Source organism: Littorina saxatilis, linkage group LG2 (genome assembly GCF_037325665.1).
Source record: "Littorina saxatilis isolate snail1 linkage group LG2, US_GU_Lsax_2.0, whole genome shotgun sequence".
Lineage (NCBI taxonomy): Eukaryota > Metazoa > Mollusca > Gastropoda > Littorinimorpha > Littorinidae > Littorina > Littorina saxatilis.
The window spans coordinates 58,665,117-58,809,295 of NC_090246.1; the positions used below are offsets into that span (position 1 = coordinate 58,665,117).

The 144,179-nt window shown below is 42.6% G+C and overlaps 2 protein-coding genes across 9 annotated transcripts in view; both read left to right on the plus strand.

The window, feature by feature from the left end:
• The first annotated feature begins 3,543 nt into the window (after positions 1 to 3,543).
• On the plus strand, positions 3,544 to 109,161 carry LOC138959386 (follistatin-related protein 5-like). 2 transcript variants are annotated; one of them, XM_070330835.1, is made up of 18 exons: positions 3,544 to 3,868; positions 16,684 to 16,805; positions 74,498 to 74,623; positions 77,047 to 78,193; positions 86,077 to 86,289; positions 87,347 to 87,643; positions 87,954 to 88,196; positions 91,997 to 92,203; positions 92,670 to 92,872; positions 93,374 to 93,491; positions 94,331 to 94,489; positions 94,974 to 95,117; positions 95,739 to 96,025; positions 97,435 to 97,620; positions 97,815 to 97,995; positions 98,650 to 98,844; positions 104,202 to 104,363; positions 104,776 to 109,161. In XM_070330835.1, exons 2-18 carry the CDS (start codon positions 16,707 to 16,709, stop codon positions 104,976 to 104,978), a joined length of 4,170 nt encoding a protein of 1,389 aa, XP_070186936.1. In that variant the 5' UTR covers positions 3,544 to 3,868; positions 16,684 to 16,706; the 3' UTR covers positions 104,979 to 109,161. The 2 variants fall into 2 exon arrangements, with proteins under 2 accessions (XP_070186936.1, XP_070186937.1); XM_070330836.1 differs by having other exon boundaries at positions 3,550 to 3,868; positions 77,047 to 77,170.
• Positions 109,162 to 113,994: 4,833 nt separating this feature from the next.
• Positions 113,995 to 144,179, plus strand: part of LOC138959388 (long-chain-fatty-acid--CoA ligase 5-like) — a 47,718-nt gene continuing 17,533 nt past the window's right edge. The window contains exons 1-7 of one of the 7 annotated variants that reach the window (XM_070330846.1): positions 113,995 to 115,078; positions 119,801 to 119,890; positions 137,864 to 138,059; positions 138,397 to 138,508; positions 139,521 to 139,588; positions 142,832 to 142,933; positions 143,882 to 143,981. In XM_070330846.1, coding sequence (XP_070186947.1) covers positions 137,889 to 138,059; positions 138,397 to 138,508; positions 139,521 to 139,588; positions 142,832 to 142,933; positions 143,882 to 143,981 — 553 coding nt within the window. In that variant the 5' untranslated portion in view covers positions 113,995 to 115,078; positions 119,801 to 119,890; positions 137,864 to 137,888. Of the gene's footprint in view, positions 115,079 to 119,800; positions 119,891 to 119,922; positions 120,947 to 123,318; positions 123,552 to 124,929; positions 124,996 to 137,863; positions 138,060 to 138,396; positions 138,509 to 139,520; positions 139,589 to 142,831; positions 142,934 to 143,881; positions 143,982 to 144,179 lie in introns of those variants that run through there. The other 6 variants (XM_070330847.1, XM_070330850.1, XR_011453704.1 and 3 more) reach the window with 6 other exon arrangements.

The window sequence follows — 144,179 nt, forward strand, 5'->3', positions numbered from 1 at the left end:
AATTTTGAAAGGAGGAATTTAATCTTGATATCAGTCACACGGCCTGCGTGACACTGACATAATTATCATGCACTGAACAAAAGATTAATCAACGAGAAACTCGGGAAAGGGTACAGAATATGCATGCATTTGGTCGCTGACCTAATCAAGTGGTAATTGGGGTTTCTTTGTGAAAGAGTGAATATAATTTATTCTGTATGCAAGTAGTCTGTCATCACTCATAAAGACTATCAGACTTCATGCAGTGACGGCCAGTGAATCATCAGTGATTTACTCAAGGCAAGGGCGGATCAATTCACTTTGGAGGGGGGGGGGGGGGGGGATTACAAAATGACTGCGAAGATACAAGTTGACGGCGCCAAAGGCGCCTAAGCCTCTAGGGGGGTCCGGGGGCATGCCCCCCCGGAAATTTTTTTTATCCAAAGAAGCAAAATAGAGCTATCTGGTGCATCCTGAGCCAATAAATTACCTCTTTTTTTGGGGGGGGTGGGGGTTACGTAACCCGTGTAACCCCCCCCCCCCCCCCCCAGATCCGCCCTTGCAAGGTCAGTAACGGAATAGAAAATCAGTTGTAGGTCAAACAAAAACAACAACAAACAGACCAGTCCTCGAAAAAGCTTTTACAAAAGCAGAAGTTTAAATCAAGACTATGCTGGTAGACGAGACAGACCAAAACAAACAATACCGCTTATCTTAAAAAAATTAAAAAAAGAGAAAGTAAATTACCGTAACAATCTAACTCTTTTGAGGGCCCCAAAGGGTTTAAAATCGTGATCGTGATTGGCGTTTTTTGACCTTTCTGTGATCGTGATTGCCGAAATTTCCATTTCTGTGATCGTGATGGGACTTTGCCCGTGATCCGTGATGACAAAAAAATCAAGTCTCGTGATCGTGATCGTCATTTGTTTTTGTGATCGTGATGGGCATTATTGCAAAGCATTTTATTTTCAACGTACATTTTTCACAGCTGTATCACTCTATGATCCTCTATTCGTCAAGGAGCCAATCCCGATTGAAGGGAAGCAACAACACATTCAGAAATATGATTTTGACAGTTAAGAGAATCAATCACACAAAAAAAGAGATCCAATCAGAAGGCAAATTGCAAAATCTGCCAAACTTCATCCAATGGAAGGGCTTCGTGCAAAAGTTTTGAGTGCATTAAGTCATATTCGAATTCGAAGATCAAAAATGGCGTGCCGCGGTACTGTCATCGAACTTCTAATACATTTTGTGGATTCAAGCCAGACCAAAGCAGGCGGCGAGAATGCCTTCCTTGGTGGAAAGGTCAGGCTACGGGTCGGTCTTTCCGAAGACGAAATATCAAGGTATGTTGATCTATGTTGCTCTATGACTGTTCTGAATGTAGGCAAAGATCTTGAAATTTGTTCAAGATCTTTGAGTTTGAGTGAGATCATTGACATTGTCGACATTGCCACGTCCGGCCGTCACTCGCTCAGTGTGACCTCGACTGGCTCGAGATCGAGTCTGCGTGTAGCCAAAACCGAAACTAGAAATGTGTTTTTCATCTCAGCAACGTGGACACGCTTGGCATAGATTCTAATTGTCGCTTCTTTGCATTAAGCTTGGATTTATTTTAGCGCCTGTAAACTTTAATATCAACAATGGGTTAAATTCAGAAACAATGGCGGGGAGACGTGCCAGTTTGGGTCACTTGATCCTCATGTCAAAGACGATCAAAGTCATGTTCGTTGGGGATTTTGTCAGGCATGCTACTTTTCCGGTAATTGCCGGAAATCCGATAAAGCCGTTTTCAAAATCCGGTAAAGTCAAATTTATTCCGGTGAAGTTGAAAAATTTCCGCAAAAACGATCCGTGTGAATATCGCGCAACGCGACCGGTCTCAATGAAGCCAGCGCACAGTAGTGTTGTTTTCACCAGTTTGGAGGTGTGTTGAATGGTGGTGGGGGGGAGGTTAAAATGGGATTTTTAACAAGATCACAACACTATTACAGCCCTGAAAATGATGACCAGAATGCACCAGATTGCACAGATTTTGACCGTTTTTTTAAAAAAAATCCGGGGGGGCATGCCCCCGGACTCCCCTAGTTGGCTCGCCTGCTTTGCAGGCTCAGGCTTGTGGCTTCGCCACTGGCACTGCGCGCTTCTTTCAGGTAAAACCATTTTTGGCCTGTAGCATTCCTGTTTGTTTTTCAAGGCCATGAACCCAGGCGATGGTGTACCTCAAATTGTATGGCAAAGTTGAAAATAAAGAACCCATCACACATACATGTATTTTAATTTCAATCCACCCAATAGTTTTTGAGAAAATGAGTTTACAAGATTTAGCTCTGGAAATGTGAAATTGTGCAAGTATAATATTCATGAGTGAGGGTGTGGGAGTTGAATGTGTATGAGTGGAGAGAGAGAGAGAGAGAGAGAGAGAGAGAGAGAGAGAGAGAGAGAGAGAGAGAGATGAGAAAAAACAATGAAAACAACATTCTTGTTACTGATTACAAATCATGATATGTATTTCTATGTGTGTATGAAAGAGAATTCAAAAAATAATAATAAAAAAGTGCAACGGTTCTCACTTTGTGTTGAATAAACAATAGATCCAGAGGAGCGAATTACTGTGTGGTTGTGTTTACTTTGACACGTGCTTTCTGTACATGCAACTTTTACCGTGACCGTGATTTGCCACTGGTGTTCGTGATCGTGAAAACAAAAATCAAGGTAACTGTGATCGTGAAAGCTAAAATTTCCCTTCCCGTGATCGTGATGATACCCCCCCTTTGGGGCCCTCTCTTTTCGTTGTTTCCTTCTAAATTTATCGGAGTTTAGTTCAATTGCCATTTATTCAATGTTGTTGTTTTCTTCTAAAACTAGCGAGTTTATTTAAATGTTCATCTCTTTGACTAGTATCTATCCATTTCTCGAGGCTATTCATTTAGTCAGTATTTATTCAGGGGGGAGGCAAGGAGACAACTCTTGGACAAACTCAGTCAGAAGCATTGAAATGGTATCACTAGGCCATGTCATTGTCTGTTACTTCTCCCTGGCCGGATCATCAAGCGAGAACTAAACCGTCTGGAACATTACACACCGTCTGTCATTTATAACAACCACCCAGACATTTATTTCATGGTGGCATTAAACCAGCCTTCGTGGAAAATGCATGCAAGGGAACTGGAATAGAATATTCAGTCACTGAAACTGACTAGGGGGTAAAACGACTAATATGACTGATCAACTTTGACCTTTATGACTGCTACTGATATGAGGAGTGAGACAGAGAGAGTACGATAACATCGTCTGGGTTTTGTTATTCAGTCATAACTAATTGATACTGACAGCCGGTTTGGGGTTAGGTTTCTATTTTCCATTTTCGACAGTCACGAATTCAGATACTCAGTTTTCCGCCACGACTGAGTCAGTTCGAGTCAGTTCTGGGGCAACTGTTAGGCAGCAGGCCTGTTTTGCATTCCAGCACACACAAGTGACAATACTGAATAAAACTGCCGGTCTTGCAAAGAAGCACTGGCGCGCGCGTGGAATAAATTATCATAACGGCTTATTGATCTCCCTGAGAAATTACAATCAAACAGGCGGGTTGTGCGCATTGTCTTTGAAGGGAAGAGAGACAGACTCTATCTCTATGATCGTGCTCTCACGGAGAAGTTAGACTCTTGACGTATTTGTGAGAATATTTCAAACAAAACCGTGAAATTCAACTGCATTGTCAACCCCTCTTTATTGGAGGACCAGACGAGGGGACAGTGTTCTGTACAAGTTGTCGCCCCTTTCTCTCTTCTTCGCGGAAACAGCGCCATATTGCAAGCCCGACGCGCTCAATCAAAGGCTTGGCCGTGTCGGTATCAGGGACGTTGTTGATAGTGTGTACCAGGTAAGGGCTTGTTTTTATCATCTTTCTTCACCCCAAAACACACAATATTTCGATTTCGTACACAATTTTCAACGATCGCTTTCGGTTTTTAGTGGAATACACCATTGTGACAAAAATTGATGGAGATGGTTTGGGTCTACTACCTGGTTGCTACTGGAGATGCTTCGCTTCAACCAGTCGCTGAAGCAGGCAGAATGCGGCTGGTTTTAGTGTCGAAGCGTTGAATCAGTTAGACGATTCGATCGAAGCTTAGGTCTGTATATCGATAGTCTGATGCCGGCGAGACATAAACAAGGCATAATGAAACATGATCGACCGGTTCAGCATAGAATTTGCCGGGTGCATGTGGCCGGCATGGGGTGATCACCGCGATGAACGTGCTGCTGGTGTACATCACACTCACAGTATGACTAACACAATCACAATGAATCACACTTGACATATTATTACACAGCAGAAGTGGACATGAGATGGGTTTGTGGGTTCAAACAGCGTTTTTAATTCTTGGAAAGAAGTTTATAACGCCCTTGCAGCTAAGCTATTCAGTGGATGAACACCTACTGTGGTTTTTTTTAATTGTAGCTAATGATATTTAGTTACTCAACAGTCATAACTTATGTGACACTGTCATTTGATAAGCAAAACTGGTTGGACAAGTTTGATTAACACAGTTAATTCTGCTGGCTACATCAGATAAAGGAGTGGACAAACTAAATCAATAGTACATTGTAAGGCCTAAAAAAAAATAGGTGTGGTTACGGTAACCCGACCTATCCTATTTTTAGGGGCCGACCCTTTAACTTTTTATTACATTTGTCAAAAAAGAAAACGAGTGCAGAAAACGCAATGAAAGCGAAAGCGCTCGAGTCGCACACTTATTTCCCTGTCAAGTAGGTTTAATTTGTACACATTAGAAAAAAAGTTTAAAAAAAAAGTGATTGCCTACCTTCCTACCCTATTTTTTGTGGCTATGTTACCGTAACCACACTTTTTTTTTTTTTTTTGCCTAATATAAAACTAAAAGCAACTTATTTCTGTTTTTCTGTGGGTCAACGGAATAATGTCATCATCCGCTTCGGATATTGATGTGCTGTAGCCAGCGGTCTGCAAAACCTTTGTTTGATGTAGTTCCCTCGGCAAGTCATTTTATGACCTATATAATATATATATTATCATATATATATGTGTGCACCAGTGGGTAATGTCGCATTGCAGTGATAGCATACTAATAGGCTCATTCTTGATGTAACCGAAGTGAAGATTTCATTTTTTTTTTATTGAACGAATGTTTACATCCCCCTGCCCCCTCCCCCCCAACCCCCTCCTGAGAGTGCTATGTTTGACCGTCCACTCTGAATCACTGTGTCTGATTTGCTGTTCTTTTGTGAGAGTGATGGTTCCTGCTTTGTTACATGTAGGAGTAGGACTAGTTTGCAAAATCTGAACCCACTGTGATCGCAATGGCTGTCTCTTTCATGGTTACTTCAGGGTTCGGTTTGGTTAATGCATCCTGAGAAAAAAAAGGTAAGATTATTGCCAAGCCAAGAAAGGTTTTCATTGCAACCTCCTCGCCCGCCAACCTCGGCTGACAAAAAAAAAACAGAAGGGGAAAGCGGCAGACAACGTTCTAGTGATTCGGGACCGGGAGAGAAAAAAACACCGGAAGATATTGAGTTTCTGTTTGCTGATTCAGTGGTACCATGATACTGTGGCAAAAACTCAGATGGCACCACATTGCACCATTGCATCTTTTGATAAAAACATGTACGGACCGCCTATTGGCGCTTCTTGACTTGGACTATGTCCCATCAGAATTTGGTTGAGGGGAACAAATGTCCCTTTTTTTTGTTGTCTTCCAGGCTGAACCCTGTTTCTTGTTTGTAAATACACATAAATCTTTGATCAGATTAGTGACTTTTCATTGTTTTAGCTCTTCCAAAAACCCGTCGTTTTTGGTCCAGTGTGTTGCTATCTTGTACAGAGTACAGAAGCAGTAATTGCTGGAAATGTTTTTCAAAGAACTATCTCAGTTATTCTCTTCAAAGTACACTGTCTCCAAAGAATAAATCAAGAAAGAAAGAAAAACAGAAAGAGACACAGGCAGATTGGCAGTCTCACACAAAGGCATGCGCAGGCATCAAAAAACAAATGTAGGCAAGTAAAAACATGTTTTTCATTGATATTTGAAGAAAGAAAAACACATAAATAACTTGCATGGTTTCCACCACGCTTACAAGCACTGTTCGCTTACATAAGTTATAATGATTGTGTTTGTTGGCCCAGCTGTGATGTATATGACAGTAAATGTAGCCAGCAGATGAGATTGGCAGTTATGTCTTTGTACAAGTGCGTATATTGGCAGACACTTTCTGTATGCAGCGCGAAGTGGAACAAAGGAAATATCCTTGCAAATGTTCCCCGTAAATTATTATCAGGTTAAGGGGCAAGCTAGCATAGCTCACCCTCACTGCTGAGCTGTACATTGTATTTGGCTAGTATAGTACAATTACTGTTAAAAAGCTTTGTTACACAGTTTTGTTGATAGGCCAGTTAGATGTGTCGAAAACAATTTTGCTTTTTAATGTATTCATTTTGATTGACAGTAAAGTGTCGTTATTGTTATCGTTAAAGAAGAACTGAAGTGGTTACCATCAAAAGAAGCAGGAACCATCAAAGGGGCATCATCTCTGTATGAATAATTTTGTAGCAAATGTTGAAAATGAAGTTTTTTAAAATGCCTTGTTCTCAGTGTCAGGTGCTAACACTTTTGAGAATGCTTTTACATTCTAATGCCTGCATAGTGCACATAGCATTTTGGCAACCTGGTTGGATGTTCAGTATTTTTGAAGCATGAAAGGGAGCTAAACACTGATGGTATTTATCTGTGGAAGTTCAGTTAGGTTCTGGGCAAATCTTGCGATTCAGACGTCCAATAAAACTCAGTGCCATGGACATAATCAGATCAAGTTCATTTCACACTTGTCCTGTTACAGCTACAGACAAAAGAGTGTGTCTTCATAAGGGGGCAACATTTTGGTTACCAAATGTCATTAAGAAGCCGCAGAATGCCAGGAACCTAGGCCCTAACTTGATTTCTACGTTTAACTTGATTTCCATCGCTGAGTAATTTATAGCTGGTGAAGCCACACCAAGACCGGCTGCTTTGCTACGTGACAGGCTTCTGTTGGGTTTTCTGCTGCCAGACGCTTCAAGGGTACAGCACGAGGCTGTCATGTGTGTCTGATGGGTCCCCCCACCCACCCCGTTTTTTGATAGGCTCTGTACTGAAGTCTGCATACTGGTAGTACTAGTCCTACAGTCACTGCTGAAGCGATGTGATGTAATGAATATTGTTTATGATGGTCTGATTGGGACATTAGTGTGCTGGCCCTTTCTCTCGCATGGCTTGGTGTGATACATTTTACATGTCTACGAATTGATTGGGTTTTGGCAAAATGCAGACGTTGTTATGAATCTGTTATTTGGGTTGGGGGAAGAGAAAAAGCAGAGCTCAAAATTGGAGAAAGCAAGATAAGCTGTTGCCATGAATAATTTAAAGATAACGGCTGCTATGATATATATATATATATCAAACTTGTTTTCATTTCTTCATTGCTGTGTCTCTTGAAAAGAGACGGGGGCCGCTTGCATTATTCATTAGCCATTATGTGGATGGCATTTATCGAGTTTCAACAACTGTGTATTTATTCATATTCAGTCTCACTCTGAGTATGCTTTGTTCATGACTGCTTTGTTCGATGGTTCTGCTGTTGGTTTGGAGTCCTGTGTTTGTCTGCGCATGAAATGTGTTAGGAGCTCAGTCTAGAGTCTGTCTATATATATAGGTCAGAGTCAGGAATTCGCTTGACCAAGTGACCATTGATGAACTCCATAGATTATTTTCAGTATCAAAGGACCATACGTTGTAATTGCTATGTAAAATTAAAAATTTAAACATTTTAAAACACCAACAACTGTTGTCATATATGACTGATTCCGAACCAGAATGATATATTCAGGGCCTGGACCTTTTCCAAATTTCTGCTTTTGTAAGTGTTTAATTACATTTTCCTCCGATATGGTATTCCTATTTCCTATTCACATGCGTAGATTTAATCCTTCAAAAAAAGTCAGGTCAATCACTACTTCTTGTTGTATGTCTGTAAAAAAAATCGTAAATAAAACAAGACAAAGCGGGACAGAAACTGTTCTGGGCACTAAACTGCATTTCTCTTGACAAAATGGTATACAGAAGGACAGCCATCTGTAAAACTCGTTTTGGCACTTACAATCCTGTCAGATTATCGATTCCTTCTGGCTGCTGCCTTTTCGTCTGTAAAGTGTATGCGTCAAATGACACCAGAATTCTAGCGTCATAGGTTGCAGTTGGTGTCAGGTTGAGAGTTCTTCATCGTAGGAACACCTTCACCAGAAAGACAAAGCATTTCAAATGGACTCTACTCTTCCCCGGCATCCCATTTGAACAAACAACACAAAACCAGTGGATGAGTTAAAAACGTACACACCACAATTCGCATTCTGGGCTTGAATCATGGTGGAATAAACTGACAAAGGAAGGAAACCTCAGATTTTTTAATAAAATTGTCTTGAATCGAATTGCTGATGTTGAAGCATAGCGATGGCGAGTGTAGACTTTAGATGCTCGTGATGTGTGCAGCGTTGCCGTTTTTACTGAGCTTATTCGAGTAAGCCATACGACTTCCGGCTCCCAAATTAAAGCACACTCCTCCCCGTGTAAACAATTGGACTCACCATCTCAGGTCTGGCCATAAAGAACTTTGAAGCATGAATTTCCGAGGAAATCCCCCACCCCCACCCCCTCTTTTTTCTTTGGCGTGCCTCAAGTGCATAGTAAACTAGTAAACTATCTTCCAAGCTGATCGTGTTTGCATTCTAGACACTAGCACTTTGCATACACACGAAAAGTAAACGTCTCCATGTTTTCTTTTGTGACGGAAATATCGACGTGCACCGAGGCATATAATAGCAAAAGTAACAAGCGATTGCTTTGCTGTTACAAACAATAAAGACCGTTCCGGAAAACGTTAAGACTGGCTATAAGATTAGTGGTTACTTTGCTGTCACAAAATACAAGATCACACTTGAATGTACAACTGAGATTGGCGCTATGATCGTCTGTCAGATCATTGACTCACGGACGACCGAGATATAGAACGGAGCTTGTTGTTTGCTCTGTCAGCAAGTAAGAGTCACCTGAGTGCAGTTGAATTAATCGAACATGAGGATATGATGCTGGGATGAATCAGGCGCACAGTTACAGCCTATAGTTCGCCACGGTGCCATTGTGGGCTGCATTTCTGCAAACACGAGTTCTCTCGCCCACAGTCCACAAGGCCGAAGGAATCGGTGGGCGGTACGTTTGGCCGCCTGGTCGTGTCACGTTCTGACCATTAAGCTCAGTTGTTCTGACATGCTATGGGAGAGCCAGACATGCTGTATGAGAGCCAGACATCGTTTGACGTCCAGCGTGAGGTATGGAGAGCTCTGGCGCCATGCGATGGGAAATTAAATCCCCGGGGCTGAAGAATCTTCGATCCGCCGACCTCTTTCTGCGTGTTGTCTTGCCAGGTATCCAACAAAGGCTGGCCTTCTGCGTCCTGGGTTTCTGTCCATTCTGTGTGCAAACAAAAGGCTTTTTACTGCCCTAACGATCGGCGACATCGACATATTTGGAAATGGAAGTAGAGTTGAAAGGAAACCAGTTCTCAAAAGCTGAAGGCAGAGATCGGAAAACGGAAACCCCATTAAATGATTAAAAGGAAAGAGGAAAGACACAGAGATCAAGATACAGAAAGACAGGATAATTCGAAAGACAGAAATAAGTTTAAACTAAATTCTCTCCGTTTAGCTTTTGCAACTTCGTTCGTTCGTTCGCTCGCCTGCGTGCGCGTTTGTTTGTGTGATTGTCCAGATATCGGAATGAGTTCTGTTTGTGCCCAACGGGCTATTTATCCTTTGCAACTTTGTGTTTGTCTGCTTTTCGCCAGAGCCATAGTGGGTCAGACATCTATTTTTAATCTTAATATACATACTGTTTCCTTGCCGTTCTCCGCCTCATATTCGAGGATAGCAGTATATGTCCTATAGTAAGGACAAAAGAATAAAACATAATACAAGGCGAGTAACAATTCTGTCTGTCAACGACACTCCACGCCCAATTTTATTAATTATCTCCCATTGAATAGGCAGACTGAGTGGCCGGTGGCAAACGTTTTCAATTATTTATATAAATAAATCAAAGCAACATTTATAAATTTAAGAAAAGTTGTTGTCGTTGTAGGTCCATATACGAGTATAAGTAGATGGGCAACTCACTAGTCTCAGGTATGGGGGAGGTGGGGAAACTTACAGTGCCAGCTGGAGCTGCACCAGGCATGTGATCATGAGTGCCCATGAGATATATATAGTACATTTGCAGAACTTTTTGTTCTTACTATCAAATTTTGAGTGTGTTCTCTGAACATCGATATGCTGTTTCTTTTTAACCAACTTTCATTTCATTTCATTTTCATTTTCATTACTTTATTGTCCCATCGCTGGGAAATTCGGGTCGCTTCCTCCCAGTGGAAAGCTAGCAGCAACGGAGTCGCGCTACCCAGGTGTCTGCGTGTTTAGGTGTATTCAGCCACCTGCACTTATGGCAGAATGACCAAGGTCTTTTACGTGCCATTGTGATGACACGGGGGTGGGACATGGCTTCCGTCTCTGGGTCTGCACATAAAGTTGACCCGTGTCCGTCCCGGCCCGAATTCGAACCTGCGACCTTCCGATCACAAGTCCAGTGCTCTACCAACTGAGCTACCGAGCTACTGAGTTCCCCGTTGCACCCCTCCCCCCCTTCCCATTCCCCAGACTTGAGCAGCATTGACTAGTAAACGAGAACCTTTCACTGATTATTACATAGGCTGGAATATCCCAAGACGATTCGATTCGTTCTGTTCTCTTGCATTATTGGGGCACAAAACACAACCCACACTCATTTGTATTCCACTGCAGAAGTCTGTTTCTCATCGCCCCCAGTGATTGAGTCGAGGCAGAACAAGGGGGTTTGCACGTGCTGCACGAAGGCTGGCAGTCAGCTCTTCTGATAGACGTGGACCCTCGCCCTCGGCTGATACCCTCGCTCTCCCCATGGGTAGGGGCATTTGCATGAGACTGGCACTCGGAATATTATCTTCACAGCCTTGGGACGAATACTCCTTATATGTTGGTTTGTCTGTCAGTCACTGTTGTTGGGATTTGGTCATTGTTTGCTGAACTTTTAGTCGGTGAATGCACATATTGTGAAAACTTTATCTTAGTGACAGTGTCCCTCAAAGCTGAGAGATGATTCTGGTCTAGGTGCAAGCTCAGGGCTTATCATAACGCCAGACTCGCATGACAAGCGGAAATTCGGATGCCAGGGACGCTGCGGTGGACCCGTCTTTATTACAGCCAGGGGAGGGACCAGGGAGGACCATGAAAGTGCCGCGCGATGGGGGGATAATTGGGATCATCGGCTGCCTAACGACGTCATACAAGAGGAGCAAAGGCTGCAGGGATGGATCGAAGGGAGCCTGTCACCTTGCTTCCGGCTGAAGTTGCTTGGGAGCATTGCAGTAGCGCCTGATGATTACCGAAGAAGTGCAATGGTGCCGAGCAGGGTCTTGGTTACGCCGGTGTTTGGCTCCATCACTCTTGCGTGCTCAGCGTTCATCAGTCTGCTCGCATGGGGGAGGGGGAAGAGATCTATCGGAGTGCACTGTCTTTTCACAACGAGCTGGTGTCTTTGTCAGTTTGGTTATCATCCCTTTTGTATGTTATTTTGTCTTCTTCTCATTCGTCACATTTATATCTGTATTTTTTTGTCCTGTCTTACACCAGGTTTTACTGTACATCTGTATGGTGGCCGCTGCTCTAGCCTTTTGGGGAACTCAAATACAACAAGCTTTAGCTCTAGCCCTTTAGTAAACTAAAATACACGTTTCGGTAAATACACTTCCCTGCACGCAACCTTTTCCTCATGAAGTCTTTTTACAATCGTGCAGTAACCGTCGGAGCAGAAACAGCTGATGCAATAAAGGAGAGATAATATTTATGCAGTTCCTGTTTCTGCACACAGGGAAATAGTGGGGTGATTTCCCTTGGGAAAAAACAGGCTGCAACGGAGCTGTCGCTACCCAGTTCGACCCCCCCACCGCCTCACAAAGAAAAAAAGTACATTTGTGTGCATCCCGTGAAATAGACTTCTTTTGCATACGCTTTTATTCTCCTGCAGATGCGCAAACGATTTGTTGAAAGACCCTCTCTAGGTTCTCTTTTGAACTACGCAAAATCATTGAAGATCTGAAGAAAATGTAGATTTTTCGGATCCAGTGAAAACAAGCACCTATGATCAGTCTTTGAAAAAGGGCCTCTTTAAACCGCTATACGCTATCTTTCTTCGTTCTGAAGTCAGCTATCACCAGCTGACGGAATATTGATGAAGAAATACCTAGACACTTCTTGTAGTTTATTCTCCTTTGTCTTAATGCTATGTTTCTTTTTAAGATGTTTAAAAGTTCATTGTCTGATCGCTGAAATGGTGTATGTTGAATTTCTTCCCTGCACAGATAAGTGAAAATCGGATGTACAGTATCTGTGGTGAAAACCGTGAACAATCTAAATATACCAGTGCAAAACAGGGCTGTTAAGGGTAGAGGTTTTGCCCAAAATGCCAAAAGGTCAAAATATATCCTCGCAAAATGTTGTCTGTTGTCTGCCTTTCTTCGTATAAATCATGGATACAAGTCCCCGGATGTGGCGCACATCATTCATTGAAAGATTTGGACATTAAAAACCAGACTGACTTTTTCATTCCCGAATTATCAAAAGGTCATCGTTTCATCGCAGAAAGATGGTCACTGAGTTGATGTTTTCCTTTCTGCGTAAAAATTGCGCGTACAATTCCCCGGATGTCGCGCATATTTGTGACTGAACACTTGGCAATCTGCAAGAGTTCCATCTGTGCAAAACAGGCCCGTTAAGCGAACTTTTTTTTGCCTGATTAACCAAAAGGTCATCGTTTTATCGCAGAAAGATGTGTCTGTTGATGTCTTCCTTTCCGCGTATATAAATCACGCTCCCCCCCCCCCCCCCCCCCCCCCGGACGTATTTTTCTCTCGTGCACCATTTCACTAGTTTACTTTCCTGGAAGTCCGGAGACTGCAGGATTTATCGAATGCCAGAGACACAAACACTGCAGCTGGTCCCTAATTGAAGCCTAGCTCTCTTCCCATGTACCCTTGCTGCGTACTTAACTGTGTCCTTTCAGTTTTTGTACCCCAAGCTATCTCTCGTTCTTTTCTTCGATTTGTGTGCCATTGACACGCAAGGACAATGGAGGACAACGTGTTTATAGCCTGTGGAAAAATTGCTTTTTTCGCAAGTTAACCTGGTGTTTTTTCTCCAGTACATGCTGAAAAGATCATCATTTGATCGTGAAAGATTGTCTCTAGGGTTTAAAGATCGGTTGTGCTTGCGCAAACTACATGTCTCTTATTACGATGTTTCAAAACGTTATCGTCTGATCTCTTTTACATTTAGTCAAGTTTTCACTAAATGTTTTAACGTAGAGGGGGGAATCGAGACGAGGGTCGTGGTGTATGTGTGTGTGTCTGTGTGTATGTGTAGAGTGATTAAGAGAAAACTACTGGACCGATCTTCATGAAACTTGACATGAGAGATCCTGAGTATGGTATCTCCAGACGTATTTTTCATTTTGTTGATAAATGTCTTTGATGACGTCATATCCGGCTTTTCGTGAAAGTTGAGGCGGCACTGTCACGCTCTCATTTTTCAATCAAATTGGTTGAAATTTTGGTCAAGTAATCTTCGACGAAGCCCGGACTTTGGTATTGCATTTCAGCTTGGAGGCTTAAAATTTAATTAATGAGTTTGCTCATTAAAGTTTGTCATTAAAATCGATTTTTCGCAAACAGATTTAAAATTGATTGCATCGTATTCTTCATCACATTCTGAATCTAAAAATATATACATATGTCATGTTTACTCTTAAAATGTGATCACAATTAACGAAAATAGATTAATTAGTCTTACGATTAAAATTTCAGAAATCGATCCAAAAATGATTTCATCTTATTCTTTATCATTTCCTGATTCCAAAAACATATAGATATGATAGGTTGTATTCAAAACAAGCTCAGAAAGTTAACAAGAATACAGAAAAGCGCGCTTTCCTGCTTAGCACAATGCGCTACCGCGCTAATCTGGCGTGTCAATATCACTACGTTTTGCACGTGGAAGGTGAGCGATTTCCTTCACGCGGGGATCGACGAAGCTGTACTGTCTTGGTGAAAAAAATACAGTGCGTTCAGTTTTATTCCGTGAGTTCGACAGCTTGACTAAATGTAGTAATTTCGCCTTACGCGACTTGTTTCTTCTTCCGTTTTTGCCCAAATAGCCCAAACGGTTCTCGTTTCATCGCAAAAGATGGTCTGTTGACTTCTTTCCCTGGATATGGCGCATACCTGCAACGAAAGACTGGAACTTTTAAAACTTACCCGTGTTCAATCTGTAAAAGAAGGCCACCCTAAAGCTTACATTTTTGCCCCCCCCCCCCACACACACACACACAAACCACAACACACACAAAAAAACAAAAACAACAACCCACCAAAAACGAAAGGTTATCTTTAAATCGCAGGAAGATTGTCTGTTTGTGTCTTCGTTTCCGTGTATAGTTCCAACTTGTCCCTGGATATATTTTTCTCTCGCGCACAGTTTCCACGGTTCCACTTGTTTACTCTCTCAAGAAAGAGACAGTAGACTGCAGGATTTATCGAATGCCCGAGACACAAACACTGCAGCTGGACTTTAATTGCAGCCTTGCTCTCTTCACAAGTAGGGTCCTACTTTTCCTGCAAAATGAACGGTGTCCTTTCACTGATTCAGTATTTCTACCCCAATCTCTCTCTCTCTCTCTCTCTCTCTCTCTCTCTCTCTCTCTCTCTCTCTCTCTCTCTCTCTCTCAACTTGTGTGCCGTTGACACGCAACGGCTTGGCATTTCTGGAGTCCTTTCTGAGTCAAACGACCACTTGCTGTGATTTCACTTGTGCGCAGGAATCTGACCTTTATCGTTCAGTTAAGTAAAATTCACTAAAAGAAGCGCTAGATTTTTCCTCTCCCTGTTTTTTTAATTTTTAATTGTGGTTGGTTAAAGATCCTGGATAGATATCGAAACAAAATTGGTTTTGAAAAGGTCTCCCGACCCCGTATTTGAATTTTACTGACATATTTTGTAAAACTTTGTTTTAATCCACAAAACGTATTTTGTACCCCGCTAGGCAATTCATTTTATCGACATTTTGAAATTGGATATGATAAGGGTTTCCATTTACAGTAATGACATTTTGAAGTGTGTGTGTGTGTGTGTGTGTGTGTAGGTGCGTGCTTGGTGCTAGCTGCGCACAAAGCACTTTTGCAGCCGAAAATAACTACGTTTACTCTGCAATTTTCGATGTCCTCCCTTCTTCCGTGTAACACAATTATCGGGAGGTTTACAGAGCAAATCCTGGTCAGGGGTAGATTGCAGTCCGATGTGCACAGCGTGTGTCCAGACGTCCGCTTACAGAGTCTGGTCCCGTGCTTGGACTGGAACTGCGTCATGTTTTCCTCGTACAGTCCCGTATGGAAGAAACTGCCTTTATGCACGGACAAAAAAAGTTTATATTACGCTATATACTGCGCTATTATTCACAGAATGTGATTCTGGCATGTAATAGTAATGAGGTATTTTTTAAAAAAAACAAGACCCCACAGACATCTTACTCCTGTTACGGCAAATGCTGTGATGTAGCAAATCGTTACAATTTTGTCTTTCTTTCGTAAGTCACGAAAGAAGCGACTCTGCTACAGGAGAGTTGTGTACTCGGGTGCATGAACAATAAAAGAGCGTCATTGGAGAGGTGTGTGCAGATGTATATTTTGTATCCGCATGTAGAAATTACTAGAATGCGTATTTTACCCAAGCTGATACATTTTTGAGTCACTTGAGAAAAAGTGACTCTATGTAATCGGTCAGTGTTAGTCTGTCCGGCCGGCCGGCCGTCCGGCCGTCCGTAGACACCACCTTAACGTTGGACTTTTCTCGGAAACTATCAAAGCGATCGGGCTCATATTTTGTTTAGTCGTGACCTCCAATGACCTTTACACTTTAACGATGGTTTCGTTGACCTTTGACCTTTTTCAAGGTCACAGGTCAGCGTCAAAGGAAAAATTAGACATTTTATATCTTTTCTCGGAAACTATCAAAGCGATCGGGCTCATATTTTGTTTAGTCGTGACCTCCAATGACCTCTACACTTTAACGATGGTTTCGTTGACCTTTGACCTTTTTCAAGGTCACAGGTCAGCGTCAAAGGAAAAATTAGACATTTTATATCTTTGACAAAGTTCATCGGATGTGATTGAAACTTTGTAGGATTATTCTTTACATCAAAGTATTTACATCTGTAGCCTTTTACGAACGTTATCAGAAAAACAAGGGAGATAACTAGCCTTTTCTGTTCGGCAACACACAACTTAACGTTGGGCTTTTCTCGGAAACTATAAAAGTGACCGGGCTCAAATTTTATGTGAACGTGACTCATTGTGTTGTGAATAGCAATTTCTTCCTGTCCATCTGATGCCTCATATAATATTCAGAACTGCGAAAGTGACTCGATCGAGCGTTTGCTCTTCTTGTTTTTGTTCATTGCATTTGATGTGAACTGTATTTAATGTTTGTTTTCAGGCCATGACTAAGTGAGTTTCACAATGAGGGGGAGTACACAGAAGAGTATCGTGCTTTTGGCATGCTTGGCCACTCTGTTCGTATCAGCTCAGGCCAGGCCTTCTCGCAAAGATGGCATGAAGGTAAGACTGTATTTCATGGCTTCATCACATTCTCTGTTTTTTGTGTGGGTTTTTTTAACCTGAAAAATAGTTGTGTTTCTTGAGAATACTAAGATCTCCAATTACTGTTAGACCTGCAGGTGAAGCTGGTTGATGTTGTTGGGTGAAAGAGATGGTGGTGGTATGCAGTGTTGTGCTGTGATGTTGTATTTAAATGACAGAATTTGGTCAGCTGTTCTGACATTGTCCAGTTTCTCTGGGTTTTTTTTTCTCTCGCTCTTTTATCGTTTTCGTCATTTTTGTTGTTGATAGTTGAAACTATTCTTTTTGTTGTTTGTGGTATGCTTGTCTTTCGTGCAAAACCCCCGTGGTGACTCACTGGAAGAAAAAAAAGCCAAGAAAATGACCGCTATCCATATCCTTGCACGTTCACCACATCCAGGTCTATTTTTGACAGCGTTCACCAGAGTCCAATCCTCGTCATATCAGGCACTTAGAAGCTCTTCTAAATTCACGGCCTTTTTACAGCTTTTTCCACCGCACTCAGGCCCCGGCCCCTTCTGGTAAATAGGCCGGTGGGGTTAAATTTCCTTTTAGCGAGAATATTGCGACCGCTTATCGGGGGTCTGTATCCAAGGTATTGATCAGAAATATTTCCACATCGTAAAAACCCATCACGGGCCAACGGCTTAGCTCTTGCTGTTCATGACAGGCCTCGAAGAAGGTGGGGGTCGCTTTCTGGTCTGATGATAATGGTGCTTGTCTGCCTGGGATTGCAAGCAGTTGTTACTGGCACAGTAAAGTGCCCCTTCGCGATTACTGGTAGGACAGGGGTCGGACCAGAACCGTTTTAGCCGTCTAATTTTCCTCTAGAATATGCCAGTATCAGGCACGAATTTCGGCCCCTATTTTTTGAAAGGATTGTAGTTCTGAATATATAATTATACAGTAATGTTTTGATAGTGGTTTTGCTGACAGAGATAGCATGATCAAATAACCAAAGGGAAGTAATATAAATTTAATATAAATGTAAAGAGATAGCATGAGATTTGCTCTGGCGATGTAATCTCTACATGGTTTGTTTGAATTTTGATTAAGAGCTACTTTGCTGCCTGCATGTTGTTGAGTACATATGGTTAGGTTGCCTGTGTTTCTGGAATGCCAGCGTAGATGCATTGTTTTCTATTCATTGTGGGGTTGGAAGAGCTGTGTAGTCTGGCATTGTTTCTCTCCTTTTTCTATAGTCGTAGTATGAGCTTAGTTTTTGTACTTTTTAATTGAATTCCAAGATAAATATGGTCTGCTTCCAGAACTTTCTGTACATGCAAAAAACTAAGACCTGTTGGCATATATACAGTGTCGCAACCTTTTTGTTTATTCATGGATAGTTCAAGAGAAAACTGACGCTTCTTTCTTGTCTAATAACTTGGTCTTGCAAAGCCCCCTTGAAGGTCCTTGAGTAGTCTCTTGCGCCCCTTCCGATCGGAATGAGGCCCTGACCCGGAACGTGATTATGCACAAACTTGCCTTTGCCATCAGGACGTTTTGTCTATTGATTGTCTCCCCTACGATGGCATTTTTGACGCTAGGTGGTGGGCGGACCGGAAGTAAGTTTGCCAGCTATAAGTGCACGTGCATTTGGGGGGCAGAAGTTGTCATGGTATTAGACGGATGAAATGTGGCCCGTAAAATGAAACCTCGGCTGGGGAATTGGGACGACGAAATGAAGTATGAGGGGAAGAACAAATCCTTGGCCCAGACGTTTTCTTCCTCAGGCTTTCGTCTTTAGTTGATTTTAGCCTGCTCATGGACGAGCCGGTCTGAAAGACCTGTGTCCTAACCGTATTGAACTGGAAACTGGGCAGCTGTGACTTCAGAGCCTTTGGCTCTTAACTCACAGAATAGTTTTGCCCTACACTGCAGATCCCCCCCTCCCCCCCTCCCCCCCCTAGAAAATTCCTGCTTTGCATTGGCTTGAAATGTTGAAATGATACCAGGAAAGCAATCAGAGCTGAACAACCCTAAAACAAATTCCAGCGTTTGAACATTTCAGTGAAGTTTATTTTCAATCGTTAATTGTTTACAGGTCATGATTTATAAGTTCTAAATGAAAATTCGTAGATTTCCTTGACATTTTGATTCCATCGGTTGAACTTTATGGCGGTCCAACGCACACCGTGCCATTTGCAAACCCCTTGGCATTATCGTTTTTTCAAGTGATTTCGGGAAGAAAAACTACAACAAAAACAACAGAATTGTGTAACTTTTGTGTTTTGATCTTCTTTTTTGTTTGTTTAAAGAAAACAATGACAAACGACTTCTGCGTTAACATTCCGCACATGTCGACGTGTAATAAGTCGAAAGCTCTTGTACGGTATTACATCACGTATTACAAAGAAAATAATGATATATTGGTCCTCCTTCAACATTTCTAACATTTGGTCGACATGAATTGTCCAGGGATTCTTCTTGAACAGGAAGGAGAATGTCGCATGCATAATGTGCACCAGTCCAAAATAATCGACATGGTCTGGAGCCGGAGATCAAAATTGCTTCTTGTACATTCGCACGTCGCATGCATAATATGTATTGATCAGTCCAAAATAATCGACATGGTCTCGGGCTAAAATAATGTAGGCTACCAGGGTTCTTTTTGTACATTAGCACGACGCATGCATAGTGTGTATCGGTCCGAAATAGTGTGGGGCCTCTGCCACAGCATGACAGCATGCATCAGAAATCGCAAAGAACTGTAAATGCTACATTCTCTGCATGCATGTATTTGTAGCAATGTAGAATGGCAACATGTGAAATAGCCGTGGGTGAGTCATTCAAGCGCAGATGAGTGTCCGAGTTGTCATTCCTCCCCGTTCCGGAATGTGTTTCACTCGCCTGTAGAGACTGATTGATTTCCTGGCATTCTCTATGTTACATGTGTGCTGTACTCTCTCTCTCTCTCTCTCTCTCTCTCTCTCTCTCTCTCTCTCTCTCTCTCTCTCTCTCTCTCTCTCTCTCTCTCTCTCTCTCTCTCTCTCTCTCTCTCTCTCTCTCTCTCTCTCTCTCTCTCTCTCTCTCTCTCTCTCTCTCTCTCTCTCTCTCTCTCTCTCTCTCTCTCTCTCTCTCTCTCTCTCTCTCTCTCTCTCTCTCTCTCTCATTCTGTGAACTATAAATTATTTTCCTCTGAGTCTGAGACTGCCAGCTCTGTTGAATGACTCGAGCGCGTTGCAAAAGTAGACAGATTGTGGGGGTGGGGGGTGGGGGGGGGGGGGTTGTGTGCAGAGAAGAATATCCTTTCCTCGAGTGACTCATGGTGGATATGAACTAAGATTTAAGATTTCCCTCACAAAGAGAGAGAGAGAGAGAGAGAGTGAGGGGGTGGGGGGGGGGAGAGGTTAAATACTGACATACCACGTCGTAGCGTAAAACAGATAGTAATGATAGAAAAAAAGGGCACATTTCCACGATCCTTCATGATTTAAAGATCGTAATCCGAACCAGATAGACTGCTAACGTTCCAAATCAAGAATCAAAAACCAAGAAATAGTAAATTTTTGGAACGTTTAATTCAGGACAAAACAACACTTTCACAAGAGCCTCGACCTAACGGCCTATAAATTGGACAAACAAGAGAAGTCAAATCAACGTTTCTTTATTTTCTTCTGTCGTGTCTCTTGTTTGTCCACTTTAAAGGTCGGCAGGTCGAGGTTTCTTGTGAACGGGTTGTCTTGTCCTGAATTAAACGTTCCAAAATTTAACCTTTCTTGGTTTTGTTTTTTAAAGGTCGTGTTTCTAATCATGGAAACGAATATGTAGACAGGCCATACATTTGCTCCATGTAGGGTGTACCCTCGGAAGACTCAGAGAGAGAAAGGGGGAGAGAGAGAGAGAGAGAGAGAGAGAGAGAGAGAGAGAGAGAGAGAGAGAGAGAGAGAGAGAGAGAGAGAGAGAGAGAGTGTGTGTGTGACGGAGGGACAGAGAAGTACCAACGCCTACACAGACTTTACAGGTCAGGGTCTGTGGTGAAACCCAAGACATGATGGGAGGGGCGGGATCGGAGCTGCTTGTCATCAGATCATTGCAGATGTCGCCATTCCTCGCACTGATTTTTATTAACCACAGTACCAGATCCCTGAACCTCCCCCAAGGCTTGGAAGGTGGGACAGAAATAACTGGCGACGGAATGAGATTTGTCTCATTAATGTCTCAGCTAAAGGAAAACATGATGGTCATTCAGTGCGTTCGCTAGGATATTTTACTGTAGAAACCCTATCCTCCACTGCCAGCCTCCCCACCCCGTTTCTACTAATGGCCACCTAGAGCTAGCTCCTCGTTTTCTCTCGCTCTATGGACCTAGTCTATGTCTCTGTGACAGCATCCTCCGCACAAGCTTCATCCTCAACAAATGATCATCTCCACATAGTAGCCCCCCAGACCCCCCTCCCTCCCCCCTTATCTCTTAACATTTGTTCCGTTGACATTTTTTGTCTGGCTGGTTGTTTGTTTGCTTATTGCGCCGTTTACTTGTATTGGTTCGAGCTGAGAGTCGTTGGCCTACGCAAATAAAATGTGTGTCACTGTCTCTTTTAACTCTTACATTTTCAACAGGTCAGCCGTCGGCAGAGAGGTGTCATTTCGTTCACCAAGACTGAGCAGATAGGTTGACAATTAGTCACACTGTCATTGCCCTTTGTAAACGTGTAACTAAACCAGTTTGGCGAATGTCGCGGTCGATATAAAAATTATAAGATGTGAAAAAAATGGTGTCTGCACACACATGTGTTATTCACATTAGAGTTTGAAGTAAACATTTACGAGTGTGAGATGAGGACAAATGAGAAAAAACGTTAAAGTTGGAGAGAGGTGGGAAACGGGTGCTCGTCCATTCCGGTGCCCCATCTCTCTCTCTCTCTCTCTCTCTCTCTCTCTCTCTCTCTCTCTCTCTCTCTCTCTCTCTCTCTTCTCTCTCTCTCTCTCTCTCTCTCTCTCTCTCTCTCTCTCTCTCTCTCTCTCTCTCTCTCTCGGGCACACTTCCTATAACACCGTGGCATGTGATAAGCAATACAAGTCTGCCCCTTCCGTGGCGGAGTGTCGCTTGATTTACAAATTGCGTGTTGGGGACGAAGTGAAAGTGCGTTAAAAGAAAAGCCACACAGCCCCAAAATTGAAAAGAAGCAATTGAAACGTAGTTACGTGAAGGGCGCAAACATCCAGTTGCGACATCCAGACATCATGTCGTAATTTTGACATAGCTTCCAGTCAGTGAAAATCGACATTTTCAATGGATCTTTGCGGAAGCACACATTTTGTCCAACTTTCCATCCGATTAAATTCATGTGTTGTCCCAGCAAGAAGGGGCTATTTGTCACCAGTAAACCGTTTCTACGTAACAGTAAAATTGATATTTGGAAGGATCTTTGCGGAAACGAAAATTTGTGTCCAACTTGCGCAACAGATCGAATTCTTAATTTCACTGGCATGAAGTGGACTATTTGTCACCAGTAAACTTGTTTCTAAGTCTCTGGAAAGTTATAGTAAAAATCGACTTTTTGAAAGAATTCTTTACGAAGAGTACTTTTTGAAAGAATTTCGCAACAGATCAAATACATGTTTTTTCCCAAGAAGAAAGATTTACTTGACACTCGTAAACTTGCTTTTAAGCGTCTGCAAAGTTACAGTAAAGTTAGACATTTTAAAAGGATTCTTGCAAGAGTGCATATTTTTCTCCAACTTATGCAACAGATCAAATGCATGTTATTTTCGCGACATGAAACGACTATTTATTACCTTTAAAGTATTTCTAAGTGTCAGGAAACTTGTGGGAAAAGTCGACATGTAAGGGTTTTTGCGGATGCGCAAATTTTGTCCAACTTTTGCAACAGATCATATGCAAGTTTTGTCTGGCATGAAATGACTGGTAGACAGTTTCTAAGGGTCGAAGAATGACGATGTCTGGCGTTCCGCCTAACATGATTATCTTATAACCACACGAGGACTCCCTTCAGTCCTCATCATGAGTCAGAAATGTCATACATCCATGCACCCAATGTACTTGTGTTTGCTCCTGACTTTGACAGAGTTGTAGTTTTGTAAGCATGGCAAGACTAAGTGTAGCGTTAATTTCACAGTTTAATCATCATGATGATTGCTACCAGTACTTGTTTTTAGTTGACGCAAGGACACACACCTTGAAAGCTAGAGGAAGCTAGTATTTGTATTTTACATTCACAATGTAGTCATGAGGAAAGTTAGAATGACCAGTATTCTGTTCAGTTGACGCATGGACACGCACCTCATTCTTTACAGGATACCGGGGGAGAAAAACCTAAGAGATGAGCCTATTTTCCTGGTATTTTTGTCAAATCAAAACTGACTTCTTTGTTTCGTCAAAGGTTCAGTGAATATCAAAAGGCAGAAGTAACAGTAAAAAATTTATCGTTGCAGATTACATGCTTCGGCCACAATCTGACATACTGAGTCACATACTCGTGAAAGAAAGAAAGAAAGAAAGAAAGAAGGGGGGGAAAGCACAAGAAAAAAGAAAGAAAGAACATTTTCCCGCAGGTAATGAGCTTAGCTGGGTCGAAGGAGCAAAGAAAAAAAACAAGAAAAGGGGAAATTCGGAGGGGGGCGCATGCAGAAAGTGTGGAAGCGATCAATGGAGTTTCATGAAAAATGCAACACTCTGATGAATTCGCTTGTCTGAGCCAGCATGTTCTCTGTGCGCTGTGCCAAGGAACTGTCACACTGTACAGTCGATGCGTGCCAGCCGAAGTAAATAATTTTGTCTTTGTTTTGTTTTGTTTTGTCTCTCTTGTCCAGCCCACCCCCCCCCCCCCTCCATTTTCACCCTGTGTCTTTTTTTTCTCCAAGTCGCAGCCCACTCCGCACGACTAAGCACTCACGAAACAATATTTTACCTGTTTTTCTTGTGTATGTTTTCCTTTTCTCATTTTTTCCTTTTCATTTTTCTCTCTCATTTTTTCTTAGTTATTTCATTTTGATCTTAATTCTTATTATAAAGTATGACAGACGCGAAGGACTTTTGAGGATTTCGCTACGACCTGGGTGCACTTTTGAAAACTGAATGAATGATGATGGTATAAATGTGCCCAGAAATCTCTTGCTAACAAGAAACAGGGCGTTGAACATTTGAGAATCCTTAAAGTGTTGGATATTTGGAAGAACTTTTGTTGCAATAACTGTTGCAGAGGTCTGGGTCTGCCCTCGAGTTGGCTTATCACTGGAAACTTTAAGAAATAAAGAAAAAGCGCACGCTGTCCACTTTTTTGTCCTCCACAGTTCCCCTACAATGCATTAACCCGTATAGGTCTGTACTTTCGTCCATTTTTGACGGACCCTCTTGTCTCTGTTGGCACGGAGGAGAAACCCAAGCTGTATTTACAGTTCAATCGGAATGTTAAAAAAGTAACATCATTTATCTTTCATAACGGCGTCAGCCTTGTTTTTATACAGCTCAAGAAAAAATTTTGTTCACCGACAGTTGCACTTTAAAGTCACGACTTAAACGTTTAACGCGAGGCAATATTTTCTCGCACACACAAAACAAAAAAATCCAGTAAAACAGAACGAAGAATTGTCGTGAACCAATCAAGATGGAACTCGCGTCTGAGCTTGTGGGTGCTTGTGTGTTCAACATTGATTTTTGGCGCTTTTCTTCTGAAGCCTTTTTTTGCTCTCTCTTCTCTCCTGCTGCAAGAAACTTCAGACAATTGGGAGTCGACAGAGGACGGGTTCTCACGTGAAAGATGACAAAGACCGGGCTAATGAGAAAATAAGTTTCGCACTGAGGCGGCCTGATTAGTTTTTGACACGAAGGAAATGAGATTTTGCTTTTGATGGCCGTCACAATAGTCTGGAAAACATTCTAGAGTTTTTCTTGGACATGTATCGTCCGTTTCCGGTTAGGCTCCCGCGTAGAGGAAGCTGCAGGAGATTGTGTGTATTTTGTAGATCTATAGTATATAGTTTTTAATGCTGATTGTGCGCATTATCTGTGTTTTTTATGCCACCATTTACGTAGAAATACACACGCACGCGCATTGACAGACAGGTAGGCACACTGATCCATTCACACACATTTCCCAATCACACTGATCCATTTACAAACATATCCCCCCTCCGACACACACACACAAACACGCACACACACACACACACACACACACACACACACACACACAACACACACACACACCACACACACAACACACACACAAACACGCACACACACACACGCACGCACACACACACACACACACACACACACACACACACACAACACACACACGCTCTCCCCGTCTCACCCTAGCCCTTATCCGCCGTCACCACCACCCCTAACCCTACCCCCATCATGATCGTCACCATCGGCGGACATAAACATCGATACATGTAGCCAGTACCTCGCAGGGGAACACTGCCTGATGCATCGTTTCTGTCCCCTTCACGACATACCCTGCGAACGACCTGGCAGACGGTTTCTTGTCATTCCTTCTCTATTTGTATTACATCCTCCCCTTCCCCTCTCATGTCCTCTCTTCTCTTTTCTCCTCTCACAGCATTCTTACGTTGTCAGCCGCACCAGAATCGACTTTTAAAGCGAAAGAAGCCGTATTGGGTGTCAGTTACTGCTGATTTCTTAATTGTCGGCCTACAATGGCTGGGAGGGATTGGCGCTCTTTCCTTTCAGCGTCCGCGGAAGGCTTCTGTGTGTTGGTTTCAGCGTTTTTGCTGCCGTCTGTTGGCGTTCCTTGGCAGATTAGAACGTCGGGCTTGCTACTGTCAAAGTATTGATTGCGCCCCAAAGACTAAAAGGCTGGACGGAATTCCGCACAGGCGCGTGCGAACCGGTAATGTTGCGAAAATTGAAAGTGTTGTGGGGAAGAAAAAAGGCAAACTAAGACTAAAACTAGCGGGAAATGAGTGAGGAGGTTTTTTTTTTTTTTTTAACTTACTTACGGAGAAAGTCAATGTTGTAGTCGTTGTCGTGTTCATCATCACGTCGTCCTCATCATCCTCCTCATCATCAGCAGCATCTATCATCATCAACATCATGGTCAACATCCTCATCCTCATCCGCATTCGCACTTTATTCAAGCAGTTCAGTCAGGCTTACACGGTGCAACACCTGGATCACATGTGTAAAAGAAGCTAAACAAAAAAGTACTAAGACTGGAAACAAAATCAACAAAAGAACAAGAAGTAAAACATACAAATACAGTAAATCATACCATCTGGAGGACAAGCAACGGATAACAGACAACAACGAAAAACAAGTCCCCCATCAATAGCTCGGGGACCTGTTTTGATGCAGAAAGCCATGTTAGATATTACCTATAAAACTAACTTGAGACTCCTCACAATGAAACTCTTTGACCGCAATTTACGTTCCCTATTATAGTAAACGTGTCAATTGTTAAAGGCACAGTAAGCCTCCCGTAAACCATCACAGATACGGTCAGGCTTTTACACACAGCACAAACACCCTTTCATTTAAACACTCACCGATTGAGAACATCATAGGTGCCCTCCGTGTGATCCAGTTTCCCTTTTTCACAATGTTGTCGTCAGTTAGTCATTTGAATGCGACTCGATGTGAACTTATCTACAATAGCACGTTTTTACGATAATATGCACGAAACAAACGGCTGTGGTTCACAAGAACTCTAGCGATGGTTTTTGACTGTTGAGAGGAACGGCGATATGCATAAACCGTCGTCTGCTACGACCCTTGCGTGACCCTGCTTCTGGACTTTTCTTTTTTCAAACTTTCACAACTTCGATTTGTACTGATCTTGTCTTGATGAAAAAAGAATTATTTTATGATTAAAGAATGTTTGTGTAACAAGCTGTCAATTTATTATTTAGATTTTAAAAGTTAGGTCTAGCGCAAAAACGCACCACTGTCCAAAAACATTCTGATAATCATCGATCCACGGCTATCGCCAGTTTACATCGATAGAATGAGACTCGAAGGGAAGTAACTCATTTTTGACCTGAGTTCAGGATGGGTCCAAAAAGTGTTCGAGACAATCTGCAAAATTAATTCTTTAAAAAATTGCTCGCTCTTTACGTAGGGCACCTAGGATGTTCCCGTTTGGTGAGCGTTCAGATGGAGGGGTGTTTGTACTGTGTGTAAAAGCCTGACAGTACCTGTGATGGTTTACGGGAGGCTAACTGTCCGGGCGTGATTTCCGGTATTGAATATTCATAACAGGCGTCCAGCACCAAAACGAGGCGCCATTGTTGTAGAGGAGCAAGTCCACGAAAATAAATTCTTTGAACATTTCTCACGCTCGACAGAAAGCAGCCAGGATGTTCCCGTTCGGTGAGCGTTCAAATGGAAGTATGCTTGTACTGTATGTAGACGCTCGGGGAGCTCTGTGATGGTTTACGGGAGGATTACTGTGCCTTTAATGTCCGCATAAGGTAAAACATAGTTTACAACTCAGAGAGCCCACGGTGTAACGCATGTTCTTTAGAGGGATTTACCGTGGACATTGTGTAATGTTCTATGTATCTCAATCGAGTCATTGAAAAGTCGTTTTCGTCGGCATTTTGAGTGTGAAGAGAGAAAAAAGGAATGGCATATATTGTAATTTCTCCAGCTTCCCAGACAATTAGAGACGCGCGAGCACGGAATTGCTGGAGTAGATGGAATCAAAGAAAAAACGGGACCTCCTTTCAAGGGAGTTGATTTGGTTCTGGTGCGGACGCGATGGTCCCAGCAGGCGCTCTGTGAGACAGTTAGAGTTAATAACTTGGTATGGTTTTTACCGCGGAGCAGCGATTTTCACCCGCTTTTCACCCGTTCTTGTGCTCTTCCTTCTTTCTTTCTTTCCAGGATGGAAAAGGTTTGCTGTTGTATTGGCTGAGTCGTTTGCAGCTAAGAATTTGTTCGCACCCCCCCCCCCCCCCCCCCCAACCTAAAGTCTGCTATTCTTTGGAAAGCTGCTATTTTTCATGAATTGCATGTCTTTCCCGAACTTGCTTTCGCTGCAAGAAATGATTATGATATGGGAATATGCCGTCGCTTATCGTTCTTGTCAGGATAACAGCGACAAACTTGTTTCTTTTCGTAATTCCTCAGCTGTCAGAAATTTAAAAACAAGTAATTCGTCAGTTGCGAGACAATTGCTTTTATACATTGACAGATTTATAATAGTATCACTGTTTTTCTCGTGGAAGCGTAAACGTTGGTTTCGGTGCTTGACATCTTTGCTTGCGCCTGTCATGAAAGCGATTCAAACCGGAATTTGATCGTTTGGCTGAGTTTGCCAGCTGATTGTGTCAGGTCTGGATTTCCTACGAAACAAGATGTCAGAAGGGTTTCACAAGAATTTAAACCGCCGCGAGGTGTTGGCTTAGCAGAATGCTTGCCATGTCCACATGGCTGATGGATGGCGTACTGAATGTCAGATTGATCGACCCGTTCAAGCTATATCGTTAATACCGGTTTGAGAAGATGCGGATTACATGTACAAGTATTTGCTTTTTGACTACATAATTGAAATTTTAATTTTTTTTAAAAAGAAAGTGCTGTGTCGGAATAAAACAGAGATAGTGCATTTTAATGTTCTTCTGTTGTTAAAGGTGCTTATGTGTGACGGAAGCAACTGGTATCTTAAACGACTCTGACTTGAATTCTCTAAAAACAAATTTGCCCATTTCTCAGGTCCGTGCAACTGCATTAACTATTAAAAACAATGGTTCTTCTATTCTGTGAATTTTAGTATTGGAATCGAGTTTACAAGATAAAAAGTGCCCCAGTTGCGTTGGAAAAGAATGTAAGTTAGAAACACACAAAAGGATGTAAGAAACCGTCCTTTTTATATAACATTACTGGCGATGAACGTAATCATCACGATGGAAGACTATCCTCCGAGAACGGAGTACGATTGTCTGTATGAGGGGGTGATTGAAAATGGTTGTGCACGTAATCTTTTCTCGAAAGCCAATGGGCTCAAAACTGATTCGCGCGGAATAAATGTTTATTTTTCGAGTATAAAACAGTATATAGTCCTCGAGTATAAAATATTTATTCCTCGAGTAAAAATCCAATTCTTACAGCTGCATCAAAACTTGGATCTGACCAGCTACGGCTTGCGTGACTTCAAATCAGCCTCTTTTGATAAAGAACTTTGTTTCGCTGCCTTTTTTGTCAGTCATTTTCTCTGTATCAAGTGGGGCCGCAATTTTTAAGCACGTTAATGCCAAACAACAGCATGGAAGGCTTGTACAGTCACCAAATAAGTACGGAGTAAGTTGTTCCGCGACAAAAGGAGCTTGACCGCATCTTGTCAGTCTTGAGAGTAATGGTCGTCCTGTGTTTTTTTTCTATGAAATAATCGCAGTTCAGACTTCTTTTGCTATTACAAGTCTAGACGGGAAAGACAGCAAAAGAGCTGTTTCCCCTCACGCCGAGAGAAAGAGAGAGAGAGAGAGAAAGAGAGAGAGAGAGAGAGAGAGAGAGAGAGAGACAGAGAGAGAGAGAGAGAGAGAGAGAGAGAGAGAGAGATTTTAGGCGTTGCCTAGTCTTACAATCTGAGAGAGAGAGAGAGAGAGAGAGAGAGAGAGGCCCCGGTGGGGGGTGGGGGAAGCCTTCTTTTGCCCTGTGTATTGTTCCATGGTTGTTTTAGATTCAGGCTTGTGTGTGTGTGTGTGTGTAACAGAGAGAAAGATTGAGTGTGCTGGCTAGCTCCACATCAGAGGGAATTGGCAGAATACATGCAAATCAGGGCCGCTGTTACAAAATAAGGGCAAAATGTCCATGTCACTTGCCATTTTCTCCAGGACACGACCCCAGAGTAACACACAACTCATCATTGATTGTTGCCCGCTCTCCGTCAGATTGTCAGGCACAGTCCTTCCCCTTAAACGCAGTTTTGGTAATTTTTACCTGACATTTTCCCAGGCTTTTTACATGGGATAAGACCACCTTTCCACTTGGACACTTACAAAAAATCAACATTCTTATTGTTGCTTTTGAGTTGGACTATTTTTTATGAATTAGTTTCGCAGTAAGGAATCAAATCCTAAAACGACTTTTGAATCTGCACAGAAGCATGGAGGCTGTTGATATTAGGAATGTGTCCAGTGGGAGGGATGGTCTTATCCCATGGTAAAAACTGGCCAGGTCTGAGACGGTGAGCTGAATCGTTTGTCCAGGAAGGATTGCGCCTTTTGAAGGTGCCTGGGGTCACGTAATCACCGCCAATTTGCATGAGGATACCGGATCTGGCACTGCAACCTTATCAAGAAGCATGCGAACCTGAATACATCGTCGTGTTTGGCGGGACGCGTTGTGTGGCGGTTTTCATTTGTCACGTTATGGGTTCCTTGGAAATTTGGCTTCCTTGTTGATTCGAGTAAAAATATCGTGTGTTTTTTTCTTTCTTTTTTTTCTGTTTAGTTAGAAAATTAATTGCTGCTCGGTTAATATTGATGAACGATTGGTGTACATTCGTTTGCTAAAATTCGGCGTTGTTGGCTTTTTACATGATTTATTGGTTTAAGTGGTGCTTTCTTCCTTTTCTTCTGTTTATTGTTTTGTTTTGTTTTGGAGGATCAGACAAAAGTCATATGACATTTGGATTTTTGTAATGCTGAAAAGGTGTTGCAATCCGTTACCTAACTCATCCTGTAAAATGCATGACGATTAACCTGATAGCAGTCAAGAAATCTGCAACTCGTATTTCTTCAGCTGAGTAGAACAGAAGCCCAACGTGTTTTTTTCGCTCAAAACGAATTGGATGAAGTGTATTATTTGCTTCAAAATCGATTTTGCATTGCGCTTTCGGCACTTTCAGTTTTAGTTTTTTCACCATGCAAACTGCTAAGCATTTTTGCCAAGCCAGTTCTTCAATCTGCGTAATCCTGTTGAAGCGCTGAATATTGCACTTCCAATCTGATTATATTCTTTAACTAGCTTGGAAACAAAATCAATGCATTCATCTTTAAGAAGAATGTCATTATTTTATTATTCTTCAGATCTGTTAGTTGCGTTTTTAGGTTGGGTTCTTTCCTTGCCTGTTATAACCCCCCCCCCCCCATCCCCCTTCTGCTGCTCGCAGCTTTTTGTAGGCATGCATGAGGTGTGAACATCTGTCCAGTTATTAGTGCATTTGGCTGTCAAAATGTTCAGTCGGGTTCCAGTTTGGATGTCATATAATGATGAGCGTTTTCTGTAGAAATGAGGATTTCGTTACACGTTAAGCACAATAATGATTCAGAATTTCAACCGAAGCATCCCGACAAGTATGGTTTTTCGTTTCCCAGACATAATTTTTCTGGACGCACAATATGTTACCAAAGTTTTTTGGGATGGATTTTTTCTCTCCAGAATTTTCGTTGCCGTTAGAAATCACGACGTTGAGTTCCATATTGTTTCTTTTCACCCTTTTTTTCTCAAACACATTCCGAGGCACATGCATTTTCTTTTTTCTCTCATTATTATTGGAACGCATATGTACACGTTTATGTATCCAGTAAGAAAATTAACACTGCCCACTCCAGCTTTACGTGTTTTTGTTTTCTTTGGAATGGTTGTAATGTCATGAAAAGAATCTTGCTTATTCTAGTTTCCTTACTGATGCTTATGGAGTGACGTCGGAAGTTACGGCTACTAGCTCACACACGCACACACGCACGCGCGCATGCACACACACACACACACGCACGCACAGAAAAGAAAAAGAAATCAAAGCCTCTGTAGTCGGTCAACGTCTTATGGAGCAGACTCATTTTAGCCGTCATTTGCTGACAATTTTCTCGAGACGTATCTGAGCCGCCACTCTGTGGTCATTTTCTCTGATGAACGATTAGCAGTCTTCAGGAAACAAAGTCTCTGCAAACTCCCGTCACGCGAACTTTCCATTGTTATTTTACCGATGACAGGGACTCATTATTTTCACGTTGTTCCGCCAACACAAAATTGCCCCTTTAGCCCAGGAAGACGATTTTTCTTTGCCTTCTTTGTCTTAGTGGATCGCACCGAGGAGCTTCTTTTGTCTTTTTTTCATGTTGTTGCTTTGTTGTTTTTGTTTTGCTTTTTTTTTCTTGCTGTGCAATGACCTCCCTTGATGTCTCCGATTCGGAAAACGGAGAAAGCGGCGTTAGCAAAACACCTCTGCGCATGCGCGTCAGCAGACGACATTAGAGGGAGGAGGAGCTTTGAGTCTACAAAAATACCTTTATCTGTCGTGATGGATACTCTCGTGGGGGCCATGTTGTTTTAGTGTATTGCTGCTTCTGTAGCTTTGAAAGATTACTATCTGATCCTGCTCAGGGCAAAATTGAATTTGGGGCGATTACAAGTACTTTATAGTGTCTACTTTTGTTTTCAAGCAGAACATCGTTGGACATATTCAAGAATTAGATTTGATCTTGAAGGACTCTTCTGGGACTTGAGATCGCAGTTTCCGTCAGAAATGTGTCCCCTGTGCAAAGTTTGATCCAGCGATAAGCTAAGTAGATAAACTGACTAATGTTATAGTTGTAAGCTTGTTTATAGGATCATTTTTAGAATTTAAAATGAAGCCTTACCGATTTTGTGGTATCTTGGATCGCAATGGCTAAAGTAGCAGTAAACATGAACAAGATATTTGAGTTGCAAACGGCATGTTACTAAAGTATTTTTTGTTTAGTTATGCATGTATGTATTCATTCATTCATTCATTCGTTCGTTTATTCATTCATTCGTTCGTTTATTTATATATCGTGACGCTCGTGAAAGCTCTGCGTCAAAAAGGAATGAAACCTACCGTGTCCCCCAAAAGCATGACAACAACGTTGTCTTCAAATGCAAGCGAGCTGATGGAGCTGGACCCAGACATTTTCTCTGATGGTGGGATTATTTGGAATGAGCGCCGCAGACATTCGACCTGCTCCATGCCATTGTCTGACAGCGGGGAGAGTTTTTGCCTCATTAAACAACAATCCCCGGGGCTGTGTCCTGACACTGGACAGAGATCGCAGGATTCTGATCGAGTTAGTCTTCATCTCGTTTTCCCTTTGGTGATGCTTGCTTGTCCTGTGGGCCTAGGTGCAAGAAATAGAGTATAGTTATCTCTATATAATTATAGATCATATATCAGTCATAGAAACCGGCACGGTTGGCCTAGTGGTAAGGCGTCCGCCCCGTGATCGGGAGGTCGTGGGTTCGAACCCCGGCCGAGTCATACCTAAGACTTTATTATTGACAATCTAGTGGCTGCTCCGCCTGGCATTATGGGGTTAGTGCTAGGACTGGTTGGTCCGGTGTCAGAATAATGTGACTGGGTGAGACATGAAGCCTGTGCTGCGACTTCTGTCTTGTGTGTGGCGCACGTTATATGTCAAAGCAGCACCGCCCTGATATGGCCCTTCGTGGTCGGCTGGGCGTTAAGCAAACAAACAAACAAATCAGTCATAGTTTTCAGGACTTAGGCTTGTGTTAACCAAACCGTACGTGGTTTCAGTATGGTGTGTTCAGTCCTCGGTCTGGGGGCAAGGGGTAGATTATATGTCTCAGTTTCTCAGTCTCCAGGGATTCACCTTTTGTTGACCCCCCGCGGGTTAGGGAGAAGAATTTATCCGATGCTCCCCAGCATGTCGTAAGAGGCGACTAACGGATTCTGTTTCTCCTTTTACCCTTGTTAAGTGTTTCTTGTATAGAATATAGTCAATTTTTGTAAAGATTTTAGTCAAGCAGTATGTAAGAAATGCTAAGTCCTTTGTACTGGAAACTTTCATTCTCCCAGTAAGGTAATATATTGTACTACGTTGCAAGCCCCTGGAGCAAAGTTTTGATTAGTGCTTTTGTGAAAAAGAAATAATTGACAAGTGGCTCTTATCCCATCTTCCCCCTTTCCCCGTCGCGATATAATCTTCGTGGTTGAAAACCACGTTAAACACCAAATAAAGAAAGACCTTTTGTTGAACAAACCATGTAGCTGAAGCATGCGGCTGTGACTGTGTGACAGTTTCCTTTGAAGACTTTCGATCCTTTAGTGCGCAGTATATTAGCGGGAATATGTTATCGTCATCAGGTCGGTCTGAAGGCTCAAACTTGAGTGTGTCTCTAGCAGTTTTTAGGGACTAGCCTCTCGTTAACCCAACCATATAACTATGTTTTCAGTTTACTGATGTGTGACTATTAACGTTAAAAAAGATTTGACCCTAATGTGCCCAGTGTCAGCAGGATATGTGTTGTCAGGGGTCGGTCTAAGGGCTAGGAATATTATTCACAGGTTCAAAGGAATCGCCTTTGTTAATCCAATCTGAATGTCCTGTGGTCGGCAAGAAGAAGAGTATGTATCAGACACAGATTCCAGGGGTTCGCCTTTTCTTAACAAAACTATGTAACTTTAGTATGTAACATTGCTGTGTGACAATTTTCTTCGAAGAAAGTTGATCCCTGCTGTGCCTTGTGGCAGGAGTGTCTGAGTGCAACGTCAGCCTTAGAGTTGAGGTCCTAGCTTTGCTGCATGGACCGTGGCTACAATATGCTGATTTTATGACCGCTTCCTTTGGGGATTTTGATGTTGGCACGACCATCATCGATTGGATGGGGGTGGTGAGTAAAATGGTGGTGAGGCGTATCAACTGGATGATATATTGCTGAATATCACTCAGTGGGAGTATCAGAGTTTACAGCTACTGTTCGAAACCTGTTTAGCTTTAGAACGATTAAGAGTATGTGTACCATTTCCTATCAAGAGGACTTTCGACACAGAAGATTTCATGGTTCGACAGTGATTGGCAATCCCAGAAGACGCGTCTATTGCACTGTTCATATGGATCTAACATTGGCTGGTTAGCTGTGTAAATAAAAGAAATGTTATTCCGTAGTAATTAGGTATATCGAAAGAGAGGCTTCATGATGCTTGTTCACATAAGCAAAACATTGATCCTCAGCTTCTTTATTTTTCTCACATTCCCATATATTTAAACATACACTGGTCAAGTAAGGCAATGGTCATTCAGTGCAAGTGGAGGAGGGGAGGGGGAGGCGGCCAACGTCGGACTTGACGGGATTGTCTGGCGTAACATTGACACAAGACTTTTGCATCCTGGACGCTGATTAATACTCGATGTCTGAGGACTGAGCTTTCTCTTTTTCTCTCCTGATAATGATGATATTAGCTGTTTTCTAGTCGACGGCAGCCATTTAGTACAGACATGATCAGAATATGGGGTCAAGCATTGCCGTAGGCTAGGGGTGTTGGCACATGACTGGAATATTAGTGGTTGCTGGGAGGAAAGACCTTTGGTCAGGAGATATTGATATTCGATCAGCGAGAATTAGGCTTGTCTCCTCTTTGCATTCTGCTGAAAGGTTATGGCTCCTTCTTTGGCCTGTCACGAAATTTTGGAATTGACTGCTAGATCATGACTGGTTTTGACACAACACTGATACTGATCTAGTCTGCGAACACTGAATACTGATGTCCGCGGACAGATCGTAGATAGCAGGAGGTGGTGAGAATCTCAGTGTTTATTGTGACATAGTCTTTGGTCACACGCTGCTCGCGTACATACGCCGTCCGCGTCTTCTTCTCTTTCTGATAGTGTGAACGGGTCGATCAGGGGTAGTCGTAGACGGTAATATTAGCCTTTGTTCAGGCATAGTACTTGTAGTAGTAGGACATTGAACCGGTCACTATCGCCGACGAGTCCCTTTCTCTCTTGTTCTCTTTCATATTGCCACGCAATGAGATTTGATTAGATGGTCTTTCTCATGCGTACTGCCTCTAATTAACGCTTGTCCATTGACAAATCTCAGGAAGTCAGACTCCTCTGAAATGTCAGTCGTAAACTTGCCATATTATACCGACCTCTGAAGCACATCCGAAAAGACCCGAAGCCTTCGCATTTCCGTCGTTTGTGATTGGTGATGGTCGGACGTATATCAGGGCCTGATTGCCATAAAAAGGGGTACATGTACTATCCTTAAAGGCACAGTAAGCCTCTCGTAAACCATCACAGATACTGTCAGGCTTTTACACACAGTACAAACACCCTTTCGTTTAAACACTCACCGCTTGAGAACATCCTAGGTGGGCTACGTAAAGAGCGAGCAATTTTCAAAGAATTAATTTTTGCGTGGCCAGCCGGATTGTTCAGTATCACAATCGGACGGTGCGTTTTGGCGCTAGACCTAACTTTTAAAATCTAAATATTAAATTGACAGCTTGTTACACAAACATTCTTAAATCACAAAAGAATTCTTTTTTCATCAAGACAAGATCAGTACAATTCGAAGATTTGAAAGTTTGAAGAAAAAAAAACCCGGAAGCAGGGTCACGCAAGGTCGTGGTTCTCGTAGCAGACGACGGTAATGCCTATCGCCAGTTCCTCTGAACAGTCAAAAGCCATCGCTGTGAATCACAGCCGTTTGATGCGTTTTGATTCAGAGGTACCTTATAACGTGCTATTGCAGATAAGCTTACAGCGAGTCGCATTGGAAATCACAAACTGACGACTACATTGTGAAAAAAAGGAAACTGGATCACACGGGTTCACGATGGCGGGGTAAGATAAACCACGTAAAAATAAATTCTTTGAACATTGCTCGCTCTTTACGGTGGGCACCTGGGCTGTTCTCAAGCGGTAAGTGTTTAAATGAAAGGGTGTTTGTACTGTGTGTAAAAGCCTGACAGTGTCGGATGGTTTACGGGAGGCTGACTGTGCCTTTAATCTTGGCTAAAAAATATTCATTGCTGATCTGTTACGCTCCTTTTTTTTACATTTAGTCAAGTTTTGACTAAATGTTTTTATTTTTAACATAGAGTGGGAATCGAGACGAGGGTCGTGGTGTATGTGTGTGTGTGTGTGTGTGTGTGTGTGCGTGTGTGTGTGCGTGTGTGTGTGTGTGTGTGTAGAGCGATTCAGACTAAACTACTGGACCGATCTTTATGAAATTTGACATGAGAGTTCCTGGGTATGAAATCCCCGAACGTTTTTTTTCATTTTTTTGATAAATGTCTTTGATGACGTCATATCCGGCTTTTTGTAAAAGTTGAGGCGGCACTGTCACACCCTCATTTTTCAATCAAATTGATTGAAATTTTGGCCAAGCAATCTTCGACGACGCCCGGACTTCGGTATTGCATTTCAGCTTGGTGGCTTAAAAATTAATTAATGACATTGGTCATTAAAAATCTGAAAATTGTAAAAAAAAATATTTTTTGTATAAAACGATCCAAATTTACGTTCATCTTATTCTTCATCATTTCCTGATTCCAATAACATATAAATATGTTATATTTGGATTAAAAACAAGCTCTGAAAATTAAACATATAAAAATTATGATCAAAATTAATTTTTCGAAATCAATTTAAAATCACTTTCATCTTATTCCTTGTCGGTTCCTGATTCCAAAAACATATAGATATGATATGTTTGGATTAAAAACAAGCTCAGAAAGTTAAAACGAAGAGATGTACAGAAAAGCGTGCTATCCTTCTCAGCGCAACTACCGTACTACCCCGCTCTTCTTGTCAATTTCACTGCCTTTGCCACAAGCGGTGGACTGACGATGCTACGAGTATACGGTCTTGCTGAAAAATTGCATTGCGTTGTTTCATTCTGTGAGTTCGACAGCTTGACTAAATGTTGTATTTTCGCCTTACGCTTTTTATTTTTTTATTTTTTTTTAAATCTTTTTTTTTTTAACAACACTAAATTACTTGCATTACAATCGCAAGTGAAAATGATCTTGCTTCAGTTGTTTTTTAACGGTAGAGAGGAAAGTGGGGGATGTCCTCAGAGATTTGCAACTTAATTATTCGAAAATAGTCGACCACATTCATTTCAATCGAAACATAATATGATTGTGCGAGTGTATGTAGGGGGAGAGAGAGAGAGAGAGAGAGAGAGAGAGAGAGAGAGAGAGAGCGCGCGCGCGCACAATTGGTGGCATCGCGTGCAGTGACGCCTACGTCGTTTTTGCTGCCCGATGACGTACGTAAAAAAAAAAAAGTCGATTTTAACGTTTCTGATTTCTTTCGTACAGGTTTTTCCCTTACTGTTTTTGTAACCCTTCTTTGAAGAAGGAAGATCGTTTCAAATGCGATTTCCTTGATGTGTGTAATGGGGAGAAGTTGTCTGTGATTTTGGACATGACGGAGAAGAATTTGATACCCTTTCAAAAGAACGCATCCGGGAAACGTGTGGGTTTAATTTTTCGATTGAGAGGTTTTTTTCCCCCCTTTTTTGTCGAGATTTATTTCGTCTGTCAAAAAGCCTATATGTTGGTTTATGGGTTTTTTGTGTGCTTTTTTTATTATTATTTATTTTTGTTTTTTACAATAGAGGCAATGGCAAAAATCTAGCAAATGTTCGGGGTTTTTTAGTGTTTTTTAAACAGTGTCTTTAAGAACCAATTTTACAAATAATAAGTCGCGTAAGGCGAAATTACTACATTTAGTCAAGCTGTGGAACTCACAGAATGAAACTGAACGCACTGCATTTTTTCACAATGACCGTAGTCCGCCGCTAGTGCAAAAGGCAGTGAAAGTGACGAGCCTGTTTAGCGCGGTTGCGCTGTGCTGCATAGCACGCTTTACTGTACCTCTCTTCGTTTTAACTTTCTGAGCGTGTTTTTAATCCAAACATATCATATCTATATGTTTTTGGAATCAGGAACCGACAAGGAATAAGATGAAATTGTTTTTAAAACGATTTCGGAAATTTAATTTTAATCATAATTTTTATATTTTTAATTTTCAGAGCTTGTTTTTAATCCGAATATAACATATTTATATGTTTATGGAATCAAAACCTGATGAAGAATAAAATAAAAGTAATTTTGGATCGTTTTATAAAAAAAATAATTTTAATTACATTGTTCAGATTTTTAATGACCAAAGTCATTGATTAATTTTTAAGCCTCCATGCTGAAATGCAATACCGAAGTCCAGCCTTCGTCGAAGATTGCTTTACAAAAATGTCAATCAATTTGATTGAAAAATGAGGGTGTGACAGTGCCGCCTCAACTTTTACAAAAGGCCGGATATGACGTCATCAAAGACATTTATCGAAAAAATGAAAAACACTTCTGGGGATATCATACCCAGAAACTCTCATGTCAAATTTCATAAAGATCGGTCCAGTAGTTTACTCTGGATCGCTCTACACACACACACACACACACACACACACACACACACACACACACACACACACACACACAGACACACATACACCACGACCCTCGTCTCGATTCCCCCCTCTATGTTAAAACATTTAGTCAAAACTTGACTAAATGTAAAAAGCGACGGAGCAGTTCTGCGATACGTTTTCAGCTGATTTTGTTTAAAAGTGCCTTTCATTATATTGAACATTGGTTACAATAGGCGTGCAGTTTGTTTGCGGGAGTTACTGGGTTGCAGACACTTTACAACATTATATGTTTAACTAAATGTCACAGCAGTACATTCTGGCTGTTCGACTCGTCGCATTATACTTGTCTCGTCTAAATATCGGACCCTATTGCTACGTTGAAAACACAATAGCTGAAAAATGTTTTAACATAGAGGGGGAATCGAGACGAGGGTCATGGTGTATGTGTGGAAGGGTCACGGTGTATGTGTGTATGTGTGTGTGTGTGTGTGTGTGTATGTGTGTATGTGTGTGTGTGTGTGTGTTGAGTGATTCAGAGTAAACTACTGGACCGACCTTTATGAAATTTGACATGAGAGTTCCTGGGTGTGATATCCCCGGACGTTTTTTCCATTTTTTCGATAAATGTCTTTGATGACGTCATATTCGGCTTTTTGTAAAAGTTGAGGCGGCACTGTCACACCCTCATTTTTCAATCAAATTGATTGAAATTTTGGCCAAGCAATCTTCGACGAAGGCCGGACTTCGGTATTGCATTTCAGCTTGGTGGCTTAAAAATTAATTAATGACTTTGGTCATTAAAAATCTGAAAATTGTAAAAAAAAACAATTGTTTATAAAACGATCCAAATTTACCTTCATCTTATTCTTCATCATTTTCTGATTCCAAAAACATATACATATGTTATATTTGGATTAAAAACAAGCTCTGAAAATTAAACAAATTAAAAATTATGATCAAAATTAAATTTTCGAAATCAATTTAAAAACACTTTCATCTTATTCCTTGTCGGTTCCTGATTCCAAAAACATATAGATATGATATGTTTGGATTAAAAACACGCTCAAAAAGTTAAAACGAAGAGAGGTAGAGTAAAGCGTGCTATGAAGCACAGCGCAACCGCTACCGCGCCAAACAGGCTCGTCACTTTCACTGCCTTTTGCACTAGCGGCGGACTACGTTCAATTTCATTCTGTGAGTTCCACAGCTTGACTAAATGTAGTAATTTCGCCTTACGCGACTTGTTATTGTGTATGTTTATGTGTTCGACATGTTTGTGCTTACATGCAGTAAGATTGAGTTCCAAATACTTTACACAATTCTTCATTGAGTTGATTGTCACAGCAGTCGATTGTGATTGCAGATTGCTTTTCAGTGTGCATTTTCTTTATGTGTTCGCCATTTTTTGCTCGCATGCAGTGAAATCACGGGTCATTTGACTCTGATTTGAATCAGCTTGAATGCTTGTTTCGCTTGCACTCATCATCTAATTGGTTTTAATATTTGATGTGATGGACGCAAATGGATACTGCGCATCGGTCCTTTCCAAAGCGTTTTGCAATTTCCCTCGTAGGGTGGAATTCTCACTCGCAGGAACCAGTTTGAATAATCCAGAGGATTAGGGAAAATGTATTTTGTTGTAGACCGTCATTTTCAAATGAAGTTTAGTTTGTCTCACGAAAGGTAGTACGATTCTATATTATGAATTATTGAATTATCCGTCCCTGGTGTCGGATTCAGTAGCTGTTCGAGATGCGTAGAGCGCGTATAATCATTGTGCTGTTTAGTTTTGTTGAGTATTGTTTTACGTGAAGTCATGATTGCAGTATAAGCCGACTTTTTCCCAACATGTCACTGGATCACAATGTCGTAGCATGACTTTGGCATCGTATCGCCCAGCTAAGAGTATCTGAAACGTCTGCCCTCAACAAAGGCTCGAATACTGAGTACGCATGCCTCAACGTGTCATTAGACCATTTTGTCACAGGGCCACTCATGAGTCCATTCAAACATCATATAATGTTAAGGGCACGGTCTCGGGTCTGGACAGGATTGTACATGAAATATGACCACCCTTCCACTTGGACACATACCAACAATCGACAGCGTGACTGATTCCTGCTCTTGAGTTTTGGTATGTGTGTAAGTGGAGGGATGTTCTTATGTCATGTAAAAGCCTGGCCAGTTCTGAGATGGTGAGGCGAACGGTTATCGCGGGAAGGACGGTGTCCTTAACATTCATCCTAATCTACCCCCATCCCTGATTTTAAGACTAACCCTTGCCCTTCATGGTGATGTGATCGAGCATCAAGGTTGCCAGAGTGGTCCGATGACTCGTTAAGTTAACGTACAGGCACGGTAGACGGTAGAAAACAGAGCAGGCCCCGCAGTGTTAACCTGATTACTGATCCGGCTTACGTGATGTGATCGTGTCTTCCTTTTATCCCTTCACTGCCCCCTGCCCTACTTATCATCCCAATTGGTCCGTTACTAAATGTTCGCCCCACTAGCCTAGTAGGTTACCCTAAATCTGATTTCGTGGGTTGTCCCTGCTCTGTGGACCTCGGTCAAGTAATTATTTAAGTTATTGAGACATCCCAGTGCACTAAGGGATTTATAGAGCAAATCGAGAAAATTCATTATTGAACGAAGCGCATAGCGCTGGGATTGTTTCAATAACGATATTGTCGGTACCGCCAGAGAAAAAAGAAGATACAACACGCACATTTTGCTACGCGCATTTGAATAGGCATAACTGTGTGGTCAGGTCGTAGAAGATCTACTTTGTCTTTTGTGTGGGCTGTCTCAAGTGTGTCGTGCTTTCATCACACGCAAACTCTTGTTTTAATTTCTGTTGGTAAATTCCAGTGTAGCGTTAAGCTAAACAGTGATGATCTTTCAGAGAGACCTCATTTGAACTCGGAGAAAGGACTGTGTTCTTAGTTATTTGCGATTCGAAACCTCAAGTCGAGCTTCGACGGATTAACTGTGCAGAGTGACTCCCCTTGAATCGGCTATCCCCCAAGGTCGACGGTTAGCACATTTTCAAAGTAAATGTGGCATGTTTCTCGTGTGGTATCTTCACTCATCGGGGAGTCTGGTACTATATATGAACGGTAAGAATGCCCTGAACCCTACACGTATTATATCCCCATCGTTTGTTTGTTCACATTTGCCCAACATGTTAGTTTGCTGAGCGGGGTTTATGTCGTCTGTTAGGCTAGGGCAATCGAACCACTGCCGCCTGCGGCATTCCAAAAACAAAAATTGCTCGTCACGTTGCACTGAGTCTGCACGCATGAGGCAGGCTGGTAATAAGTCTTATATATGGTACGGACGTTCTAAACCCTACACGTTTTCGATTCCGATTGTTCTTGCCTTGAAATAATAATTCGGAAACCATTCATTTACTGAACTGATGCAGTCGTATTTCAGTGTAATCTAGTCTGCTACGTATATATTCCAAATGCTGATCTATAGTTGGTACGTTATCGGAATAACACTTGTGTTTTCTGTTAGCTGCTGGAAATTGTATAATAATAAATAATAATAATAATGGACATTTGCTATAGCGCATAATCATATATATGCTCAATGCGCTTTACATATATTAATTTCTGCCGTGTGAGATGGAATTTTTTACACAATATATCATGCATTCACATCGGCCAGCAAACCTCAAGCCTATTTGGTAATGTGGATAATAAGCTACGGCATAATTATGAGAAGATTCTTCGCAAGTCGAAACTGAAAAATTAGACACAGCGGGTTCTATTTTTAGATCAGTGGCAACTGTGGCACAGGCACATGCAATCTGTCAGAAAAAAACCCACTTCTGCTTTAATTGAGAAGCAGGATATTTTGGTATTGTGGAGAATATAAGCTACATGTCATTAATTACTTCTGAGGATGAGAGTAGGCCTACAGTCTCGCTTAGGCAAAGGGCGGAAGAATACGCTCTGTGGAAAAGTTAGCGCACTGCAAGAGTGCGCTAACAGTTTTAGCGCATCGCCATTTGCCAATCAACTGGTTCACATCAGTCATGTGACACCAGTACTGAGTTTATAATTGCAAGTAAAACAGATAAGCACTGCGAACATTTTGTCGTATGCGTATAATTGTCTGTAAGAAATTAGGTTTTACTTTTTTGGTATTTGTCAAATAAACGGTGTTTTAAAATTATGAGATTCAGAATATTGAAGGAATCAGTGCCTGAAGAGAGGTTACTGCGAGGTGTTGTGCTTCTTCTTCTTCTTCTTCTACGTTCGTGGGCTGAAACTCCCACGTACACTCGTGTTTTTGCACGAGTGGAATTTTACGTGTATGACCGTTTTTGTGCTTATTAAGTTGTTATTGCTAAAGGCAGCCTACTCATCAGTTCAGAAAACGCCAGGTTATGAATCAGGATATGCTGTGTGTGTGTGTGTGTGTGTGTGTGTGTGTGTGTGTGTGTGTGTGTGTGTGTGTGTGTGTGTGTGGGGTAATCTTGAATGTGTAAAATACAAAATACGGAGTTGTCCAACGGGTTCCGCAACGCAACCCAGGTTATAAAAGCTCAGAAGTAATCAAAACCTGTCTGAAGCGGTTACATCCGAAACACCAGAATCCCGTATGTATTACGACACCAACCTGACAACAAAGAGCTTCTCCAAGCTCTGTTCACAGCTAATGGTGCAAAAATATGGCAAAACCTCTTTCAAGCTCAATTATGCCACCGTGGCCAGATGGGCAGATTTTGAAGTTACTGTAACACCCAAAAGGTAACAAATAAAAGAGCTCTTTCAGGCTGAATTACGTCACTGCAAGTCGTTTTAGGTGCACACGACCCCAAAAGGGTGATTCATCGAGCTCTTTCAGGTGAAATTATGTCACAATGGGCAAGTGGTTTCTAAGCTCAGTTATGTCACTGCGTATAGATGCAAACTATATCAGGTAGTATAACACCAAAGGGATGACAGGGGGCTCTGTCAGGCTGAATCAATGTGATTATATGGGCAAGTGGTTTCAGGTGCACACCACCCTGATCGTATCTCACGTGCCTGGTGACGAACGTCAGGAATTAGTATCACCTCAAAGCTCAAAGCACACTCAGACAAATTAGTCTGGGGTAATCCGCTTGATTGGTCAAAGAGCTCCCCATTGTTCTATTGACCGACAGTGACCGGACAAGCTGCGGCTGGCTCTAACCTGAGTCTCTCTCTCTCTCTCTCTCTCTCTCTCTCTCTCTCTCTCTCTCTCTCTCTCTCTCTCTCTCTCTCTCTCTCTCTCTCTCTTTCTCTCTCTCTCTCTCGGGCTGGATGTAAAAAAGCACCTGTTTGCTTATGCCACTACCTTCGTAAATAAAGAATTTGTCATTCTCTCTCTCTCTCTCTCTCTCTCTCTCTCTCTCTCTCTCTCTCTCTCTCTCTCTCTCTCTCTCTCTCTCTCTCTCTCTCTCTCTTCTCTCTCTCTCTCTCTCTCTCTCTCTCTCTTTCTTTCTTTCTTTCACGCACACTCATTCTCTCTCTCTTTCACACACACACACACCCACTCTCTCTCTCTCTCTCTCTCTCTTTTTTTTTCTTTCTTTCTTTCACGCACACTCATTCTCTCTCTCTTTCACAAACACTCTCTCTCTCTCTCTCTCTCTCTCTCTCTTTCACACACACTCACACTCTCTCTTTCACACACACTCTCTCTCTATTTCGTCCACACACACACACACTCTCTCTCTTTCTTTCACACACACACACACACACTCTCTCTCTCTTTCACACACACTCACTCTCTCTTTCTTTCACACACACACACTCACTCTCTCTCTTTTTCACACACACACTCACTCTCTCTCTCTTTCACACACACACTCACTCTCTCTCTCTCTCTCTCTCTCTCTCTCTCTCTCTCTCTCTCTCTCTCTCTCTCTCTCTCTCTCTCTCTCTCTCTCTTTCTCTTCTGGAGTCTCGGGATCTTTCTCCCTCTTCTCCCCCCCCCCCGTCCACTTTTTGTTTTACCTAATCGTGTAATTGATGGTGATTTTCTTCCATTGTCCACGCCATTACCCCTACTACTTATGATTGGAAGTGATTCGCATCCCAATCGCTCTAAACCACCCTAACACATCCAACACACATACACATACACGCATGCGTACCCACCAATCAATACACACATACTCTCTCTCTCTCTCTCTCTCTCTCTCTCTCTCTCTCTCTCTCTCTCTCTCACACACACACACTCATTCTCTCTCTCTCTCTCTCTCTCTCTCTCTCTCTCTCTCTCTCTCTCTCTCTCTCTCTGTCTCTCTCACACAAACACACACACGTACACACACACTGTCACTTGCACGCTCTTAGTCCCAGGTTTTTCAATTCCTTATCCTCCCCCACCCTCCCCCTCAAACCACCTCTTCTACCCCGTCTGTTCCCAAAAGGCCTCCTCGTATAGTGTGTGGGAAGACCAGGTCAGTGTCACGTACGATGCCAGACTCAACAGGGTCGTGGACAGGAACTAGGCAGAACACCACGTTCTGGAGGCTGCTGTGCGTGTGGGTAAAGTGTGAGCATGGATCTGTGGGGGCGGGGGTGTTTGCTCTCTCTCTCTCTCTCTCTCTCTCTCTCTCTCTCTCTCTCTCTCTCTCTCTCTCTCTCTCTCTCTCTCTCTCTCTCTCTCTCTCTCTCTGTGCGTGTATGTGTGTGTCTATATATATATATATATATATATATATATAGTGTGTGTGTGTGTGTGTGTGTGTGTGTGTGTGTGTGTGTGTGTGTGTGTGTGTGTGTGTGTGAACAAGTCAATAGCACTTAATATGTCTGTCTTTCTGTCGCTGGTTATGTGAACGTCTGTGTGTGCGTGTGTGTGTGTCGGTATGACATTGTCGGTATGACAAATGACTCTCTTTAGTTTTAATTTATGTGTGTCCCGTCTTCATTATATTTCACCGTTTTTTCTGTGTTTGATCTTCTTTGGTTTCTTTTCCCTCGTATGTTTCTTCATGTCCTGTACTGCTATGTTTTGACAGGTTTATTTCTTTCCTGCTATTCTGGTGTTTCTTCGCTGTTCCTTCTTTTTCCTTCTTTTTCCCTTGCGATGTGTCAGCCTTTTTCCTTTTTCGTAAGTGATTCAAGAAAGCCGATTCAAGAAAGTCGATCAAAAGAATTGTTTGACATAATATGCGATTATTATTTTTTTTGGTTCTTTGACACACAGGAAGGAAGGGTAATTGGGGGAAGTAGGTGGAAGTGAAGGATGGTAAGGACCAGAACTACAGAAAGAGAGAGAGGCGCACGTACAGCCACGCAAAGGGAGAGAGAGAGAGAGAGAGAGAGAGAGAGAGAGAGAGAGAGAGAGAGAGAGAGAAAGAGAAAGAGAAAGAGAGAGAGAACCACGCACACACAAAGAAGAAGTGCGCAAGTGGTCTTCCGCAACAGCAATTTCAATTAGCTCGGTGTGCAAGCTAAGGAGAAAATAACGATCTCTCCAATGTTTTGTCAGTTTTCTTTTCTTTAGCCATGTCCATTGATGGTGTAAATGCGAGCGGCTTTGCATAGCGGCGTGAATAATGATTTTAAAACTGCGACCGGATTCAGAAGCGTTCCTGTGTCAGAGCTGTTGCAACTCAGGTTCTTTTCTATTTCATTGCATTTCGGAATGGCAAAGCCATGGTGTTATTGTCCTGAACGATGCCGCCGTCGTCATCTTCTCGTCGATTTAAGTGACACCATACACAGTGACAAACAGATGAGGCTGGATTTCAGTGTATGCTGAAACAGTGTTTCGAGTACGGTATTAAGCCGTCAATCAGTTACAACTTATTTTCATCCTCGACCCTTGTTTGAAGAGGAATGAAAGGAGGAGGAGCATTTTTACTGGACGAATGTTTTTAAAATGTCTCTAAGTACTCACTTCATGATATGCCCGAAGAACTATGCCTATTATGTTGGTGCATGTTATTTTGTTGATCGGCATCCCTGTGCTTTTTTTTTTACATCGAACTATTACCCCCCCCCCCCCCCCCCCCCACACCCAGCATGAGACCCAGTAGGCCATGTCTGCCATCTATCAATGAATTCTTAGACTACAGAGAAAAACTAAGAGAGACCTAGACCTAGACTGACACAAGTAGCTAGTGACAAGCATGAGACCCTCTAGGCCATTTCTGCCATGCGTGAATAGATGCCGAGACTTCTAAGGGAGACCTAGGATGAAACTGTCGGACAGTGCCAGTGAGCCTTGTGTGTGCGTGAAGGGGGGGGGGGGGCTGAATTGTGGTGGTGGTGGTGGGAGGTACGTGCGTTTTGCATCAGCCCCATCCTGACTGTGTCAACTGTGTGCCTATCTCTGTTTTTGAGGTAGGAGAGAGAGAGAGAGAGCATCTCAATGTAAAGTCGTGATTGAGGGAGGAAAATATACGAGGAAAGAATATGGAGGGTGCATGTGTCTGAAAGAAAAGGTGGGGGTGGGGGGATAGAGAAGAAAGGGCTGTTCGGAAAAGGAAGTTAAATCAGAATCGGAAACGTAAAACCACAATTAATAAAGACGGATGAAGTAAAGTGACGCAACAGCAGTCGCCTGACCATTCCGATTCCACGGTAATCCCTCAGCCTTCAGCAGGAACCGTTTTCTTTTAATCTTCTGCGGCAGCTGCCTATAGATTGCCTACCCCCTACATTGTTGCAGAGTACAGGAGAGAGGTGATCAATAATGTAAAGGCGACACAACACAAGCTCAGGGTTGCGTTCAGGGAGAAAGTCCTCAAAGAACCAGAATAACAGGACTTGTCGATCACCGCTTTTGTATGAAAGTGCGTTTTGGTGCCACGTCAAACTGGTATTCAGAGCCGTTCAATAACATGGAGAGAAAAAAAATCATTTATCGTGGGGAATATACGTTATACCGTATATGCCCCTCTCTCTCTCTCTCTCTCTCTCTCTCTCTCTCTCTCTCTCTCTCTCTTCTTTGGCAGGGTTTCATAGAACGTTTCCGTAATTCAAATCACATGCAGACATTTGCTTGTTCCCTATATGTAGTACATATATGCATGCACCTGCAGGATCCAATCAAGATCAGATATATACACGCGATTCATAGAGCGCAACCCTGCTGTTACCAACATATACAGCGCATATTTTAGAAAGTATTCTTTGAAATCTGTATCTATAGTGTAACATCGCCTACTTTGTCGTAGAGTTTCACGGCAATTCATTTTGAACGTTGGCTGGCTTTTTTTGCCCATCGAGCTATGGCGCACTGTCGTCATGGTGACCTTCGCGCCACGGGCAGTCCATTGTACTCGTCCTTATCCGCTCGCTACAATCTTTTGTTCTACTGGCTCTGTCTGGTTGTCGCTGGTCGAGATTAAATTTTGTCGTCAGACTGTCTTGCAGAATCTGTTGTTGACGGAATGTAAAGAAAAAATGCCACGATAAGTTGTACTGTTCGCAGTCTCTTCACTTCGGGGCTTCAGACATCTTTTGTTTTACTTTTTACTCCCCCGTTCCTAAATAACTTTCTGGTTGTTGTTTGTCGATAAAATGTTGTTCCGAGATTTTTCGTTTGCAGAATTTATTGTTTACGGAATGAAAATCAGAAATGCCACGGGCAGTTTTCCTTATCCAGTCTTATCACTTTAGCGCTTGCTACAAACTTTTGTTTTTCGTTTTATAATATCTCTCCTGTTCCTTTAACGTTTCTACTTTGTTGCTTGCCGATAAAATATTTTGTACCTAGATGTTTTCGTCCGAGGGTCTTGCACTAGTTGCAGATTCGGTTGCCGTTAAAGAAAAGGAAAAACGAATTAAAAAAAAAAGGGGGGGGGGGGAAAGGAAGACTTCTATCTCGGTTGCTTCGCAAAGGATGTTAATGGCGTGCTGTGCTGTCTGTTGCGGAGTACATGTTGCGTGTCAGATAGAAATCGTTTTGACTTTGCTGTCCACCTTATTTACCAGCTGTCCATTCGATTGTTCGAGCGCATAATTATGTGTGTGTACTGTGTACTGGAATAGAGAGAGAGAGAGAGAGAGAGAGAGAGAGAGAGAGAGAGAGAGAGAGAGAGAGAGAGAGAGAGAGAGAGAGTTAGAGAGAGATATGCAAAGTTGTAACTATCGACTTATGTCTGCCAGATTACCCCGCTGCTATGAAAAAAGACTTTGAATGGAAGTTTGTAGCAGGCAAGCCAGCAGGCTAGTTAGCGTTGAAATTGAAATATATTATTAGTTTCAGTGCGCATGTGGAAAATATTTTTTCAACCACTCCGTAGCCCTATAGCTGAAAATTAACGAGCGTTCCAAACAAGCTTGTTATCGTCAAAGGTGAAATGGGATTTTTTTCTTTCTTTTCTCTTTTTTGCTTTCTAATATTGGCTTTTGTTGATATGGACTGTTTGCATGCAGATTTCTCACTTTGACGTTGTGAGATAAAAATCGATGGTGTTTCACGCGGGTTTATGGCCACTCGATCGGACCCAGTTTCTAGCATTATATTCCCTCGGCGCCAGGCTCGGCAATTAGGCTTCATTATCGCGCCCCTAAACACACAGGAGTTGACACTCGTAATAGGGCCGCTGCGAAGGCCGATGGTAACATATCATGCTGCCCTCTGCTCATTTCGTTGGACGCGGTGCGCTTTCTTCCAGCGATATATTTCTGTCTCACTGCTCTCATCCCTATTACTGACTCCCTGGCCGTTCCTGGGGGCTTCTGCTCAGTCTATGTAAATGTCTGATCAATTTCTCTCTCGTGTTTTCATGCGGGAATGCATGCAGTTTTTACCCCGATTGTGGGTTGTGTTTGGAAGCCTTTTTCCGACTCCTCGAGAGCCTTCTGCGTGCTCCCACATTCCCGCATGGCTATTGAAGACCCTGTGTCTTGTGCGGCGGATGCTCTTGTGGATTCGCAAAATCTCTCTCTCTCTCTCTCTCTCTCTCTCTCTCTCTCTCTCTCTCTCTCTCTCTCTGTCTGTCTCTCTCTCTCTCTGTCTCTCTCTCTCCCTCTCTCTCCATCTCTCTCTTTTTCTTTCTCTCTGTCTCTCTCTCTCTCTCTCTCTCTCTCTCTCTCTCTCTCTCTCTCTCTCTCTCTCTCTCTCTCTCTCTCTCTCTCTCTCTCTCTCTCTCTCTCTCTCTCTGATTTGGTGTTACTCTGTAGAAATTTCGTATTTCTTTAGTTCTTTCTTTTTTGATTGTTTTCGCTGTCACATGTGTTAAGTTAATTTCCCGTGTAAACGTGGAATGGAATGTGTCACTCCTGGATGACTGCAGTCCTGATAAATGCGTTATTTTCTCTGAATGCATGTGTTGACAAAACATTGACATGTGAAAGCAAACGTTCTTAACAAAGTCGATTTCCTTTAGAAATCCCATATTGTGATTTATTTATGGAATTGGCTGTCTTTTCACCTTCCAGAAAATGCCGTCATAATTCAGTGGAGAAAAAGACAACTTGCCTCCTAAAATGGCGAATATATTATTTTTATTTCCTTGCTGAGATTTTGAAACAGACGTCGTTTAAAGTCGATTCTTGTAATGGAAAATAAGTGTTTTCGTGATTTTTTTCTCTCCCAGTTATTATGTTTGATGGATAGTTTTAAAAAAGTTTCTTGAAATCTAATCTGGTCTCCTGGACTGGTGTTGAAATATATGAAATCAATACCTGCTTGTGGAGGCTGCTAGAGCGAGATACAAGAGCTGTTCATATTTACCCGTGCTAAAAATCCAGTTTGCTGTGTGGACGTGCAGCGGGTATTTTTCATGAGAGAGAGAGAGAGAGAGAGAGAGAGAGAGAGAGAGAGAGAGAGAGAGAGAGAGAGAGAGAGAGAGATAATAGACTTCTCTCTCCTCGCTTTTTGAGTCACTTGAGAAAAAGTGACTCTATGTAATCGGTCAGTGTTAGTCTGTCCGGCCGGCCGTCCGGCCGGCCGTCCGGCCGGCCGTCCGTAGACACCACCTTAACGTTGGACTTTTCTCGGAAACTATCAAAGCGATCGGGCTCATATTTTGTTTAGTCGTGACCTCCAATGACCTCTACACTTTAACGATGGTTTCGTTGACCTTTGACCTTTTTCAAGGTCACAGGTCAGCGTCAAAGGAAAAATTAGACATTTTATATCTTTGACAAAGTTCATCGGATGTGATTGAAACTTTGTAGGATTATTCTTTACATCAAAGTATTTACATCTGTAGCCTTTTACGAACGTTATCAGAAAAACAAGGGAGATAACTAGCCTTTTCTGTTCGGCAACACACAACTTAACGTTGGGCTTTTCTCGGAAACTATAAAAGTGACCGGGCTCAAATTTTATGTGAACGTGACTCATTGTGTTGTGAATAGCAATTTCTTCCTGTCCATCTGATGCCTCATATAATATTCAGAACTGCGAAAGTGACTCGATCGAGCGTTTGCTCTTCTTGTTTTTGTAAGAGGGGGGGGATGGATGGATAGATAGATGGATGGATGGAAGGAAGGGGGATCTAGGAGTGTGCGAAAATGGCGACCGAAGAAGACTTTTAACATGCTACGAGTAACATAGCAATCGAGGGAAAGGAATTTTTTTGTGTTGGTAAATTTTGCTGATTGTATAGGTAGGGGAAAGAAAGAATGCATAGCCAAGCTTTCCTGGAAAAATCGTGCATTTACAGAGAGAGAGAGAACATTAGCTTTTCCTCCAATCAGCTCAGACGTTTCGTAATGAGCATTATGAATACTGTATGAGAAGGTTCGGGAAGGGATCCCATCCCGCCCTTCCATACCAGTCTGACTTTTTTTACATTAACAATATTCCTCTGTGCGTAAAAACATCACAGCGAATCATGGCTGGTTTCAACTTTAAGAAGCCTTGCTGGTTTGATGGTCAGATACATTTATGGTGCAGGGGTGTCATTTGGCGTGGACAGTCAGAAAAGCGTTGAAAAGTTCTTTTATATCGCCGTCGTTTCGACATATTTGTCGAATATTTGTTTGTGACGTCTAGGAGTGCTTTAGACTTTCGCGAATTGCTGAAACTAGCATGGCTGTGTTGGCAAATTTGCTAAAGAAGATACATCCTAGCAACACCCTTGCCAGTGAGAAAAACAGGTTGTATTCGTCAGCACTTTCGAATTCCCAAGATTTTGAGGTATTTTATTGCCGTCGAAGATAATGTATGAACTTCTGAAAAGGTGCGGAGGGGTAATCTTCTTCTTGTTCTTCATAATAGAGGACTATGATAAGGAAATTTAGAGTTTTTACAAGACTTGGTTTTAGAGCAGAACATGCCAGGTATCAGTAATGATCGGTGCCATCTAGAAGGCAAATTCGTTCGAATCTCAGAAAAATCTGTTAATTAGACTTCCTTGATAACCCTAGACGATTGAACTTAAAAAAAAAAAAACTGGGTGAAAATTGCAACACAAAACTCGTCAATACGTCAATTAATCTTATGGATAAAACGCAGGAAGCTTGAGCCCCAGGTCTTATCAATACTGCAATTACCGTTTTGTGTCGAAGTGTGTGCGCGAAACTCAGCAATACTTCAGCTGGAACTCAATTCGAGATGGCGAGAAGAAAACTGCGGTTTGGAATTCATCAATGCTTCCTTTCAATCAGCCGTCTTTTCAAAAATTAATTATCGGCACCACCTGTTGATTTTCTTGAGGGCACCTTCGTTTTTGGAAGAAATCTCGTTTTCGTCTCTCTTTGCCATCTTATTACAAGTCTTTTTTAATATCTTTTATTTTTATTTTCTGTTGTTGGAAATTAATCTATCTCCAATTCTTCGCACGCAATGTGCTTTGCGAATCATCCTCCATGTCATTCATTGAAACAAATGGTATGTTTTGGGGATTGGATTCGATTTGGCTGGGAAGCAGAGGACATTTTTGTGCAGGCCCCATTTGCCAACGATATCCCTTCCCTGCGCCTCGTCGTTTTTGAGTCACTTGAGAAAAAGTGACTCTATGTAATCGGTCAGTGTTAGTCTGTCCGGCCGGTGTAGTCGGAGAATAACACTGCAGGAAATAAACACTACAACAGTGTTTTTCCCCCAGTAAAATATCACTGGGAGTGTTATTTTCCTAGGAAGATTACACTCCTTCACCCAGGTAAAAATGACTACGCCCAGGAAATTAACACTACCCCAGGAAAAAAAGACTGCTTTAGTTTAAAAGTGCACTTGCAAAAAATAATGTTTAAAATTCTTTAAGAACACGTTTAACACTCGCATGAAACAACCCTTTCGAAGTGCGCACAGAGGTTCACCAAATAAATGTTCTCTTGGGTTTCAGCTCTGTCATGGGGGTTGTGATCGAGCCACCTTCTCTCATCTCCACTTTGAGTATACACGCTGATCGTGGTGTTCAGGTACATGGCAGCTGCCATGATCTCTGTTTCTGTAGCCCAGATACCATTTGCTGCCATCTTTGTCGATCTGAGGTATTCTTCTGTGTCCATACCAATATAACGGCCCAAAACGTCTTCGTTGTGTTTGATGGTTTCTACAACTGCGCGTCGGATCTTTTCATGAAAATCTTGAGACCCTGCGACCTTCAGGCTTAACGCTCTGAAAAAACAATTCCCGTCACCAATAATTGTTTCTGTTTGACGCGGAGCACCCACTTTCGTTTTCGGTCTGAAGGGCATTCTTTTAGGTGCGGCTAACCCCAGAGTCTTGCATTTCAGTCTTCTCCATGTGGAGTTCGTTGGGGTAAACTGCTTTGGAGGCGCAGGGTCAACCCCAACAATTTGTGGTTCTGATGAACGGTCAGGTTTTACCCGTTTGGAAGAGTCATAAACAACAGGTTCGGCTTTGTTCTGTCGCTTTCTCTTGCTTGAGCACAATTCACCTTTCCCGTCTTGCATCAACTGCTGATTGATGTTGACGTCATCAGACAATGAACTCTTGGGAACACTAGCACTGGCACTGCAGGAAGTGTCGAAAATGTTGGCGTCGTCAGTCGATGAACTCTGCGGAACACTGGCACCAGTATTCATTGAAGTTTGTGGACCGCAGTCGTTTGCAGCTTTGTACGGCTTTAGATTAACGCCATGTGCTGTTTGCTTTAAGATTGTGCCGTTATGGGTTTTCAAAATGTAAGTCTGATTTTGATTGACAGCATGTACCACATAGGGACCTTGCCACGGAGCCTTCATTACCCTCCCCCCCCCCCCCCCTTTCCTATCCGCGCGACGCAGATTCCACAGAAGTACCTGCTCATCCACCACAAACATTCGCTTTTGGTCGTGGCGCTTTTCGTAGTCACGTTTCTGTCTGTCTTGCGCCTAGCGCCTGAGTGATGTTCTCTGAAACTGTGTCTTTCACGACAGTGGACAGCTGCCTGATACTGTCCAGCCTTTGCTTGATATCTTCAGGACAAGACGTGTCTTCACAACCTTCGAAGACGCTGACATTAACGTCGTTGCCATCGGTGCTGGATGAGCAGATGGGGTCAATTTCGTCCCCAATCGGTAGTCGGGCTTGTCGACCATACCGCAAAAAGAAAGGGGTGTACAGTGTGCTTTTCTGTGCGCTCGTTCTGAAGGCAAACAACACACCTGGGTAAAGCATCAACCCAATCTTCTTCATCACGCAGAGTTTTCAGCAGCGAAGACTGGATTGTTCAGTTGTTTCTCTCAACAAAGCCATTGACCTGTGGATGATAGACGCTTGTTATATTTTGTTTCACTCCACTCAGCCTGTGAAGCTCAGCAGACGTTTGATTCACAAATTCTCTTCCCTGGTCATTAATCTGAATCTTGGGACACCCGTGACGACAGATCAGTTCATAAAGGAACCTTGCAATGTCTTTTGCCGACTTTGATGGCAGGGGCTTGGCTTCCACCCATTTTGTAAAATAGTCCACAGCAACAACGATACTGCTGAAACCACCTGGAGATTCTGGCATTGATGTGATGTCGATGCCACTCTGAGTCCATGGGGAGGATGGCACGGCGACACAGTAAACATCATTTCGCACGCGCAAGTGCCTGACGAAATGTTTGCCGTATATTTAGTGAAGCGCGATTTGGGTTTGATCTCTTTTTTTTTTCAGGTCAACCGTCATTTTTGACGAGGGTGGTGCAAAACCCAAACCTCAGAGAGCATTATAAAATTAGAAATAAAATGCAACTGACATTTACGATAGTGTTTTATACAGGTACGTACATGATCCGTCGCGCTTTTGACGCTTGAACAAAGTTCCATCTTGCAGCACATACGAAGAACACATCCGTCTCCAATTTGCTCGTACTCCTCGGTCTTTGCATCCTTCGGGAAATATGCCGTCAGACAGGAATTTAGATATGTCAGCCAACCTCTCTTTGGACACTTCGGCAGAGCTATCCTTTGGACGACCCATCGTGCAGAAATGAACCAAGTTGCAACAGTCCGAACAACTCTTTTTTCAAGTCCGGGGAACAACACGGGCACTGAGTTCGGCTCACTGCCTTCGTGCACTCTGAACAAAATGAACACAGTTCACGCAGTGTTTTTTTCCTGGTAGTCTTATTTGCCGCCGTAGTGGCAGTGTTATATTCCTGGCGCCAGTGTAATTTTCCTAGGAAAATAACACTCCACTTCCGAGATTGCAGTGTTTCTTTCCTAGGAAAAATACACTCCCAGTGTTTTTTTCCTGGAAGTCTTTTTTGCCTCCTACACCGGCCGTCTGGCCGGCCGGCCGGCCGGCCGGCCGGCCGGCCGGCCGTAGACACCATCTTAACGTTGGACTTTTCTCGGAAACTATCAAAGCGATCGGGCTCATATTTTGTTTAGTCGTGACCTCCAATGACCTCTACACTTTAACGATGGTTTCGTTGACCTTTGACCTTTTTCAAGGTCACAGGTCAGCGTCAAAGGAAAAATTAGACATTTTATATCTTTGACAAAGTTCATCGGATGTGATTGAAACTTTGTAGGATTATTCTTTACATCAAAGTATTTACATCTGTAGCCTTTTACGAACGTTATCAGAAAAACAAGGGAGATAACTAGCCTTTTCTGTTCGGCAACACACAACTTAACGTTGGGCTTTTCTCGGAAACTATAAAAGTGACCGGGCTCAAATTTTATGTGAACGTGACTCATTGTGTTGTGAATAGCAATTTCTTCCTGTCCATCTGATGCCTCATATAATATTCAGAACTGCGAAAGTGACTCGATCGAGCGTTTGCTCTTCTTGTTACATTTAGTCAAGTTTTGACTAAATGTTTTAACGTAGAGGGGGGAATCGAGACGAGGGTGTGGTGTATGTGTGTGTGTAGAGCGATTTAGAGAAAACTACTAGACCGATCTTCATGAAATTTTACATGGGAGTTTCTGGGTATGATATCCCCAGACGGTTTTTTTTTCATTTTTTTTATAAATGTCTTTGATGACGTCATATCCGGCTTTTCGTGAAAGTTGAGGCGGCACTGTCACGCTCTCATTTTTAAACCAAATTGGTTGAAATTTTGGTCAAGTAATCTTCGACGACGCACGGACTTTGCTATTGCATTTCAGCTTGGAGGCTTACAAATTAATTGATGAGTTTGCTCATTAAAGTTATCATTAAAATCAATTTTTCGCAAACAGATTTAAAATTGATTGCATCGTATTCTTCATGACATTCTGAATCTAAAAATATATACATATGTCATGTTTACTCCTAAAATGTGATCACAATTAACGAAAATAGATTAATTAGTCTTACGATTAAAATTTAAGAAATCGATCCAAAAATGATTTCGTCTTATTCTTTATCGTTTCCTGATTCCAAAAACATATAGATATGATAGGTTGTATTCAAAACAAGCTCAGAAAGTTAACACGAATACAGAAAAGCGCGCTTTCCTGCTTAGCACAATACGCTACCACGCTATTCTGGCGTGTGCATATCACTGCGTTTTGCACGTGGGAGGTGAGCGATTTCCTTCTCGCGGGGATTGACGAAACTGTACTGTCTTGGTGAAAAAAATACAGTGCGTTCAGTTTCATTCCGTGAGTTCGACAGCTTGACTAAATGTAGTAATTTCGCCTTACGCGACTTGTTTTTGCTGTCAGGAATCCCCACTGTCCTCTGCCCATGAACACAGATACCAGGTCATCAGTTTATGCCTGTAAACAAAACTCTCTGTCTGTCTGTCTCTCTGTCTCTCTCTCTCTCTGTCTCTCTGTCTCTGTCTCTCTCTCTCTCTCTCTCTCTCTCTCTCTCTCCCTCTCTCTCTCTCTCTCTCTCTCTCTCTCTGCGTCTTGGCCACCCTCTCAGCTGCACTTTTACTGCCTTCTCAAACTCCCCCTTCCTCTTTGTCCCTATACCCCAACCCACAATCCCCTACACTTCCTTCCCAACACTTCGATGGCCGCAAGATACCCACCCCACCCCAACCCCCATCTTGACAACCACCCCAGTTGCCGTTTTATTCTCATACCCAACGTTCCCATCCCTCTCCGCCCTGCCCCTTTTACCTCTCGCTACCCCACACTCACACCGTGTTCCGCAATTTCCTCAAAGACCACGATCAAGAAAACCCTGGTAAGGTTAAAGCGGCGTAACGTCACAGGGGCAGAAGCAAAACCTCATCAGCAATATCTTCTATACAGGCTATTTTGGCCAAAGCGAAGCAATCTCCAGCACAGCGGAAGAGACATTTTGTGGTGGCTGCGGCGGTCACATCCGCACCTGGGAGGGAGGACTAAATGGGTTTGTGTCGTGTGCCCGGTCTGGCCTGGCCACTCCATTGATTGTGGGGCTATAACCTTCTTTTTTTTAGGCCCAGGGAGAACCCGTAGAGAGGGAGCACTTTTTTGTGTGCCCCCCCCCCCCCCCCTTCCTGCTAGTGTATTTGGGCTAGGTTATTAAGTTAGACTGCTTTGTTAGACTGCCTGGAAAAGGCAGTGGGGGATTGACGAATTTTCAGAGGGCGTGAGGTGGTAGAGGAAGATCTGGATCAGCTGTAAAAATAAGGTCTTCTGCAACTTATTTCGGTTGACTAAATAAGGTAGACTGCTTTGTATTGTCTGAAAAAAGGAAGGGGATTGGAGATGTAGGTGTCCTGCCAAAAGAAAATGCCCATTTCTATCTTTGTCGGGTAAACTAATAAGTTAGACCCCTCCACATTGTCTGGTAAAGAGTTAGAGAAGTCAAGGAGGGGGGGGGGGGGTTTAGATTTGAGTGTCCAGTGACAACATCCGTTGAAGTGGAAGAGAAGTCTTCTTTCACTGTACTGAATTATTGATGGTTTAAACCCGTTTATCTGGCAATGTTTTCAAAGAAAGACGTAGGCGTGCATAAAGCACCAAACGCTTTACTTTCTTCGACCAGTATGGCTTCAGTTCGTCTGGAAAAAAAACCTGTGAAGCACCGGAATGTTTGCAGACCCAGATTTAGAACGAAGGACATATTCGAGCTTACGCACATTGCAGATAGAATTGTTTTGTTGATTATGCTGATAGCGACAACAATGGGATTCTTTAGGTCTATAGTCTTTGGAAACTGAGCACAACCGTATCAGCCTGGACCAGCCACACTAAAGGCGTCATCTTAGGCCCCTGTTACGAATTTACCCCTACAGCCCTTCTACCCCCCCTCAAATTCCTAGTTACATTGAACGAGGACTCGCCATTTCTCCCCCCCCCCCCCCCCCCAAACGATCCATGCCTTTGTCATCCGGTTTTCTTATCATGTGGAAGTTACGGACATAAATCAATATCTACAGCATTGTGGAGGACAGGCAGACTGTGCGCGTGGGAGTATTATAAGTGATCGGTACCAGCGTGAATCTATCCCCGTTACGTATAGGCCACGCAGATGTGCATTACTCCCAAAGAAGCTGGTCTGAGTTGTCTGTGGTCTTGCCCCCCCTTGTGCTTGAAGATATTGGAAAACGATCTGTTATTCGTAGGATCTAGGACTACTGACTTCCTTGGCCGAATAGAGCGAAAGACCTCTGAGTACAGTCTGTCTGAATCAATCAGGCAGAACCTTCCTCTTGGGGAGGGGGCAGTTATTTATGTTTTTAACCCCCCTTGCAATTTTCTTTGGATATGGTAATTGTTATGGCATTTAAAGCTGTAAGCAAAACTCGGCATCATTGAAATATGACAGCATCTTCTTGTAATTTAGTGCTAAGAAATTCTACAGAAATGTTCGCATATTCGTCGAATTTTTTTTAATTGTAACGCCGTATTTTCCGCTTTTTGACCATTTGTCATTCTCATTCCTGTAGCTGTATGATCAGATAGACTGCTATGTGCCAAAAGCTGAACACACAAGGGGGAGTTCAGACCAAGAATCTGAGAAAAAAAGAGCTGCATATGTTTGAATGTTTTTGTGTGGACGTGCCCGGGCTCCAATTTGAAAAGGAATGATCTCGTCAAGTCACGCGAGCTAATATATATTCAGCATTGACTATTTGTACCGTGTCTTATTTTTTCATTGTGGTTTTTCTATATTAAGCGGCAAGAGATTTAATGACTCAGATCAAGTCATAGAGCCATGTTTTACTTGTAGATAACTGTCAAACATCTGGGATGACTTAAATTGGGTGGGGTCAGGTCTGTGGAACAGATCGGACAAGAAATGTACTTCTTTTGAGGAACGTCGAAATTAAATCAGGTCTGCAGACATAAATAAAGCCTCGGGTAGTCATGCTTCACTGATTCTAATGTCTGCTGTCAATCGGCCTTTTCAAAGTGATGTGAGGATGGGTGTACTCGGAAGAATAGATTGAAACGCAGATCACTCCTGCTCGGTCCCCAGAGGATCGAAGTCCTTTCATGCTGTTGGAAACTCGGGCCCACTCAGCCACTCCACCACAGAGAGGAGGGGGCTAACACTCTCAGCAGCAAGGGTTCCGCTATGTCGTGCTAGTGGAGTGTTGACATTTGGGTATCAGTTAAAATCTGCTCTGCCGATAAGACCTGGCTTTGGTGGACCCGAGTCTGGAACATCTTCAGTGTGCCTTGAACTGAATGAGTGGAGACTGAATATCTGCAGTGCTGATGGTAGTGCGCAGAAAGGTTGAACGCACAAGGGGCGTGAATTCTCTGTTGGCCTACTTTTTCTCGGTCGATTCTCCATCGTGAGGTAGATTGTACCAGTGACACGAGACACCGGACACCATTTTGATGAAGATCTAGGACGATGTAGGTTCCGTTGCAAGACTGTACAGGTTTCTTTTTGGGTATGGAACTCGAAATGAAAACCAAACATTGTAGTCTGCGCGGTTCAAGAATTCTTATGGTTCCTTTGATGCCAGCCCGATTTATCTTTCCACCTGTCCACATAATGTTCAAGTCAGAGTATGTTCAGTTATCCCCTGAATAAATTATTTGCATGAACTATGAATTTTTTGTCCAGATCATGATGTTCTGATGCTCACTGAACACGCACTTTGAAAGTAAATGACTCGAGACACTGTTAAAATCAATCAACCAGTCAAGCCGATGCCATCTCCACTGTATGTAGCACGAGAGAACGTTGAAGGAGGGGAAGGAGAGGGTCAAACACGCTGAGGCTGTTCGTATATTTGCATGTGGAGGAACATAGACGAGGATGATGACTGAACGGCAAGAGCAAAATTATTGAGACGTGTCTTGTTTTAAGTGTCAGACAGACAGAATGATGAAAGGATGAAGTAAGGGATGGCCAGATACGGAGTTTAGTGTGATGGATGGAGAAAAAATAGATGGAGTGACCATTTTGAATGTGCAATGTAGTCTTTTGACAACAGAAATACGGTGGTGCCTGCAATGTGAGTCCCTTCCTGTGAGTGGACACCTCCTTTTGTCCCTTTGCAAATTATCTTGACAAGAATATATCTGTCGTGATCGGGCAGCTGCAATGTAGGGGCACTTTAGGCTGTTCCACGTGATGGGTATCCTGTCACCGCAGGTACCGCTGTAGCACGCTGTGGTCTGGAAAACTCGACGGAAGAGAGCGAGAGAGTTTGGCAAACAGGGCACACGGATGCTTATGTTGTAGTGCAGTGACTGATATTAAGTGTCTGACAGGCATTACAGATATTGGGATATTCTTGCCATGACAACATACTTTCGGTCTGTAACCCACCATAGAATACTACTGAAAAACGAACTAGGTCTTTTGCGGGAAATTAATCGAAGCGGGTTTATGTGGGGAGCTGGGAAACTATTTTGTAAAACGAATGAAGACAAAAGATCAGAGACTCGCATAAGAGTTTGTCGAAAAGACGAAGTAAAGTTTCATGAAAGTAAGAAATCAGGAGTAGACAGTGTGGTGGTGGCTATCGATTGAAACGACTAATGTTGGTGGGTAATGGCATCAGCGCCAGCTCTGCTCGACTTGCTTTTGAAGACCGTCGTTAGTGACACTTGATTTAACCCAATCAGTTACGAAAGCGGTGACTCTGGGCCTGCAGGACTTGGCCACCGTTGCGTGGTGTGCGTGTGTGGTTACGAGAAACGTGAAATAGCAGCATGAACAGCGTTAAAATAGCACCATGGACACCAAAAAGCGCCAGACCGAAGCAAAAAACACTGATTACGTGCTTTTACAGACTCTCCACACTAAGCCGCCCTGATCTGAACACAGGCGGAAGGTATCGTCCACTGGACTACTACTATCACAGAAAGACTACTCTTTCTGTGATAGTAGTAGTCCAGTGGACGATACCTTCCGCCTGTGATCTGAATAGCAAGTTTATTTGAATAGTCATACGTGCCGTGTCTCCGGACGTCAAGCATACCCGAGCCTCCCTTTCTATTCACGTGTTATCGTTTCTTTCGCAATGTTATTCTCTCTAGTTTTCCCCGATGGCCGTGGCCACAGTTTCTGGCTGTTGCCATTTACACCAACATGATGATGGACTTGGACCGCTGTCCGCAACACCATGGTCCATTAGCACCGTGGCGGGAGCGTTCGTGATCCAAGGACTTAGTGTCGTGGGAGTCGTATAAGAGTACTAGCTCCTCCATTTGTGTTAAAGATTGATTCATGAAACTGCTAATTAGTGACTCACAGGACAGTTTCTGCTTTCAGTATTGACGTATTGCGTCCCCTTGACAAAGATAAATGTAATGTTTCATATTACTTGTCTTAGTGTGACGTGTTTTTTTTAATGTATTTGTTAAGCAGGCCTAACGTCAAATGTATGTTTTAGACAGATAATAAAGTTCGTTCTTGTTCTTATTCGTGTCTTGTTGAAGTATAGGATTCAAACCAAGATCGCACAGGGGACTAATACCCTTGACGACTCACTGAATCTGACTTAAATTTGTGTGGTTTTTGACTGTTGGAGACACTTGCAGTGTCTTGCATCCAGTCATATTCCGCGTGACCGGATAAATTCATGAGAAAATGTCAAGGAAAGAAAAGAAAATATACATATTTATTTGTGTAGCCACTGAACCAGTGAATAAACAAACTGGAATGAAACAAACATGCGCCTACACTTCCCCTCCCCCCTCAAAAAAAAGGGGGGGAAAAAGACAGAAAGAAAAGGAAAAAGTAATTTATTTACGCTGGTAGTGCGATGTAGGTACATGCGACTGCAATTCACACCTCATAAGTAACACTTTTTTGTTTTTAAAAAAGTCTTAAAATCGCCCCAAAAATGGTTTAAACCATAACCTGTGACATACACAAGCAAGGCAAAAGTCGCGTGCAAATTGACTCGTCTGGGGGGTTCACCACCAATGGCGAGAATGATCGTAGCCCAGGTTCTTCAAGACATCAATTTCCGCTTTCTCTTCCCCCCTCCCCCCCGAGGACTGAAGCTGAAAAGACAAAAATGATGTATTTCCTCCCCCAGTCTTCAGGAAGGCACTTCTCAGCTTTACTGCGCATCTCTGCCTTTTTGGGTTCAATTTCACTGACTTTTGTCCTGGAAGCCATGGTAGTGTGTTTTTGCGCCATAAAGAGTTAAATTAATTCGGAGAGGTATTTCCAAAAGAGGATTTTAAGGGAATAAGAAAGAACAACCGCCTTCTCAATCAATCAAAGATTTTAAGCGCATTACATGGTTTCATGCCTTAGGGCTGAGTACTCAACTAACAGAAGCCAGATTCAAACAAAGAATCGATATACTTCGAAGTCTTGTATTGATTCAAAAGTAAAGGGGAAAAGCAACACACAGATACCTGTGTAATATGCGTCATTTGTAATGAGGGAAAACATCCAAATAAAAACAACACTTCATGTCGTATTTTTGTCTTATAAATTTAACCGAAGTATCCCTCTCATGGAAAGACACCTGCACCGGTTTCATTCCAGGCGTCAGTCATTTGTCCTTAACTTATTCACATTTAACATTTGAAAGCCGGTCAAAATGACCTATTGAATTTTTTTAATGCCAGTCAAGAGTGCAAAAGATCGATCTTCTTGTTTTGAAAGTGGCCCGTTGTTTTAATTTATGATGAATTGGTCAGATGCCCCATTTTTGCTGATTATAGCCTAATCTGTAATTTCGCTTTTGAGATAATAAATGATTAATGTATTGTATTGTATGGTATTGTATTGTATCTACGTAGACATAAGCTAGGACTCTTTTTGTTGATCCAAGGACGTCCTCCCTCTTTTTGTTGATCCAAGGGTGTTCTCCCCTGACAGGTATCACCGTATAGCTACGATGCGGTTTATGTTCACGCGTGTGACTGATTCTGGGCATAAGACTGACTCTGCTGATTAATGTTTCTTACAGGAACTACAAAGGGGGGGGGGGTGGGGGGTGCGGGTTTACTCTGTCAGTAGTACTAGCAATGCGATGACCTCAGTGTTTATTGCCACTCTAGCCAAAGACAGCAGAAGTCTGGCACACTGGCTTAGTCATTACTTGCCAGACGGTGATACTGAAACGGCCTTTCCGTCTCACACATAGTACCAGTGGTGTCTCTCTTCTCCCGTTCCCGGGTCTGAGTATCGGAAAGGTTTTCCGTGACACTTTCTGCAGGATTTATGTTGGAATCTGTCACGTGAATAGGTGTTTGACTCATTAAGAAAAAAAGGAAAGTGTGTAGGGAGAGTCTTGGAACGTGTTCATTAATGCGAATTTTCTAGAGGCTCTGGTTGGTCTGAGGATATAATTTATGTTGTCTGTTTGAGGTTTTTTTTCACGATTTCGGCAGACTTGAGCAAACACACGCACGCACACACACACACACACACACACACACACACACACACACACACACACACACACACACACACACACACACATGTACGCACGCTCGCACACACACACACACACACATGTACGCACGCTCGCACTCACACACACACACACACACACACACACACACACACACACACACACACACACACACACACACACACAGAATATTGCAAGTTCTTTGCCTTTATTCCATTGGGTTTCAAGGTTATGTGTCATTCGCTCTGCAACCGTCAAGATCCTGTTTCATGGATGTCTTTAATTGTTCATTTCAGCGTAGGAACTGTCTTGTTAGCCGTCGCATTGAATGGTGGGTGCAGGTCAACGTACGCCTTAGACTGTACTGACGGGTGTCTCAGGGGTCTTAGCCATCCTTTGGCTTTAGCTTGTTCGGCTGTAGTATATAACTGTCCGTGATGAGAAAGGGCTTCATGCGGATCTCGCTTTGTCATTATTGTATACTCATAGTCCTTCTAGCTTTGTTGTGAGTGTGTTTATACACGCTGAATTTTATCTCTCTTTTTTATTGCTCCTTTCTGAAGAGAAAACTCCATGTTGGCAATCAGTCAGTGTTGAAAAATCATTTCAGAAAAAGGCTTTGCGCGCAACGGCTTTCTTTGTTTTCCTTTCCTGTCGCCTTCCGTGTTGGAGTGAAAATTCTTAAAGCCTGAATGATTGGCTGTTGTCATTGGTTGCGTGACGAGGCTAAGGGGGCCAGCAGAGCTTTACGATATCAATACAAACAAAACAAAAGTAAAAATCCACACTCTGCGCAGAAAACAGCGAGGCTACAGGGCTCTCGTAAAGGTCTAATTGAAAGAATGTTCTTATTCCATGAACAATCCGGGATGGAGCTATAGTGATTTACAGGATGGCTTACACGGGAAGGGAAGTATCTTTAAGTCTAGGTATTGCTCAGGCCGTGAAGGACAACTCATCATACAACTCATCATACAAGACATGAGCCATCTGCTATTCTTCAGCTCCATCATACGGAGCATGTGCGCCTGAGCCAGGTCCCTGGAGGCGCGAGGAACAGTGGCGGCCCTGACGACTGTGACAGATACGTCTTCCCGTGGCAGCTGGCAGGATTCAGCTGGGCCAGGCGGATTTCTCCTGGCAGCGGCGATCAATTTACTGCTACTGCCGGTGATGTTTGGACAGTCTGCACTATGAATGCTAGAGTCGTATCTATAGAGGAGGGTATAGGCTGTAGGACCTTGTTGCGATCAATTTGCTAGTGCTGGTGACGTTTGGACTACTTGCACTGTGAATGTCAGTCTATCTGGAGAGTAGGAGGGGGCTGTAGGGCCTAGCGACGATTAATTTGCTGGTGACGTTTGGACTATCTGCACTGTAAATGCCAGGCTCTATCCGAAGAGGAGGAGGAGGATGTAGAACTTATAGCGACGATCAACTTGCTGGTGCTGGTGACGTTTGGACTACTTGCACTGTGAATGTCAGTCTATCTAGAGAAGATGAGGAGGTTGTAGGACCTATAGGGCCGATCAATTTGCTGGTGACGTTTGGACTATCTGGACTGTGAATGCCAGGCTCTATCTGAAGAGGAGGAGAAGGCTCTAGGGCCTAGTGACGATCAATTTGCTGGTGATGTTTGGACTATCTGGACTGTGAATGCCAGGCTCTATCTGAAGAGGAGGAGAAGGCTGTAGGGCCTAGTGACGATCAATTTGCTGGTGCTGGTGACGTTTGGAAAACCTGCACTCTTAATGTCACGGAGAAGGCTGTAGGGCCTAGTGACCATCAATCTGCTGGTGCTGGTGACGTTTGGACTACCTGCACTGTGAATGCCAGGGTCTATTTGAAGAAGAGGAGGAGGAGGCTCAAGCTAGTTGGGGGAGGCTGTATGTCCATGTGGCGATCAATTGCTGGCGGATGTCTTGGACGGACTCGAGTGAGGGTCGAGATGCGAGGAGGAGGTTTTCTTACGGGGTCTTAACTCGGTCTGGGTAAACAGAAGACTACGGTATTGACTGGACTGTGGATGGGGGAGGGAGGCCCTGGTTGAGAGGGAGGGGGGGGGGGAGTTGGCTGACCAGATTCGGTACAGGGAGGGGGAGGACTGACCACACAAGGTTCATTCTTTTCCACTTGTGTGGGTGGGAAAACATGAGCGGTCAGAGGAGGCGTTTGGTAAAGAGAGACTGTTGACTGACATTGTGATTGCGAGTGGAAGTGGGGGACTGCCATACTGACCTGGACCACTCTAGTGTTTCATAGTGGGTGAGAAAACTGATTGCCAGAAAAGACGTAAGGATATTGAACTGACGACAGAAATAAACATACATCGCGTCTCGAAGAACGTTTTTTGATCGAAGCACAAACGTAACACTTGGGTGTTGTTTTTCTTTTATTTCTTTTAAGAATATTGAACTGGTGGGTGTGTGCGCATGGGGAAAGGTGGTGACCACTGACCAGGTTCAGTCAGCTCTGCCCTTGTTGGTGTGGAAAAAACAACAACAACCTTGCTGGCCAGAAGATAATGATACTGACCTAATTACATCGAAGGTGGAGGGATAAGGACAAAAGTGACCAGGGTCAAGTCATTCCAGTCCTTTATTGTGGATGGAACACCTTAGGCGATGGTGGTGTTAGTGTGGTGGTGTTAGTGTGGGGGTGGGGGGTGGCTAGGTTCAGTCTAGTCCTCTATTATGGGTTGGAAAAAAAACACATTTGCAGGCCGGAAGAGAGGTAAAGATACTGAGTTAATCATACTTTTATTGGCGGGCGTGGAGACGGAAAGCTAGAAGAGTGAAGGGGCGACTGACCAGGTTGATTCTAGTCCTCTGTTGTGGGTTGGAAAAAATACCCTTTGCAGGCCAGAAGAGAGGTAAAGATACTGAATAGTGAATTGATTTTATTGGCGGGCTTGGAGAGGGAGAGTGAAGGAGCAGTTGACCAGGTTGATTCTACTCCTCTGTTGTGGCTGGAGCAAAATTGCTAGCCAGAGCATTGCAGAGGAGAGGGGGGGAGGGGGGGGGGGGCAGGTAGCAACTGAACAGGTTGCTTCTGTATTCTTCCATAGTGGGTGGGTGGGAAACGTTTGCTGTCCAGTGAAGAGGTAAGGCCATAGACTAACTTTGTGAGTCGAAGCTGTGGAGTAGGCTACAGGTGACCAGATTCAATCTAGCCTTCCATTGTAGATGAGGAAAACACTTTTTGCCAGATAAAACATAAGATTATTAGCTAATTTGATAGCGGAGGTAGGGGGAGGGGAGGCAGAGAGGAACGCCTATGCTCTTTTCAAAAGCTCAGTTTAGTCTTCCGCTGTGGGTGAGAACACTTTGCTGGCATTGGCTGATTTGGGAGATGCACGTGGGGAAGGACAAGATTATGGGGTGGGGGAAGGGGGTGCAGCTGACCAGGTCCATTCAAGCCTTCCATACTGAATGGAAAATCCCTGCTGTCCAAGGGAGACGTTGAGCAGTCACTGAAGAGAGGCCCAAATTACGTAGGAGGGGAGGGTTTAGAGGGGAGGATTCCATGGCTTGTGGGCTTACGAGACTAGCCTGATGAAGGTGGTGGGTTGGGATAATTGGTTTGATTAAATCTAGCTCTTGGGATAAGATGGGCAGAGATGAAACTGATTCCTCCGATTGATTTTTGTCTGACCGGATTCTTTTAGTCCGGTAGTTTGAGTAATTGGTATTGAATCCAAGTCTGATAAACAATGGGGGGATTGTGAAGTGAAACTGAGCTGTAAGACTGAAACTGATATGGTCATGTTACTGTTGGTTACGTTTTCAAGATATATGAAATATTAGTGGACTTGACTTGTGAGATGGACAAGTTCTGAGTACCTTACATTCTTTGGGCTTATGAGGTGTTTGTATGCAAGTGTTTGTGAGAAAAATGTATTTTACATATTAGCATGTGTGTGTTCATACACACACACATTCTCTCTCTCTCTCTCTCTCTCTCTCTCTCTCTCTCTCTCTCTCTCTCTCTCTCTCTCTCTCTCTCTCTCTCTCTCTCTCTCTCTCTCTCTCTCTCTCTCTCTCTCTCATTTATCCTCCATTCTGTCATTTATTTTGAAAGTAATGGTTTTGGATGAAAGAGGAGACAACAAAGTAAAGAAAAACAAGACTACACAGCCAACAAGCAAACTTGAAAGGAATGTTCCAGGTCACCTAACTGTGACAATAACACATTGCAAGCACAGATCTTTTAACAGTAAATTTGCTTTGCATTTCATTTTTGAGTCACTTGAGAAAAAGTGACTCTATGTAATCGGTCAGTGTTAGTCTGTCCGGCCGTCCGGCCGGCCGTCCGTAGACACCACCTTAATGTTGGACTTTTCTCGGAAACTATCAAAGCGATCCGGCTCATATTTTGTTTAGTCGTGACCTCCAATGACCTCTACACTTTAACGATGGTTTCGTTGACCTTTGACCTTTTTCAAGGTCACAGGTCAGCGTCAAAGGAAAAATTAGACATTTTATATCTTTGACAAAGTTCATCGGATGTGATTGAAACTTTGTAGGATTATTCTTTACATCAAAGTATTTACATCTGTAGCCTTTTACGAACGTTATCAGAAAAACAAGGGAGATAACTAGCCTTTTCTGTTCGGCAACACACAACTTAACGTTGGCCTTTTCTCGGAAACTATAAAAGTGACCGGGCTCAAATTTTATGTGAACGTGACTCCCAGTGACCTCTACACTTTGACGTCTGCTTTGGTGACCTTTGACCTTTTTCAAGGTCACAGGTATGTCTTGAAGGAAAAAAATTGAAATATCATATCTCTGAAACTATTCATCGGATTTGATTCAAACTTTATAGGATTATTCTTTACATCAAATTATTTACATCTGTATTGTGTTGTGAATAGCAATTTCTTCCTGTCCATCTGATGCCTCATATAATATTCAGAACTGCGAAAGTGACTCGATCGAGCGTTTGCTCTTCTTGTTTATTGTAGCTAGGGAACCTTATTGATAATATATCTTAAATGCTATCTTTGGATTACTTAAATAATCCTATAGTAGCTGGGAACCTATTGTTGATATTTTATAAAATGCTTAAGTTATTTGGATTGCTTAAGCATTCTTGCTGTCGGGAACCGTATTCATAATTCATAAATGCTAAGTTTAGAATGCTTAGCATTCTTGCTGTCGGGAACATTATTGATATTTCATGAACACTAAGTTGGCATTCCTGTCAGCTGTTTGTTATGCAGGAGCATTAGTGTACACAGTGATTCCGTGAGTGATGCATGGTGAATGCCAGAGTTTCGGTATACATTTGCCCCAGTTTGTTGTGCGCCTTGGATCAATGACCATGATGCAGATGTGTAGTCTCATAAGCACACAGGCAAGATCAGTCTTTCTCATCATCGATTGAGACCTGGTTTACGAACAGTTTGTTCTTTGCTGTTTGCTAGTTTGTCTTCATTCTTACTGATCTTATTTATTGAATCTAACTTCCTAGTTCAGTACAGTTTGCTTTCTGTAAATTGAGTTTGCTTGTCACATGTGTGTGAGTTTGTCAACACCATTAGTAAATTACTGTTATCTTTCATTGAACTCTGGTTCCAAGTTCAGTGCCGTTTGCTAACTGTAAAGTGAATTTGCTTGTATGCGAGCTAGTCGCCATTCTTAGTGATCTTATATTGCTTCCCATGCACTTCCTTCTGCAGTGCAATTTGCTCGTTGTAAATCAAATTTGTTTTCTACTCCCTAAAAGTGCAGCTTTGAATCTAGAGACACATATACAGTTAAGACGATCGTCTAAACACAAAACATGATAGTGACGATACATCGAGAGTGGCTGCTTTTAAACAAATGTTCAATTAATTTTGAGCAGAGCTGGAACTAATGCAGATTAAGCAATGGAAACAAGCTGATATTTGTTTCGTAGCAGAATTTAGACAGCAGGAGGAGTTGTGTTGCATGCAGTACGTGTTCACATATCTCTTAGCTTACAGTACAGCAGTAAGAGTGAAAACGTGTACATAAGCAACCCTGTCCATTCTGTATGGCTGGGTGAATGAGAGGGCCGCATCAGTGGGTGGTCACCTGCTGTTGCACAAGTGGTGAATTCCATGTTGCACAGCAGATCGATGACTTTGGATCTGGGACACAAGCACTGTACTACCGATCTGATAAGGGATCCATAGCGTGTTCAATAGGAAAAACAGTGCATCACCCACACACCCTTTCCTTTCTCCCGTTGTGCAAGGCAGGTCTTCTCGGGGCAAGTGGCAACTCAGACGTTAAACAAATTTCCTTCCCTCTTTGAAAAGCTGCAATCAATATGTGTGTCTTGCAGCCTTAGCAGGCATCAAACCCCGTTTAAAAGCACATCAAACTTCACTTGTTTGCACCAAAAAACACACATCTTCTACGCTCAGCTTAAAACAAACACCCGTTGCGTCGATCCTTCACTGCTGCCCTCAGCTTTCCTCGCCTGAGCTCGTTCGCTCTTCCTTTTTTTCTTCTCTTTTACGTGTTGCATGCAATGTTGGGAGAACAGGCTTCTTTGCATGTAGCCATTAATTATTGAGGGTTTAGCGAGGGGAGGTTGGCGGGGCATCAAAAGGCGCTGTTGTCAGGGCGCGAGTCAGATTGATGTGCCGGGGCTTTGATGCGTTTCGTGGGCACGTCATAGGACATCTATTAGTATTCATGGCGGGGGGCTCCGAGTTCGATAAACTGCTGCCATTTAGGTAGAGCACGATGCCTCTTGCCCTTCGCCCTTGCCTCTTCCCTCCCATTTTGTGGAGATGTGCGCTTTGTCAAGCAACAGCCCCTGAAAGAAAAAGGCAATTCAGTGCAAGAGTTTGCGATCACTTTCCTTTCTTCCATCTCAGCGAGAGGCTTAATGGGTAGTCAGTATCTTAGGTGTGTATTTTTACACCCCCGGTATAGGGGTGTGTATAGGTTTCGGTCGATGTGTTTGTTTGTTTGTTTGTTTGTTTGTGTGTTTGTTTGGATGTTTGTTTGTGTGTTTGTTTGTGTTCGCAAGTAGATCTCAAGAATGAACGGACCGATCGTCACCAAACTTGGTGAACAGGTTCTATACATTCCTGAGACGGTCCTTACAAAAATTGGGACCAGTCAAACACACGGTTAGGGAGTTATTGGTGGATTTTGGTTTTTTTGGGGGATCAACTACGGCATAACTCTTCCTTATCTTCTCCATGTTTTCAGCGTTTACCTCCCTTCCTTCGTATGGTGCACTATAGTATGAGGGGGCATCTTCGGATATTCCCGGCGTTCTGTTACTATTTTTAGAAGGTCACCGCAGTGTCCAGAACGTAAATTGGACCCGTAAATTATCCTCACTGTAAAAGTGCAAAGGTCGAATCAATTTATAGCCACGCGAAAAATACACTGTCATCTATCTCTCTATATATACGGCTTCTCTGTGTTTGTGTGTGTGTGTGTGTGTGTGTGTGTGTCTCTCTCTATGTGGGCAACACCTGTGGATTGTTCAGTTCTGTTTGTGATGTGGTCTGGCGGCTTTTGTGTATTTGTATGTACTGGCCTTCCTTTGAGAAGCCATAACAGTTCAAAAGGGCTTAGAGATAAGCTCTTCTTCTTCTTCTTCTTCTTTGTTCATGGGCTTAGACTCCCACGTTCACTCATGTTTTTTGCACGAGTGGAATTTTACGTGTATGACCGTTTTTACCCCGCCATTTAGGCAGCCATACGCCGATTTCGGGGGAGGCATGCTGGGTATTTTCGTGTTTCTATAACCCACCGAACTCTGACATGGATTACAGGATCTTTTCCGTGCGCACTTGGTCTTGTGCTTGCATGTACACACGAAGGGGGTTAAGTCACAAGCGGGTCTGCACATAAGTTGACCTGGGAAATCGGAAAAATCTCCACTCTTAACCCACCAGGCGGCAGCGACCGGGATTCGAACTCACGACCTCCCGATTAGGAGGCCGACGTCTTACCACCACGCCACTGCGCCCGTCGCTCTAAATTGCTCAATCCTGATTCTACAAGGACTTATACAGAAACATATTCATGGTCAAAGGGAAATAACCTTCTCAGTTGGTGGCAGTGAGAATGGGTGCAGTGAGAATGGTTATTTCCCTTTGACCAACGGGGGTGTTTTTCCTATCGGAGGAATTTCTTGTTCATTATGGAGTGGCATGGCAATATGCAATCAGCAATCAGCGTTACTGCTGTTCACACTGTAATGTACTTCTGTTGCACATAGTGTTTTGTTTTTACTGAGTTACAGATGGACATTACACATTAAGGTCTGTTTTTACAGCTTAATGGTAGAAATAGCATACCGTTTATTTGACATAATTCCATTAGACCGCCATTCTTTTTCGGCAGTAGCTGCTGCTGCTTATGCAGATATGCTCATCTCTTTCCTTTATTTTCTTTTTAGAATTCACATATTTCTGAGTGCTTTTTTTCCACGGTCACATGCTTAATAGCAGTTGTTATGGACAATTGTTGTATATAGGGCTCTTTCTTGCCAGCCCTTCCTCGCTAATAACCCCTGAGGATTTTGTGTGTTTTTTAGATGAGAAAAGAAAGGTAAACAGAGATATAAGAGAGCAAAACCAAAAACATAAAACATGGTAGACATGAGAGAGCCTGAAAGGAAAAAGCAACAGGATGAAAACCATTTATGCAAGAGAGCTGTCTATCAGTTTAGTGGTCCCAGAAGATGGCTAATGCCTTTGGGATCTGAAAAGGAAGTGGAGAGAAAGAAAATAAATTAGGTGTAAGGATGCAGGAAAATTTCCCCTGGTTGATAGCCCACGGAAGCAGAAGATAGAGGCATTAGAGACATATGTTCTAATGTCGTGCAGGAGGAATTTTCTTCTTTTAGGGTGCTTTTTTGGTGTGGGCTGTCCAGGTTTTTTTTCTCTCTTTCCTTGAGATTAATGAGCAGCAAAATGTTTTTACTTTTACTTTTTTTTCATTCATTTTTTCGTTTATTTTTTCTTTTCTTTTTGTTAGAGTCTCATAATTTTTTCTGTTTTGTGCTTGTTTGTCAGGATTGTTTTTAACCTAAAGGCTATTTTGCATTTGCCTATAAGCAGAAGACAGGAGCAATTATTATATCAAGATGTGATGCTAGTGCAGATAGAACGATATTTTGCATGTCCATCATTTGAAAGGTACCGTTCATCTTTTAGCCCCCACTCTTACTTATCAAGCTTTTGAATAACTTAATGGACAGGATTGAAAACTGAGTTTTTTCATTATTATTTATACTGCTAGTAAAGCAGATCATTTTGTGTAGATGCAGCCAGTCGCTCGCAGGGGAGTATGAAGTGTCTTCACAGTGCGAACTCCTGGGGTTGACTTTGCTGGGCAAACTTTTCCACTGTTTCAAGTGTTTGTCTGTTGGTTGCCTTGTTGCTAATGGTTGGTTTGTAGGGTATAAGAGAGATTCAAAAATAAAGTCAAATAAGAACCAAGCATGTGGTGTAAGCCTGCATTTGATTCATATTGCAGGTCAAGGAATCTCCCTTCTTCCTTGTATAATATCCCTGCACTGCACGTACATTTTGATTCTTATTCTGCTAAATGATACCTGCATAAGGAATTGCAATACATCCATAGCATATCATGGTCAGAAAGTGCACATGTTGTCTGAATCACGGTTTTCATGAGGGCAATCTCTTTTTTACATTTAGTCAAGTTTTGACTAAATGTTTTAACGTAGAGGGGGGAATCGAGACGAGGGTCATGGTGTATGTGTGTGTGTGTGTGTGTGTGTGTGTCTGTGTGTAGAGCGATTCAGAGAAAACTACTGGACCGACCTTCATGAAACTTGACATGAGAGATCCTGAGTATGGTATCTCCAGACGTATTTTTCATTTTTTTTTGGATAAATGTCTTTGATGACGTCATATTCGGCTTTTCATGAAAGTTGAGGTGGCACTGTCACGCTCTCATTTTTAAACCAAATTGGTAGAAAATTTGGTCAAGTAATCTTCGACGAAGCCCGGACTTTGGTATTGCATTTCAGCTTGGAAGCTTAAAATTTAATTAATGAGTTTGCTCATTAAAGTTGTCATTAAAATCGATTTTTCGCAAACAGATTTAAAATTGATTGCATCATATTCTTCATCACATTCTGAATCTAAAAATACATACATATGTCATGTTTACTCTTAAAATGTGATCACAATTAACGAAAATAGATTAATTAGTCTTACGATTAAAATTTAAGAAATCAATCCAGAAATGATTTCATCTTATTCTTTATCATTTCCTGATTCCAAAAACATATAGATATGATAGGTTGTATTTAAAACAAGCACAGAAAATTAACAAGAATACAGAAAAGCGCGCTTTCCTGCTTAGCACAATACGCTACCGCGCTAATCTGGCATGTCAATATCACTACGTTTTGCACGTGGGAGGTGAGCAATTTCCTTCATGCGGGGATTGGCGAAGCTGTACTGGCTTGATGAAAAAATACAGTGTATTCAGTTTCATCCCATGAGTTCGACAGCTTGACTAAATGTAGTAATTTCGCCTTACGCGACTTGTTTTGTGTTGCAGAAAAAGGACGCACAGAAACTGCAAAAAATTCAAGGTGATTTGCAATGGGAGTCAAAATGGTGGACACCTCAGCAAAAGAAAGATACAAAAGATACAAAAGACAGCTGGAAAGTTTTCAAAACAGAGGTATGTCAGTTTCCATCTCTCAGTGTCTCTTTCTCTCTCTCCATCCTCTTGTTCACAACTCTCTCTCTCTCTCTCTCTCTCTCTCTCTCTCTCTCTCTCTCTCTCTCTCTCTCTCTCTCTCTCTCTCTCTCTCTCTCTCTGTCTGTCTCTCTCTCTCTCTCTCTCCCTCCCCCCCCCCCCTTTCTCTAGACTCTCTCTCCAGGGCCGGACTAGGGGGGGGGGGGGGGGGGTGTGACAGGGGTTGCGCAACCCACCCCTCGCTTAAGCATGTACCTCCCAAACGCATTTTTTTTGTGGGGGAGGGAGGGGGGGGGGGGTTGCATCTGGATCAGTTATTCTTCATTGCCTATGCAGCTTGCTGTCGAATTTACCTTTTTCGTTCAAGGAAAGGCTTCCTTTCCCTCCAGAAACATCAAAAAACGTTCAGCTTCGCCCCCTTGCAACCCCCACCAAGGGGGATTCGCCCCCTGGACCCCCACCAAGGGGATTCGCCCCCAGGACCCCAGCTGTAACCCCCCCCCCCCCCCCTAGTACTTACCTAGTCCGGCCCTGCTCTCTCTCTCTCTGTCTCTGTCTCTCTCTGTCTCTCTTTCTCTCTCTGTCTCTCTCTGTCTCTCTCTCTCTCTCTCCCCTCTCTCTAGACTCTCCCCCTCTCTCTAGACTCTCTCACTCTCTTTCTCTCTCTGTCTCTCTCTGTCTCTCCCCCCCTCTCTCTCTCTCTCTCTCTGTCTCTCTCTCTCTCTGTCTCTCTCTCTCTCTGTCTCTCTCTCTGTCTCTCCCCCCCCTCTCTCTAGACTCTCCCCCTCTCACTCTCTCTCTCTCTCTGTCTCTCTCTCTCTCTGTCTCTCTCTCCCCCCCCTCTCTCTAGACTCTCCCCCTCTCACTCTCTCTCTTTCTCTCTCACACATGTGCTCACTGTCTGTCTGTCTGCCCCCCCCCCCTCTCTCTCTCTCCCCCCCCCCCCCCCCCCCTTGCATGCACAAACTCAATTTGCCCTTTCACAAAGTAGTTTTTCATGATTTTGTGACCGACTGTAGAGAATGAGAAACTACCCATACAGTACTTTCAAAATAGCTGAACATGTTTCTTTTCAAGTCACATTTCATAAGGTTATTGATTTTTATAAGTCATTAAAAATGTGAATGCACAGTTAGCAATAACACACAATATGAAAAACTGATTCAGTAATGGTAGTTTATGCAAATTACTGCATAAGTTAATGGTTTTTTTTGCATAACATGTGTTTTCCAATCGATGGCTTATCAGTTCATAATAAAATCTTGAACTCTCACTTAAATGAGCTGTGTGCAAGGTCTCATATCAATCAATCAATGACGCTTATATCGCGCATATTCCGTGGGTACAGTTCTAGGCGCTCTGCAGTGATGCCGTGTGAGATTAAATTTTATACGGCCAGTAGATTGCAGCCATTTCGGCGCATATTTACCTTTCACGGCCTATTATTCCAAGTCACACGGGTATAGGTAGACAATTATTAACTGTGCCTAAGCAATTTTGCCAGGAAAGACCCTTTTGTCAATCGTGGGATCTTTAACGTGCACACCCAATGTAGTATACACGGGGGGAGGGTTCGGACACCGAAGAGAGTCTGCACACAAAGTTGACTCTGAAATAAATTTCCGCCGAACCTGGGATCAAACTCACGCTGACAGCGGCCAACTGAATACAAATCCAGCGCGCTACCAACTGAGCTATATCCCCGCCCCGTATATGCAAAACATTACATGTTTCAATTCAATTTAATTCAGTTTAGTTCAATACAACTTTATCATCTGAATCTAAAACATAAGAAAACTGTGTCATGTGGAGAAAGACTGTTTTTGAGTCACTTGAGAAAATGTGACTATGTAATCGGTCAGTGTTAGTCTGTCCGGCCGGCCGGCCGTAGACACCACCTTAACGTTGGACTTTTCTCGGAAACTATCAAAGCGATCGGGCTCATATTTTGTTTAGTCGTGACCTCCAATGACCTCTACACTTTAACGATGGTTTCGTTGACCTTTGACCTTTTTCAAGGTCACAGGTCAGCGTCAAAGGAAAAATTAGACATTTTATATCTTTGACAAAGTTCATCGGATGTGATTGAAACTTTGTAGGATTATTCTTTACATCAAAGTATTTACATCTGTAGCCTTTTACGAACGTTATCAGAAAAACAAGGGAGATAACTAGCCTTTTCTGTTCGGCAACACACAACTTAACGTTGGGCTTTTCTCGGAAACTATAAAAGTGACCGGGCTCAAATTTTATGTGAACGTGACTCATTGTGTTGTGAATAGCAATTTCTTCCTGTCCATCTGATGCCTCATATAATATTCAGAACTGCGAAAGTGACTCGATCGAGCGTTTGCTCTTCTTGTTATTTTGTTCATTTTAAAGTGCAAGTGTTGATAACATTTCAGAAGCCAGCGTTGATGAAGCGATGGTGGGAAGAGGACTGGGACGAAGATGACTGGTGGTCACCCAAGGGCAGCAGCAGCAACACCGTCAGCAACACCAAGAAGAGTTATGGGAAGACCAAGAAAGGTGAGAGCCAAGCAGACACAGTCAGCAAGACTGACAAAGTAGATGCCAAACCGGTGGCAGAAAAGCAGCAGAAGAAGGAGGTGAAGGTTGAGCAGAAAGAGCCAGCTCCTGAACCCAAAGCTTTGCCTTTAGCCAGCAAGTCCATGACTCTGCAGAGCAAGAAATCAGAGGATGAACAAAAGAGCGATGTCAAAGCTGAGAAGAAGGGTGACTACAAAAAGGTGGATGTCCCTGTCTACAAGAAGGTGGATGCGCCTGTCTACAACAAAAAGCAAATCCCAGCAGCTGAGAACCCTAGGGAGAAGGTCAACCCCATCCTGAAGAAAGACGCCATGATCAGCCCTTTCGAGGACCCCAAGCCTGGTCCCTTCTCCGGACCCAAGGATGAGGTACCGAGCAAAGGAAGCTGGGAGTATCACCAACTCTCTGGCTTCGGCAAGTACATCGAACACGGGAAAGGCGAGAAGGCTGAGGACAAGACAGCAGAGGAGTACAAGCCAGAGGACAAGAAGCAGGAGGAAATGACCAAAAAAGATGAAGAAGCGCTCATGAAGCAAGTGGAGGCAAAGATCGCGGAGGAGGAGAACAACCGCATGGTGAAGATCCCGGAGGAGAACAAGCAGAAAATCTTGGATCAGTTCTACGGATTTGGACTCGAAACAGCCCCTGCAGCTCCTGCTTCCGCGCCAGCAAAGAACGAGGAGCCCAGAAAGAAGCAGACAGAAGCTGAGACAGCAAAAGGCGCTCCAGCTCCCCGCAAGGAAAACTACAACAAAGGTGTCATCTACGACGTCATCCCGGGCGCTCCAGATCAGACCCACTCCGTGAAGAAGGACCTCAGCAACTCTGAGTACATGAAAGATTTCGTCAGTACCAAAGCCAACCTTCAGACCAGCCCCAACCCACCTCCCCCTGGCATTGCTGAGGAGGTGGCTGCAGATTCTGAGACAACCCCACTGGTACCCAGCAAGATCTCTGCAAAGAGCGAAAAGACCAAAAGCTACCTCAAGTCGCACCCACTAAGTACTTCTTTCTTTAATTCATTGGATTTTCAGTGTTGTCAGAGCAATTTTGGTGTTGTCAGCCTGCTTTGTGTAGCCCACCAAATATATAGTTTTTCCCCCTCGGGTTTTGTTAATTAAAGACATGCAGTCTTGAGATGTATTGTTCTTTTGTGTTTACTTTGTGTTGTTTTGTTCGTGTTTTTATTTTTGTGTGCATATAGATTTGCTTCTATAGATTTTTGTTTCTGTAGTATTGGTAGATCAAGCATGCAACACACAAAGAGAACAGGTCTTTTTGTGCATTTTTCTTTGTCCAGTTTCTTTGGAAATCATTAAACCAATCCCTTTGTGTGTGATTTTTGTGTGTGGAATATATCTTGCTGTATATGTCTGTGGTAATTTTCCTGTCCAATAAAGGGACATTGTGTTTTTTGGTGTTAGTTTTTTAAGTTGTGGTTTGTGTGTTTTGGACATATTTCTAAAGTTTATAGTAGTCATTGAGGTTAATCAATACAAGAAGAACAGCTATTTCCACTTTTTGGTAAGTAAGACTTGAAACTATGCCAGATAAAACATTTAATTTTGTTTTGTTGTTGTTGCTTTTCTTTTCACCTGTTAGTTTAAAAGAACTTCCTTTTTTTCTCCACAATAGCTAGACTGACCTTTTCAAAATTTTCTCATTGAAATACTCTAAATGTTTCTCCTTTAGGCATTGTAGTATTGACAACCGGTAATAGTGCCATTAAGGACTTAACTGGAATTATTGCATAATCAATCCTTTTTCAATACTTTTCAAAATGAAAAACAACAACTATCTTTACAATTGTAGAATAACAGAAGAGCTTGTCAATTAGTTTGCTTACAACTTGAAACTTGAGAACTGGAACCTTCAAATGGTGTCATTAGATAATCATATGTGTAATATTATATTAAGTTGCCCGCCCTTTGCAGTTTTCTTTGGTAGTACCTCCGTTCAGATGAAGAAATAGACAATAACTTTTGTCTTCTCTTTTTTTGTGCACAGTGTTGCAGCTGTTGTTGCTGTATGTATAATTAAATTACATATCTTACCCAACTCACATATAGCAATTAACCCTAGTTCAGTGCTGGTTACGCTGTACGCGTCCCCTTGGTAACCAAGGGAGACCACTCTAAAAAAGAGAGTGACCTATCCCATAATGCCAGACTAACTACTAGCCTGACTTCCGTATGCGCGCGCATACACCACCATCTTATCATTCCAAAACTCAGCGTCAGACTGGCTGGTCGCATTTACGTACGCTCTGGCTGTTGTTCAGCCGATGTTGCTTGGTCTGTGGGACCGGGTTTCTTCTCCTTGGTATTCTTTCGTCGTCTTACCTTGCTACTGTATTGAGGTGAGATCGTTCTTTGTCTTGTACTTGTATTAAGGCGTTGTTTGGCCATTTTGGACTTGTGAAATTTTTCGAAATTTTTTTCTGAAATTTTTTGACCAAGTCTGTCTTGCTATGGCTGATACCGTTTGGTTGGGGCAGAGTTCTAAGCAGGTTCTGCTGAGTCCTCTCCTCCGAAAAGACGCCTAGATAATCTAAACAAACCGTCGGCGGTGTTTGAACTTGACTCAGGCTAATGTGTTGATGTTTTGCTAGACATGCCGTATGCCGCCATTTTGTCGGCGGCCATTTTGCCGGAGTAGCCTTTGGTTATGGCCGCTCATGTTGCTGAGCCGGCTAAAGCGGTTTCGGCTCCTGCTGTTTTCTGGGCTGGCGGCCGCGGTCGTGGCTTCGCTTTTGCTTGCACTTTGTTCACAGGTATCTTCACTGGCGGAAGAATTTTCGTCTACGCGAGCTGAACTCCGGGCACTCCCTCCCGGGGTGACAGGTTCGTCATCTTTGGCCAAGTTTGTGGCGGGCCCTTCCGCTGCGGTGACCAGAGCGGATGTCTCGCTGTTCAGGATGGGGACAAGGTTATCCCACTTTCGTTGGGTGTGCCGTCTCCTGGTGGTTCGCTGTCACAAGGTATGTCTGCTACACGAGTACCCGGGTTCTCCGGGGAAAGTGTAGCGCGTCTACAGTAAAAAGTAGCCATGGGCGTTGCGCTCACGGGTGAAAGTTCTGATACTCCGCCTGGCCATCGACCGCTAAGCGGCCGGTCAGGGGGGGGTAGGGACACTGTAGAGCGTACGGAAGGTTGTTGCTTTCTGCCGCGTCATTTGACGTTTGGTTAGTCTGTGCGGCTTCCGCTTCCGCCCTGGGGGCAGGAAGAAGACAGTTAAGATGGCTCTCTGTTTGACTATGGCAGTCAAGCAGGGGGTCACTGTCACAGGGTTGGTCTGCTACATGAGTACCCGGGTTCTCCGGGGAAAGTGTAGCGCGTCTACAGTCAAAAGTAGCCACGGGCATCGCGCTCACGGGTGAAAGTTCTGATACCCCGTCTGGCCATCGCCGCTAAGCGGCCGGTCAGGGGGGGGTAGGGACACTGTAGAGCGTACGGAAGGTTGTGGCTTTCTGCCGCGTCGTTGGACGTTGGTCAGTCTGTGCGGCTTCTGCTTCCGCCCTGGGGGCAGGAAGAAGACAGTAAAGATGGCTCTCTGTTTGACTATGGCAGTCAAGCAGGGCGTCAACTTCCGAATTGCGCTGAGGTGCATGAAAGCTGTCTGGACGATGGTGCTTTCGCTTTGACGGATGGCGTCGGGTTCCTGTTGCCGTCTAAGTTCAAGCGCAGTGGTGCTTGCAACTGAAACGGCAGCAATCCACGGCCGGTTCCGCTTCCGTTTTTGCGGTTGTGGCTTCGGCCGTTAACACTGTGGTGTTTGGTAGGCGGCTCTCGTCAGCCTTCGGCTTTAGGTTCCGTTACTGCGGTTCCTCTGCCGTTACACAGGCTGTGTTCACTTCCTCTTCCAGTCTTTCAGCTGGGATGAGGCAGGTGGATGGAGAATCTGTTCACGAAGTTCCGTCTTCAGGGGTTTTTCCCTGCCTTTCCCTCTTCTTGGCATGTGTTGCCCTGTCGGGATTGGTGGCCGGTTCTCATCCTTTCGAAGTTCGTTGGGATACTGCTGAACAGGATGATGAGGGTATAGAAGATGTGGCTTCTGTGGCAGAGGGTGATACCTCTTTTTGCCTTTCGGATAAGCTGCCGTCTTTTTGGCGCTGGCAGCAGGGGTTGCTACACGCTATTTTCCCGAAGGGGTTAGCGGTAGCATCGTCATATGCCGTTTTTTCTCCAGCTTTTTTGGCGTGTTTGTTCCTCCTCAGGATCAATCTGCGTACTCTAACGATGTTTTGGCCCCACCTCTGCCTTTGCTGGCAGCTTTTGGGGAGGCTTTGATTGCTGCGGTTTGCGGCTCCTTTAGCTGATTTGAGCCTTTGAAGGGAAGTCTTTGTACGTCTAGTTCTTAGCTCCTTCATCGGCGGTGGGGGAATTGCGGAAGGTTTCTTACGAGTCTACTTCCTCTCTTCTTCATTCGGAGCAGCGCTTGGCTGAGCACCTGCTGCGGTGTGGCTTTAGCTGGCGTTATCCGCTCAAGTAGCGCATCGCTCGCGGAGCGTGTTGCGTAGGCTCGGTTAGCGCCAAGCCTAGGAACTTAAGATTTTCTTTTGTTCTGCCTACGGAACTACCCCCGGGTAGCCTGGGGTTGACGGGCGTTCTTTTTTGGGATGTGTATAGCAAGGGGAAACTGTCTGTTTGTAAGAACAATTTTCACCGGGCTGTAGAAGACACATTTATAAAGGATTTAGCTTTGCTGTTCGCATGGGAGAAGGCCTCGGCCGACAGTTTTGGTCGGTTGGCAGTCGTTAATCTCTCCCTTGCGTGAGGATTTTCTTTCGTTTCCTCTTCTTTGCGAGTGGACTCTTTCCTATCAAAGGGAAGCTCACAGCAAAGAAAAGCCCTCGGTCTGTCTTATCAAGGAAAAGCGCTAAGCTGGCTGTTCTCAGCTTCTGCTGTTAGCTTCTTCCCGGCTTGTCACGTTGCCAAATACCCACCATTTTATCCCCTCGGGGCTTCTTACTGGTCGATTTCAGTGGGCAAACATTAGCACGTTTTCGGTCATACTATTGACAGTTATGTCAACTGGAGTATGAGTGCTTGGTTTCACTTTTCTTTCTGCCTTCGTGTTTTACACAGCGGCCGGAGGCGGATTAGGACTTTCACTTTATTGGGGTCCTTCCTTGGGTCTTTTACGAAGATCGTGCTGGTGTTTTCTTCCACTTTTGGGGGCACAAATGTCAGGGGATAACATGTGTTGTTTCAGTCAGACAGCACCTCTGTGGCCTGGTTTCTCATTAAGCAAAGGGGGGGCATCTCGCTCCTTAGTGTGGCCACATCGGGCATGCGAGATTTGGTTGTGGTGTTACCACCACGAGTTCTTTTTAGCAGGGAAGTACCTTCCGGAGAGGCTCTATGGCTTGGCAGACTCTCTAAGTCAGTTGGCCGAGTAGGTCCACACGGTTTGGACTCTATCTCTCTATGCGCTTCTACTCCTTCTGGTGGTGTTGGAGGTGCCGCTGATAGAAGTTTTTTGCCTCATGGTACTATCACCTTCTGCTAAATGTTCGTCTCCCCGTTCCCGGTTTATACTCTCGATTTTACTGTGTGCGGCTTGTGGGTCGCACACTATGGGCCCATTCTCATTGGTTGACAGCCCTTAAGGCCTTTAGGGCTGTCGGGAGGGCGCCGTTGTTTACACTTGAGCCACACGGGTGTCTACTGTTCGGGAGTCATGGAGACGCTCAGGGGCTTCTGCCTCAACTCCGGATTGGGTCTAGAGATCCCATAGGGGTCAGCGTCTTAGTTTTCATGTCACATTGACTGGCTTGTAGCAAAGGACGTAATATTAACGGAAAGAACTCCACTTCTCTCCGTTCATTGCAGGTGGCGAACCTCCTATTTTGGCTTTCCGAATTTTCTCCCATGTCTCTGTTGTGAGACGTTGCGCGATATCAGTTGCACTGAACTGGCCAGGCTGGGAAATTTTTTTCTCGTGGGCTCTTTGTAGCCAGCGTGACTAGGGAAGCCTCCCTTTTGGTTGGCTGAAAGCAGATCTCCAGTCCCGACTTGAGTTTGGCTCCTAGTTTTGGAGCTTTTGAGATTGGTTTGTTGAATCCCTGGCAAATTAGCCTTACTAATCTTAACACGGGAAGCGGTCATACTTACTCTGGTAACTTCCTAGGGAAGTGGGAGTAAGTTCGTTTTTCTATCGGGTTTTGCTATAGACTTTTCTTTGGAGAAAGACTGATCTATAGTGCTTAGGTTTTGTTCGAATTTCGGACGAGTATTCAGAAACCTGAGGAACCAGCTCTGATAATACAATTCAATCCTTTTTGCTTTATTTCGGCTCTGCTAGAGCCCTATTAGCCTTTTGAACTTTTCAAGTTGAATATTTTTCTTACTCGCTCTGATTCGTTTAGATCATCAGAACAGGGTTTTTTTATTTATTTCCATCAATTCTCGTGGAGGCATTGACTTGGTGAAGTCAGCCTTAGCTAGATGGTCGGCCACGTTGATTAGGCATGCCTACAGTGGTGGCAAGAAAAGGGGGGGGGGGCAATCAGTCGTCCTTCTTCAGGCAGCACGGACTCAAGAAGTCAGAGTGTGGGCCTCTTCTTTACCTGTTCTCAAGTCTGAGATACTTACATAAGTCATTAACGCAGCTCATTGAACGTGCGAGAATTTAGGCATGAGTTTCTATGGCGGGATATTTTAGGTACCCGCTATTATAGTACACGTTTACTAGACATCAGGATATGCCTTTTAATATGTTTACCTACGGGACGTATCTGGTGCCCGGCATTTCAGATCTTTCGGTCTGCCAGCCATTGTTGCTGTAGGCTAGATACTGGCAAGATGTTGGCTTGGTTCAGGAGGCCAGAATCTTTTAGGATATCACTTAACACAGCAAGGTGTAAGGATATTGTGAAATTAATTTGAACCAAGGTGTTTCTCCAGTTTGTTCAGACAGGTTTTTTACCTGCTGATAAACATAGTCTGGGGTTGTTAGGGCAGTTTTGCCTCTCTCTGTAGCTGGGACGTATGAGGCAAGGGCATGGGCCTCCTCTTTGACAGTCCTCCGGTCGGGTCATTTAGGCTGAAGACTGGGGTAGGCTTACTGGCGGTCTGAGGTGGTTTTTTAGAAACTTCTTCCTCAGAGGTGTCTTGAGACGGGGCGACAGTTCCGCGCTATCTGTTATGGTAGCCGCGGGACAGGTCCTAATATCATAATTCCACGAGATTCCCACTCTGCTTGGCCCTTTTTGGTGGCTGCAGGGCGGTTTCTTGTGGATTGATTTGGCGAGTACCCTCCTCCTATGATAGCAATCTGCTATATGTGAGTTGGGTAAGATATGTAATTTAATCAAAAATTTTAGTAATAAATTTTCATTTGATTAATATACTTACCCAACTCACATCGTTTATTCCCTCCCGCCTCCCCGCTGTGGTGGTATGGGGGTCTAAAAAAGAAGTGAGTTGGGCTTCGTTTTGGAATGATAAGATGGTGGTGTATGCGCGCGCATACGGAAGTCAGGCTAGTAGTTAGTCTGGCATTATGGGATAGGTCACTCTCTTTTTTAGAGTGGTCTCCCTTGGTTACCAAGGGGACGCGTACAGCATAACCAGCACTGAACTAGGGTTAATTGCTATATGTGAGTTGGGTAAGTATATTAATCAAATGAAAATTTATTACTAAAATTTTTGATTTCCTTTTAGTTTATAGCTGCATGCAGGCTGATGTTTACTGTTGATTTTTAATATGGTGCATGCATCTGTTTGTTATCAAGTTATTCCAGTGGTGTTTTTTAGTTGGATTTATCTGTAATGTTAAATGTGGAGTGATTTGTATTAAAATTTGTTTTCGTGTGTTGTGTAGCTGCTGTGTTGTGAACTACAGGGTGACCCCAAAAAAAAGAGTACCCAAACAAAACATCATAAATTGAACAAAAATAAAGCAATCTTCATAAAATGTATTTACACACACAAGTAGCCTCTGCATGATTTGCACAGAAAATTTTAGCGTTCTAGCTTGTCTTTCAGGAAAGTTATGCTCATTCTACAGAACATGCTCCAAATGGCCTCCCCCCGATTTAAATCCCCCAGATTTCTATCTTTGGGGGTTCCTGAAAGACAACGTCTACAGGAACAATCCACAGACAATCACAGAACTCAAGAGAGCCATCACAACAACCATTCGCGGAATCTCGCAACAGGAGTGTGTGCGGGTGATTGATAACTTTGCGCGGCGAGTTCAAGTTTGCCTGCGGAGGCCATTTTGGAGCATGTTCTGTAGAATGAGCATAACTTTCCTGAAAGACAAGCTAGAACGCTAAAATTTTCTGTGCAAGTCATGCAGAGGCTACTTGTGTGTGTAAATAAATTTTATGAAGATTGCTTTATTTTTGTTCAATTTATGACGTTTTGTTTGGGTACTCTTTTTTTTGGGTCACCCTGTACATGATCAAATTATCTGCATATTTGACATTTTGGAATTTTTAGATAAATTGATAAATTTGCTGTGATTCTATAGCCTACATGATTTGCTTGTCATAAAGAGACTATATAATTTGTTCTAAAGAGATTTTCACTTTAAAGATCTTTCTTCTAAGAAGTTTATGCAAAAGTAATGAACGAATCAGTTGTTGCATTGAAGTTAGAACTGATCTTTTTTTTTTTTTGGGGGGGGGGGGGGGGGACAATTTAATTGGAATTAAAAAGCAGATGCATATATTGGTGCTTGGATCAAAATTAAAAGGAGATTAAGATTTGTTTGCAGTCATACATTATTTATTATGTACAGTCATTAATATGGTGAGCATTTTTTCAACAATTCATGAGTGTCTGCTTTCGTTCCATATTTTTTCACCAGTAACGTGCATCAAACAGCCCGGGTTCATTAACTTACCGGTATCTGTATCACTGATTTTCAAACAGCCTACTGCAAGGTGGATGAGGAGTGCCGCAAAGGACGCATGTGTCGGGACGGCATGTGCGTCTGTCTCCCTGACGACGGCTGCGTGGGACATCACAAACCTGTGTGCGGCTCCGATGGTGTAGAGTACCCCAGTCACTGCGAGCTGCACCGCACGGCTTGCGTCAAACACATCCACATCAAGGTCGACCATGTTGGCGACTGTTACATGAAACGTGAGTTTTCCATACGCCTCAGTTCCATACGGTGGCACCTCCCTTTTCACACCTCAACAAATCTGAGAAACTGGGGGTCTTAAAAAGCCGAGAATATTAAAGTGGAGGTAGATTAAGAGAGGCGATGAACAGAAAATCTGAGAAACTGGGGTCTTAAAAAGCCGAGAATATTAAAGTGGAGGTAGATTAAGAGAGGTGATGAACAGAAAATCTGAGAAACTGGGGTCTTAAAAAGCCGAGAATATTAAAGTGGAGGTAGATTAAGAGAGGTGATGAACAGAAAATCTGAGAAACTGGGGTCTTAAAAAGCCGAGAATATTAAAGTGGAGGTAGATTTAGAGAGGTGATGAACAGAAAATCTGAGAAACTGGGGTCTTAAAAAACCGAGAATATTAAAGTGGAGGTAGATTAAGAGAGGTGATGAACAGAAAATCTGAAAAAACTGAGGTCTTAAAAGGGGGGAACTGTCTCGGAAAGGAGGGTACATCTTAAAACCGGCTTCCAGATTGTAGTCAACTACTGAAGGAATAGAGTTTGCACCCGTCCGCCCGTTATAAGAGCTTGCTTTTTCACATTTATTACTTCTCATCCCTGTACATTTACCTCCATTTTAGGAATACCTGCTTTGATTTGTTCAGATTTGTTCAATCTTAAATGGGGGTTGGGGTGGGGTCCATTGTATCCAAGTGAGAAACCTGAAGGCCGGTGTGAAATCACCAAACCAAACGCAGGATCAACCCATGACTTACAGATTATGCCAGCCACAGAGAAAAGAGACTCAATGACATGCTGTTGATAACTTCTCATGCGCCTACGAGCCCGCGCCCGTCTGCTTGTGATGACGTAATGTGATATGAATGGAGCGAGAGAGAGAGGGAGAGAGAGAGAGATTTGTTTTGATATTGTCATCCTAATCTTGACTATTATGAGTGGACTATTTACGCCTCGATATTTTATTTATGTTCTTACGTTTTATGTTGTTTATTGTAATGCTGTATACACCACACCTGAGTTTCTCCTCGTTGAGATAATAAAGTGTTCTATGGTGTTTTTTCAGATGAGAAGGTGAAGGCAATGGCGAAGATCCAGAAGGAAGACTACAAGGAGCACCTGCTGCCTCAGACCTCCACACCGTCCAAGGACGACGATAGTGATGAAGATGAAGACGAGGAGGACGAGGAGGGTTACGACAGCAGTGACTACGATGATGAGTATGACTATGATGAGGATGAAGATGAGGATGAGGACAGCGCTGAAGAGGATGAGGATGATGATGAGTGGTTGAAAAGCAAGTCCAAGAAACTGAATGTGGACTCCAAGAAGATCTACGACTACTCCAAGGATCTCAAGAAGGGTAACTTTGTTTTCTAATGGTCAGCTTACTTTGTTGTATTCGCTCCAGTTTGGCATGCTTACTGTTCTTATGAACATGCAACTAAGAGAGTGGTTTTGGAGAATACACAGTAAAGATTCATATGATCAAGTGATAATTTGTACATAGCATGCTCATGTTGAGTGTTACTTACATTGCTGGGTTTTTTTTTTTAAATGAATGCTTAGTGGATTTCAGTATATTCTTTTGTTTATTTATACTTAGACCATGCATTTCCATTTTGTAAACAACATAATGCGTCAGTTCATATTTCATACCAATTGCTTTGCAGAATCCAAGAAGAAGACCGACCAGGATGACAACAAGGTGGACCAGTCACCATGGGACCACGTCAAGGAGGGAGATAATGATGACAAGGGAGATAAGCAGAATACCAAGGAAGACTACGACTACCAATCGGATGACAGCTACAAGGAGTGCTCCAAACAAGAGCTGGCCAAGTTCAAGCGACAGCTGCTGACCTTCCATTGCAAGCGTTTTGAGGAACCAAACTGCAAACTTGAAGTCAAGGAAGGTAGGTTTTGCCAGCCTTCACGGCTGAATTCTGTTGTGAAATTATGGATAGAAGGGGTGTTTTTTTCTGTTTTATGTTCTGATTGTGTCCTTGGTCATGATTGGAGTGGTTTTCTGAGGAGAAGTGTGTATACATATATTTAAGCGGTCTCAGATTTGTGATAAATTTCATTTGAAACCTAATGGTATGTGTGTATATATAGTATTAGCATATATGAATACAGTGTGAATTGTACATCATCTACATGTGATTTTTGTCTGTATGGGTAATTGTTTTATGTAGGGTGTACATTTATATGTTCTATTTTGTATATGTTCTTTTGTAAAGGGCCTAGAGCCATAGGTTAGGCACTTAAAAATGTCCAGTTATTATTATTATTATTATTATTATTATTTATATATCAAGTTTTTTTAGTACATCAGTTAAAGCTCATGCCTCATAATCTCTGTAGTGCACATAGATTTAATTATAGCGTGTTATTACACAGAGATGAAAACTTTTATTCTCAGATACAAATGTTTGTTCGTTCATGGGCTGAAACTCCCACGGCTTTTACGTGTATGACCGTTTTTACCCCGCCATTTAGGCAGCCATACGCCGCTTTCGGAGGAAGCATGCTGGGTATTTTCGTGTTTCTATAACCCACCGAACTCTGACATGGATTACAGGATCTTTTTCGTGCGCACTTGGTCTTGGGCTTGCGTGTACACACGGGGGTGTTGGGACACCGAGGAGAGTCTGCACACAAAGTTGACTCTGAGAAATAAATCTCTCGCCGAACGCGGGGACGAACTCACGCTGACAGCGGCCCACTGGATACAAATCCAGCGCGCTACCGACTGAGCTACATCCCCGCCCCCAGATACAAATGAATACTCATGTGCACAAATATATATGAAGAAGCATGCGCGTAAATGAAGACATGCACACACACGCTTGCATGCACACACACACACACACACGCACGCACATACACACACACACACACACACACACACACACACACACACACATATATATATATTACTTGAGGAATACCCGGCTTCGCCGGGTGAATCGCGAGAGTATGCAGCGTGGCGGGAAGCCGGGTGAATCGCGAGAGTATGCAGCATGGCGGTTCGCCGGATTAGAGCACGTGTTGAAAATTTTCATCCACCAGTTTGTGCCCGGGGTCCTTTACATCGAACGCAGAAGAAGAAGAAGAAGAAGTGCCCGGGGTCCACCTGAATGTGCCCACCAAATTTGATGCAGAATATTTAGGATGGGAGGGGTAGTATATATTAGTGGCAAAATTTTGAAGATGGGAGGGATTTTGTACACGAATTGCAATACTTAGATGTACTACCTGTGCAGAAAAGCGCTGTGCAGAAAAGCGCTGCTTTTGTGTGGCGGAAGTGAAAGAAGTGAAGAAGTAGAGCCGAACAATAAAGTGTTTATTTTCGTAATTCGTATCGCGAAACAGAGTATTTATTCACCGCGGTTCACCGCAACGCAAACACACACACACACACACACACACCACACCACACCACACCACACCACACCACACCACACCACACCACACCACACCACACACACACGCACACACACACACACACACACACAACAACACACACACACACACACACACACACACACAGAAGCTGTATAAGTGGCGGGAGTGAAAGAAGTGAAGAAGTAGAGCCAAACAAAAAAGTGTTTATTTTCGTAATTCATATCGCCAAACAGAGTATTTGTTCACCGCAACGCACACACACACACACACACCACACCACACACCACACCACACCACACCACACCACACCACACCACACCACACACACACACACACACACACACACACACACACACACACACACACACACACACACACACACACACACACACACACACACACAGACAGAAGCCGTATATATATGACAGTGGATTTTTCGCGTGGCTATAAATTGATTCGACCTTTGCACTTTTACAATGAGGACAACGGGTGCAAGGAAAGCGTTCTGGACAGTGACCTTCTAAAAATAGTAACGGGAATATCTGAAGCTGCTTGATAGATTTGACCTTTGCACTTTTACAGTGAGGACAAGGGGTGCAAGGAAAGCGTTCTGGACAGTGACCTTCTAAAAATAGTAACGGGAATATCTGAAGCTGCTTGTCATACGGTAGCATTCTGATCAGTCATCGCTCAACGGCTATCGCCAGTTATCTCAGAGAATGAGCCGCACTCATTTTGACCTGAGTTCAGGATGACACCGTAGCTGTGATCGGAAGATCAAACTTCAGATTTTGAAGAAGCTCTTTCTCATTCAGTATTCTTGCAAATACCGTACGAGATTGACGCCACATGAAGGAAGGGAGATAAACGCGCAAAACACTGGAGAAGATAAGGAAGAGTTACTGGGAATGGATCTACAGAAAAACCAAAATCGGTTCACCACGCCGCGCTTAGAGCACGTGTTGAAAATTTTCATCAACCAGATTGTGTCCGGGGTCTACCTGAATATGCCCACCAAATTTGAAGCAGATCCATCGAGAACTTTGGCCGTGCATCGCGAAGTGACGGACAGACAGACACACACAAGCCGTATATAGATATAGATACACAGACACACACAGACTTACTTTTTACACAAATGAATGAAAACTGGTGACCCTCAACAGAGTCCTTAATCAAATACAGTGGAACCTCCCTTTTGAAGACCTAAAAAATCTGAACAAATCAGGAGTCTTACAATGGAGGTCAGTTTGCAGACTTAACGAACAAAATACAGTGGAGTCCAGCTATAACGAACCTGGGTATAACAAAATCCCGCTTTTAACGAACTGCCATTGATTTCCCGGCAGACAGCCTTCTATTTCTTACTTGTTACTTTCCGGCAAAAACGAACCTTTTGAACTCATTTGCATAACGAACCCCCCTTATAACAAACACGTTTTCATCGCCCCAGAGCCGTTTTGTCTCTAAAAGTCACAAGGCTACAACGAACTGATGTCAATAATTCTCTCCAAAGACAAAAATACACAAACACAAGTAAAGGTATACCGGTAACAAACGTGGAAGAATGAAAATAAGCCGCGCATCAAAGGAAAAATACAGAGTGGAAATATGTGTGCTCTGTGTGTGCGGGAGATCAAAGGCAGGTCCAATGTGATGCCTTGACACTGACCTTCTTCCCAGGGGTCAATGACCCAGTTTTAGCTATGAGAGGTGGTTCCCCTGTCATATCTGAGAGAGGAAACACTTCCTGCACGGGGTCAGTGACCGAGTTTAACCTATGGGGCGGTCTCTTTGATGTCTTGAGAGGAAACATGGCCAGGGTAGTACCTAGTAGCTGAAACATGCATTATCACAAGTTGTTTGACTGGTACTCAGGCGGTCTCTTTGATTTTTTTTTGTATTTTGATACACTCGAGGAGGAAAAAAGTCGCGCCTACACGACTTTTTAAATTTTACTTCTAAAATTACAGTAAAGTGAACATTTTTAACTATCCCTCTCTATGGATTATATTATGAAGCTGTTGAAAACATGCAGAGATTGTACTCTCCAAGGAAAGATCGATGGGACGATCATTTGAAGGTGAGTGGGAAAACTTGTCTTGGGGCCATTTAGGGTTGAAAACTCTACAGCGAATTACTGATATAACGAACTAAAATGTATCTCCCTTGAGATTCGTTGTACCCGAACTCCACTGTAGGTCTTAAATCGTGGATTTCTTAAATAGGATGAGGACGTGCTGTATACACTTGTTGTTTGCATCACTCATTGTGAGAGAATACACATTGACTGTGTGCATTGCAGAGCGTGAATACCTGACCAACCTGATGTTCAGCTACCTGGACATTAACACAGACTACCAGCTGTCATACGAAGAGCTGAAGACTCGACAGAAGACCGAGAACTTTGACGACATCAACAGCGTCTGTGGGCTGACTGACCTCATCTGGTACGACGACATCCTCAACGCTGATGCCCGCTTGTCTCTGGATGAGTTTGAACAGGCCTTCAGTGAGTGATAAAAAAAGCTCTTTTTTTTCTTTTTTTTCTTCTTTTTTTCTCATGTTTGTTTTGCTTTTCTCGTGGGAATTGTAACCTTTTGTTGGAACATTCTGATGAGGAAAATTCATACAGTCCTTGCATCGTTTTTTTGCTGTGTAACCCAAACCATTTTTCTTAGTGTGCACTCTAAAGCAAGCTGGAATCATGTCAAGATTGACAAATCAAAAAGCCATATGTTTTGTTTTGTTATGTTTTGTTACGTTTTTTTAAAGGTTTTTTTTTAGAAAGAGTATAGAGAGAGACTGCAAAAGGGCTTAACCACACTTCTGCCATGTCAAAGAATAATTGAGAATGAAACTCAATCCAAAACAAAGGTGAAGTGCAGTCCAGTGGTACTTGTACCCGTTACAATAAATTCTGTGAATTAAGAGACAAACACTCATATAACATATTGTTATTTTCATTGTTTTATCAGACCAACTGGATATACTGGAAAATCAGAAAAGCTTAGGGTCAGAGACGCTGACATCATCATCACCTTCTGTGCACATCATTCCCACACTGGCAACCGTCGGCAACGGCCTTGAACTCAAGTGTGGCCTGGCAGCCAAGGGCAGCGATGTGGTGTGGAGGAGGCATGGGGTCAGCATCCGTGACCTGGCCATGATTGAACTGCTGGTATGTTGTTTGTCAACTCTTGTTTGGTATCACTTGCAGAATATTTTCCAAGATTTTGTGAAACTATGTGGAAAAAATATAAACAAAATAGCATATTTCTATGAAAACTTATTCAAATCTTCTGCAAAAGGTTAGATAAAATAGATGTACATGTACTGCATTTGATTATGGGAAAGTTTACAGGTTTTGTTTTTCATATTCATGAAATTATTTAGTTCATCCCAGGTGATGCAATCATTTCAGGGTCAAAATATCAGGGCTTGTTTTTTTCGGTATCATGTCTCCAATTCCAATATCAGGGGTGGGTTATGGGTTTGGTATTGAATTCAACCTATCTCTCTATCCTTCATACCTTATGTTCCACACACACACACATGCACTCTTTTGTATTCTTGGTCAACCGCCTAAATATCAGTTTTAGTGAACCTCGATCTGATGTCACATGGCTCAAAAAAAGGAAATACAGTGTTCAGTTGATACATAATTATTTGTGTTGACCAGGTGCTGGATGATGGATCCCTGTTCTTCAGCAAGATGGGCGTGCACCACATGGGCAACTACTCCTGTGAGGACTCCACTGACCCCTCCATGCTGCAGGTCCACTCCCTCAAAGTCCAAAGTGAGTTCATTAACAGCTTTAACAAGAACAAAAACAAACATTGAAGGAGAGAGTGCATGGGAGTGAGTGTCTCCTGTTGACGATGACTTGGGAGCCTGGTAGCTCAGTTGGGTTAGAGCACTGCACTTGTGATCCTTGGGTCACGAGATCCAATCCAGGCTGGGACAGACACTCCTCAACTTTATGTAATGACACAGAGGCAGTATCCATGTCCCACCTTTTGTGTCACCGCCGTCGCACATAAAATACCTAGGTCATTCTGCGGTAAGTGCAGTTGACTGATCAGGCATGAAAATTCTCCGTATTTTCCGTATTTTTGAAAAAAATAAACCGTATTTTTTTTTATTTTCCGTATTTTTCCGGGGTTTTTTGTGGTTTTTTTCCTAGTCATAGTTATAGTAAAATAGTTTTGGGGCCATGTTTGAATCCAATTTTAAGGCTCAGATAGCCCCAGATTGCACCAAATTGCACCCTTGAAAAAAAAAATTTCCGGGGGGGCATGCCCCTGGACCCCCCTAGAAGTCTTGGCGCTTTGCGCCTGCGAAACTTGGCGCTATGCGCCTTCGAATTTTGTTTTCAGTATTTTTTTTTTCTTCAGTTTTCATGCCTGCTGATACCGTCACAGGCACACAACTTGGTAGTGCGTGCGACTCATTACTGCCAATTTCCTAGCAATGACACAAGATAACAATGAAAATGAATAAGGGGGGGGGGGGGGTCGCAAGCAGGCTTAGACTATGAGTGACATAACCGTCAAATGCTCAAGCAGAATAGGAAGAAAAAATGATTCTGCTCGGTGTGAGAACACATTGTAACAGTGTCTGTTTAACTGATGACAGTGCCTCCCATCGTGAAGGTGTCGCCACACTCCCAGATTGAGCCCTCCATGTCAGACGTGAAGGTGCGGTGTCATGCGGAGGGCGTGCCCAAACCCACCATCTCCTGGCAGATGAACAACGTCCCTCTCTCTGCAGAGCCTCACCACTACGCTCTGGAAGGTAGGCTGAAGGGGGTTGCTACTTGTAGGGTTCAGACTGTGCAGCAAGTAAACTTTCAAAGGTTTTTAGCCTGATGAGTATATTTATTTTGTTTAGATTATGCCTGAAGTTATATTTGCTGCTTACTTCATCAGTAGGCGTAAGTGCTCACTTTCACTCATTTGTTGAAACTTTCCCTTTTCTAAGTTATAATACATCATCGGCCCATGTTTCTGAAGTATCCTCTTCCTCACGGCAGTCAATCATCACTTATCCCCGTTAGCTGTGAATGGCACATATAGTGCATTGATATTTTCAAATTCGTTCTCAGAAACATAGTTGAGCCGTTCATACCCTCTCTAGAAGGAAAAGATAGGTAATGCAGTTTATGATCCGATGACTGATTGTTTTGCTCTTGCAATGTTAAACGAAAAGTCAAGACCAGGGAATGTGGGCTGGCTGATTTTAAGAACATTGGTGAAATTGCTCATCTTTTCCCATGCAGGCAACAACGAGCAGCTGATCGTGTACAAGGCCGACTACCAGAAGGACACGGGGGCATACAAGTGCGTGGCCAAGAACCAGGCCGGTACCTCTGAAGACGTCTCCTCCCTTTTCGTTATTGGGGACAAGGAGAGAACTGTGGGCAGTAAGTACATATACTTCTCTTGAGATTTGTGTGCTTACTTCCCCCCAAAGCGGCGTGCTGCCTAAATGGCGGGGTTAAAATGGTCATTACACGTTAAAAAAACATGAGTGAAGTGGGGAGTTTGAGCCCATGAACAAAGAAGAAGAAGAAGTGTTCTAACTTTCTGCTTTGGTCTCCACACTGTCAACCTCTTAGGGTCTGCTGCCTTGGGGAGAAGCACCATTGTAGTTTTATCAGGTGGAAAGCTTGTAGATTTTGATTGCCAGGTAATAATCGTTGTTTTAGGTTATTAAAGGGGCAACTGCATGTCAGAAATCAGAATAGGCATTGTAGTAAAGAAAAGAAGAAGTAAAATAAAGAATGGGTGAAAGTCACTAGAATAAAGAACAGGTAAAAATTTGTCACAAGAAAAGGACAACAAAACCTTGGTTGCGAGTATGACATTGTCAATAAAAAGAGGATCGTTGTCCAGGGGTTTCTTGATATTGTCCAAATCAGCTGACATCAAAAGAAAATGTTGTTGGTCTGGTCAACATCAGGAATTGCCATCCTCTTTTATTTTCATAAATGACTTCCACAGGTATTACAGTATGAATAACTCTTTTCATTTTTTTTTCACAGTGGGATTCACCAGCATCAACTCAGGCAAGTTTGCAGTGTTCCACAACCAGGGCTACACAGCCTACAACCCTGATGACTGCCTTAAGCACCGCAGCGTGCACGGAGATTTCGGCTACTTCAAGTTCATCCCCGACAACCTGGACGGCCCCCTGCGACTGTGCAAGGAGGGTGAGGACTGTAGCTGGGGCGAGGTGGTCAACGTCAAGAACAGCTTCCTCTATGTCAGTCAGCCGGCCATGAACCGTGTGGTGGTCATTGAGACCTCCAAGAACTGGATCCCTGTGCAGGTTAGACTGAGATTGAGGGTTTTATATGTGTTAATCTAAGCCCAAGAACTAAATCTGTGCAGTTTAGACCAAGACTGAGGGTTTCTTCACAAAGTTCCAAGGCACTAATAAGTTATGTGAATTATTTGATTGTGATAGCCAAAATGTGTGTTGGTATTTATAGATATGGCTCCCCTCTGGATATTGTATGCATTTTTGAGAGGGAATTGTTATATAGAAAAGTTGCTTAAAATACATTTAGATATAGTAATGTTAATGTTATAGTAAAAACATTACTTAAAAAAAAAAAAATCAACGAAGAAGGATGCTCCCCGCCAACAACAACAACAACAACAAAAAAACAAAAAAACAAAAAAAACAAAAAAAGGCAAAAAAGAAAGGGTTGAAGCAGCCTGCATGCAACTGAGATTTAAAAAAAAAAAGAAAAAAAAAGAGAAAGAAAAAAGAAAAAAAAAAGAAAAAAAAAAAAAAAAAAAAGACTGAGGGTTTCATGTTTGTTCATCTAAATCTGGATCTAGGGCACCTAGCCTTGTAATGTTTTTTTAAAAGCTGAAATTATAATTTTTGTTGCTTCCTTGGAAGTATTTCTTTGTGTATGCAGTTATAGACAGAGACATAACACTCTAGGGCCGTTGTTGCTGCCCTACCTGCCAACTGGCATAACGGGCAGTAAGTAAATAAGTAATGACACTCTTATTGAATATAATAGCTTTATAGCACCAGATTTTTTTGCCAAATAAGTTCATCTATTTTACTCCAAAGTTCATCTATTTTACTGCGACTAATCCACCTCTGCATGGCGATGTTCTGTTGCAGAATTATGTTTAGTGGTATAAAATTTCTGGAGACAGAATCAAACCTGAACACATGCTAGTCCTGTAGTTTACCAGTAGATAAATAATCTGTGTAATAATGACACACCTTTCTTGCTGCTGAATGATCGTGTTCAGGAAATGAGCACATTCAGACAAGACAAAACATGCTGCATTATCCATGGACAGGGCTCCTCAAACTGTGCATGTATCATAAACGCGCTAAAAGTCATAGAAATTCTTCAAGGGGGTCCAACAACCCCCCAAACCTGAAAAAGTGTGTCTCAGGATGCACTTAATTTGTTTGACCATGCGTACCATTGGTACTGATTTTAAGACTGTAATCTAGTTTCCATACAGAATGAACAAGAAGGTACACGTGGCTGAAATGTTCTGCAATATCTGTACCGACGTGAATGTACAGAGAAAATCTAACAACAACTTCGTGAAGGTCTCACAGGACTTCCCAAAGTCCTCCTGGTCTTGGGACCCTCTAAAAATTATAAATGGAGGACCTGGGACCCTCTAGGTAGGTAAAGTGTCATTAGGAAGCCCTGCAGAGATATATATGTATTATCATGAGTGAGTGTGTTCCAGGTGATCTCGACAGACAAGCAGCCCATGCAGCTGTTCTACGTGGCTCACCTGGACCAGGTGTGGGTGGTGTGTTGGAATGGGGAGGAGGACGAGAGCACTAAGACCATCGTGGTCGTGCGTGACGCCAGCAAGTACGTCCAACACCGCGCTGTGCACACACAGCCTGTAGGCAACCACTTTGACCAGGTCAGTTGAAAGTTGGTAATTACTATAGTGGTACATGTACCTGCCCTGTGAAGCCCCTCTGATGTGGTGAGCCTGAATCAAATGTCTGTTGTACTACAGATAGTTGTAGTCTTTCTCCGTATCCTACTCCACCAAGTGCAGAAACTGTTCAGTATTGCAGCAACTATTTCAGATACCCCATATTTGTTTTTCAGATCCAGGCTCTGTTCATCGCTCCAAACAATGACCTGCGTCACTCCTTTGACTATGGCTACGTCACACACAACGGTCAACAGGGTCTGACCAAGCTTGACCTGGACAACATGCGCTATGTCAAGGCCGTTGACCTCTCCGCCTACGACTGTGTGCCTCACTCCCTGGCCTTTGTTCCTATTGGTGAGTGGTAACTCCGAAATTTGAATGTCCAGTTCTTTGAGTGCTCTCTATCTGTCAGTATCTGTCTCTTTGATTCTTTCTGTATGTCTCTCGGGCAATGTGAGTTGCTTTCATGAGAGTAAAAAGCTTGGTACTTGTATAATTTTTAGAATGGAGCTCTGAAAGATCTCTAAGCAGAACAGAGGGGTACTGCTTATTTTTCCTTTAAGATAATGGTAATTTATGATGAAGTCATTAAACAAGAAAAAATTATTTTTTCTGTGGAACAGTTAGAGCGTATCAAGGAAAGTGATGTTTTATGTGTTTCCAATTTGTACTACACATTGATCAATTTATACTACGCATTGATCAATTTATACTACGCATTGATCAATTTGTACTACGCATTGATCAATTTATACTACGCATTGATCAATTTATACTACACATTGATCAATTTATACTACGCATTGATCAATTTGTACTATGCATTGATCAATTTATACTATGCATTGATCAATTTGTACTACGCATTGATCAATTTATACTACGCATTGATCAATTTATACTACGCATTGATCAATTTATAGCAGCTTATTTACTACTTGAGCCTTTACTACATTTTGTCACCATGTTTCTAAATCTGAGACTTGAGTCCTTTCTATCTAACCACAGGTGGTCACGTTGTGGTGGAGTGTGTTTCGCCCATCAACCATCAGACTCTGCAGCTTGTCATGGATTACATCACTGACGCGGTCGTATCAACTGCCGTGCTGTCTGGCAAGCCATATGTGTCGCCTGACTCGCGTCATGTCATCACTGTCGACGATCTCACTGGCAAGGTGTCTGTGGCTGGTGTCAACAATGAGGGTGAGATTTTGTATATTTCATCTTGCCTTGTAGATTTGTGGAGACATTTTGTTGTTTCTTCTGGTTTGCCGGGGAGTTGACAATGGGATGTGTGTGGAAGGCAGAGCAAAGGAGTTTTAACCTCATGAGGAAATGGGCAAAATTAGTACAGTGGAACCCCTCTTTAAATTACATATTCTTACTCCGAATCACATATAGCATTGACACAGTCTGGGATGCTAAGGTCTGAAAAGGCAACCCGTCTTAAACAATTTTAAAGGGAAGCAACCCCACCACAAAAAGTGTAAATGGAGCCATGGTAATGACTACAGACCCGGGAAGTTACCTCCCCTTGGTGTGTACTACGTCACGACCGCTCCTCAACACGTGGTCAAGATCATACGACTTTTTCAGCTCTGAGGAGAAGGTTGTTGATTTTTTGGCTCTCTCGTGGCTGTGCTGTTTGGTGTTTGTTTGACACCCACTGGCCACTTACCCGTCTTACTTGCCTTCTGCTTCGTTAGTTGCTGAGCTCTTTCCTTTTTGGTCATTATTTTGACAGGAATGTTGTTGTAGTTGCTGACTTTTTGGACTTGTAAAATTTTCAGTAACTTATTGTTTGGCCGCCATTTTTGGTTGCTCAGCATGGCTGACAGCGATAAAATGTGGCAAGGCCGATGTAATGGTGAGGTAAACCTAATTTTACCTTCTTACATGCCTTCTGCTTTGTTAGTTGGTAAGCTCTTTCCTTTTTGGTCATTAGTTTGACAGGAATTTCGTTGCAGTTGCTGAATTTGTGTCCGTTTTGGACTTGTACATTTTTCCAGTAACTTATTGTTTGGCCGCCATTTTGTTGATCAGCATAGCTGACAGTGATAAAACATGGCAAGGCTTATGTCATGGATCTACCAGATCATTGTTACTTGTTGTTTCGGACTAAGCATGTAATACTGTTATGTCCGTTACTAATTCTGCCCCAAACGAACATGTGGTTGGGGGGCAGTTAAGCATGTTCTTGACTTCTTTTTCTTCTTGCTTTCCCTCTTTTAGGCATCGGAGCATGGCGCTCCGGTGTCTTTACTGCTTAGCTCTTTATTTCCAGAGTTCCGCAGCTTGGGAGAGAAGAAATGCAGCGTTCCACGCCGCTTGTCGGTGTTCCCCCCATCAGGGGTGACGCTCGCTCTTTGGCGTCTTTGATGGTTCCGCCGGCGACGATTTCCGGGGAGGTTCTCCTTGCTTCTTCGTCTTCTGCCTCAGGGCGGATCTACTTGCCTCATCGTCTTCTACCGCTGTGGTGGGCGCTTCCGGTAAGTCGAACTGGTCCACCGGCCCTCGTGAGGCTGCCGGACATTCCCTGTTGGGAAACAGTTGTTTGGCGCGGGATCACAACCCGCAAATTTCTGTTCCGTCTCACCCTTGCCTCGTCGCAGGCATCTGTGTTTCGGAGCAAGGGCAGCAGCCGTTTTGGCGCTGCACTTCCGGTTTTACCAGAAGCATATTGTCCTCTGCCACAAGTACACGTAGTGGTCTTGGCCGGAGTTGATCGAGGACTGGCCTACGGGCGTTCGGGCTTCCGGCCCCAGTCCACTTCTGTTCTGTCTCACCCTTGTCCCGTCGCGGGCATTTGTGTTTCAGAGCAAGGGCGGCAGCCGTTTTCGGCGCTACGCTTCCGGTTTTACCGGAAGCATAGGTCCTCCATTTCAAGTACACGTTGCGGTCTTGACTGGAGTTGACTGAGGACTGGCCTACAGGCGTTCAGGCTTCCGGCCCCAATCCACGCAACCTTCGCTTCCGCATTGTGCGGCTTCGTCCGTTGCATTTCCGGCTCTGCCTTGATACACTATTCCTCTTCCTGACACTTCCTCTCGGATGTCAGGGAGTGAGGAACAGCGGCTGGCCTACGGGCATTTAGGCTTTCAGCCTCGGCCGGGGCAGTCTTCACGCCACCTGTTGGGTGTTGCGGCTACTGCCTATTCAGTTCTGGTGGCTCCGGATGTTTCCTCCGTTCACTCTTACCCTCATACAGTAGGGGATGAGTCAGGACGGTTTCCGGGTGGATGGGTTTCCGGTTTCCGGTCATCCCGTTCATCAGTCTACCACCAGCAACTGTGACTTCGGTCCGTGTTCGTAGCTTGACTATTCTGATACTCAGTCTTTAGCCAGCGATCAGACACGTTCTGGATTTCCGTCGAAGCTCTTGGCTGCTCTCGAAGCTGCGACGCAGGTTATTTCCAGATATTTCCCGGAGGGTGCATCGGCTTTGGCGGCTTCCTCTTTGGTTGCTCCGTCGTCGATGTCAGACTAGCAGCAAGCCTCTCCCCCCAAGCAAGTGCCCCCGATCTCACCCCCCCCTCCGCCCTCCACTTTGGTGATGGCGGGGGGGTCTCCTCCCTGCACTTTCTGATAGGATGGTCTCTGTACACAGCCAATGGATTGTGGGAGTGGTGAGGTCGGGCGACTTCAATCGATCTAATGAGTGCATATTTTCACATTCTTATGCATCAGTCCGATATTTACACAGCGATCTAGGTTCATCAGCTCGAGCACCCGCTGAGGTCTCTTCTGGTCGGATCTAAGGCTGGCCTTCGGGTATACTGGCTTCCGTCCTCAGTCAGCGTAACAGTCGTTTCAGCCACGGGCTGCTGCTTCTGTCGCACTTCCGGTTTAACCGGAGAGGTTGTTTCTCTCACAGACGTTTCATAGGTACGTCAGGGTTTTTGGAACAACAGCTGACCTTAGGGCATCCAGGTTTTTTAGCCTCGGCTGGTGCAACAGCCATTCCACCTGTCGGCGGTGGTGGTTGTTGCTTTCTCTGTTCTTGTGGCTTCGGACTTCGACAATTCTTTCCTTTATTCTCATCTTATGCAGGAGATGAGATAGGACGATTTCCGTTTGGGTGGGGTTTCTGTCTTCAGGTTACCCCGTTTTCTCACTTTTTGCTACAAGCTTCTGGACTATGATCCTTGTTTGTCTTTCGCCGAGTCTGACTCTGTCTTTCTCTAGCGATCAGACACGTTCTGGTGTTTCGTCCGAACTTAAGGTGCGCTTGAGTTGGGCTCGGAAGTAACATTCAGATTTTCCTGAGGGGGCATTATTTTTGGCAATGGATGTTTGAGGAGTCATTCTTTGTGGCTTACCACCTCTCTCAGGTTTTGGCTACTCCTCTCCTTCTGGCAGAGGGTTCGCTAATGTTCCGGTTTCTTTGCTGTGGGCTTATAGCCCATCATCTTATTTGGCAGCCGAAACTTCTGTTTCTTACGTTTACCTGCGTACTGTGGGTACTTCGGTACAATGGCTGTCCTTCGGGCATCACGGCTCTCAGCCTTAGCCTGTGCAATAGTCTCCTGCCTGTCGCGGTGCGGCATTTTCGGTTCCTGTGACTTCGGATTTCGTCTCTTCCTCTCTTCACCCTCATCCTGGCATGAGGTGAGTCAGGACGACTTCCGTTGGGTCGGGTTTCCTTTACAGTCAGGCAACTATGACTACGGCGTTGCCCGTTGATCTCTGCGTCTGACTCTCAGTCTTTCAGAGGTAGACAGACACGTTCTGGTTTTTCGGCCAAACTCAGGAAGGCTCTTGATTTGGCCGTGAAGTTAACTTCCGGTTTTTCCCTGAGAACACTTGTCTCGGGAGTCTTATGGCTGGTCGGCTTCACGGTTTTCCGTTTATGCTTACCAGTCTTGTTTTCTGTTTTGGGTTTTTGATTCACATTCAATTACCTACAAGCAGACTGATCTGCGAACACTCTGGCTTTTAGCCATTTTGTTTATGGTCACCAGTCACACCAGGCTTCGGCCACTGTGATTTCCGCACTTCCGGTGGCTTATGCACAATCGTAAGTCGCTGCTTCCTCCTACTACCTCTCTCTCTGCGTTCGCATGGACTGGTAGAGGATAACTGGCGACCATCTCTTTTTTGAGATTTTCTCATCGAGTTGGACTCTGGTACCTTGTACTCAGGTGTCTCTCTCTCTCTCATTGGTGGAGATCGGTCACTCTTTTCTTGAGCTGACTTCTATCTCTCAGGCCTTTCGGGCTTCACTCCATCCCAAGGTTTGCATACTTTGGCATAGACCGGCACGGTTGGCCTAGTGGTAAGGCGTCCGCCCCGTGATCGGGAGGTCGTGGGTTCGAACCCCGGCCGGGTCATACCTAAGACTTTAAAATTGGCAATCTAGTGGCTGCTCCGCCTGGCGTCTGGCATTATGGGGTTAGTGCTAGGACTGGTTGGTCCGGTGTCAGAATAATGTGACTGGGTGAGACATGAAGCCTGTGCTGCGACTTCTGTCTTGTGTGTGGCGCACGTTAAATGTCAAAGCAGCACCGCCCTGATATGGCCCTTCGTGGTCGGCTGGGCGTTAAGCAAACAAACAAACAAACAAACCAACAAATACTTTGGCATGATTGTCTTACGGTCACCTCGAGGGTTCGTCCTTCTCAGCACTGAGTGGACAACCTTACGCACGGATCGTTCCAGGGCATTGGCATTTCCTTCCATTAGAAAGGGAGGGAGGGGGGGGGCAGCTTGTCTTTCCCTTGACTTGTCTCGGGGTTATTAATCCAAGGCTCGAGTCTCTTCCCGGGCCGTTTTACGGTCCAGGAGATTGGAAGAAGTGCTGGGCACAGCTTACTGGCTCTCTGAAGTTGTCTTTCGCAACTTTTGCCTGAGAGACATCGCGGCTGTCAATCAGGACGGTTCTCGGGTCCCTTCCTGCCTTGTTGGCAGCGGGCCAGTTCCTGGCAAGGGTTTTAGAGTGAGTTAGATTTTTCTTTCCCACCGGGCCCTTCCTGACTTGTTGGCAGCGGGCCAGTTTCTGGCAAGGATTTTTAGAGTGAGTTAGATTTTTTCTTTCCCACCGCCTTGTTGACGCTATCTGCGATATGTGATTCGGAGTAAAAATATGTAATTTAATCGAAAATTTTATTAGTAAATTTTAATTTGATTAATATACTTACCCGAATCACATAGGTTATGCCCTCCCACCAACCCCGCTTATAGTTTTTTAGTTTCTTTAAAGCCGTATGATCTTGACCACGTGTTGAGGAGGGGTAGTGACGTAGTACACACCAAGGGGAGGTAACTCCCCGGGTCTGTTTTTGTCGTTAAAAAAATCTGAATCAGAAGGACTACTGTAACTGTTCCTGTAGACTAATTAAGGCATCAGTTGGTTTAAACAAAACTTTATTCAGTTTTTATCGTGACATATACAATATCTGGCATTTGGGATTCAAACTCAAGCATAGTGATTTGCTTTGAGCAATCCCAGTGAAAACATAACAGAAGAAAGCACGATCGATGGCGGACTAAATCGAAATACTCATTCAAGGCATCATTTCGTCACAATTGCGAAAGTGCACAGTCATCTTATGTTTTGACAGGTACTTTGGAGGCAGCCTATGAGGTGACAGTATCAGCAAGCATCAGTGACGTGGCTTTCTACCCCACCAGTGGACATGGCTACCTGCTTGTCCTCACCTCCGCCGATGACGATGACATCATCACCATCAACCTCTCCACTGGCAAGGTGGACAAGATGAAAGGTGAGCTCGTTGTTTTTGGAGTAGATACATGTCCTGAGCAGTAGGTGGCTGAGAAAAAAAATGTAAAAAAGAGAGATTCAGTAAATGTGACCAGTAAAGCTGGTTCCAGGTAAAATATAAAATATATAGCATTTGTAAGGCTTTTGATCCTTTGCTTTAAAAAGGAGAACAGTCATTATATTCATGTGAAAGTTTATCTATTGATGCAAGTAGAATCAGCCAGGTGGATACAATCTTTTAAAAGCTAAGAACTGGTTAAGCCTGGTCTTAGTTTTGAACTCATTATCAGGCAAATGTCAGATGTAGTTCAGAGCTAGTTAGGACTCAGGGGAAGGGAGACAACTCGTCAGTGCTTGAAAGTATGTCACAGGCCTACAAAGACATGCTTTATTCTTTTCCTTGTTTTGCCCAGGTACAAATCGTGCTGCAACGTCCTCTGACTGGCATCCATCACCGGTGAAACGGGAAATCACCAGCGGTGATGTGTTCACAGATTTCCTGCTGGCGCCTTCAAAATCGTCCATCAGCATCATTGACGTCAAATTCCACCAAGTGAAATGCGAGTTTACGGCTGCCCCTCGCAGCAATGCAGCCATCTTTGTGGGACATCAGTGAAGCAGCAAATGACGTTATTCACCAATGATTAATATCTGAAAGTATGGTGACAGTGGTATGTCCTTTACCATCTTGGAGATCTGTTCAGCAGTTTTTTGGACCAGCTGACTGCACTCTGTTTGAAGGGACTCAAGCTATTCTCTTTTTTCTTTTTTTAAATGGAGAATTGTATCTTATGATGAGATATTACTGGCTGCTTCTCGAAATTGTTGTAAACACCTTTGGTAAGTCATGGAAGCTTTAGTCATGTTTGAATGGAAGAAATAGCAGACTGACTTATAACACATTTCAAAAGACTTAATAGTGTGAACATCTGGATTGAGTTTTTGAGAGAGAAAAAAAAAGTAAAACGTATTGAAACTCATCATGTGTTTGATCAAACATTTTCTGGTATTGCTTTCAGTGAGACGTTTCGTTTGGTTATAATGTTTGATAGGAGTGATAAAGACCTCAAGTCTGGCAACTGTAGCCACAGAACAGATAATTAAACTTACATTTACAAACTTTTGATATTGTTTATATTAAGTGCAAATAATAGTCATACAATGTCAAGTATGTAGTCTAAAGAACTACAAGATCTGTTATACTTATGTGCTCATTTGTGTTTTGCCCTTACTTTTCATATCAGCAGAAGTTTGCCAGACTTTGAAAAATTAGCTAGTAATGTTCAGTTGAAATGTTTTGAGTACATCCAAAAGGTGTTGTTGAATTTTCAACAGCTTAATTTTGTGACATGTACAACTAAGGCTCACAATATTAAAAATCAATACGCTACACAAGTTTCTGTGTGTTTGCCCTGTACACTTCATCACTTTTAACAAAAATTACAAATTCAATAAAATCATAAAATGCTATTTTTTTCTTGCTTTTGATGCTTGAATAATGTTTTTTATTTTTCACTTGTAGAAGAAATGTTGAACTTTAGAACATTTGAAGTTTTGGGTGTATTGCAAGCATGGTACAATCAGAAAGTAAATTTTTTTTAACCGGTTTCATTATTAAAGACTATTTTTTTCTGAACTAGTTATAGATTTCGATACTCATTGTGCATACAAGTTGTAGCAGTATGTAGTGCTTACGTGAATGCAGTGCATTTTCTTAGCTCTTTCCTAGTCATAATATCCACCGATACTTCTCATGTGTGGTTTTGCTGTACATGAATGTGTTAATGCTTTGTACAAAAGAACATTCTCTTTGACTATGTGCAACTATACTGCTTATGTGTTTGTTAGTGATGGTTTTCTTTTTCAGATCACAGTCAGTAGCTGTTGTATTGGTTATACAATGTGAAACCAAGTCTGTTGATTTTTTTCTGATTCTGTCAATCCTACACCTAAATACCCATTGTCAACACAGAGTATGTATTTACATGTAACATGAAACTGTGTCATCTTTATCACCAAACACTAAAACCATTCATGGTACCATCACATTTTCATCCTTGATCATCTGTCATGCTCTTTTTTTAAATCTTTTTGATAAAAGAAAAAATTTGAAAAGAATTGTAAAATTTCATCATTCATCATCACAGTGGTGCTTCAGTACAGTCAGTTTGGTATTCAGTGAGTGTTTCTGTTTATACCAGAAGAGGTAAAGATGAGTATAGGGACCACACTTTTTCCTTTTCAGACTGACTTTGTCATGATATTCACCCCCCAGGGTTGTTTTTCTGTGTTTTACCTAACTCCAGGGTATATGTCCAATCAGGGAGTTGGATTCAACTGGGTAAGAATTAAGATGGACAATCTGGGGTACTGTGAGTTTTGTTTGGATATTTTCATTAACTTTGAAACATTCATTGCCATGCTGCATATTTTGTACGTCCGTGTGTGTGTTTTGAAAACGCTACTGCAAAATTTCTTGTAACAAGTATTGGCGGTATCGGTGAAGAAACAGATGAAATGTGATTTTTGTTCTGTTTGAGTTATCTACAGGAAGACAGTCTTGTTTCTGTACAGGTAGTTTTGCAGTTCCTTAGAGTATAGGTAGCCCACAGGGCAGTCAGGTGTTTTGCATTTCTGTTACAATTACTGTGACCCTAAAAAAATATACTGGGTATACGAGTGTGATAAATATAGCACAAGCAGATATTTTGTTCTGTATAGTTATGATGATTTTGCTTTTCAAAATCTTAGACATGTTTCCAGCAAAATTGACAAATTGTGTGGTAGTTTCATGATAATTAACACTCTGTGTACATGCTTTTAGTCACAGGTAGTTTTTGTTGCTTACGCATGTATATTTTGGTAAGAGGAGTTTGTACCACTAATTTGGTAATAGAATGAAGATCATCGATTGTAATTTGGGGAGAAAGGTTGAGGTTGGTAAACACAAAAGAATCCGGCGTCCATATTTGTGGTTTCGGATGTTCTGGAAATCGTTTATTGCAACTTGTTTCAGTGTTCCAAGTTCTGGTTATTGTGTTCTGTTGAGCTCGGCTGTGATTTGGTCTGGGTGGAGATTTGTATTTCACCACCATTTTTTTGTTGTCATCGTCATTGATTAAATGTATGATTCTGACTGTACTTGGCAATTACTGTTGTGATTCATCTTTCCATTTGACATGTGCCTTTTGGTAGCACTTTTTTCCATGTTCATTGTCAGCTAAATATACAAGGGCAACCCCCGGGGTTTTTTCTTCGTTAATTTTGTCTTTAAGAATGAGGTTTGTGGAACGGGTTGCATGTGTAAGCTTGCATTTGAAGGAAATAAAAACCATATCAAATTTTATGACAACAATTAACCCATACTGGAAAACCTGTTACATTTTGAGTTAGACAGATGGGGAGAGGGGTTTATACGATGAAAGTTATGTTTCATTGATGGTACATGTTTTTTCTCCAGATTTTGTAAGAAGACAACAAAAATAAATGCAATTGTTTTTTCTTTTTTTAATCTGACACTGTGAACATGCATAACTTATTGTAATCCGTTTAAAAAGCACCATTCTTGCAGTGGACATAGTTTTGAAGCAGAAAGGAGGAGCAGTATGTAGGTTTGCAATGATAGAGCAGGTTTCTAAATGTAGCCTTTGCATCAAAATATGAGATTCTCCCCCGTTCCATTTGTTGTGAAACAGATTTTATATTTTGAGCCATTGTAATTTCAGTTATATTATTGTGTTAACTTGTATGGGTTCACGATCACCAGAGTTGTGAACAGATTCCTACCTTGCTTTAAGTGTTGTGAAATGTATATGTATTACATTGCCATAAGTTTATAGTGTGCTTATTTTACAGTGATATGTTTTAACACTTGTTTATTGATCTTTAAGGGTCAAAGGTTTTAGGTCTGTGTGTTCCTTTAAATTGATTTATTTCAGACACAGCTAGCCTGCTTTTTTGGACTGTGTGTTATTATTGTAACTGACCAACCTTTACAAAATTGCATAGTATGCACTTTCTTCTTTTCTGTATACATACCAGTGAGTGTACTGCATATTCATGAGCTTCATAATGTAAATTTGTGAGCTTGGTGAGCAAAGACTTTTACTCTTGACTTATTTTAACATGTAAGAAAATGCTGGAGGCAAAAAATCCATTTTGAAAATGTCTAACATTCCTTGAACTTATAACTGTCATCAAATATTATATTCCTTTATTTGGTGTATGAATATGTACACAGATTATGAGAAAAAGAGTAGAAAACCAGTTTTGTAAAACTGTTTATTGTTGATTCTGTAGTAGCTTCACAATTTACAAATTGCATATTGCTGGAATAAAATACATGAGGAAAAGCATGTAGAATCAAAGCTAATGCATTTGTGATTGTAATTCTACTTAACTTTTTTTGATTAACAAGAAACACTGAAAATGTGCTGGAGTTGAAATGAAATGAAATCAAAAACATTACAAAATCTTAAAGTCTGCAATTTTGCATCTTTATTTAATGCAAACAGCAAATGCTTTGAAAAGAACAGCAAAATGGCAAAGAATCAAAAATAAAACACACAAATTTTTTCTGACCAAAACAAAAGGAAACATGTTTACTTTGCTGTTCATTTCTCATTTTATCATTCCCTTTGTTGGGTGGTTGCCATATGCAATTCAGACTGATGTTGTTTCTGCCCTAAGTTGTTTTCATGTAACAGCTTCAATTCACGTTGTCTTTGGCTGTTCACCCCTTGTGTGTGCAAAATACATCTGTTCAGTGTAAAATAAAAAAACAGTTTTGTTTTAGAAAACCTGATATTTCTGTCAAATGTACATGGTGGTGGTGGTGGTGGTGGTGTGTGTGTGAAATACAGAGAGAGAAAGAGTCTTGGTAAGTCAGTGAGTACACATTGAGGGCCCCAAAGGAGGGGTATCATCACGATCACGGGAAGGGAAATTTTAGCTTTCACGATCACAGTTACCTTGATTTTTGTTTTCACGATCACAAACACCTTGACAAATAGAGGATCATAGAGTGATACAGCTGTGAAAATGTACGTTGAAAATAAAATGCTTTGCAATGATGCCCATCACGATCACGAAAACAAATCACGATCACGAGACTTGATTTTTGTGTCATCACGGATCACGGGCAAAGTCCCATCACGATCACAGAAATGGAAATTTCGGCAATCACGGTCACAGAAAGGTCAAAAAACGCCAATCACTATCACGATTTTAAACCCTTTGGGGCCCTCCACATTGCTAAAGGGGTTAGCAGTAGATGAAACCCTGTTAATCAGCATGACCATGAAATGCATCTACACATTTCTGATCCAGAAAAAAAGGTTCAGCAGCAAAAATAAATGCTCTTTTAAAACATGTATCGGTCAGTTCAAGAAGAATCTTGTCATCGCAGAAAATGTGCACTAACCTGCATTGAAACAGAGAGGTAGATTCACACACTGCAGTGCAAACGCAGACACATAACTAAAAGAAACAGTCATACACACACACACACACACACACACACACACACACACACACGTCCATTCCCCACCTCTTCCTTTCTATCTGTCTGTGTCTGTGTCTGTGTCTTTCTATGTCTATCTGTCTGTCTGTCTCTCTCTCTCTCTCTCTCTCTCTCTCTCTCTCTCTCTCTCTCTCTCTCTCTCTCTCTCTCTCTGTCAAACACACACATACACTCCCGGCCACCTTCTCTTTCTCTCCGTCTGTCTCTTTCTGTATGTCCGTGTCTCTCTGTTTCTCTCTCTTCTTGTCTGTCTGTCTTTCAGTCTGTATGTCTCACTCTCTCTCTTTTTCAGTCTGCCTGTCCTTTTGTCTTTCTATCTCTTTAACTCTCTGTCTGTCTGTGTGTCTCTCGCTCTCTCTTTGTTCCCCATTTAAGGCATAACTGTATAATCGTGACATCAACAATCAAACAAGTAAAAGCTTTGGCAGTAGTGTGTACTGAAATGTCGATCGCGTATAATATTGAGTCACTCAAACCAAACCTTCCTCGGACTATTGCACCTACTTTTACTAATCCCCTCCCCCTCCACTTTGAGGGATTAACCTGCACGGTGTACATGCAAGTCCAGATCTTAATCCTTTTGATTTACGCGGAATATATGCATGGTCCTTTCTCTCTGCGAATCGACAAAGTCCGTTTAAATGATCTGCTCGACTGTCAATTCTTGGCGCTTATTCTCTTAAAGGCACAGTGGGAAGCCTCCCGTAAACCATCACAGAGCTCCCAGAGCGTCTACATACAGTACAAGCATACTTCCATTTGAACGCTCACCGAACGGGAACATCCTGGCTGCTTTCTGTCGAGCGTGAGAAATTTTCAAAGAATTTATTTTCGTAGACTTGGTCCTCTACAACAATGGCGCCTCGTTTTGGTGCTGGGCGGCTGTTATGAATATTCCGAATACCGGAAATCACGCCCGGACAGTAAGCCTCCCGTAAACCATCACAGATCCTGTCAGGCTTTTACACACAGTACAAACACCCTTTCATTTGAACGCTCACCAAACGGGAACATCCTAGGTGCCCTACGTAAAGAGCGAGCAATTTTTAAAGAATTAATTTTGCAGATTGTCTCGAACACTTTTTGGACCCATCCTGAACTCAGGTCAAAAATGAGTTACTTCCCTTCGGGTCTCATTCTATCGATGTAAACTGGCCATAGCCGTGGATCAATGATTATCAGAATGTTTTTGGACCGTGGTGCGTTTCTGCGCTAGACCTAACTTTTAAAATCAAAATAATAAATTGACAGCTTGTTACACAAACATTCTTTAATCATAAAAGAATTCTTTTTTCATCAAGACAAGATCTGAGTACAATTCGAAGTTGTGAAAGTTTGAAAAAAAAAAGCCCGGAAGCAGGGTCACGCAAGGGTCGTAGCAGACGACGGTTTATGAATATCGCCGTTCCTCTCAACAGTCAAAAGCCATCGCTAGAGTTTTTGTGAACCACAGCCGTTTGTTTCGTGCATAAAAACGTGCTATTGTAGATAAGCTCACATCGAGTCGCATTCAAATGACTAACTGACGACTACATTGTGAAAAAGGGAAACTGGATCACACGGGTTCACGATGGCTCAGGGGTAAGATAAACCACGCAAAAATAAATTCTTTGAAAATGGTTCGCTCTTTACGGAGGGCACCTAGGATGTTCTCAATCGGTGAGTGTTTAAATGAAAGGGTGTTTGTACTGTGTGTAAAAGCCTGACCGTATCTGTGATGGTTTACTGGAGGCTTACTGTGCCTTTAATGAATGTTTTCACTTATGCCTTTAAAAAAAAAATTATCATCTGTTTTCTATTCTTTCGTGCTTGTAAACTAAGCAAGCATTTTACGACGGGGATTACACGACATGATGAGAAAGAAATTATGTAAATGGTCATGTGATTAGTGTGTGTGTGTGTGTGTGTGTGTGTGTGTGTGTGTGTGTGTGTGTGTGTTTCTAATTCTTCATATGAATGTAATAAGAGTGGACAGAATACCAGCCATTAGCGATAAAAGGGAGGTAACTTCTAGCACAAAAACACCCAAAATTAGGTCCAATAACATCGGAACCCTCAGAGACACAGACACACAGATACACAGATACACGGACGGTATGTGATAGAGAATCTGACGCACTGAATCGCACCTACAAACGCATGTACGCACGCACAAACAGAAACACACACACACACACACACACACACACACACACACACACACACACAAGCATGCACGCGAGCTTTAATAAATGAAAATTTCTTTTTAAATTATCTTTTAGAACACTTTTTCTTTACCCAGGCGTCGAGAGATCTGCAGAAGTCTAAATGTCATTGACATTATAGCCTTTGTTTAGCAGTTCTGCGTGAATCCCGTTCTGCAGTGACACGGAATGACTGTGTCAACAGAATGTACTTTAGCTGAAATCAGTGATCCGGAACATGTAAGACAATCTCGTACCTTCACAATTTCGACCCTATGGAAGGCACAGTAACTTGACATTTTGCATTTTTAAGTGTTGCATGAACTTCAGTGAGGACATACGTGACCTTCATCCTCAAGTCACAAACAAATAACTTAGCATGCAAAATTGAACAAAGCTGGTCTTTGTGATGCGCACGGCTTTGATTCGATGATCACTTTTCTTCTTCCTTCTTCCTCATTCGCCGCTTTCAGATTGGATCAGTTATAGTCTGAGTTGTATTTCATGGTTGTAGTATCTGAATGTAGTTCGACTGCTAATGTGACCTTCTTCTGCTTCTTCTTCTCGGCAGTTGTGTTGTGAAACTGGTGTGACGGTAATTATCAATTATGTCTCTTTCTCTGCCTGTCTCTCTCTGTATCTCGATCTGCGTGCACGGACGCGCAGGCACTGAGTGTGTGTGTGTGTGTGCAGGGGCGGATCACATCATTTTTTTTTAGGGGGGGGGGGGGGGTCCAAATTTCTTTTAGGGATATTCTGACGACGCCCGCGAATCGTTGAACTGAGGGCGCGAACCGTTCGAACCTCCCCCCCCCCCCCCCCCCCGGAAAACGTTGATAAAACAAGAAAAATGAGGCAATCTGGTGCAATCTGAGCCAAGAAACTTCCCCTAATACATCTCCAAAAAAGTACATTTAAGAAGACAAATTTGGATTAAAACAAGGATAATTGACCGACTTGGTGCAACCTGAGCCAACAAATTACTTTCCAAAACCGTCAAAACCGTCTAAAACCAAAACCGTCACTTACAAGACAAAGGCCGGCTCCTAGGGGGGTACGGGGGCATGCTCCCCCGGACAATTGTGATAAGAATCAAGGACTTGAAAATGGAGCAATCTGGTGCAATCTGAGCCATCAGTTTTTCTTTATTTTTATTTTTATCAATTTTTAAAATTATTTTTGTGTGGCTAGGGGGGTTTCCGGAAACCCTGACCCCCCCCAAGGATCCGCCCCTGGTGTGTGTGTAAAGTGTGCACGGTGTGGGTGTGTATGTGTGTGTGTGTGTGTACGTGTGTGTGTGTGTGTGTGTGTGTATGTGTGTGCGTGCGTGAGTGTGTTTTCCGTGCTGCCGTATGGGGTGTGGTTGTGTGTGTCAGTGTATGCGGGTGAGTGTGTGTGTGTCAGGGGCGGATCAGTTGCTTTGTAAGGGGGGTGCACTTTGAATCGAAAGTGAATGTGATGGGCGCGAAGCGCCCGCCGAATTTGCTAGGGGGGTCCGGGGGCATGCCCCCCCGGAAAAAATTTGGCTCAAAGAAGCAAAATGGTGCCATCTGGTGCCATTTGAACTTATAAATGGTCATAGAATCAGCTTTTCAAATTTCTTTATTTTTTTTTGCTGGAGGGGGGGTGCACGTGCACCCTGTGCACCCCCCCTCGTCCGCCCCTGTGTGTGTGTATGTCAGTGTGTGTGTGTTTCCATACTGCCATGTATATTATACGTGTTTGTGTATGGTTGTGTGTCCGTATGTGCGTGCGTTTATGTCTCCCTTGCCTGCGTGTGTGTGTGCGTGCGCGGACACAAGAGGCAAGACTGTACTTTTAGTTGACAACATGGACTTTATCCTACTTGATTTTCCTCCAAAGAACTTTCCGGGCCTGGCGCCTGTGGCTACGGAACAACTTGACAACACTGAAACACCTCACGACGAACACAAAAGGGTGGAGGATCAGCAAGAATTCGGGTGAGCAGTGTTAACATCGTCACCATTTGCTTCACTCACACGCAGTTGTACGAGCTCTTTGCTGGCACGACACAGACCGTATAGCATATTTTACACGGGGAGAAGTCATTCGCCGGACTGGTTGTGTGCAGAGTTGGGAAGTAGAAAAAAAAGTCATTCCCAAACAAGTGTCTGTATTTGAGGTTCGTAGCCAAGTTGTGCAGAAGTAAGCACGCTGTTTGGACTGACTCCAGCACAAGTGTTGTGTTGTTTGTGAAACTAAGACTTGAGTGTTGTGTTGGACAAAGCCACAGTTTCATCACGACAATAATGTTGATGATTTGAGTGTGAGTAAACTGATCGAAGACATAACTATTGGAATATGTGCGAGTGCAACAGCCCTGCAAGCCGTTTTGATCAGACTGAGTGCATTAAGAAAATCAGTACCTCGTCCGTCTGTAACAGGAGTAGGAAAATCAGTAGGCCTACCTCGTCTGTAACAGGAGTAAGAAAATCAGTACATCGTCTGTAACAGGAGTAGGAAAATCAGTCAGTACCTCGTCTGTAACAGGAGTAAGAAAATCAGTACATCGTCGGTAACAGGAGTAGGAAAATCAGTACCTCGTCTGTAACAGGAGTAAGAAAATCATCAGTAGGCCTACATCGTCGGTAACAGGAGTAGGAAAATCAGTACCTCGTCTGTAACAGGAGTAAGAAAATCAGTACATCGTCGGTAACAGCCTACAGTACAGTGCCAGCACACCAGAAAGGTTGAATATTTTATATGACACGCCGCGTGACACTGCTTTTTGATTGTGCGAAACCACAAAACCGGCCCGGCTGTAGCACAAATCATCAGCTGCATAGGGAGAGAAGGCCGAGTTTTTGGACGTAAAAGAAACACTCAATAACATAATTATATACTATAGCCTACATTTCGTTTGCGACGGGAACGACATTCAATACACTGTCTTAATTGGAGCCTACTTTTTGTTCTACATCGTATTGTGTTTCTGTGTGCACGCACTTGGATTGCCAGTGAATTGAAGCCGTGTAGCTGAGCTGGTGGCAAGTAAGTGTGTACTTTGCCCTTATTTATTTTACGCTCAAACAGTTTCTGCACGGTTGGGTGATTCTGTGCCTAACAAAACTGAATGGGTATGGTGGAAATGGCCGTGTGGGCCCGTGCTATAGTCACCCAGTACAGCTAGGACAAAACGGGAGACAGACACTACATGTGACAGGCAGACAAACGAACACATTCACATACTGGCAAACACGTACGCACGCACGCACCGTACGCGGTACGCACGCTCAAGCACACACACACACACACACACACACACACAGCGACATGTAGAAGACTGAGGTTATATTTTAACAGCTAAAAACAGCCGCTTTGTCAAAAGTTTACTTGTACTAAATAAATTATACATTTCAAAACCCGGCCAAGAAAATGAGTCCACAAGGCACAATGCAATAATTTAGCTAATCGTTTGTTTTCTAAATCACAGGATGAGTCTATAGGGACATTGAGTACCGTGCATATTGTCTGTTTGTCCATAATCAACTTCAGCGTTTTATTATGAGCTCAATTAATAGCCTTCAATATAAATAGCAGTACAACAAATACGATCTGCTTCAGCAAATGCCAAGCGTCGGTAAACAGACTTTTCTTCCCACGGCAGGGCCCCAAAAAACAGTGTGTGCAGGAAAGAGTATGAGGGTCGATTTTCATTTATAATGACAGCTGCATGACTGCAGTTCAATGTGTGTGTCACATGGTGTGTCGTGACATAAAATCATGTGTGTTTGTGTGTGTGTGTGTTTGTGCGTGGGTTTGTGTGTGTGTGTTTGTGTGTGTGTTTGTGTGTGTGTTTGTGTTTGTGTGTATGTACATGTGTGTGTGTGTGGGTACGTTTGTGTGTGGTACATGTGTGTGTGTGTTGTGTGTGTGTGTGTGTAAGACTGACAGACTATGATCCGGAGAGAGAGAGAGAGAGAGAGAGAGAGAGAGAGAGAGAGTGCAGTATGTCAGCTGATTCCAGGATCCAGCCACAACTCATGTGACCAACCAACACACAATGTTGCCGCACTATATATATGAAGCAGTGAAGCTCAGGTCATTGAACGTAAAATATGATACCGGAAATGACATAGCAGCATGTATTCTCTTTGGTTATACAGTATCAGAACGTATACCTGCCCTGGTTTAGAAGGAAATCTTTTATGATTCAAGAAAAGCAGAGTCCTTCATACAAAATCAACATTGCCTCATTGCGATGTGAAAGCGGCAAGCGTCAGGTATCCTTGGCACAAAGGGTCAAAAATCAAAAAAATAAGCCCTTAAAAAAATAAGGCCTTATTTTTGAAAATATGTCCATATTTTTGAAAATAAGCCCTTATTTCTAAAATAAGGCCTTATTTTCCATGATTAAAGGCACAGTAAGCCTCCGGCCGTAAACCATCACAGATACGGTCAGGCTTTTACACACAGTACAAACACCCTTTCATTTAAACACTCACCGATTGAGAACATCCTAGGTGCCCTCCGCAGGGCCGGACCCAGGGGGGGGGGGGGGGTTCCAGGGATTCCGGAACCCCACCCCTGGAATAAGCATGTACCTTGCTTTGACTTTTACTAGTTTTAGCACCAAAACAATGCTGCTCTTAACCCTCAAAACAAGGCCCAGAATGCACCAGATTGCACAGATTTTAACCGTTTTTCAAAAATTTTCCGGGGGAGCATGCCCCCGGACCGCCTCTTCGCTGATTTGCCCCCCCCCCCAAAAAAAAGGAGGAACCCCCCCTTACAACTCATTTGGTCCGGCCCTGCTCCGTAAAGAGCGAACAATTTTCAAAGAATTTATTTTTGCGTGGTTTATCCAGGGCGGGACCAAATGAGTTGTAAGGGGGGGGGGGGGGTTCCTCCTTTTTTTTGGGGGGGCGCCTGCGAACTAGGGGGGTCCGGGGGCATGCTCCCCCGGAAAATTTGTGAAAAACGGTTAAAATCTGTGCAATCTGGTGCATTCTGGGCCTTGTTTTGAGGGTTAAGAGCAGCATTGTTTTGGTGCTAAAACTAGTAAAAGTCAAAGCAAGGTACATGCTTTTTCCAGGGGTGGGGTTCCGGAACCCCTGGAACCCCCCCCCCCCCCCCCCCCTGGGTCCGGCCCTGTTTATCTTACCCCTAAGCCATCGTGAACCCGTGTGATCCAGTTTCCCTTTTCCACAATGTAGTCGTCAGTTAGCCTTATTTGAATGCGACTCGATCACGTGAGCTTATTTACAATAGCACGTTTTTATGCACGAAACAAACGGCTGTGGTTCACAAGAACTCTAGCGATGGCTTTTGACTGTTGAGAGGAACGGCGATATGCACTGACTGATAAACCGTCGTCTGCTAAGACCATTGCGTGACCCTGCTTCCGGGCTTTTCTTTTTTCAAACTTTCACAACTTCGAATTGCACTGATCTTGTCTTGATGAAAAAAGAATTCTTTTATGATTAAAGAATGTTTGTGTAACAAGCTAGATTTTAAAAGTTAGGTCTAGCGCAAAAACGCACCACGGTCCAAAAACATTCTGATAATCATCGATCCACGGCTGTCGTCAGTTTAAGGGAAGTAACTCATTTTTGACCTGAGTTCAGGATGGGTCCAAAAAGTGTTCGAGACAATCTGCAAAATTAATTCTTTAAAAATTGCTCGCTCTTTACGTAGGGCACCTAGGATGTTCCCGTTTGGTGAACGTTCAAATGGAAGGGTGTTTGTACTGTGTGTAAAAGCCTGACAGTATCTGTGATGGTTTACGGGAGGCTTACTGTCCGGGCGTGATTTCCGGGATATTCATAACAGCCGTCCAGCACCAAAACGAGGCGCCATTGTTCTTCAGGGCCAAGTCCACGAAAATAAATTCTTTGAACATTTCTCACGCTCGACAGAAAGCAGCCAGGATGTTCCCGTTCGGTGAGCGTTTAAATGGAAGTATGCTTGTACTGTATGTAGACGCTCGGGGAGCTCTGTGATGGTTTACGGGAGGCTTACTGTGCCTTTAACAAAATATGGGCATAAAAAAAATAAGCCCTTATTTAAAAATAAGGCCTTACAAGAAATAAGGCTTATTTCTGTAAGGCCTTAATAAAAATAAGGGCATAAAAAAATAAGGGCTTAAAAAAATAAGGCCTTATTTTTTTTACCAATCATGAAGCTGAATAACATACATGGCGAATGGGTTCAGTTTGTTTGTTTGTTTGTTTGCTTAACGCCCAGCCGACCACGAAGGGCCATATCAGGGCGGTGCTGCTTTGACATATAACGTGCGCCACACACAAGACAGAAGTCGCAGCACAGGCTTCATGTCTCACCCAGTCACATTATTCTGACAGCGGATCAACCAGTCCTAGCACTAACCCCATAATGCCAGACGCCAGGCGGAGCAGCCACTAGATTGCCAATTTTAAAGTCTTAAGTATGACCCGGCCGGGGTTCGAACCCACGACCTCCCGATCACGGGGCGGACGCCTTACCACTAGGCCAACGGTGCCGGTAATGGGTTCAGTGATCGTGATGAACTTTTGAGAAGAATTTGTGCTGAATTTGGAAATTGCGAGAGAATTGGGGTTTCCGATGAAGTGTATGCGCGCTCAAGGTAAGCATTGTTTACATGAAATGACTGCATGTTTCATTTATATCAGTGTAACATCTTGATCGCTTTCGAATGTCCGGATGCGCAGTAGCGATGCGCAGAAAAATAAGGGGATATTTTTTTTAAGGGTTTATTTTTTTATGCCCTTATTTTTTTAAGGTCACAACAGAAATAAGGCCTTATTTCAGTAAGGCCTTAACAGAAATAAGGCCTTATTTCATTATGCCCTTATTTCCTTACGGCTGTAAATATTTAAGGGCTTATTTTAGAAAATAAGGCCTTATTTTAGAAATAAGGGCTTATATTCAAAAATATGGGCATATTTTCAAAAATATAGGCATATTTTCAAAAATAAGGCCTTATTTTTTTGACCGACTTGGTGCAACCTGAGCCAGCAAATTAGTTTCCAAAACCGTCTAAACTGACCAAAACCGTCACTTACAAGACAAAGGCCGGCTCCTAGGGGGGTACGGGGGCATGCTCCCCCGGACAATTTTGATAAAAATCAAGGACTTGAAAATAGAGCAATCTGGTGCAATCTGAGCCATCAGTTTGCTTTATTTTTTATTTTTATCAATTTTTTTATATATTATTTTTGTGTGGCTAGGGGGGTTTCCGGAAACCCTGACCCCCCCTCCCCCCCCGGCTAGGATCCGCCCCTGGTGTGTGTGTGTGTGTGGGTGTGGGTGTAGTGTATGTGTGTGTGACTGTGTGTGTGTGTGGGTGTAGTGTATGTGTGTGTGACTGTGTGTGTGTGTGTGTATATATATGTGTGTGTGTGTGTGTGTGTGTGCCCGTGTGTGTGTGTGCCGTGTCAGTATGTGTGTGCGTGCGTGAGTGTGTGTTTTCCGTGCTGCCGTATGGGGTGTGGTTGTGTGTGTCAGTGTGTGCGGATGAGAGTGTGTGTGTGTGTGTGTGTGTGTGTGTGTGTGTGTGTGTGTGTGTGTGTGTGTGTGTGTGTGTGTGTATGTCAGTGTATGTGTGTTTCCATACTGCCATGGATATTATACGTGTTTGTGTATGGTTGTGTGTCCGTATGTGCGTGCGTTTATGCCTCCCTTGCCTGCGTGTGTGTGTGCGCGGACACAAGAGGCAAGACTGTACTTTTAGTTGACAACATGGACTTTATCCTACTTGATTTTCCTCCAAAGAACTTTCCGGGCCTGGCGCCTGTGGCTACAGAACAACACTGAAACACCTCACGGCGAACACAAAAGGGTGGAGGATCAGCAAGAATTCGGGTGAGCAGTGTTAATGTTAACATCGTCACCATTTGCTTCACTCACACGCAGTTGTACCTGCTCTTTGCTGGCACGACACAGACCGTGTAGCATATTTTACACGGGGAGAAGTCATTCGCCGGACTGCTTGTGCGCAGAGTTGGGAAGTAGAAAAAAAAGTTCATTCCCAAACAAATGTCTGTATTTGGGGTAGGGAAAAGCGTTCGTAGCCTAGTTGTGCAGAAGTAAGCACGCTGTTTGGACTGACTCCAGCACAAGTGTTGTGTTGTTTGTGAAACTAAGACTTGAGTGTTGTGTTGGACAAAGCCACAGTTTCATCACGACAATAATGTTGATGATTTGAGTGTGAGTAAACTGATCGAAGACATAACTATTGGAATATGTGCGAGTGCAACAGCCCCTGCAAGCCGTTTTGATCAGACTGAGTGCAGTAAGAAAATCAGTACCTCGTCTGTCTGTAACAGGAGTAGGAAAATCAGTACCTCGTCTGTAACAGGAGTAAGAAAATCAGTACATCGTCTGTAACAGGAGTAGGAAAATCAGTCAGTACCTCGTCTGTAACAGGAGTAAGAAAATCAGTACATCGTCGGTAACAGGAGTAGAAAAATCAGTACCTCGTCTGTAACAGGAGTAAGAAAATCATCAGTACATCGTCGGTAACAGGAGTAGGAAAATCAGTACCTCGTCTGTAACAGGAGTAAGAAAATCAGGACATCGTCAGTAACAGCCTACAGAACAGTGCAAGCACACCAGAAAGGTTGAATATTTTATATGACACGCCGCGTGACACTGCCTTTTTATCAGTTGTGCGAAACCACAAAACCGGCCCGGCTGAAGCACAAATCATCAGCTGCATAGGGAGAGAAGGCAGAATTTTTGGACGTAAAAGAAACACTCAATAACATAATATATACTATAGCCTACATTGCGACGGGAACGACATTCAATACACTGTCTTAATTGGAGCCTACTTTTTGTTCTACATCGTATTGTGTTTCTGTGTGCACGCACTTGGATTGCCAGTGAATTGAAGCCGTGTATCTGAGCTGGTGGCAAGTAAGTGTGTACTTTGCCCTTATTTATTTTACGCTCAAACAGTTTCTGCACGGTTGGGTGATTCTGTGCCTAACAAAACTGAATGGGTATGGTGGAAATGGCCGTGTGGGCCCGTGCTATAGTCACCCAGTACAGCTAGGACAGAACGGGAGACAGACACTACATGTGACAGGCAGACCAACGAACACATTCACATACTGGCAAACACCGCGGCACGCACGCACCGTACGCGGTACGCACGCTCAAGCACACACACACACACACACACACACACACACAGCGACATGTAGAAGACTGAGGTTATATTTTAAGTGCTAAAAACAGCCGCTGTGTCAAAAGTTTACTTGTACTAAATAAATACATCTCAAAACCCAAGAAAATGAGTCCACAATGCAATAATTTAGCTAATCGTTTGTTTTCTAAATCACAGGATAAGTCTATAGGGACATTGAGTACCGTGCATATTGTCTGTTTGTCCATAATCAACTTCAGCGTTTTATTATGAGCTCAATTAATAGCCTTCAATATAAATAGCAGTACAACAAATACGATCTGCTTCAGCAAATGCCAAGCGTCGGTAAACAGACTTTTCTTCTCACGGCATGGCCCAAAACAGTGTGTGCAGGAAAGAGTATGAGGGTCGATTTTCATTTATAATGACAGCTGCATGACTGCAGTTCAATGTGTGTGTCACATGCTGTGTCGTGACATAAAATCATGTGTGTGTGTGTGTTTGTGTGTTTGTGCGTGGGTTTGTGTGTGTGTGCGTGGGTTTGTGTGTGTGTTTGTGTGTGTGTGTTTGTGTTTGTGTGTATGTGTGTATGTGTATGTACATGTGTGTGTGTGGGTACGTTTGTGTGTGGTACATGTGTGTGTGTCACGGTTGTGTGAGTGTGTGTAAGACAGACTATGATCCGGAGAGAGAGAGTGAGAGTGCAGTGTGTCAGCTGATTCCAGGATCCAGCCACAACTCATGTGACCAACCAACACACAATGTTGCCGCACTACACTATATATATGAAGCAGTGAAGCTCAGGTCATTGAACGTAAAATATGATACCGGAAATGACATAGCAGCATGTATTCTCTTTGGTTATACAGTATCAGAACGTATACCTGCCCTGGTTTGGAAGGAAATCTTTTATGATTCAAGAAAAGCAGAGTCCTTCATACAAAATCAACATTGCCTCATTGCGATGTGAAAGCGGCAAGCGTCGGGTATCCTTGGCACAAAGGGTCAAAAATCAAAAAAATAAGCCCTTAAAAAAATAAGGCCTTATTTTTGAAAATATGCCCATATTTTTGAAAATATGCCCATATTTTTGAAAATATGCCCATATTTTTGAAAATAAGCCCTTATTTCTAAAATAAGGCCTTATTTTCCATGGTTAAAGGCACAGTAAGCCTCCCGTAAACCATCACAAATACGGTCAGGCTTTTATACACAGTACAAACACCCTTTCATTTAAACACTCACCGATTGAGAACATCCTAGGTGCCCTCCGCAGGGCCGGACCCAGGGGGGGGGGGTTCCAGGGGTTCCGGAACCCCACCCCTGGAAAAAGCATGTACCTTGCTTTGACTTTTACTAGTTTTAGCACCAAAACAATGCTGCTCTTAACCCTCAAAACAAGGCCCAGAATGCACCAGATTGCACAGACGTTAACCGTTTTTCAAAAATTTTCCGGGGGAGCATGCCCCCGGACCCACTTCGCTGATTTGCCCCCCCAAAAAAGGAGGAATCCCCCCTTACAACTCATTTGGTCCGGCCCTGCTCCGTAAAGAGCGAACAATTTTCAAAGAATTTATTTTTGCGTGGTTTATCTTACCCCTGAGCCATCGTGAACCCGTGTGATCCAGTTTCCCTTTTTCACAATGTAGTCGTCAGTTAGCCTTATTTGAATGCGACTCGATGTGAGCTTATTTACAATAGCACGTTTTTATGCACGAAACAAACGGCTGTGGTTCACAAGAACTCTAGCGATGGCTTTTGACTGTTGAGAGGAACGGCGATATGCACTGACTGATAAACCGTCGTCTGCTAAGACCATTGCGTGACCCTGCTTCCGGGCTTTTCTTTTTTCAAACTTTCACAACTTCGAATTGCACTGATCTTGTCTTGATGAAAAAAGAATTCTTTTATGATTAAAGAATGTTTGTGTAACAAGCTAGATTTTAAAAGTTAGGTCTTGCGCAAAAACGCACCACGGTCCAAAAACATTCTGATAATCATCGATCCACGGCTGTCGTCAGTTTAAGGGAAGTAACTCATTTTTGACCTGAGTTCAGGATGGGTCCAAAGAGTGTTCGAGACAATCTGCAAAATTAATTCTTTAAAAATTGCTCGCTCTTTACGTAGGGCACCTAGGATGTTCCCGTTTGGTGAGCGTTCAAATGGAAGGGTGTTTGTACTGTGTGTAAAAGCCTGACAGTATCTGTGATGGTTTACGGGAGGCTTACTGTCCGGGCGTGATTTCCGGGATATTCATAACAGCCGTCCAGCACCAAAACGAGGCGCCATTGTTCTTCAGGGCCAAGTCCACGAAAATAAATTCTTTGAACATTTCTCACGCTCGACAGAAAGCAGCCAGGATGTTCCCGTTCGGTGAGCGTTTAAATGGAAGTATGCTTGTACTGTATGTAGACGCTCGGGGAGCTCTGTGATGGTTTACGGGAGGCTTACTGTGCCTTTAACAAAATATGGGCATAAAAAAAATAAGCCCTTATTTAAAAATAAGGCCTTACGAGAAATAAGGCTTATTTCTGTAAGGCCTTAATAAAAATAAGGGCATAAAAAATAAGGGCATAAAAAATAAGGGCTTAAAAAAAATAAGGCCTTATTTTTTTGACCAATCATGAAGCTGAATAGAAGTCGGCTGCGCCGCACATGCGCAGAGATCTCATAACATACATGGCGAATGGGTTCAGTTTGTTTGTTTGTTTGCTTAACGCCCAGCCGACCACGAAGGGCCATATCAGGGCGGTGCTGCTTTGACATATAACGTGCGCCACACACAAGACAGAAGTCGCAGCACAGGCTTCATGTCTCACCCAGTCACATTATTCTGACAGCGGATCAACCAGTCCTAGCACTACTAACCCCATAATGCCAGACGCCAGGCGGAGCAGCCACTAGATTGCCAATTTTAAAGTCTTAGGTATGACCCGGCCGGGGTTCGAACCCACGACCTCCCGATCACGGGGCGGACGCCTTACCACTAGGCCAACGGTGCCGGTAATGGGTTCAGTGATCGTGATGAACTTTTGAGAAGAATTTGTGCTGAATTTGGAAATTGCGAGAGAATTGGGGTTTCCGATGAAGTGTATGCGCGCTCAAGGTAAGCATTGTTTACATGAAATGACTGTTTCATTTATATCAGTGTAACATCTTGATCGCTTTCGAATGTCCGGATGCGCAGTAGCGATGCGCAGAAAAATAAGGGCATATTTTTTTTAAGGGTTTATTTTTTATGCCCTTATTTTTTTAAGGTCATAACAGAAATAAGGCCTTATTTCAGTAAGGCCTTAACAGAAATAAGGCCTTATTTCATTATGCCCTTATTTCCTTACGTCTGTAAATATTTAAGGGCTTATTTTAGAAAATAAGGCCTTATTTTAGAAATAAGGGCTTATATTCAAAAATATGGGCATATTTTCAAAAATATAGGCATATTTTCAAAAATAAGGCCTTATTTTTTTAAGGGCTTATTTTTTGGATTTTTGACCCTTTGTGCCAAGGATAGTCGGGTTATGATGAGGGCGTTAATTTCCAGTCGGGATACGAAAACGGGCCAAGGTCGTTTGAATATTTTTCACCCATGACTGAGTCACAGGAGCTTGTATCAAAGCGCCGGTCGATCATTATTTTTACTCCCGTAGTAAGGATACAGTTAGAACGAACGAGTAAATAATGATACAAGCTCCTGTGGACTGAGTTGCTATCTGGGCTATGCGGCAGACTAGGTCGCCGCAACACGTGACTCGTCTGCTGTGGCTGTGCGTCTGGTGTTGTTGACGGGCCGCCAGAGCGGCTCGTCTTCAGGCGTCGGGTAAGTAGCTTGCAGGTGGAGAAATTTTTGTTCATGGGGATTTCTGTGACGTATGTACAGGAAGTCGCCGTTGGTCTCGGCAAAGAAACTACAATGCAGTCTGTGGTCTCGGTGAGACTGAAAGACAGAGAGCGACAGATACACACAGTGATTCATATGGCAATCCGAATGGTGCAAAAGTCCCTTTTAGCTCTTGATGTCTAAATAACACATTATTTAGCTAAATAACGCGTTATTTAGCTAAACAATGCTTTATTTAGCTATATCATGCATTATTTAGCTAAATAATGCATTGTTTAAATTAAACAATGCATTATTTACAGATACAGAAAAAAGAGAGCCCAGAGCACTAAATAATGCATTGTTTAGCATAAATAAGAGATTGTGTTTGTAAATAACTCATTATTTATAAATAATTACGCGTTTTCTCTAAACAATATATTATATGTAAATAAAGTGTTATTTAAATAAATAAAATATTATTTAGATAAATAAAATATTATTTATCTAAATAAAATATTATTTAGATAAATAAAATATTATATGTAAATAAAATATTATTTATCTAAATAAAATATTATTTATCTAAATAAAATATTATTTAGATAAATAATTTATTATTTAGATAAATAATTTATTATTTAGATAAATAATTTATTATTTACTGTTTTTGCCTTGAAATAGTATTATTACACTAAATAATGCTTTATATAGCTATATAATAGGTTTCCGCTATATAATTCATGATTTGGTAAATAATACATTATATACCGTAAATAAAATATTATATACCGTAAACAATTCATTGTTTAGCGCATCGCGAAGCCGTTTTTTCTCTTGTTGTTTTTTTCCACGTGTTTCCGTGGATCCACGAGAGCTCTGTTGATTCTCAAACTGACCAATCAGACAACTAGCATCTGTACACTAATTAAAGTCCCATTGTTGAGTGTGACGAAAACTCGTGGTGACGATTTTAAAACATGTTGGGTCACGCATGGTCCAATCTTACATGGTCCAATCTTACATGGTCCAACCTTACATGGTCCAACCTTACATGGTCCAATCTTACATGGTCCAACCTTACATGGTTCAACCTTACATGGTCCAATCTTACATGGTCCAATCTTGCATGGTCCAATCTTACATGGTCCAACCTTGCATGGTCCAACCTTGCATGGTCCAATCTTACATGGTCCAATCTTACATGGTCCAACCTTACATGGTCCAACCTTACATGGTCCAACCTTACATGGTCCAACCTTACATGGTCCAATCTTACATGGTCCAATCTTGCATGGTCCAATCTTACATGGTCCAACCTTGCATGGTCCAACCTTGCATGGTCCAATCTTACATGGTCCAATCTTACATGGTCCAACCTTACATGGTCCAACCTTACATGGTCCAATCTTACATGGTCCAACCTTACATGGTCCAATCTTACATGGTCCAATCTTACATGGTCCAACCTTACATGGTCCAACCTTACATGGTCCAATCTTACATGGTCCAACCTTACATGGTCCAACCTTACATGGTCCAATCTTACATGGTCCAATCTTGCATGGTCCAATCTTGCATGGTCCAATCTTACATGGTCCAACCTTACATGGTCCAACCTTACATGGTCCAATCTTACATGGTCCAATCTTACATGGTCCAACCTTACATGGTTCAACCTTACATGGTCCAATCTTACATGGTCCAATCTTGCATGGTCCAATCTTACATGGTCCAACCTTGCATGGTCCAACCTTGCATGGTCCAATCTTACATGGTCCAACCTTACATGGTCCAACCTTACATGGTCCAATCTTACATGGTCCAACCTTACATGGTCCAACCTTACATGGTCCAATCTTACATGGTCCAATCTTGCATGGTCCAATCTTACATGGTCCAACCTTGCATGGTCCAACCTTACATGGTCCAACCTTACATGGTCCAACCTTACATGGTCCAATCTTACATGGTCCAACCTTACATGGTCCAACCTTACATGGTCCAATCTTACATGGTCCAACCTTACATGGTCCAACCTTACATGGTTCAACCTTACATGGTCCAATCTTACATGGTCCATATATATTATTGGACCATGTAAGATTGGACCATGCAAGGTTGGACCATGTAAGGTTGGACCATGTAAGATTGGACCATGTAAGGTTGGACCATGTAAGGTTGGACCATGTAAGATTGGACCATGCAAGGTTGGACCATGCAAGATTGGACCATGCAAGATTGGACCATGTAAGATTGGACCATGTAAGGTTGGACCATGTAAGGTTGGACCATGTAAGATTGGACCATGTAAGGTTGGACCATGTAAGGTTGGACCATGTAAGGTTGGACCATGTAAGATTGGACCATGCAAGGTTGGACCATGCAAGGTTGGACCATGTAAGATTGGACCATGCAAGATTGGACCATGTAAGATTGGACCATGTAAGGTTGGACCATGTAAGATTGGACCATGTAAGATTGGACCATGTAAGGTTGGACCATGTAAGGTTGGACCATGCAAGGTTGGACCATGTAAGATTGGACCATGCAAGATTGGACCATGCAAGATTGGACCATGTAAGATTGGACCATGTAAGGTTGGACCATGTAAGATTGGACCATGTAAGGTTGGACCATGTAAGGTTGGACCATGTGAGGTTGGACCATGCAAGGTTGGACCATGTAAGATTGGACCATGCAAGATTGGACCATGCAAGATTGGACCATGCAAGATTGGACCATGTAAGATTGGACCATGTAAGGTTGGACCATGTAAGGTTGGACCATGTAAGATTGGACCATGTACGGTTGGACCATGTAAGGTTGGACCATGTAAGGTTGGACCATGTAAGGTTGGACCATGTAAGGTTGGACCATGCAAGGTTGGACCATGTAAGATTGGACCATGCAAGATTGGACCATGTAAGATTGGACCATGTAAGGTTGAACCATGTAAGGTTGGACCATGTAAGATTGGACCATGTAAGATTGGACCATGTAAGGTTGGACCATGTAAGGTTGGACCATGTAAGATTGGACCATGTAAGGTTGGACCATGCAAGATTGGACCATGCAAGATAGGACCATGTAAGATTGGACCATGTAAGATTGGACCATGTAAGGTTGGACCATGTAAGGTTGGACCATGTAAGATTGGACCATGTAAGGTTGGACCATGTAAGGTTGGACCATGTAAGGTTGGACCATGTAAGATTGGACCATGCGTGACCCAACATGTTTTAAAATCGTCACCACGAGTTTTCGTCACACTCAACAATGGGACTTTAATTAGTGTACAGATGCTAGTTGTCTGATTGGTCAGTTTGAGAATCAACAGAGCTCTCGTGGATCCACGGAAACACGTGGAAAAAAACAACAAGAGAAAAAACGGCTTCGCGATGCGCTAAACAATGAATTGTTTACGGTATATAATATTTTATTTACGGTATATAATGTATTATTTACCAAATCATGAATTATATAGCGGAAACCTATTATATAGCTATATAAAGCATTATTTAGTGTAATAATACTATTTCAAGGCAAAAACAGTAAATAATAAATTATTTATCTAAATAATAAATTATTTATCTAAATAATAAATTATTTATCTAAATAATAAATTATTTATCTAAATAATATTTTATTTAGATAAATAATATTTTATTTAGATAAATAATATTTTATTTACATATAATATTTTATTTATCTAAATAATATTTTATTTAGATAAATAATATTTTATTTATCTAAATAATATTTTATTTATTTAAATAACACTTTATTTACATATAATATATTGTTTAGAGAAAACGCGTAATTATTTATAAATAATGAGTTATTTACAAACACAATCTCTTATTTATGCTAAACAATGCATTATTTAGTGCTCTGGGCTCTCTTTTTTCTGTATCTGTAAATAATGCATTGTTTAATTTAAACAATGCATTATTTAGCTAAATAATGCATGATATAGCTAAATAAAGCATTGTTTAGCTAAATAACGCGTTATTTAGCTAAATAATGTGTTATTTAGACATCAAGAGCTAAAAGGGACTTTTGCACCATTCGGATTGCCATAGATTCAAGGCTCACAACTCTAGTAAAGTTGTCGTAGCACGTCCGTCTATGGCCAAAGTGATCCGGGTTCGATTCCCGGCATGGGCGGTCTATTTTTTTTTTATTTTTTAATTCTTGTTTACTATTGTTTATTATGAACGTTTTAATGTTTTATTTTACTCTAATAATTTTTTTAATTGTGTAAAATAAATAAATATTTTTTTTTTTATTTTTTTTTTTAAAACAAGTGATCCGGGTGGAAAGCGATTCGTCTATGGCCAAAGTGATCCGGGTTCGATTCCCGGCATGAGCGGTCAATTTTTTTTTTTTTTTTTTTTAAATTCTTGTTTACTATTGTTTATTATGAACGTTTTCATGTTTTATTTTACTCTAATAATTTTTTTAATTGTGTAAAATAAATAAATATTTTTATTTTTATTTTTTTTAAATCCACGTGCACAAGACAAAAACTTTCATACTGGTGGAGCGAGCCAGTCTGAAGAGTACTCGGGTCCAGCGCCAGCGTTTTTTATAAGAACTTGGAGTGATTGCGAATTTACGCGTTTCTCGTGAGTGCTTTCGAAGTTTTGTAATTTGATTTTCCCCAGCGAGTGTTCTTTGGAGGGCACTAGACTGTGATTGCTGGTGCATGTTTTTACACCCCCGGTATAGGGGTGTGTATAGGATTCGGTCGATGTGTTTGTTTGTTTGTTTGGGTGTGTGTTTGTGTTCGCATATAGATCTCAAGAATGAACGGACCGATCGTCACCAAACTTGGTGAACAGGTTCTATACATTCCTGAGACGGTCCTTACAAAAATTGGGACCAGTCAAACACACGGTTAGGGAGTTATTGGTGGATTAAGATTCTACAAGGACTTATAGAGGCACATATTAATGGTCAAAGGGAAATAACCTTCTCAGTTGGTGGCAGTGAGAATGGTTATTTCCCTTTGACCAACGGGGGTGTTTTTCCTACCTCGGAGGAATTTCTTTTTATTTTTGTTTTTCGTTCTTTGTTTCCGTTTGTAGTCTGTGGTCAAATACCTCACAATATGCTCAAACAAATCACAGGCACAGGAAATGAACAAGAAGAAGTGTGTCACAAGAATTTGAATTCTAACAAAAACATGTGTATGAGTTCATAGACTACCACTGTCGAACCCTTCACTGTACAATGTAAATGAGTACAAAATATAGTCGTCAGTTTGGGAGACATTGTAGAGCACAGGTGAACTTTATCACAAACGGACAACACAAAAAGTACTTTCTTTTCAAACTTGAAAGTTTGTTGTCTATTTTTACCAGGGTCTTTCAAACAAACAATAACATGTGTATTTTTATGTGAAAAAATTCATCTATTTTAACATTGTTGTACTAAAAAATATTATTCATACGCAAATTGTTAGCAGATGTTGTCTCCCTTCCTTCGAAACCGAAACCGTCTGTAACGCTTACAGGGCCTCATAGATATCAGAGTCAACTCTCTCTCCACCCCCCCCCCCCCCCTCGCCGCCCCCGACACCTCCACGCATTCAGCGTAACGGCTTGTACGGCGTGTTACTTCAACATAATATGATAATAATAATAATAATAATAATAATAATAATAACTTCAACAAGTATTTTTTGGAAAACAATTAACCTTAACAAGGCCTCAACACAACAGCGCTTCCTGGAATTCCTTTAAACAGTATTTTATTCGTAAACAGACACATGATAATATAACATCATTAAGAAGGAGCACAACAAGTTTAAAACTTATGGTAAGTGCTCACATAAACATTCCTGAAATTTCATGGCGGATTATGATCAATGCGACACATTTTTTGAAAAAAGAGATGAGACAACAAAAAAAATATATAATATTATATAAAAAAAAAAAAATAAAAATAAAAAAAAGGAAAAAAAAGAAAAGGAGAAAACAGCAAGGAAAACTTAGTTTGAATTATCGAACACAATCTGTGTCAATACCGAAAACGAAAACAAATACAAAACAAGTCGCGTAAGGCGAAAATACAATATTTAGTCAAGTAGCTGCCATTTTTCAGCAAGACCGTATGCTCGTAGCATCGTCAGTCCACCGCTCATGGCAAAGGCAGTGAAATTGACAAGAAGAGCGGGGTAGTAGTTGCGCTAAGAAGGATAGCACGCTTTTCTGTACCTCTCTTTGTTTTAACTTTCTGAGCGTGTTTTTAATCCAAACATATCATATCTATATGTTTTTGGAATCAGGAACCGACAGGGAATAAGATGAAAGTGTTTTTAAATTGATTTGTACAATTTAATTTTGATAATAATTTTTATATATTTAATTTTCAGAGCTTGTTTTTAATCCGAATATAACATATTTATATGTTTTTGGAATCAGCAAATGATGGAGAATAAGATAAACGTAAATTTGGATCGTTTTATAAATTTTTTTTTTTTTTACAATTTTCCGATTTTTAATGACCAAAGTCATTAATTAATTTTTAAGCCACCAAGCTGAAATGCAATACCGAACCCCGGGCTTCGTCCAAGATTACTTGACCAAAATTTGAACCAATTTGGTTGAAAAATGAGGGCGTGACAGTGCCGCCTCAACTTTCACGAAAAGCCGGATATGACGTCATCAAAGACATTTATCAAAAAAATGAAAAAAACGTTCGGGGATTTTATACCCAGGAACTCTCATGTCAAATTTCATAAAGATCGGTCCAGTAGTTTAGTCTGAATCGCTCTACACACACACACACACACACACACACACACACACACACACACACACACACACACACACACACGCACGCACATACACCACGACCCTCGTTTCGATTCCCCCTCGATGTTAAAATATTTAGTCAAAACTTGACTAAATATAACGAGAACGAAAGACACAACAAAATATCCTGGAATTGCATGGCTGTTACCGGGAAATGTACTGGGTCAAAGGTCCGCCTGACTCGAAAATTTACTGGGGAAAAGACAGTGACTGCAAAAAATCGTGTACTTCATGATTGGTACAATGGCCAACACAAATGTTGTCGGATCAAGTCTACTTCCATTCTTTAGATGGTATATGTTTTTTCAAAGAAATAGTCTTTTACATTGACTACTGCCCTCCCAGGAAACCTGGCCACATCCTCAACAAAGTCAGCCAGAGCTTCGTTTAAGTGCGACAATGGGTCATATATTGGTGCTACATTACTAGCATTCAAATGTGTATTCATGGTAACAGCATTTTGCCATTTACAACAGTTTCACTAACACTGTATTCTTTCTTGCTTTATTATTTTGTGACTCAGTGATAATTTTAAATAAAGTTATTTGCATCATACACTTTGATTTCATTCATTTCTATTTATAACTACTTTTACTACTTTCCCTTCTACACTGTGACATGCCACTGTATGACGCTCATTCAGACAAAAAACAATGCCATTCCTACCTGCTGCAACGTCTATCGCTCGCTCTGTCTTTTGGTTCCTTGGTTGATCGATCGGTTTCTTGGTGGAAAACATATTTCTGTCACCAATACCAGTATTATTGCATCACTTCCATAAAGGTAGAGTAGCCTTCTTCCTTTCTGTTAAGCCAATAGGTCTTATTCATTATTGAGCTCTTATTCATTATTGCATTACTTTCACAACAATCTTCTTCCTTGATATTGCGATAGTTGTTATCTCCCATTTATGTACAAACGCCGAAAAGACAATTTAACACGACACATCAACACTATTATTTTGTTTACCTGTACCAACAGGTGTACAACTTCCTGTTTCTTTGATATTGTCAATGTTTCGGCCCGTGTTGATCCTGGGATCAACTGAATTTCTTGTGTTGTGTTGTTTGGTGGTGTATTGCATTGTCTCAGTGGTGTGTGTGTGTGTGCGCGTGCGCGCGCGCGTGTGTGTGTGTTTGTCAGTGTATGTGCGTGTGTGTGTGTGGCGGCACGATGTGTGTGTGTGAGAGAGCGGACGGTGGGTGCATGAGTGGTTGCGTGGTAAAAAGAGAGACGTCTGTCTCCCCAGGCTCTCAATGTCTGTCAGTCTGCCATGAAGTTTAGCATTTGACTCCCTCTGCCTGCTTCAGTTATATAGGTAATTGTTCTTTACGTCAGTCTTCGGAAGTACTTCTTCCACAACATTTGGGTGAATTGAGAGACATTTCCGCCAATTGTCTAAGCATTTGACATTGTCTGACTGAGTAAGCATGCAGTATGATAGGGCAGAGGCATTACCATATATTTGGGGAAACAGTTGTGAAGCTTGCAGTTAGACACAAACAGACACAACGGATACACTTTTGTAACTTAGCTTACATCATGTCTGCTTCCGTCCCCTCTCCCCCCTCTCTCTCTCTCTCTCTCTCTCTCTCTCTCTCTCTCGGTAATAAAGTTTTCGAGTTCGAGTTCGAGTTCGAGTTCGAGTTCTCTGTCTCTGTCTCTGTCTCTCTCTGTCTCTCTCTCTCTCTCTCTCTCTCTCTCTCTCTCTCTCTCTCTCTCTCTCTCTAGGCTCCACCTCTCTCTCTCTCTCGTATGTGTGTGTGTGTGTGCATACGTGTGTGTATGCGCATGTTGTGTGTGTGTTTGTCACGTATCACATGTGCTAGTGCGTGTGTGTGTGTGTGCGGCGTGCATGTGTGTGTGTATGTGTGTGGATGTGCATCAGTCCTTAGCGGATTATGACTTTATTCAGTTATTCTGCAGAAAAACAGAAATGCTGGAGAAAAACTGTTTGTCATTTCTGCAGCATTTCTGCATAATGTCATCTTTCGCGAGAGCAACGTTTTCTTCTGCAGTAAAACAGTTTTACTGCGCAGTAAAATTGAAATCAAGAATGCTGCAGTAAAACGGTGATGTTGTTTTACTGGAGAAAAACTGTTCACACTTTTTCTTCAGCATTTTGGCATTATTCAGTTATTCTGCAGAAAAACAAAGTGCTGGAGAAAAACTGTCTTTTCTCATTATTCAGTTATTCTGCAGAAAAACAAAGTGCTGGAGAAAAACTGTTTGTCTTTTCTGCAGCATTTCTGCATAATGTCATCTTCCACCGAAGCAACGAGTTTTTCTGGAGCAAAAAATTGTACTGCAGTAAAATTGAAATCAAGAATGCTGCAGTAAAACGGTGCTGTTGTTTTACTGCAGAAAACCTGTTTACACTTTTTCTGCAGCATTTTGTACTGGCTCATTGTAATGTTGGAGCACGCGAGCCCCCCTCTGTCGAGAGATGAACTCATCCAGAATTACCAATAGTTGTGCGTGACACGAATGTATTTTGTCTGTGACTTCCTTTCCGCCGGAAGTTCAAAGTTTCAAATTAAACAATTGCACCTGTCAGCACCATTGTCACATTTTCCCAGACGAACGCAGTAGTCCACTTCGTGTTCGATTTGCTTCAGAAATTGTTCACATTCGGCCGCCATTGTGAAGTTGAATATAATGCCCTTATGCTACACGCCTTCTGATTGGTACACTGCGGAACAAACTATTATACTATCCCAGTGGGCGACAAATACAAACCCTACTTTACAAGGTCGTTCGTTTTTCTCCAGAAAAACTGTCACAGACTATTCTGAAGAAAAAGTTAATCGCAATAATGCTGCAGAAAACCAAGTAAACATTATGCTTCAGAAAAACTGTTTTACTGCAGTAAAAAACGTTGCTTCGGCGAAAGATGACATTATGCAGAAATGCTGCAGAAAAGACAGTTTTTCTCCAGCATTTCGGTTTTTCTCCAGAATAACTGAATCTATATATATATACGACTAGTGTCTGTCTGTCTGTCTGTCTGTCTGTCTGTCTGTCTGTCTGTTCGCGATGCACGGCCAAAGTTCTCGGTGGATCTTTTTCAAATTTGGACACCGTATTCAGCTACACCCCGGACACAACCTCATTGATGAGATATTTCAACACGTGCTCTCAGCGCGCAGCGCTGTGCGCGCTGAACCGATTTTTTTTTTGGGGGGGGTTGTTGTTGTTGTCGGGATCCACTACCAGTAACTCTTCCTTATCTTCTCCAGTGTTTTCAGCCGCGATTATCTCCCTTCCTCCGTGTGGCGTCAATCCATATTCCCGTTACTACGTTACTAGAATGTCACGATTGCACTCGTAAGTTGTTCTTACTGTAAAAGTAAAAAGGTCGAATCAATTTATAGCCACGCGAAAAATCCACTGTCATCTATCTCTATATATTTATAGATATAGATATACATATATATATATATATATATATACGGCTTCTCTGTGTGTGTGTGTGTGTGTGGGCAACACCTGTGGATTGTAGAGTTCTGTTTGTGATGTGGTCTAGCGGAATTGGTATGTCAGTATGTTCAGGCCTTCCTTCGAGATGCCATAACAGTTAATCTCATTCCCGTTTGAGTGGACTTCGCCTTCAAAGGTGATTGTGGTGTTTCGGCACTCGGTTACATTTGGCGTCGTCGACAGCGATGGGACTCGACATGAAATGTTCAGGCGACTGAATCATTTTCGTGCATGCTGTTCCCATTCCACCTGGGAGTGACCTAAGTTCATTCAAAGGGGGTCGAGTGTGACAGGGAGACTACCGTCGCCCTTCACAGCAGACTCTGCAGAGTTGTTCGCCTTCGAAGTTGTGGGCTTTCCTTGCATGTACCCGTAAGTTGTCCTTACTGTAAAAGTGAAAAGGTCGAATCAATTTATAGCCACGCGAAAATCCACTGTCATCTATCTCTATATATTTATAGATATAGATAGATATATACGGCTTCTGTGTCTGTGTCTATGTGTGTGTGTGTGTGTGTGTGTGTGTGTGTGTGTGTGTGTGTGTGTGTGGAGGCAACACCTGTGGATTGTAGAGTTCTGTTTGTGATGGGGTCTGGCGACTTTCGTCTGTCTGTATGTTCTGGCATTTGAGAAGCCATAACAGATAATATAGGGCTTAGAAATAAGCTCTAAAATTCTCAATCCCGTTTGACAGGACTTCGCCTTCAAAGGTGATTGTGGTGAACCGCCACGCTGGCTGTCTCTGTCTCGCGATTCACCCCGGCGAAGCCGGGTATTCCTCTAGTAATGTCATAATCCGCCAAGAGCCAGTACAAAATGTTGCAGAAAAAAAATGTAAACAGGTTTTCTGCAGTAAAACAACAGCACCGTTTTACTGCAGCATTCTTGATTTCAATTTTACTGCAGTAAAATGTTTTGCTGCAAAAAAAAACGCTGCTTCGGCGAAAGATGACATTATGCAGAAATGCTGCAGAAAAGAACGGTTTTTCTCCAGCATCAGTTTGTCTTTTCTGCAGAATAACTGAATAAAGTCATAATCCGCTGAGGATAGATGTGTGTTTGTGCGTTTGTGTGTGTATGTGTATGTGTGTGTGTTTGTCACGTATCACGTGTGTGTGTGTGTGTGTGTGTATGTGTGTGTGTGTGTGTGTGTGTGTGTATGTGTGTGTGTGTGTGTGCGCGTGTGAGTGTGTTTGTGAGCGTGTGTGTGTGTGTGTGTGTTTTTTGTTTATGTGCGGGTTAGATGATGGATGAGTTGGTGGATTGGTGTGTGCGTACTTTGTTTTTGCCGGAGAGAGGTACACCCAAAACGCATAGTAGGGGAAGGGCTCCTAATATGGACCGGCTCCTAATATGGACCACCACAAACTAACGGCGCTAGAACGATCAAACAAGTTTTATTTGCTGTCTTCTTCTTCTTGTCGTTCGCCAATTTTCTCCAAGTTTCGCTGTATTCACCCTCTCTGGATAACTTGCACATGTCAAAACAGTTGCAGCAACAGAAATCTCAAAACCGTTAGGCTTTTTCTCTTTTTTCATTTTTGGCAGCGTTCACTCAAAATTTGCCGCCTAAAACGGACTCGTTTCTGTTTACAGCCAAAGCTTTTATCAAACAAAAATGGCTATAATATGACAGCTAAAACCGCATTTGTTACATTTTAGCAGTGTTGACCCCGAGTTTCTACTGCAAACAAAAAATAATAGCAAAATCTCAAAGTATGTGCGAGTCCCCTAATATGGACCACCTTCAACAAATCGAAGAAAATAAAAGCTAAAGGCTATTTTCATTAATTCATTAAGAAGCTTGCTGGTAACTAGCCCTCGAGATTTACAAAAAACGCAACGAAAAGTCTTCTTTTCGTGGAAGTTGATAATTTCACTTATTTTCACTCTGTTTTTGATAAGCTTCTTTAGTTTCCTGGTGTGCTTCAAATAATGCTCTCATCAACCCGAAACAGATAAATCTAGAGCATATTTTGATTAGGCTGACTTGTACACTAAGTTGTATCATGTTATTTTGAAATATAGGGGGCTTTTTACAGTGATTCGTGAAGGCCGCTTCACTGATCCATATTAGGCACCCAGGCTCCTAATATGGACCCTTTGTGATTTTTTCTGTATATAATTTTTGCTGAATGTGTATCAAAGCTATTTTACTCTAATTAAGCCTAACGGTTAACCTAAGAAAGAAGGACTACCAAACACAAAATGAAACTTCTTTGCAAGAAAACAAGCTATTTATCAGCATGAAACAAAAAGTGGTCCATATTAGGAGCCCTTCCCCTACGTCTTTACGGGGACATTTACTACTCATAAACAATGCGTTTAGACGGAGATCTTTGTGGTCGGACCCTCTTTGTTGACAAGAGTAATGTAAAGATTCGGAATAAAAAGCTTGTTATAATTTTTCAAAACATGCAGAAGTCCTTCAGCATCATAGGACTTTGAGCGCTACGTTTGAATCGTAGAAAAATGAGCAGACCATATCTATTCTGTTCTTTTCTCTTTTATTTGCTTCCTTATGTCTTCGGTAGATCAAATATGAAAAACCTGACCTGTTGCAGAAAGCCACAGTTACCTTTGCCAGCCATGTCAGAAGACTGGATGCTGCGAGTAATGGAGGCCCTGAACACGCCGAGCGGTTATCTGGGCGTGGCCACAGCGGCCGTGGTGGGCGTGGCTTCAGCTGCCTATCTTCTCACAAGACCCACCCCTCTCGATCTAGGCGCGGACTATGACAACCAGAGCGTCATTTTGAAGGTATAATGATTATGATTGGAAAAATATATTCAATTTTTTAACAAATAAACTTACTTGTTGTGGCCCTGTGGCTGTGATTTCTGCTTAATATTTAACATGTCATAATTTTAGATCTTAAATTTCAAATGGCACTTTATATGCTCGTGTGTGTGTGTGTGTGTGTGTGTGTGTGTGTGTGTGTGTGTGTGTGTGTACTAGTTGCTTATGTTGATGTAAAGGACATCTTTTGTGCTATTCGTGCTTCACGGAAAACAGGTTTTTCATGTCAATCTATTTTTGTAAAACCAAACGTTTTTGCAGCGAAATAAATAAATATCCCTACTGTTGTTGTAAACAGGACGGCGTGTACGCTGACCCCTGGACCGTGAAGCACGGCAAACTGCTGGAGTATTACTATGACGACGCCACCACACTCTACCAAAGCTTTCTCAGGGGGAAAGGAATCACTGGTCAGTTGTAAACGTGCTTGCTAACTTGGTATGTCTGTCCCCAGTACCATATATACTATTTGGGACATAACGTGGTTATATGCTAAGAGAATTTGTAAACGTCCTACTGTGTTTTGGTGAGGACTAATTCTATACTTAACAGCGCACTGACCACAGTTTGTACGCTTTTTGATTGGATCACGGCCGTGTGTTTCCAACAGATGGGAGTGGCTTGTCATATTTTGGATGTAGGCTATACTATACTACAAAGGAAGCTTTGCAACATAATATTCTCTTCGGTCCCCGTGGAGAATTGATGTCATTTTCATTTTTTTTACAATAGTCAAAATACTAATGCCGTGTACGAGAAGTTAGTCCATAAACGGCAATATGAATTTGGGTCAAAGTCTACGATTACATTGCACGTACTATACCATACTTTACAATTGCCTACATTTTGCTGACTCTTCCCACTTGTAAGAATCAAAACATGCAGTCAGCCATTTCAAAAGCTGTTTGCAGTTAGCACTAGAAGCTCCGACCACATCCATTGGCTACCTGGCTGCCTATCTTTTTTAATTAATTAATTTGTTGGTTGGTTGGTCTGATGGCTAGCTTTGTGAAATGCAGTTCATGTTGAGGCCTACGTGCAGGGTCATCATTTTGTTTCTGGAAAAGTGTGTCTTTTGACTGTAAACACAAATGATTATCTCTAGAAAAAAAAAATCTCAAATTAAAACGGCGTACGAGCGCCTTTAGTTGATAATAAAGAAACGAATGTATGATGAGTGGCTTTTATTTGTTTTGTTTTTGTTGATGTAAATTCTCATCTGTAAACGAGTGTGTGTGTGTGTGTGTGTGTGCGTGTGCATGTGCGTGTGCGTGCGTGCGTGCGTGCGTGCGTGTGTTCGTGCGTTTTCCCTCAATATATGTTATACACAGTCGACCTACTGATTCAATTTGCTGATATGAATGATGACAACATTGACTGTAAATATACAACTTCGTGAAAAGAGAACGTTCTTGGTTGCAGGTGATGGCAGGTTTCTGGGGGCCAGGACTGGATCTAAAAGAGCATACGAGTGGACTAGTTATAATGAGGTGACAGAAAAAAATGGTTACTATCTGTGCTTGTACTTAAACATTTTCTGTATTTTTTTCTGTCTTTCTGTCTTGCTTTCTTTCTTCTTTTCTTTCTTCTTTTCTTTCTTCTTTTCTTTCTTTCTTTCTTTTTTCAAATGGCACTTTATATGCTCGAGTGTGTATTGTATGTATGTATGTGTGTGTGTGTGTGTATGTGTGTGTGTGTGTGTATGTGTGTACGTATGTACGTATGTACGTGTGTGTGTGTGTAGAGCGATTCAGAAAAAAGTACCGGACCGATCTTCATGAAATTCCTGGGTATAATATCCTCAGACTTTTTTTCTCCATTTTTTCGATAGATGTCTTTGATGACGTCATGTCCGGCTTTTTACGAAAGTTGAGTTGGCACTGTCACACCCTCATTTTTTAACCAAAATAATTAAAATTTTGGTTAAGCAATCTTCGACAAAGTCCGGACTATGGGATTGCATTTCAGCTTGGAAGCTTAATAATTAGTTCATTAGTTTGCTCATTAAAGTTGTCATTGAAATCGATTTTTCAGTAACAGATTAAAAAATGATTGCATTGTATTCCTCATCTTCTCCTGAATTCAAAAATATAGAGATATGTTATTCTTACTCTAAAAATGTGCTCAGAATGAAAGAAAATAGGTTCACTAAACTTGTACATAGACGTGTGCTTGGCGGCAGCGAGCGTGATCCGTCTCGGTCTTCGGTATGGTTAGCCGAGACTATCTGAATGTAGTCTCGGCGATGATTGGTTAGTGTTGTTCATCTTGACTAAATGTTTTTATATCGCTTCACGCGACTTGTTTCATTCTCTATCTATACTTTTTCTTCTTCTTTGATTTTACATTCCTTTCTTCCTGTCTTTATTTGTGAAATTGTCAGATTAAATATGTACTTAAGTCTGTAGCTGTTGGGATGAAAAGGCAGTGGAGTTACACTAAAATCTGTGCAAATTTTAAAACAGCATGCAGTCCTACATTTCAAAATATTAATAATTAAAAAAAGCAACAACAAAAAAGCACGAAATCTGCTGAAAACCAAAGAATTGGGATGAACAAAAATCTATTGCAAGAAAATTATCCTTTTTCTTTCATACACATAATTATACATTATTCCCCCCTCTGCTTCTTTACCTCTGTAAACTTGTAGAGCTAGTTATGTAGAGGTTACATGCCGAGTCTCAGTGATTATTAAAAATAATGGTCGAAGTTGGCGGATCATGAAAAATGCGAGCTTCAGCGAGCTTTTTCATGACCGCGAACTGAGACCATTATTTTTAATAATCACTGAGACGAGGTGTGTAACCTCTTTATTCCTCCTTTCTTCAGTTATTCAAAGAAAACAGGAGTTTTTGTGCGAAAGTTTGATCGAATCCGAATCACTCAACCAGTCAACCTGCGCAGGCGATCGATTAATGCGCGGTTGTATAGTTCCGTGCAAATCATTCCATTCTGTTAACACTTCTTGTCAGTTTCCCTGTTTTAGACTAAAATCAAGTACACAGATATGCTGTTATTCTGCTGTGGCGGTAAAGGCAGATATTGTGTGTTCTGTTTATGTTTTAGTATAGTTTAGGATAATGTTCTTTCGTCAAATGGGACTAGCAGACGAACTTTTGCACCCGTGTTCCAACGTTAATTACTGTATGAAGTTCAGTTTTCTGGGGAAAATAGTGTATGAAACCGCTTTATGTTGTTTAAATTGATGAGATGTGTGCATTTGGTTGCGTGTGATCTGTTTATAAAATGAAATATTGTTGAAAACTGACCGTCGGATTGCAATCAGTGTTGTCGAAAAAACTGCGTTAAAAGAAGGGGAACTACTCTTGTCGGCAAGAGTATGAGTTACTTGCCTTGGGAATTTGCTTGTGATGAACGGTGTGTGCACGGCAGATCTAGATTCAGAAAACAACCTAACTCATGGATTTTATATGGAGATTCATGTGTTCAGGCCTGTAGTTGTTAATTTAAATGCGGTATGTGTGTATTGTTTGCTCCAGAGATGTATATTTCGTACGTATAGAGCGTTCGGAACTTTTCAGTCGCAAAAGTAGTACCAAAACAGAACAGCTTCTCAACCCATTGCACTATCGAGGATTCAGGCTGTTGCTGGCTCGTTATTTGTTTGGTTGCTGGGTCATTATCGAAAAATAACTAGCTCTACAAGTTTACAGAGGTAAAGAAGCAGAGGGGGGAATAATTTTCGATAATGACCCAGCAACCAAACAAATAACGAGCCAGCAACAGCCTGAATCCTCGATAGTGCAATGGGTTGAGAAGCTGTTCTGTTTCGGTACTACTTTTGCGACTGAAAAGTTCCGAACGCTCTATACGTACGAAGTATACATCTCTGGAGCAAACAATACAAACATACCGCATTTAAATTAACAACTACAGGCCTGAACACATGAATATCCATATAAAATCCATGAGTTCGGTTGTTTTCTGAATCTAGATCTGCTGTGCACAAACCGTTCATCACAAGCAAATTCCCAAGGCAAGTAACTCATACTCTCGCGACAAGAGTAGTTCCCCTTCTTTTAACTCAGTTTCTTCGACAACACTGACTGCAATCCGACGGTCAGTTTTCAACAATATTTCATTTTATAAACAGATCACACGCAACCAAATGCACACATCTCATCAATTTAAACAACATAAAGCGGTTTCATACACTATTTTCCCCAGAAAACTGAACTTCATACAGTAATTAACGTTGGAACACGGGTGCAAAAGTTCGTCTGCTAGTCCCATTTGACGCAAGAACATTATCTTAAGCGATACTAAAACATAAACAGAACACACAATACCTGCCTTTACCGCCACAGCAGAATAACAGCATATCTGTGTACTTGATTTTAGTCCAAAACAAGGAAACTGACAAGAAGTGTTAACAGAATGGAATGATTTGCACGGAACTATACAACCGCGCATCAATCGATCGCCTGCGCAGGTTGACTGGTTGAGTGAGTCGGATTCGATGAAACTTTCGCACAAAAACTCCTGTTTTCTTTGAATAACTGAAGAAAGGAGGAATAAAGAGGTTACACACCTCGTCTCAGTGATTATTAAAAATAATGGTCTCAGTTCGCGGTCATGAAAAAGCTCGCTGAAGCTCGCATTTTTCATGATCCGCTAACTTCGACCATTATTTTTAATAATCACTGAGACTCGGCATGTAACCTCTACTTATACACATTATCAATGCCTTATTATTTGTTTTTCTGTGACAGGTTCATGACAGAATGAAGGCGTTTGGATCTGGCCTCTTCCAGCTGGGAGTGGAGCCAGGGCAGAAAACCCATGTTGGAATCTTCGCTCAAAACAGACCCGAGGTACCCTGTTAACAGTTTGTGTCTGTGAATAACTATAAAGGCATCTTGCATACTGCATTCCTTGTTCCTCTATCACGAACGGAGTTCTGTCTGTCTGTCTGTCTGTCTGTCTGTCTGTCTGTCTGTCTGTCTGTCTGTCTGTCTCTCTCTCTCTCTCTCTCTCTCTCTCTCTCTTTCTGACACACCATAAAAAAGCGAGCTCTATAACAAGGTTTACAATGACACATGCATGTATGTGTGACAGTGGGTTATAGCGGATAAGACGTGTCAGATGTACTCCATGGTGACTGTGACACTGTATGACACGCTGGGCGCACTGTAAAACAAGGTTTACATGCAATCAGTGACACATGCATGTATAATAATAATAATAATAATGGACATTTATTAATCGCCGTTTCTCACAAGAGCTCACGGCGATTTACATATTAATTTCTGCCGTGTGAGATGGAATTTTTTACACAATATATCACGCATTCACATCGGCCAGCAAACCTCAAGCCTATTAGGGCGAGCATTCACCTTTCACGGCCTTTATTCCAAGTCACACGGGTATTTGGTGGACATTTTTAGCTATGCCTTTTCAATTTTGCCAGGAAAGACCCTTTTGTCAATCGTGGGATCTTTAACGTGCACACCCCAATGTAGTGTACACGAAGGGACCTCGGTTTTTCGTCTCATCCGAAAGACTAGCACTTGAACCCACCACCTAGGTTAGGAAAGGGGGGAGAAAATTGCGGCCTGACCCAGGCCTGAACACGCAACCTCTCGATTCCGAGCGCAAGTGCGTTACCACTCGGCCACCCAGTCCCCGTATGTGTGACAGTGGGTGATAGCGGACCAGACGTGTCAGATGTAGGCTACTCCATGGTGACTGTGGCACTGTATGACACGCTGGGCGCACTGTAAAACAAGGTTTACAATGACACATGCATGTATGTGTGACAGTGGGTGATAGCGGACCAGACGTGTCAGATGTACTCCATGGTGACTGTGGCACTGTATGACACGCTGGGCGCGGAGGCCGTCGTCTTCGTCGTCAACCTCTGTGAGTCCACAACTCTTGCACAGTACATCTCTGCTCCTGTTATGTCCATGAAATCTTTGAACAGTCCATGCCAACTGTGTGTGTGTGTGTGTGTCGGTTTGTATCGGTTTGTATGTCTGTGTGTGATAAACTAGCTTTCCTTGGAGCAAAACTTACTCCAACATGATGTTGAATGTCTGTGAAGAACACGCACACCTG

Coding starts and splice junctions, on each gene's coding strand:
- LOC138959386 (XM_070330835.1), top strand. CDS start 16,707: ATGAGGGGGAGTACACAGAAGAGTATCGTGCTTTTGGCATGCTTGGCC. Junction 78,194..86,076: donor CCTCAAGTCGCACCCACTAA/GTACTTCTTTCT, acceptor ATTTTCAAACAG/CCTACTGCAAGGTGGATGAG. Junction 86,290..87,346: donor TGGCGACTGTTACATGAAAC/GTGAGTTTTCCA, acceptor GTGTTTTTTCAG/ATGAGAAGGTGAAGGCAATG.